Here is a 143440-nt window from a genome sequence, read left to right as displayed (position 1 = left end):
CTCAGCCTGAAAGCCACTCCCTAGATTTCCCATATCTGCCGTGACAGCCACGCCCTCTCTGGGCTCCCAGAGACCTTTGGTTTGACCTCTGGACACTGATGTTCACCTCTTGCACTTGGGCTGCTGTGCTGAGAGTTGGGCACGATCTCTGACCTCAAGGAACAGCCTTGTGAAGTGCTTGGGAAGTGAATCTTCACTACTTCTTTTTGTACCTTCTCCATCCCTCACACACACACACATACACACACGCGCACACACACACACACACACACACACACACACACACAACTAGCCGCACACGAGTAGCACAGAGACTAGCACGTAGAGGAGCTCAATAAATCTTTGAATGAATTATTGACTTAGTCTCATGGATTGACTTTAATTTGTGCAGGATGCCAGGGAAAGTGGGGAAGACAAAGATAATTATGTTTCAACCCTGTCTTTGGCTCACAGTCTAGTGGAGGAAGGGGGTAGACTCATGCACAACCATGTATAATGGAAGATAAACTGGTGTTTCAGCTACCTATTGCTGTGTAAGAAGCCACGCCAAACTTATAAAAAAATAATGATTTATTATTCCTCATAGTCCTGAGATCTGGGCTGGGCTCAGCTAGGTGGTTCTTCCACTCTACCTGGTATCTGCTGGGGCTGGAATATCCAAGGGGGCTTTTTCATTCACACTTCCAGCACTTCAGCTGGAATGGCTGGAACAGTAGGGGCTGGCTGCGCTCACCTGTCTCTCCATATGGTCTCTTCATCAGGATAGCTGGACCTCTTTACCAGGTAACTCAGGACCTCAAGAGACAGTGTCCCAGGAGGACAAACCCCAGCATTCAAGTACTTATCAAGCCTCTGCTTGTGTCACCCTTGCTAATGTCTCATTGGCCAAAGCAAGTCACATGGGCAATCCTGGAGTTAATATGTGAGGGACTGCAAAAGAGCATGAATACTGGATGCTGTGTTTCATTGGAGACCACCAATATATCAGTCTACCCCAATTAGGATAAGCACTGCATACAGGAATAAATAAACTGCCATGGATCACCCAGGAGGAAGCTATTCATTCTGCTATAAAGGTGTCATAAAGGCTTTCACTCATCCATTCATTTAACAAGTATTTCTCTTTTTTTTATTGAGGTAAAATTGGTATATAACATTATATAAGCTTCAGGTGTACAACATTTTAGTTCGACATCTGTATATGCTACAAGGTGATCACCACCAAAAGTCTGTTACTATCCGTCACCATACAGTTGACCCCCTTCACCCATTTTGCCCACCCCCTGGCAAGTATTTCTTGAGTGTGGGAATTCAGTATGAATTCATCAAGAAGATAGATGAGCTCCTGCTTCCATGGGGTGTCAAATAATAAATCCACAAATAAGACACTTTCAGGTGATGATAAGTGCTATAAGGAAAATAAAATAGCAAATAGGGTACAGAGTGGCTAGGAGGTGAGGCATGGCTCAGTAGGGCAGGAGAGGCCTTCCTGAGGGTGGAGGGGGTTGGATTAGTGGAGATCTAAATGAGAGGGAGCTGGCCATGTGGAGATTCGCGGAAGAATGTTCTGGGAAGAGGGAACAAGAGCAAGGGAAGGAGGCAGGAATGCATCTTGTCATGTTTTACCAACAGAAAGAAGGCCAGAGTGGCTGAATTGTAAGAAAAGATGGGACAGAGTGGGAGGGAAGGTCCGAGGGAGCAGGCAGGGGCCTTGTTGGACCTTTGGATGCAGCCTTGAAGTATTAATTGAGTGTCAGGAGCTGTGACCCATAGTTCCTTGCCCATAAGCTTGCCCCTCTGCATTTCCAGAACCATTCTGAGAAGCTAGCTAGATCTGGGGACTGCTGAAGGCAGAGGGGCTCAGAAGGAAGTTAAAAAATATTCTAGCATTTGAGGTCTAACATCCATGTCCTGGAAGCTGGGAGGCAGCACAGCCAAAGACCTCCCACCACCACCATATACACACAAACAGACATGCTGTCTTGACAGAGACTCAGGGCCCCTGTTACCCGTTTCTAGTTGTAACCAACCTTCGTTTTCACATACATCATCCAACGTAACTCTCACATTGAGCCAGAGAGAGACAGTCTGAGGAAGCAAACATTTGAGCAACCTTTGTGCTAAGCCCTGTGCTAAGTGCCGTCCTATGCATTATCTCATTTATTCTTTCCCACAACCCTTTGCAGAGGTTTTATTACTATCCACTGTGGTGGATATAGACTCAGAGTCGACACAAGAAATGGCCCAACTGCAATTTCAACCTGAGTCCTTTGATTCCGCATCACAGGATCATCCACTCCCTGCAGCTCTGGCTGTCTCAGAGCAGGGCCTGCCATGGGCGGGTGGCCAGGTTGTGCATTCTCCAAGAGCCTTATCTCCATACAAGGGTATGCATGAGTCAGAGACACGTTGGCAGGATTAAAAGAAGACACTTATCATATTACCTTGAATTTGTCTTCCTTTATCAAACCAGAACACCTGGAGTACACTATGAGTAGATAGATAGATAGATAATTATACATGTATATGTAAAATTTTCCCTGTGTATTTACTGTACTTTTTCAAATGAACAATTGGGTCTATTGCTTTAAGTTTAGATATTCTTTACCTGAAAGGATTGCTAGAGGTTAAAGAAAAGATACTGAACATATTATTTGAAAATGTAACTAATACACTATTAAAAAATAAACTTATCCTGTTTGCTGACTTAAAAATATCCATACATTCCAAAAAGAAAATATATCTCCATCCGTATATATAAAATTCTGTAGCCATCTTTAGAATAGCACTATTATAAATGCAACGTTTGTGTGTTGAAAGTGTTAATTATTTAAAGTAAATATTTAAAATATACTGCAATTTTTAAACCTGATCTGCTATTTCTTCATATTCTAAAACCAAATTAGAAGTGGGTCAAGCCTCTCTCAACCCCTGAGAGGCCCCCTGCTCCAGCTGATTTGAACCATATCAAGTCTAGGATTGACTTTGTTTTTAAAATTGCAGAGAAAAGCAACCTGCTTGGATTATGTTCAATTTGCAGTCCATGTTTAGATACGGCAAAAACATACTCGCTGGCGGGTAACAGTCCGCTAGCTTGGCTTGAGGCTGCCAAGGAAGTCCTGTGCCTCCTTCCCCAGAACCGGCCTGCTTCAGGTCCTCTCCGCTTGTGTCCCTTACACAGCGGCTGTCACATGTCCCAGTGACCCCGCTGGCCCCCCGGGGCTGGGGCTGTAACTGAGCGTGAGCCTGCGCCCTAAATAACTCTCTCCGCTGCGGAACTGGATTACAGTTCTTTCCTGAGTAGTCTCTTATTTGCTTTCCCAAGGTGGGCAGCTTGAGTTAATGTGTTTCAGGGATGACCCGATCAACTTGCATTATTTATTTATTTATTTATTTATTTATTTATATAATGTTTTTTTAAATTATTTATTTATTTATTTATTCCCCCCAAAGCCCCAGTAGATAGTTGTATGTCATAGCTGCACATCCTTCTAGTTGCTGTATGTGGGACGCGGCCTCAGCATGGCCAAAGAATTGGTGCGTTGGTGCGCACCCGGGATCCGAACCAGGGCCGCCAGCTGCGGAGTGCGAGCACTTAACCACTAAGCCACAGGGCTGGCCCTCGACTTGTATTTAAAAGAGAGACTTTTTATAATTCGAAAAGAAGATAGAGCTTCTGGGAGTGGGGAAAACAAAAATTAAAAGTTCTTTCCTCCACTCTTGATTTGTATTTTTTGCAGTATAACAATAAAGAAAAAAAAAATTAGAAAACTCTCAATGATCTCAGCATTCTTCCCTTCTAGTCCTTATCCATAGAGGGGTATATTCTGACAAAGCTGTAATTGTAGCAAGATACACATTTGCGTTCTGTCTTTTCTCCTAATGTCATTAATTCCAAAAAAGAGAACCTAGCTTTTTAGAGGGGAGGAGTGACTTTTTATTCCCAAGATGGTGTAATATTACATAAAGTTTGGGGAAATTGAAAAAACTGTATTCATAGGCCTGTCATCCTTGCTAAACAACTTTAATTTTTGCATTTCCTATGTATACTTTGTTCACTGCATCCATATTCTGCATATTTTACATAATAGAACTATTCTGGTTATCGCCCACAGCATTCACAGGTTTAAAAAAAAGAATACGTACTCCTACACTCTAAAAAACTCCAGAAACCTGTTTTGAGTTCTCCTTACCAGTCCTTATCTACGTACATATTTCATTTTTACAATTGTAATCAAAGCATGAATTCAATTTAATCTTTTTATTCTGTTGTTTTATATTACAAAACATTCAATATTTTCTTATAGTCTTTATCATTTTTTTCTTAAATTTTCTTTATGACTTGAAAGAATTACAAAGGTAATTTATGCTTATTTGTTACAAGTGAAATAATCCAAAATTTTGTGAAAGAAAAATTATATCTGCCCCACATTCTGAAGTAATAAATATTAACAGCCTGCAGTGCTCAATCTATATTTTTCCCCTCTATCTTTCAGATAGAGACAAAATATAAAGAAATATACACTTTTTTTTTTTACAAAAATGGTATATACTATGCACGTTTCTTGACAATTCGCTTTTTTTTTTCTTTTTTTAACATGACCTGCATATTCGTCCAGGTCAATAGATGCCAATTTAACTTATTCTTTTAAATAGGTTTATAATGTTCTACGGTAAGCATCTACCATAATTTATTCAGCTGTTTTCCTAATGATAAACATTCCTATTGTTTCCAGTTTTTTGCCTCTAAAAACTATGCTGTAGGGCCGGCCCTGTGGCTTAGTGGTTAAGTGCGCGCACTCTGCTGCTGGCGGCCCTGGTTCGGATCCCGGGCGCACACCAACGCACCAACGCACCAATTCTTTGGCCATGCTGAGGCCGCGTCCCACATACAGCAACTAGAAGGATGTGCAGCTATGACATACAACTATCTACTGGGGCTTTGGGGAAAAAAATAAATAAATAAAATCTTTAAAAACCATGCTGCAATAAAACATCTTCTCCATGTCTTCTTCTATACCGCTGCTTTTATTTCTGTGGACTTGCTTCTCTAAAATGGTATTTAGAAGATCGACGAACATATATATTTGTATTTTTAAATGTTTAAATCAACTTTATTGAGATATAATGTACGTACAAGAAAATGCTCCCATTTTAAGTGTATAAGTCAAAGAGTTTTGACAAATGTATACACCGGTGTCTTTTTCCCCGAATCTTGAAAAGCACTGGGTGTTCTCATTCTTTCTGGTTTTTGCCAGTCTCAGAAATGAATGTCAGTATCTCGTTCTTGCCCGAGTTTGCATTTCCCTGACTGCAGAGGTTGTGCTTCCTGGATTTTCTCTTTTACAAATTGTCTGTAAATATCATTTACCCCTTTTTCTATTGGATTTTAACTTGTAGAAACTCTTTGTTTACTAAGGATATTAACCTTTGCTGTAGATATTATGATTTTTTCCTGCTCTATCCTTTGTCCTCTGATTTTGTTTTGTTTTGTTTTGTTTTTGTTTTTGTTTGTGAGGGAGATCAGCCCTGAGCTAACATCCGTGCTAGTCCTCCTCTTTTTGCTGAGGAAGACAGGCTCCAAGCCAACATCTATTGCCAAGCCTCCTCCTTTGTTTTTTTCTTCCCCAAAGCCCCAGTAGATAGTTGCATGTCATAGTTGCACATCCTTCTAGCTGCTGTATGTGGGACGTGGCCTCAGCATGGCCAGAGAATTGGTGTGTTGGTGCGCGCCCGGGATCTGAACCTGGGCCACCAGTAGCGGAGCGCACGCGCTTAACCCCTAAGCCACCGGGCCGGCCCTGTCCTCTGATTTTTAATAGTTTTTTGTCATAGAACTTTAAGAATTTTAAGTTGTCAAATATGAATATCTTTGTTTTACAGCTTCTGGGTTCCCTGGTAAGCATAATGTATACATATTTTGTGTTCTGTTTCTTCACTTAGGATATAAGTATTTCCCATTTGTTACAGCCCTCAAAATTATAATTGTTGGGGCCGGCCCTGTGGCATAGAGGTTACGTGCATGTGCTCCACTGCTGGCGGCCTGGGTTCGGATCCCAGGTGCACAGACACACTGCTTGTCAGGCCATGCTGTGGAGGCATCCCACATAAAGTGGAGGAAGATGGGCACGGATGTTAGCTCAGGGCCAGTCTTCCTCAGCAAAAAGAGGAGGATTGGCATGGATGTTAGCTCAGGGCTGATCTTCCTCACGGAAAAAGAAAGAAAGAAAGAAAGAAAAGAAAATAGACATTGTCAAAGCTGTTTAGTGAATTGTCACTCGACTGGCTTTGGTAGAAGAATGTGGAAACTTAGGCAACCTTTTCAAATTACTTACATTTATTATAAAATAATTCAACATAACAAAAGATTGTCCAATATAAAAGTACCTAATCTATCCAAGCTTCCTATTAAAACAACAGCACACCCAGGGAAATTTCTGTGGGGGAGGGGCAGAGGCCATATACAGTGCCTTAACTTCTAGGTGGGTGTCATGTCTTCCCTGCAGCTGCCTAGGTGCTCACTGTGGACTGGAATCAGGGATAAAGCTTCCCCCATCAGAGGGAAGGCCAGAGCCTTCAGCCTGAGTCTCTCTCCACCTTCAAGAGTTAGAGAGCCGGAGGGCAGCATGCTGCCCCTGCCACAGTGGGCACAAGTGCCATCAAGCTCTGTAGGCTTAGTGCTCTAGCACTCTGGAGTGGAGCATGGCTTTCTAAGATTGATTTCCAGGGGTACTGCCTTCCATAGCCTGATCTGATGGGCTACATGCAAATGAGCAAACCCTAGCATGTTGGTCCCAGGTATGACTGGTGCACATTTGGCTCTGCTGCAAGTCTTGTCAATATGCAAATAGGCCACGCCAATATGTTGCTACTGATACGATACGTTGACCCTCCCTGGGATAGGGCATGTGTTGGTAATTGATAAGATACGGTGCCCAGAACTGGGACTTAGAGTCATAGTTCATATACATACCCACTCTACGCACACAAACAAAAAGGAAGAAAATTACAATTTCTCATAATCTCACCACTGCTAACGCTATGTTGAGGTTATGCCTGTGTTGTGTATGTATATATATTGTTATGTTTTATATACCTGTGTAAACACATATTTTAAAAAAATTAAAACAAAAACTACAGCAATAAAAATGAGATATTATACATACTGTTGCATACCTTATTTTTCACTTAAACATAATAATGGATATATTTCTGAGTTTGCCATTTATTCATTGGATGGTCTTGAGCAAGTTACTTATCTCCCTCTGCTTCAGTGTTCTCATCTATACAAATAAAAATACGAGTATTTTATCACAGGGAGTTACATTGTAAGGATTAAATGAGATAATACATATGGAGTGTTTAATTAGGGTCCAGTAAATGTTAGTTACTACTATTAAGTGATTAAATATTCTTCAAAATTTTAAATGCCTGTGTAGCATTCCATTGTATTGATACACTGACATATGTTAAATAAATATATATTTATATGATCTAAATATATATACATATTATACCTTATTTATACATATGATATATATCTGGCCTCTGTATTGAAATACTGATACAGTGGTATATGTATATACTGGCATATGTTTATTTATACACAGGCTTTAATATCAATACATATATATTATATACATAAAACCAATTCCTTATCTTTAGACATTTAGGTTGTGTCTTCTTTTTCAGTATCATAAACAAGTAACTTAGTCCATTTGGGCTGCTATAACAAATTATCATAGACTGAATGGCTTACACAACAAATATTTATTTCTCACAGAAGGCTGGGAAGTCCAAGATTAAGGTGCTGGCAGATCGGCGTCTGGTGAGAGCCTGCTTCCTGGTGTGCAAGTGGTGGTCTTCTGACTGTATCCTCACATGGCAGAAAAGGAGCAAGCTACCTCTCTGGCCTCTTCTTATAAGGGCACTAATGTCCTTTATGAGAGTTCCACCCTCATGAGCTAACTACCTCCCATGACCCCACCTCCAAATACCATCACATGGGGTGGGGATTAGTTTCAACATATGAATTTTGGGGGGACACAAACATTCAGTCCATAAAAACAATCCTTCAGTGAACATCTTTACAATTAAATAGTTGTGCACATCATTGAATATTTCATTAGGATAAATTCCCAGAAATGAAATTGATGAGTTAAATAAGATAATATCTTAAGTATTTTTCCAGTTGTTACATATTTTATTTTAAATACTAAAGCGTTAACTCGAGCTGGAATTCAGTGGAATCAGGAAAAGCACCATCAGTGAGTTCTACTCATTTCTGAACATTTCAGAAAGGGGAGTCCTACAGCATATACGATCGTGAGACATCCACTTGGGGGGAGGGAGTTGTGCTTAGTTCCTTGTCATCTCTGTATAGTATTCCTCTGCCACATCTGATTTACTGCCTCCTTTTAGTTGCTTGTACATTTAACTACGCATTACCAATATCCAGCTTCTACTCAACATCTTAGGCTTACAATTGTGAGCTAAACGTAGAGAAAATAACTATTATTTCCCTTGGATAATTTCTTTTGTGAAAATCCTAATACCATAATGAACACTAAAATTATTGGATAAATCAGCCTCAGAACTCTTAACTCTTTGGTGTGTTAAATTTTCTTCATTTCTCTCGAAAGAAACCTTGAAAGACTGCCCCAGGTGCCCTGATGAGAAGAAAATCATCAATTGAAAATTTTAGGAAAACTTCCTCATTTGAAGAAGGTTATTTCTATCCTGCTGTACTCTGTACCCAAGTTTAGTCCCCAAACCCTGGAACTGTAAGCACTCTTGGAGATCCCAGTCCAGCCCTCTCATTTTACAGAAGAGAAAGCAGTCCAGAGAGTGGCAGTGGCTTGCCCACAGTCACCCACTTAGCTGGTGGCAGAGGTGGACCTAGAACCTTTGTCTTCCGATGCCAAGTCCTGTGGCCTTTCTGCTTGAGCACACTGTGTTTCCCAAGGCATGACCTTGGCCAGCCCCTGCCTCTGCTTGCCCTCCTTCGGCTCTCGGTCCGTATGATTACTGAGCAGACAGTCCTGTGCCAGCCAGATGACTCAGAGTTGAGGCCTGGGAGGGGTCAGGGCGGTGTGGTAGGTGGTGCAGGAGTGGCTGGTTACTCACAGGAGGGAGTGACACTCTCAGATGGGGAATTAGAGAAGGCCTTGTGGCACTGGGCCAGTAGGATTAGGCCAGGAGCAGCCTAGAAGGTGTACAAGAAAGAGTAGTGGAAAAGAAGTCTGGAAAGGCAGAATGGAGGGTCCAGCCTGCCAGCCATAGGGGTGTGGATTTTTAGTTCTGCAAAGCTGTGGAGCCACTGAAGGGTTGGTTTGTTTGCTTTACAGGAGAATATATAACATAAAAATTGCCATTTTCACCATTTTAAAGTGTACAATTCAGTGGCATTAATTACAGTGTACAACCATCACCACTATCCATTTCCAAAACTTTTCCATCACCTTATGTCCCCCCTGCTCCCAGCCCTTGGTTACCTCTAATCTATTTTGTGCCTCTATGAATACGGTAATTCTATGTTTAATTTTTGAGGAACCTTCAAACTGTTTTCCACAATGCCTGCACTACTTTATGTTCCCACCACTATGTACAAGGACCACTGGAGGGTTTTGAGTGAGGCTGGAATAAGATAGCATTTCCCAAGCCAGCTTCCCTCCTGGCCTGCTGCAGTATTCTTCAGAGACCAGGAAATCACTTCTCTGCAAACTGCCTGCTCCTGGGCTATTGCAGCGCCACCTCGGAAGACTTCTTTTCTTCTTGGCATCAGCATTTAATTCTGCAGTGATTCTCTCTCTCTTTAATCCTAATACATCCCACTGTATGAAAATTCTGAGCAAAACAATCAGATCTCCCTTCTTTCAACATATTTCTGCTTTGTTATATATTTTCTCTTCTCCTTGAAAACTTTCTTATTAGAGCCTATTGCTTTTGGGAAAAGGGTTGGTGTCTTGGCTCTGTGACCATCAGCAAGTCACTGAAATTTTCTGAGCTGGTTGCCTCATGGAGGATGTTGGGAGATGTGAAGTCTGAGTTATTTTTTCAGAAGACTGTCTTGCTACTTGGAAAAAAAAACATGGTTGTATAGTATATCTTCATAATTCTTCTGATATCCTCAAGCTTGCTGTTGAGTCTTTTTTCTTTTACCTTTTTTTAAAACTTTTTATTTATTTTTTCATTGCGGTAGCTGTTGAGCTTTTAAAACTGAGATCTTAATTATATGTAAAGTTTTATGTCCAAATCCCAGAGGTGGTTTATGTCTTAAAACATTTTTTTTTGACATCTAGAATCATTCAAGTTCACATTCCACATGCATTTGAAATATTATTATTATCTTTAATTGTTTTTTTTTTTCTTTTGGTGAGGAAGATCAGCCCTGAGCTGACAACCATGCCAATCCTCCTCTTTTTCTGAGGAAGACCGGCCCCAAGCCAACATCTATTGCCAATCCTCCTCCCTGTTCTTCCCTTTTCTCCCCAAAACCACAGTAGACAGCTGCATGTCATAGTTGCACAGACTTCCAGTTGCTGTATGTGGAACGCCGCCTCAGCATGGCTGGACAAGCGGTGCATTGGTGCGCACCCAGGATCCGAACCCGGGCCGCCAGTAGCAGAGCACGCGCACCCAACCACCAAGCCATGGGGTCAGCCCCTAATTCATTTTTAAATAACAATATTTATCTTGTCTTGAATTTTCCACCTATAGTAGATGCTGATAAAACTATCAAGGCAGCTTTTATTTGTCACAATTTATACATATGGGATTAATCTTTTAAATTTATTGAAAATCAGTAAATACCACGTAATTTTACATCTATATCTATATATTTACATTCTTTATAGTAATATAAATATATAAATATATTTTATTTATATAAATTTATAAATATAGAATATGAATACATTCTTTATGGGAATACAAGGTAAGAGAGCAGTGTTTTCTGATTGGATTGTTTTCTAGATGCACCAGCAGTTATTGCTTTGACTTCAGTTTGATAAATTTATAATAGGAAGAGGTGATAAAATTATTGTACTTAGAAAATATTATATGACTTAATGAAGGAAATCATACGGTATTTGACCTTCTCCCTCTGACTTATTTCACTTTGCATTATACCCTCAATGTCCATCCATGTTGTCACAAATGGCTGGATTTCATCGTTTCTTATGGCTGAGTAGTATTCCATTGTGTATATATACCACAGCTTCTTTATCCATTCGTCCCTTGATGGGCACTTAGGTTACTTCCAAGTCTTGGCTATTGTGAATAACGCTGCAATGAACACAGGGGTGCATGTACCTTTACAAATTGGTGTTTTCAAGTTCTTTGGATAAATACCCAACAGTGGAATAGCTGGATCATATGGTAGTTCTATCCTTGATTTTTTGAGGAATCTCCATAGTGTTTTCCATAGTGGCTGCACCAGTTATTTTACAATGTCATAAACCAATGTTACTGCAATAAACAAAAAATAAAAAAAATTAAAAAATTTTAAAAAAAGAAAATATTATATGAAAAAAGTATATATAGTAGAATATTAAAATAAAATACAAGAGTAAAGCATTAAATATTATATATATATTGCCTTTTTGCTATATAAAAATTTCCTTACACCAATTAATGCACAACTTTTATAAAGAGTGGTATAATGCAATACCTTCCATGATTTATATTAGTTGCTTGTCCTAGATTGGGAAGTCCTAAAATATTATGTTTATGGACTCTGCTGACTCATTTGTATCTATTTCTCAGAAACCCAGCTCCAGAACACAGGCTGACTATCTCAGAGCCTGCAGGATAAAGTGAAATATCTAAAAGCAAACAATGTTTATAGTTGCCCTGATTCAGCACAATTTAGATTCTCTTTTGGCAAAGAGAACTAAATAATGCTCTGCTACTTCTCAGCCACAGTCAATTAAGAGAGCTTTGAGCTCCTTGTCCAAATGATCCTCCTTGCAAAGGCAGCCTCTGGAGAGAGCAGCAGGGAGCCAATGTGGATGCACCACACTGGATGCCCCTCTCTGGCAGCACCATGTCTTTAGGTCACCCCCACATGGCATGTTTGTTTGCAAAATCAGGACTGATTTGTATCATTGTTGTTTTAATTTGAAACAAAATGAAGAAACAAAAATTCAGATAGAGACCTAAAAAAGAAGGAACTTCTGATACATGTGTGAAAATTAATAAAGGGACACCTCATTTAAAATGGAGTCAGGAGGCCCGAAGGGGGAGCTCTCATGCAGTACCACTCTAGGTCAATTACAGGAAAGGTAGTCAATTACAGACCCCAACAGAAAGAAGTCATTAGGAAAGAATCATCAATTATAGGAAGAAATGTACATTGCATCCCAAACAGAAATGGACTACCTCAGCAACTCAGCCAGTGAGAAGCCATCACCACCCTGAACTCTTGCTTTTCTCCAATGGACTTTTGTTCAAAACAACTCTCCCAATTCCCTCCTTTTTCCCTATAAAATAACATTCCTCTTCTTTGATTGTTGGATTTGCCTCTGGTCTACCAAAGCATGCATATCTTGAATTGCGATTCTTTGGCTATTCCCAAATAAACTCGTTTTGCTGATAAAATAACTGGCTGTTTTATCTTTAAGGTTGACACAGGCTACAACATGGATGAACCTTGAGAACATTGTGCTAAGTGTAATAAGCCAGTCAGAAAAGGACAAATAGCATATGATTCCACTTATATGAGGTATCTAGAGTAGTCAAACTCATAGACCAGAAAGTGGAATGGTGGATGCCAGGGGCTGGGGAAAGAGGGGAGTGAAGAGTTAGCGTTTCATGGGGACAGAGTTTCAGTTGGGATGATGAAAAAGTTCTGCAGATGCATGGTGGTGATGGTTGCACAACAATGTGAATGTACTTATTGCTACTGAACTGCACACTTGAAAATAATTGAGATTGTAAATTTTATGTTAGGTATATTTTACCACAATAAAAACAATAATTCAGAGACTCTACCCCTAATCCACATAGCTTTGTACATTTAGGCCTTGGCTTGTTAAACAGAAATCTGTTTAGTCTTTCTCTACCGAACACTGACTCTTGTTTTTTTTTAATTTTATAAATCAGCTTAAGACATAAAGAGGTAGAGATTTGGGAACTTTTTTTTTAGATGATTAATCCTTCCAGATTAAAGTTATAATCAGACTCAACTCAGATGCAGTGGATTCAGTGGTGTCAGTACTCAGGGCTGTAACTCCGCCATGTAACATGAAGTAGCCAGGTGATCCCAGCCTGCTCACAGACCACATGGAATTAAACTAGAAATCAATAACAGAAAGAGAGCTGGAAAGCCCCCAAAATACTTGGAGATTAAACAAAACACTTCTAAAGAAGTCAAAGAAGAAGTCTCAAGAGAAATTTAAAAATATTTTGAATGTACAAAGAACTCTTAAAACTCAACAATAAGAAAAGGAACAACCTGATTTAAAAATGAGCACAACACCTGAATAGCCACCTCACCAAAGAATATGTAGAGATGGCATATACCCATACGAAAACATGCTCCATCACCAGGGAATTACAAATTAAAACAACAATGAGATACCAATACACACGTATCAGAATGGCCAAAATTCAAAACACTGACAACACTAAATGCTGGTGAGGATGTGGAGCAACAGGAACTCTCATTCATTGCTGGTAGGAATGCAGAATGGGACAGCCACTCTGGAAGACAGTTTGGCAGTTTCTTACAAAAGTAAACATACTCTTACCATATAATCTAGCAATCATACTACTTGGTATTTACCCAAAGGAATTGAAAACTTATGTCCACATAAAAACCTACACATGGATGTTTATGGCAGCTTTATTCACAATTGCCAAAACTTGGAAGCAACCAAGATGTCCCTCACTAAGTGAATGGATACTTAAACTGTGGTACATCTAGGCAGTGGAATATTATTCAGCACTAAAAAGAAATGGATGAGCTATCAAGCCACAAAAAGACACAGAGGAACCTTATATACTGAATGAAAGAAGCCCATCTGAAAAGGCTACAAACTATGATTCCAACTATATGACATTCTGGAAAAAGCAAAACCATGGAGACAGTAAAATGAGCAGTGCTTTCCAGAGTTTCTGGGAGAGGGATGTGGGAACTCTCTGTACTCTCTGCTCAATTTTGCTGTGAACCTAAACCTGCTCTAAAAAAAATGTTTTGAATTAGATACTGGTGACGGTTGCACGTGAATGTGCATGTGAATGTTGCATGTGAATGTACTGAATTGTACACTATAAAAGGGTGACTGTTATGGTATATCAATGATATCTCAAAGCTGTTATAAAAAAGATAACTATTAAAGATTAAAGAAGGTCATGCAGTATTTTATAAATGTCTATTATAACACTTAGTAAATATTGTTTTTGTAAGTACTTGTCCCTTTCCACCTATAGACATAAACCCCTCCAGAGCCTGGACTGCATTTTTACATCTTTGTGTCCTCAGTGCTTAGCACAGTACCTGGCACTTAGAAGATGTTCAGTAAAGGTTTAATGAAGGAATTGGAGGTGAGACATAAAGTAGAGAGAAGGACCGCAGATGACTCCAGGGTTTGTAATCTGGACAAACAGATGGATTGTGACCAACAGAGACTTCAATATGGGAAGCAGGTTTCATTTTGTTTGTTTGTATGTTGAATAAAGCATATTCTATTTTAAACAAATTGCATTTGAGTAGTCTGTGGAATGCCCAGGTTAATTTATCCAAATAGTAATACAATTTGTATACAGGTTTAAAGCTCAAGAAAGAGGTGTGGGATGAAGCCACAAAATGTATAGTCAGTCACAGGTTGCAACCAGTGGTCTGTGGGCCAAATCCATACTACTAATGGGTTTCATTTGGCCAGAGCAATTTCTTTAACTGACATTATTTTTTTAGAGTAGTTTTAAGTTCCTGGGAAAATTGAGCAGGAGGTACAGGGAGGGCCCCTATACCCCCTGCCCCTACACATGCACAGCCTTCTCCACTGTTAACGTCCTCCCCCAGAGTAGTGCATTTGTTACAGTTAATGAACATACATTGACGCATTGTCACCAGAGTCTATACTTTACATTAGGGTTCACTCTTGGCGTTGTACATTCTATAGGTTTGGAGAAATTTATAATGATAGGTATCCACCATTATAGTATCATACAGAGTAGTTTCACTCCCCTAAAAATCTTCTGTGCAATTTTTTAAATAAGTTGCCAACAGTTGAACATTGGGAGATTTGTCATAAAAACCAAGAATTTCAACTTCTGTTGAAAAATGAGACATCTGGCAACACTAACCCCATATTCTCCACAGGCAACAACTAGCTGGAGCTAAACAGAGTCTGCAGGCTGGCATGCTAGGGTTTGTTTCATTTTCATTCTATCTGCCCCCTAGTTATCTTAGTTGGCTCCTTTCGTCTAGGTAGATGGTATTTGAAACAGGGAGATGAGGGAGTGGAGAGAGAAAGCAGCCAAAGACAGACCCTTCCGGACACCAACAATGAAAGATGAAGAGGTGAAGGCAAGCACAGTGGTAGATCTGTGTATGACGATCCTTCTACTTTTGGGCCCTTTTCCAGTTTCGCTAACGCTTAGGTTAGCTTCTTGCTTTGTTGCTTCATCAAGAATCTAATCATAGTTGATCCTGGAGGAGTTGATCAAGAATGTAATCGTAGTTGATCTTGTACTTGGAATTCCTTTCCACAATTCTTTTATTCCTTTCTCTCCTTCCCACCAGAAGGTCATTAGAAATCAGAAATTGAGTAGCTTTCTTCTTCCCATTCATTCTGGTAAAACTCTTGGATTGGATAGTAAGAGTGAATGACATAGCAAGTCTCTTGAGATATTTTGCCAAAATGATTAATTGACCAAAAATGTTGAAGAACCACTGCTCTGTCATATAGACTTGCAAAAATGACCTGGGATAATTATTTTGTAAGGTCCTATGGGTTGTTTTCTGATATTCTAATAATAATAATTAACATGCGGATAGCATTTTACAGTGTAAAAAGTGCTTCTCACATACATTATTCTAAACTTACAACCCTCTAGTGAGGTAAGTATCAACTTTCCCTTTGTATGGTAGTTCCATTTAAAAACTATTCGTATTAACATCGATTCTGGAGATTCTAGATTCTGTTTACTGCATCATTGCAAAAGCCAACATAAAAAACATGCCAACTGATGTTGTTACCAGCAAATCAAGGTTGGAAAGTACTTACAAAATACGAAAAGCCTGTGGAAATGCCTTCTTTTAGTGACTTTTGAGTGAGCTGTAATCAATGCTGGCTCTGGGAACAAGGAACAGTTTGGGCAATCTCTGGTGTGATGCTGAGAGAGAAAATGACATCTTCATTCACCCAATAATAATTAAGTGAAGGCCTATGCTCCAGGTACTCTGTTAGGTACTGGGACTATAAAAATCAGTCAGACCTTCCTCCCCTTGCCCTTGGAGTGTCTACAGTTCAGAATCATATAATGAAACTAAGAGATTTGTTTTCCAAGACTTCCTATGGTTTCACTTTTCAGAGTGGCTAATGTCCCCTAACCTCTGAATAGGAAGTTATTTATTGGCTGTTAAGCTGGGGCCACTACCTAAGAGTACTAGAAAGATAACAGTAAAGAAGAGGAAAGGGAGTTGTGAAAAGAAAGAGGGATAGAAATCAAAGACAATTTTCACCCTAAAGTTGGGTCTTAGGTCCCCCTGATACCCAGTCAATATCCCTGGGGTTGTTTACCTCGAGAAGGTTGTTCACCCTCCTGTATTATTCTTCCAATTTTCTGATAATCGAGGGCATGTAAGGTGCTGTGTGCTGGTGTGTGTGGGGTGCGTGCGCACGCGCACACACACAGAGTCAGACCGTTGCTCTGAACTTGGGATGCTGACTGCGGCTAAAGAGACCTGCCACCTGTCACCTACACTGAATTTTTCAGACATACACCTCATTCAGGTGCTGAAACTCTCAAGTCCCTTGATTAGCACTTCACTCCCCTCCTCAACCCCACCAAACAGCCCCATAGAGTTTCCTCGGAATAGCAAGCCAACAGGAAAAGCTGGTTGAACAGCCAGCCTGCAGACGTTCAAATGTCCCAGCACCAGCGCTGAGTTCCAGGTTCTTCTGCTCTGAAAACTGCACACAGAAGGCGTGCGAAGCAGGAACTTGGTTCTGTCCTCCTTTTTTCCTCCCTCAATTTAAAAACATTGTTACTCCTCAAGGATAGCTGGCCAAAGTGTTAACTGATTACTCAACAGCATTCTTGCCATCTTCAAGGGAGAAAACAATCTCATGTTTTACTTTTTTTTTTACATTTTTTATTGATGTCATAATAGTTTATAGCATTGTGAAATTTCAGCTGTACATTATTATTTGTCAGTCACCATATTATAAATGTGCCCCATTACCCCTTGTGCCCACCCTGCAATCATGTTTTACTTTTCATGGCAGTAGCGTATTTCTTGAGGATATTTTCTTCCACCACAATTATCACACAAATTACTCCGATAGCTGACCCTCAAGGTGTGTCTGAGTCCGAAGGCAGATAACAAAATTGTATTAGGTGAGAGGCCCTGAAATGCTGCCCCCATGTACTTCCCTTCTCCTCCTCTACCATGAAATGTTCCTTTGGATTTCACAGGGTTTCCCACACTTGCCCCACTTGCATATCATCCACTCCATTTTTGCCAAAGCTACCTATTGTTATGCACTATCCTTGTGATTGTTTACATTTTGGTGTACTTCCTCTGCTCTTGTTTACTTCATGTTTATTTTTAAATTAACTGACATTTTATTATTATTTTAAGATGAAACTTTTGGAAGCAACCTAAGTGTCCATCGACAAATGAATGGATAAAGAAAATGTGATATACACATACAATGGAATATTATTTAGCCGTAAAAAGAAGGAAATCTTGCCATTTACAACAACATGGATGGACCTGGAGGGCCTTATGCTAAGTGAAATAACTGAGACAGAGAAAGACAAATACCGTATGATCTCACTTATATGTGAAATCTAAAAAAAAAAAAAAATCAAACTCATAGATACAGAAAACAGATTGATGGTTGCCAGAGGTGGGGGTGGAGAGTGGGCAAAATGGGTAAAGAGAGTTAAAAGGTAGAAACTTCCAGTTATAAAATGAATAAGTCCTGTTGGTGTAATGTACAGCATGGTGATTATAGTTAAAAATACTGTATTGTATATTTGAAAGCTGCTAAGAGAGTAGATCTTAAAAGTTCTCATCACAACAAAAAAAGATTTGTAACTACGTGTGGTGATGGATGTTAACTAGATTTATCATGGTGATCATTTCACAATACATACAAATGTTGAATCATTACGTTGTATACCTGAAACTAATGTTACATGTCAGTTCTGTCTCTATTTTAAAAAATGTACAAGGGCCGGCCCCGTGGCTTAGCGGTTAAGTGCGCGCGCTCCGCTGCCGGCGGCCCAGGTTCGGATCCCGGGTGCGCGCCGACGCACCGCTCCTCCGGCCATGCTGGGGCGGGGTCCCACATACAGCAAGTGGAGGGATGTGCAGCTACGACATACAACTATCTGCTGGAGCTTTGGGGGAAAAATAAATAAATAAAATCTTTAAAAAATGTACAAAGTCTGCAACTTAATCTCAGATAGTTTAGCAATAAAATAAAATATGTATGGATGTGCAAAAAAAGAGGAAACTTGACTACACAAGTGAGACAACAGTATAACTTGTATATTATATTATCATAATAAAATGATAACATTCTAGATGGCTACTTGACCTATGCTGTCCTCATTAAGAAAGTTTAAATACAGTGTTATAGAGGAATTAAAGGTTGGTAAGCAGCAAATTAAGACTTTCTCCTTGAGATGGATTGAAGGATTGAAAGAGATTTGAAATGAGACTTTATTACCATATGATGCAAATTTAGTTGGTGCTCTGCCATATACCACCTAAAGCATTCCATGAATCTCACCCTGTGAAAAATACTAGGTTAAGACCTGCTACTTAAATATATAGATCTTACCTAGAGAGGTTGTGCTTAAATCTATGAGGTTTCTGTAAGGACTAAATAAAATAACAAAGGTGAAAATACCTGGATATTGTGGCATATAATAATCTCGCAATAAATAAATGCTGGCTGAATTTTGATGTGCCAACTATAAAGTGCTATGTAAATGAGATTATTATTATCCTAGCATACATTGGTTGATAAAATGATAGTTCCTGATGGAACAGGGTAGCTCAACCTGAAGAGAGAGCGAAGTGGGCCCTGATCGACTCAGGAAAACCCTAGGAAACTAGATGTGTATTTGAAGTGTCCAAAAGGAAGAAAAGAGGAAGTACAGAAAAGATCAAATTAACCATCCACTTCAGTTTGGTCCAGAGCTGTCTTTTGAATTATGTGGCACCCAAAGCCAACTTTATTTTGGATAAATCTTCGGCATCAATAACTTTTAGAGTCAGTTTTAGTCCCCTGAGACCTTTTATTGCATCAAATGGAGAAAGCAACATCTAAATAAAGGGCAAAAATTACTTCCAGTCATTCTTCAAATGCAATAGAAAAACTACGATTGCCTATTCACGTGTCCAGAATATTTCCTTTATATATAATAAATCACTGTAGAAAAGGGATTTCATGACTTAGAAGTATCAGGCCCACAGAAACTGATCTTAACAATATTTTACCTTAGTAAAACACTTTGGAATTTGCAAAGCATTTTCATATATTATACCTTATTTAATCCTCACCACAGCCGTTTGAAAATATGCAGCCTCTTTTCTTTAACATTTATTTGTATAGCATAGGTATAAATTTCATGCTCCTAGAAATCCTAGTACTTGTCTTTATGTTTTTGCTGTGGTTTGAGGGGAAATTATAGAAACTTTGTATATCAGTTTCTCTATCTGCAATCTGGGGAATTGGAATGTTCATATATATAAACTAGTCACGATAATTTTGGTCAGTGGATGTTTTCTAAGGTAATTTATTGAAATGAGAGCCAAATTTGGAATTGTTAACTCAGCTCTGCAAACTGTTTCACTGTAAGCACCGTGCCCCAGCCGGACTCTCAGTGCAGATGGGAAAGACAGCTCACTGAGCTCAGAAGGACAGTACTGGCCGTGCCAGCTCGTACAATCCACAGCATTATGGCAAGATTGCAGAAGAGTGGCTTCTGCTTCTGTCAAGGGAGAAAGAACAAGTAGCCGAGCAGATAAGACAATTAGCAAAGAAAAAGCCTCACTATTACCTGAAATTGCACTGACTTTTGCTTGTCCAAAAGCTATTTCCCCTTTCAAAGTCACTTTGTGAGCACTGACCATACCAGAATAATCAGCATTCTCTGTGCCTGGCTGAAGGGTGAGTCAGGATTCTAAATTCTGGCTGCAGAGCTGGGGAAAGTGGAAATACCAGTGAAGGAGTACATCATGATGTCAGCAGTTTCTGAGGACTGGTCAAAATGCTGAAACATATGCTTTTGTGATAGAATAAATGCATCTGAATGCCCCCCCCAAAAAGAGGCAAAGGGTTTGCTAAAATCAAATCTGTGGACTCATGGCATTTGCCCTCAAGCAGGCTGAAGTTTTGATATGTTCTGCCTAGCATCCAACATGCCACCATTAAAGCATCTTGTTGGCATTTAATGAATGCAGAGGAAATGCTACAAAGCATGAAGGGTGCAGCAGTCTCCCCAAACCCAGTGTGGGCAGCCCTGAATGACATTCCCTGAATGAAACCCCTCTGTCCTTTCACCAATGATCCAAATCCAAGTTTCAGAAATTCTTTATCAATTCCTAAACTTTACATCATGTTAAGGAACAATGATCACCAAAATGTCAATACAATCTTGTATAGTTGACGAAAGATTGGTATTCGGAACATATAAAGAACTCTTTCAATTCAGGAAGAAAAAGGAAAACACCAAAATAGAAAAAATGAGCAAAACTGGGACCTTCTCAAAAGAGGAAACTTGAATAGCCTACAAATATATGAAGAGATGTTCAACCTCACTGATAATGTGGGAAATGCTAATTGAAAAAATGAGATACTGAATGAACATTTATGTTCACACAAAAACCTGTACATGAATGTTCACAGCAGCTTTATTTGTAATAGTCAAAAACTGGAAACAGCACAGGAATCTTCCATGGATGTTGGTTAAACTGTGGTCCACCCATACCATGGAATGCTACTCAGCAATAAGGGAACAAACCATTGACACACACAACAAATTGAATGACTCTCCAGGGAATTATGCTGAGTGAAAAAAGCCAATCCCAAAAAGTTACATACTGCAAAATTCCATTTATATAACATTTTTGAAAGGACAACATTTTGGAAATGGAGAACAGGGATCAGGCATGAGGGAGGTAGGAGGGAAGAAATCACTGGGCTGTATCAATTCCAATATCCTGATTGTGACATTGTACTATACTTTTGCAAGATGTTACCATTGGGGGAAACTGGGTAAAGGTACACGGGATCTCACTGTATTATTTCTTTCAACTACATGTGAATCTACAATTATCTCAATAAAAATAAACAAACAAAAAACAAAAAAGATACCAAGTTTCATCCATCAGATTGGCAAAAATTTAAATAATTTAAATTATTTCTCACAGTATAAAGTGTTGGCAAAGATCTGAGAAACAGGGCACCCTCATCCACTGCTGCTGGGAGTATAATTTGGTATGGCCACTTTTGACGGTAATACAGCAGGCAACCAGTGAAATTTAAAATACACACCCTTTATTGCCCAACCATTTTCCTTCTGGGTTTGTATACCCTAGAAAAACTCTCCCACATGTGCCTGAGGAGACCTGTATACAGGGGTGCTTATTACAACATTGTTTGTAATAGCAATAGAGTGGAAGCAACATAAATATCCTACGAAAGGGGAATGGGTAAATAAAATATATTTATAATACCCAGAAATAAAAAATAATGAAGTAGATAAGACTATATATATGTTATATAGTATATATATCAGAAATGCAATATCAAATTTAAAAAGCAAGATACAGATTGATATTTATTCAGCAGATATTTGAGCACCTACCATGTATAAGGAGCTGTTCTAGGACCTGGAAGTACAGCAGAAAACAGACAAAGTCCTTGCTTTGTGGATCTTATGTTCTTGTAAGGGAAGACAAACAAATAGGCAAATAGATATGATACTATTTATGTAAAATTTTAAATTGTTCATGTATGTTTTGAGATTATGTGTATGTATATGTATATATAGTAATTTTATAATATATATGTATATATTATAAAAAATAGACCAGAAGGATATACACCATTTTTATGACATTAGGAGGAAGGGAAAGAAGGGGGACTTGCGGTAAGGAGGGTTAAAGGGAACATTAGCTGTATCTGTAATATTTTAATTGCCTGAAAGCCCTTCTTTTGCCAGGTATAAATTCAAATGTTCTCTTTTGTAGTTATAATTCATAACTTAAAGATATTTTCCTAGTATAAAAGTTTAGAGTCTAAAGTTAATGTTTCTTAAATTGAAGTCTGAGTATGGTTCTTAAGATTGAGAAATTGATTATTGATTCATCCTTGACAAACTCATAAGTAATTTATAAACTATAATTGCCATTTGTGTTAATTTCCAAAGAAAAAGGCTGAAGACACACGGAACAAATGTATTGTATTAGATTTGTGCTCTCCTTTTCTTACCACCACTGCAATTAATTGGATTAATCAGGACACCAGCACAGCTAACAACCTGTGGGATGGGAGTGGTGCACCGGTTTAGTTTGCGTTAAAAACATCAGTTCTTCTTGGGACTTTTAGGAACTCTGGGCAACTCTATAGGTCTTCTTTACTTATTTAAAGTGAGAAGATTAGACTAAATACTGAGATTAGACTAAATATTCTTCTAGATCTTAGATTCTAAATTGCCCAATTATATAATAGTTCTTTTTCAGCTTAATCTTTAAAAATCAATTACATTATTTTTGTAGATTATGGGACCTACATGATCAAATTTTATACTTTATAATGCTCTCTCCAAGAACAATTTAAGACATCTTGTAAAATACTATTTGGAAACAATTTAAACACACCATTATTTTGCTATTCACTACCTATTTCAAAGTTTAACTAATGTAGATGCTTGATTCGAAATTACTTTTTTTTTTTTAAATGAATGCATCTACTTTTAAGAAAAAAAGAATGGGTGGTTTTACTTTGAAACTTTTAAAACTATTTGCAAGTGAAATTTCTCTTACCAGTTAGTTTGCAAAAGCACAGACAGTTTCAATTTGAGGTCACAGAGGAGGAAGCCAACTGATGGACTGCTCACTAAATTATTAGTCAGTGTTTCATATTTTCCTTATAGTGAGTTAGCATTCCTTTCACTGTCACTTTAAGGAGTCAATGGGAAATTGTAGGATTGAGTCTCAATAACTACTGGGAGGCCAGAAGCTTTGTGTTTAAGCACTTGGGCTGCTTCTGTTTGAAGCCTGCTCTGTTATTTATTCACTCTCTGACCCTTGGCAGATTACTTATATTCTCTGGACCTGATTTCTTATTGGGATAATAAAAGTACTTGGAGGGGTTTTGTGAAAACTTATAAAGAGGTTATAAACAATGCCTAGCACAGAGTAAGCACTCAATAAATAATAATAACAATAATAATAGATAACACTTTAATAGTAATTACTTAATGCCAGGCACTGTTATAAATAAGAATTTTACATATATTAACTATTAGCTATTATCAGTATAACTGATGCCTATTTCAGGATTTAACTTAGTAAACTATGTTTCTGCTTCAGAAGAGGACAGGAGAGTGAAAACAATTTATTCTCCTTAACTTTAGTTGTATACTTTCCAAGTAAAGTCACAGAGACTATCACCCTGCCAGCAGAGAAAACAAGAAGACATGGAAGGGTTTAGACAGATATATGTGATATCATTTCCATTTAACAGCAGAAGTTAAGGCATGTACTATGCAGTTGGGCATTTTAGGGGAAATTAAGAGTTGGCAGGTATTGCTCAACTGGTACTCATTTTAAAGAATCCTGAATCATGCTGAATCACAGCATTTTAGCTGCTCTTCTCTCAGGACACTTAATACTTTCTTACGGCCCTTTTCATCTTGTGAGATCTTCAAGGACAAGGTCTACATCTTAACTAGTCACCTTTGTAAGCCCTGCTGAAGCTGAGCACAATACCTGGGTAAGACTGAACCCTGGAGGGGAGGAGAGGGAGAAAACACATTTCCGGTGGAGGGAAATGTAATAGAAGCCTCTTTCTTCAAAAACTGTTGGCAGTTTATCTTTTGAGTGGGTTGGCTTCTTCTTTTCGTATTTTCAAACATCTCTAGTGAAACAGGGGAACCCAAAGGCATATCCAGACAACACAAGCTACTGTAGTTAAATCCCATCATAGATCTTCTCTTGAGGCAGTCAGAATGCCTCATGATCAGTCTGGTTCTACAGTCATTACAGAAAGCTGGATGCCAGGTAGAGAAGAGCCATTAGCTGTCACTACTCCCAGAACCAAGTAGCAAAGACCACATTATGTTTCCATTCCTTCTACTTTTTTGTGAGGAAGATCAGAGCTGAGCTAACATCCATGCCAATCCTCCTCTTTTTGCTGAGGAAGACCCGCCCTGAGCTAACATCTATTGCCAATCCTCCCCCTTTTTTTTCTCCCTTTTTCTCCCCAAAGCCTCAGTAGATAGTTGTATGTCATAGTTGCACATCCTTCTAGTTGCTGTATGAGGGATGCTGCCTCAGCATGGCCGGATAATTGGTGCGTCTGTGCATCCGCGCGCTCCCGGGATCCGAACCCGGGCTGCCAGTAGCAGAGCACGCGCACTTAACCACTAAGCCACGGGGCTGGCCCCCTCTACTTGTCTTTTAAAACCTACAGAAAAACATTATGTCCCGTATCTCTATTTCACACCCACTCTCATCTTTTTTGGTAATATTAGGAACATTCTGTCACTGGGTCTATAATGAATAGCAAACATTTTGTGTAGCACTGTGGTTGGAATGGTAAATAAAAATCAAGTCAGGAAATATGAATTTATGGTTCCTATTACAATTTTAACTTGTCCTTCAGACATGGTGTGGATGCACCCAGGGTGGACTTCCTACATAGCCTCTTGCATTATACTGACTCACTGTTAGGGCTTAGGAAATCACTAAACTGTCTGTGATTACCACACTACTCTTTACCTCAAGATATTATAAAGATTAATCAGTTAGGGAGGGGAAGTCTGTAAAGCTGCATAAGCTTCTTGGCAATAAAATTACATAAATACAAAATACCATTGTATTATTATTGGTAATTGGTGTTAAAACTCACTGCATAAACTGTTAGGCAATTCAATCTTATTGGAAATGGAGCCTTTTCATACTGAAATTTTTTTTTTTTTTTAAACTAAGGGATTGAAGGCCCAATTCATTTTTTTTTAATTTTATTTATTTATTTGTTCCCCCAAAGCCCCAGCAGATAGTTGTATGTCATAGCTGCACATCCTTCTAGTTGCTGTATGTGGGACGTGGCCTCAGCATGGCCGAAGAAGCGGTGCGTCGGTGCGTGCCCGGGATTGAACCCGGGCCGCCAGCAGCGGAGCGCACGCACTTAACCGCTAAGTCACAGTTCCCGCCCCATACTGAATTTAAAAATATTTTTAATTTAAATTGTCTTCACTGAAAAAAGTTAAAAAAAACAATTGGCCCTTGAAATAGTCCATTCACTCTTCGATGATTGCTACCCTTTATTGAGCACTATGTTGAGCACAACCTGCTAAACGCATTACAATGATCAAGTAAGCACTAGTGATTTGAACCCAAATTTAATGTCTGATTCTCAACACCTGTGCTCTTAAACACTCTGCTACACTGCCTCCTTACAACATGATTTCAAGTCATACAGCCTTGGGACTCTGAGGATTCAGTGAGACCAAACTAGGGGCAAAAGAACAGCTAATGACTACAAAGCTACCTGCAGAACTAAAGCTACAAACAAGGACTGCTCATCCCAGTTTTAACACCTTAATAGATCTGCGCACTTAATTCCAAAGAATTAGATAGGCATTAAAGGAATGAAAAGTACATTCTTGGATATACCAGCCAACAAGGGCTGCATACTAACCTCAAGGAGCATATTAAACTTGGTATTTCTGGGCTTCTTAGACCTCAAAAAACTGGAGACTCTTCCATTTTTTTCACGTTTCTAATAAAAGCCATTCCAAAATGGTACACACAATTTTCAAAAATTTTAGTTCACACTGAACAATTTAAGTTGGTTTCATCCTGACAGAGTATCTATGACTATATATACAATCTTTTGGAGAAAATACCAAATTTAAACCAAAGGCCATTCCTGAATGTGATAGCCCGGGGCAGAGGGCTCTCCTGGCACTGCCTCTTACCTCTCAGGTCACAGGGAACGTCACCCATACATGTGCTAAACGGGTCACAAGGTGTGCTGTGAGGTGAAATCTCAGTGCCATCCTTTCACCATCCTCACACCGCCCCCCAGCGCTGGCCCCTTTCCCTCATCAGGCAGTTTTATACTGCGGGTGGTCTATCCGTCCTGGAGGTGAAAGCAGCAAGGCCTTCTGGGCTCTGCCGCAGCTCACACAAAAACCAAAACAAATCTCAGGCCCTTGGCCTACGGCCAGTCACTCCCTCGATTTGGCCCGCGACTTTTCCCAAAACTGGGACGTGTATCAGGAAATGGGGCCTGTCTCTGCGAGCGTCCGAGCCAAGGCCCAGGGGCAGCCGCTGTCTCCGGAGCCCGAGAAGGGGGAGGAATTTTCCCGGCTCCACGCTAACCGCAGCCCCTTCACTGTGACCCGTCCCCTGGCACCCCTAGTCGCTAGCTGTCGGGACGGATCTCTGCGACCGGGACACCCAAAGGTCCCCTGGCGGGGCGGGGCCTGGAATAAACCAGAATCGCCCGAGAGCGGCCAGGAACCCGAGTTACGGGCGGGAAACGCCACGCGCGGCACGACGGGAAACCGCGGCGCGCGGAAGAAGAGGCCCACCCCACCCCGCGCCGGGCTTGGTCTGGACGGCCCTCCGGCTCTGATTGGACGGCCGAGCCCCGCGCGCTGATTGGCCGCGCGAGCGAGGCGGAGGAGAGCCGTGCGCAGCGGCGTGTGTGGGGCCGTGTGCAGACCCGCGTGTGGCGCAGGCAGGGACCCTGAAAGTAAACAGCCGCTGCCTTGCTAGCTGTCTTCCCCAGGCCTGCGACAGAGCCTCCGCCGCTGCGGGCCTGCTCAGACGCCGGAGGTGAGGGCCGCGAGTGGGGGCTGGAGCTGGGCCTGGGGCGGCCGCGCGCGGCCTGGCCCGGGGCAGACGGAGAGGGTAGGGAGCGGTGAGGCGGCGATGGCGGCCGCGCTTCGGCCTGCTTTGCTGCTGCGTCAGGCGGGAAACTCGGCTGCCACCGCCGCCTCGGGCCCGCGTTTCCGGCCCCCAGCAGGCGGGCGACCTTCTGCCCTTCTTTTCCTCCTGAGAAACTGGGCCGCCGCGCGTCCGGGCTCTCCCAGGGCCAAGGCCGCACCCCAGGCCGCAGCCTTCCAGATGAGGCCCGGGCCCGTGTGCCCTTGGGACTGAGGCCTGAGACTCGAGGGTCGCGGGATGCTGGACGGAGAGGCGATTTGGCGGGAACTCGTGGGAAGGAGGCCGAGTGGTGGGGAAAGGCCCCTGGTGCGGATGGAGGGGGGATGGGGTTGGGAACTTACGCGGGCCATGTGCTGGGGTAGTGGGCCTGGCGGGCCGGGTGCCAAGGGTTCTGGTGGGCTTAGAAAAGGGGCCTTGAAGAAGCTGTTGCGTTCAGGGTGATGGGACGCCCCGCTGGAAGGCCTGAGAGTCTCTGGAATTTTTACTCTCCATGCTTGATAGCTTCCTGTTTCTTGAGTTTTTATCACCCTTCAAATGCTGAATTACTTGTCTTACACTGCAATTCGAAAAGGGCAGATAGGGCCCGCTTTCCATGAATCAACACTATTTAAGGTAGAGGGGCCTTTAAAAAACCCCATTATCAGAAAAAAAACATGAATTTGTCAAATTTCCAAATCATAGCAGCAGCAGTAGCTTTTGCATCGTTTGTTGGATTAATTAAACGAATACAAATTAATTTAAAACACAAGACAGGAAAGTTAATTAGCCAGTCTCCATCTAGATTTTCCAGACGTGAAAACCTATTTTAGAACGGTGTAATCGCCCACATTTGGGTTTGGGTGTTGACTTTATTATGGGTAAGGCTTATGCTTGTTGCCACATGTTAACCACATGGCCTCAGCCACGGGGCACTTCCAAAGGAAGTGACTGCGTCTGGTCTTGGGGTCGTAGAAAAAGAAAACATTGCTCAGTCGTCATCTGTGAATTCAGATAGTGTGTTGCAGGCGTTCATAAGGACTCACAGAAAGGGTAAAATAAAGAAGCCAGGAGTCTGGATTAGTTTTTTCTTTTAAGGTAAAGGAAGAGTAATTTACACCCTCATCTTGCCCCCAAATTACAAGTTTTTAGAAATAAGGTGTTCTCTTTTCCTATCGTTTAACCCAATTTTGGGGAGAAACATAATCGGTTAACCTCTGTATTGATGAGTTAGCCTTAAATTAATTAAATTAGCAGCTTTGTTACTCTTGCTCAGGCACTCTAAATTGCATGTAAAGGTTTGAGGATTTTAAAAAGATGTGTGAGGGGCTGGCCGGTGGCGTAGTGGTTAAGTTTCAGCACTCCGCTTCGGCGGCCCGGGATTCGCAGGATCGGATCCCGGCACGGACCTACGTGCTGCTTGTCGCGCCATGCTGTGTCGGCGTCCCATATAAAGTGGAGGAAGGTGGGCATGGATGTTAGCCCAGGGCCAGTCTTCCTCAGCAAAAAGAAGAGGATTGGCAACAGATGTTAGCTCAGGGCTGATCTTCCTCACACAGATACACAACAAAGATCTGTGTGTCAAAGTTCCTTCCTCTTAGGCTTTTTTTCCTTCCTGCAAAACAGTTATTTTCAAATGCTTCAAAAAAATTGCTCTGATCATGGTTTAATCAAACACCTACGAAGTGCCACGTACTTAGGTACATGCTGTTTTTAGCTTGTTGAGCCTGATTATTGTCTACAAGGAGCTCTCTGTGTACTGAAATCTTAAAGGAATAATTTATTAGATTCCCCAAGGCTGAATTGAGGACTTTGATTTTTTTTCCAAATTGCAACTCTTGGCGTCAGGTTCTTTTTGAAAAAGCTAACAGTATACCTTTGTGTACTTATCTACATATGTCGCATTAGAAAACTTGGGTAAGTTTTTCTTAGCAACCCAAGTTCGCATTCCTTTTCATATTGATAACAAGAGAGGTAATGTATTTCAAACAAATGTGCAGTCTCTAAAATATTTTGAGCCAAATCAATGGAAGACTAAATGGTGTTTATTACACTGGCGTTTGAACATCTAGAACAGGCAGAGTGATATCTTTTTTTAAGGTATTATAAATGGATTTTGTAATATGGTTTTGTGGCTGTGGGGTTTTTACCTTTCTTTTAAAATTTGATGTGTCGTATGTACATGGGAAGGTACCCACTTGGTGCTTAAAAGCAATGGAACCACAGTTGGACTCATTGGAATGATTGGTCTGTTGGCTAAACACTTAACCACAAGAGAGATTTTGCTTTTTTTTCCTTGCAGGAGTGAGAGGTTTGTTGTTGTTGTTGTTATTTTTAATTAAATTATTGGCTTCTTTCCTCTTCCTAGCCTCCTCACGGTAAGTGGAGAGCCAGAAGACTGATGCCAAGGCATCCTGGCTGGCTATGCGTAGAACGCTCTTTCAGTACTGTCTCACTTAATAGAACTCCTATTCTGGCAGTGTCAAATGCTGCTGCAGTAAGGGCATGCTATTGAGGGATTCCAGTAAACTATGCACCATTTTCATGTTGCAAAAAACTGGTGGAATAATAAATGAGAGCTTGTGGCCACCAAAATTTAAGTTGTAAGTAGATGGATTCTATTAATCAGGAGGAGAGTGTAGTACAGTGATCACCTGGAGTGGCTCCTTAATTACAAATGAGGATATTAACTAGTGAAATCAGGTTGCCAGTCTGTGTCTGTGGTGACACTTGTAAGTTCTGCCTTGAAGAAGGTTAAGAAAATCTGTCTTGGCTTAAAATTCAGGAAAGCTGTGAGATGGTATACTGTGAATAAACTCACTTATGGCTGTGGATTTTTTAAAAGTTAGCAGTTGTGGTTTTATTTTGATTAAAGAATTATAGAACAAATACTTTTTGCATTAAAATTCAGATTAACATGGGCTTTATATAAGTATTTGCTGTATGGTAGTAATATCCTGCGTAATATATTTGAAGTAATGAGTGAATTGGTATACTCTTCTGATAGTAGCATTTTCGTGTACTTTATCACTTAACGCTAACAAAAGTCTCTCTGCAGAGAACTTAGAGTCAGACTGTTGAAATTTTGACTCTAGAACTTTCTAGTTGTATGGCTTTGGGTGCGTTACTTGGTCTCAGATCTTCAATTTCCTTATGAGTAAAATGAGAAAAAGAATACATAACTTGCAGGGTTGTAAGGAGTATAGATTTTATGTTTATTAACCCTTCACTCAGTAGATATTTAGCTGTTAATTAAAACCCTTCAGTGGTAATCAGGGGAGGGAGAAATGTATGTAAGTAACCAAGGTCATGGAGTAAGTGCAGGAACCAGGACCAGGATAAGAACCCAGAATTGCTCTCAGTATTGTACTCTGTTCTCCATTATTCTAGCCAGAATGCAGGTAATGCACCATATAACTTCCTTCCATTCAGTCTGTAGTTGATCTTGATTACGACTGTCTGAAGTGTTTCAGTACCGTGTTGGAACACTAAACTGACTTATTAGATCATAATAATGAGTGAGTGCATTCAGGGGGCAAAACGTCCGCTATGGTCTAAATGCAGTTAAGTCAACATGCGCATGAGTCAGGGATAACCCTAAGCTTGGGGAAAATAACTAGAGATACAGCAAGTGTGAATGTATACAGCTATGTTAGGAAAACTGTATAAACCAATAAAGCTAGCCAGATCCCCATCATACTTTGTCACCCCTGGGCCACCCCACCCCCTCACTTGCCTGTTGCTACTTATTTTAAATGTAGTATTTATAGAGAGTTATGGTCTTCTATTCATTGGAACTCATATTGTAAGTCTTGATCATGTCCTGTTAAGATTTAAGTAGTTGACTGGCTTTATTCTTGGTATCAGAAATATGGTATGGTTAGTGACATTAATGAAGACAAATTAGTATAACCATTTGTGTTTTGGTACCAATTCCAGGATTTGAGCGTTAAAGCCTACATGAGTGCAAAATCGCTAATGGTCAGGCCTCTTGGTTTAGCATACATAGTTCCTCATGGTGAATCTTCAGTCTTTTCAAGCAATATTTTGACTGCCTTACTGTAACCTCCTGCTGCCTGGCATGCCCTGTGCTCCTACTGCATCTTTAAGTGTGGTCGTGTCATGAAAATTCAGTACACAGAAATCAAAGTGAAAACAGATATCTGATTTCTGTTGTTGAAAATGTGAAGTCTTTTGAAATTCACCCATTTTTCTTCTCTTACCTCTTCTCTATTCCATTCAGGAAGTAGAACTTATGAGATGGGAAACTTGAATATAAGCAGAGTTAGCCCCACTCTAAGCCTGCTATGTAGGCATTGGACTGAGTGCTAATCTACCTGTAAGCAGTCTAACTTAATTGGGGGAGGAGTGGAAAGGAAAGAAGAACTATGTAAGCAGAACATGTAAACCCTTAGATGTTTTTAAATTAAGCATCTGTTAAGCACAAGGCACCTGGTAACAGTTCTCATCATAGACCAGTTTTATTGTCTTCCTTTTCCAAATAAGGACGGGAGAGAGGTCCCGTGTCTGAGGTGACGCAGCAAGTGGTTAAGTGGTTAACCTAGCCTTACCTGTGTTCCCCAAATCTTTTTACTGTGTGGGAATACATGGATGTAGATACAGCAATGATTTTTAGCAGCAAAAGGAAGAAAATATATGTTCTCCTACTGTCTGGCAACAGTGGAAATATGGTATTTTGTCTTTTATCTTAAATTAGTATATATGTGTTCTTTTTTTTTATTCATTTTTTTCCCCCCAAAGCCCCAGTAGGTAGTTGTACGTCATAGCTGCACATCCTTCTAGTTGCTGGATGTGGGACGCGGCCTCAGCGTGGCCGAAGAAGCAGTGCGTCAGTGCGCGCCTGGGATCCGAACCCGGGCCGCCAGCAGCGGAGTGTGCGCACCTAACCGCTAAGCCACGGGCCTGGCCCACTATATGTTTTGTAGCATTCCGTAAAATATTACTGAGGTCTTGTTGGTTGTGCATTTTTGGAGTAATAGGAATAGCCTGGATGCCAAGTTAGGGGTCTTGGCTTGGCAGCTGACTTTTAGTGTGAAAATTTCTCAGTTACGTGTGGGGATTTTATTAGATAATCTGAAATAAATATTCTTGAATGATTGTAGTCAATCGTTAATGACTATGTAATTGAAAATACATTGTTCCTTTAAATTAATGGCACAGTAACTCTTGGGATAGCTAGAATTTAGGTGTTTTATTGTCAGTACTTGATTAAATTGAATTGGGTCTGTACAAGAAACACAATTTCATTCAGCAAATGACTATTAGCACCCTCCCCCCCCCCCCCGAAAAAGGCAGTTAAAATACTGAGTTATGTAACTGCTACTAAGTGGATAATTATATGGGGTGTTGTGATGATTCAGAGGTGAATTACTTGGTCTCTGCCCTCAAGGAGTATGATAAAAGGCAATATGGTAGTACCATCAGGTATTGAATTTTCATGACACAGACCACACTTAAAGGTGTGGTAGGAGCGTAGGGCATGCCAGTGCAGCAGGTACGTATTAACAAAGTACCCTGGGTCTTAATAGGAAGGAAAGTTCCAGGCTGGGAGATGTGGTCAGATTCTTTTATGGAGTAGGCATTTGAGTTGGCACTTGTTGGTTGGAAGAGGTTGTGACAGGTGGAGGGGGTGGGTGCAGGACAGTGCAGCAAAATTACAGCCAAGAGCAGTCATAGGCAGTGAGAATCAGAGCCATAGTTCTCAGCTCTGCCTTACCTAACTGCCTCTAGTTTTCCTAAGGAATAGCATGAAATTCTCTAAAGAGAATAATTTTGTATACGAGTAGCAAAATGGGGACCTGCCTCCTAGGATAAGTGGCATGCCTCTAAAACATAGTGGAAATCAGTTGGTTTAATGTTACTAAAGAGATAAATCTATTACAAAGGGACTCAGTGAAAATGTAGACTTGGCCAAAGGAGGAGAAAGTAGATTGCATACACATTACCTAAGCTCACTGGGAAGACATCTTTAAAAACATGTGCCCTGCTAATGAGGAGACGGTCTTGGGGATATTAATGGAATTAATGTTTCTTTCCTTTTAAGATTGTGTTTCTTTTTTTAACATTAATTTACTCCAGTAAACAAAAATTATGTGAGACTAAAATTTGTTGATGGCAAAACAAACATCTAAAACTAGTTACTATGTATAAAGTTCTGCCTTTGCCACTGAGCTGTGCGTATGTTTTGCAGACTAGTTTAATTGCAGTGTAAATGGAGAAATACTGCTTTCTCTAAATAATTTGTAGTTCATACAGAAATGATCACATTTTAACTAACTTTCAATTAGGCATTAGGTTTGGAGAAAGTAGAGCTTAATATTTAATCTTAAAATGTTATTTTAGCTAATTGTCTTTTTTCCAGGAATACTTTTCCTGTCATTTCTTTTTCCTCTGTTCACTTTGGATCTGGGTCCCAGGGATAGAGATAAAACAAAATGAAGAAGCGGTTCGTGAAAAATCTACAAATAGGTTAATCAGTTCTTGAGTAGCTAAAATTTTTTAAACTAGTATTCCTATGCTGAAAGTAAACCTAAAATTTTAAATGCTGACTTTATTCTACTGATAAACATTTGATGATTCATTATAACGTATTTCCTTTGTACTTTACTATTATGAAATAAACAGGAGGTCCTTTTAAAGCAGCAGTCTAAAGGGGAGATTGCCCAGAACTATCATTTCTTTAGCTTTAGAAATGTATATTGAATATTGGATTGTTATATTTTTAAAAGATAGGTATCTTGTTTAAATATTAAATTATAAAATTTCAGCACCTGTCAAATCACCTGGATTACCTTGTAAAAGGAAGTAGTCCTTTTTGTGCAAAGAACTCATTGCAAAATGTGCTCAAACTGGTCTGACTGTAGACTGGAGAAGATGTAAATTATATTTTTTATCCTGACTTTTCTGTGGTGGAAACCAGCATTTAACATGATTTAGATCGCTAACACCAGTATAAGAAAGCAAATATAAGTTCAAATTTTGCAAAATTACATTTCTGATTTTCACTGGCTGGTTTCTTTTGACTAGAAACGTGCGTTATACTTCTGAAACCACTACAAGTATCATGCCCCCCCCCCCTTTTTTTGTAATGTGTATGTGGAAAGTGGCAAGAGTTGGTAGAAAGATTCCTCTGAAAATTTGTCCTGAATCTAGTTGCAGAGAGTTGGAATAAGTAAGTATTGAATTCTTTTTAGTCACTAGATTTCTCTACAACTTAAAGATGAACTAGTTACTGAAAGGAGGGAGGGAGACCTTGCAGGTTTTCTAAGAGCTGTTTGAGTTTTGGTGCTGTGGTTGGTTTGGGTAATTCCTCTATCCAGTTGGTCTTACTCAATTGAAACAGTATGTTTTGCCTAGGTCATGGTGCTGATGCTTGACTTTGAGAGGGTGTTTTAGAAACTGTGTGTACCATTTGACAATTGGAATTCGGGGTAAAAATGTTTAGATATGGAAGTGTGGAAATTTAAAAGTTCTAGTTTGTAGCCAGTTTTTTAAAAGGCCAGTTTACTAGGAGTTTGTCCTGCTCCATTCCATTCCATTCTCTTCTATTCTATCCTAAGAATAGCTCCTGTTTATTTTTAGATTGTTACATAAGAAGTATAAAAGCCATTTGCTTTAGTGGGAATTTTGCTTTTATTTTGAAACAATACCCAATAAAGGAGCCTATTATGAAATTCGAAGTGGCCTTGTTTTAAATATAAAATTACAGAAAAATTTGGAAAGGGGAGAATAGAAGAGAAGATAAATGGTCCCAGTGCTTTAGATGCCATTAACACTTTGGTGTACCTCTGTCTTTTTTCTATTATTTTTAACATAATGTACCTTCTAGAGAGAAAATTTACATCCTGCATTTCTTGTCACATATCTGCTCTGAAGACTCAATCAGCAGGCAAGTGCTACAGTATAACTAGGTGCACCGTGTTAGGCGCTGAGGTTACAGAGAGAAATTATTTTTCTTCACTTACCCCTCACTCTTAGAAACTATACTAGAGCTTCATTGGTTTGGGTTATTCCAATTTTATGACCAGTAAATGACTTCCAGTTGCCCAAAATAAAGTTTACTGGCTTATAACAGTGAAAATGTGTCCATTAAGTTGGATGTGGAATGAGGTATTGCTAATTATTTGTAATGGATGTTCACTGATACTAACTGTGTAAATCCTATCACTCCATCAATAACTGAATTAACGTGTGTATTAACTCATATATGCATAATCTTAAAGGTTTTAAAGATCAAAAATTGTATGAAAATATAATGTTTTACCATTTTTGACTTTTAATATATTTCATAATAGGTATATAATGCCTAAGTATGTAGTTTTATGATTATTTCTCTAACCAATGTATTGACTGCTCCCCCTCCCAAATAATTTTATCCAGAAATACACTAAAAGGAATAAAAGCTAAAAGTAATTTTAAGTGGTTTAACATTCTTTTTTTTAATATTTCAAAGATCTAACTGCAGCCATGAGCAGCAATGAGTGCTTCAAGTGTGGACGATCTGGCCACTGGGCCCGGGAATGCCCTACTGGTGGAGGCCGTGGTCGTGGAATGAGAAGCCGTGGCAGAGGTGGTTTTACCTCGGATAGAGGTATTTTTGTCGAATAAAAAATTTTGAAGTACTTCAGTGTTCATTAGTATCAAGACTGGTCTAATTAGCCAAATTTTTTTTATTTGTGCCCAAAATAGGTTTCCAGTTTGTTTCCTCATCTCTTCCAGACATCTGTTACCGCTGTGGTGAGTCTGGTCATCTTGCCAAGGATTGTGATCTTCAGGAGGATGGTAAGTATTTAACACTTTGTTTTCGTACCCTTCTAGAACTTGGAGAGGTGAGCATGTACTGCTGCACATAGCATTGGAAAAGATTTTGTACCTTTGAGGTTTTGTACTGCATGGTTTAAAACAGAACATCATTTTGTAAAGGTTTTATAGTCTTGGTCTGCTTCTTTTCCTTATTGTTGAAGCCTGCTATAACTGCGGTAGAGGTGGCCACATTGCCAAGGACTGCAAGGAGCCCAAGAGAGAGCGAGAGCAATGCTGCTACAACTGTGGCAAACCAGGCCATCTGGCTCGTGACTGTGACCACGCGGATGAGCAGAAGTGCTATTCTTGTGGAGAATTTGGACACATTCAAAAAGACTGCACCAAAGTGAAATGCTATAGGTAAGTTGTTAGAATGTTGCTGGAAGAAAGCTAATTGCGGAGATTCTTTTAGAGATGAATTAGCTATAAACAGAAGGACCTTGTGGATTAGTACATTTAGTGAAAGTTGGCTGTGGCCAGGTGAGACAGATTTGAGGCATACGTAACCAGCATCCTATCTGTGCGTTAGTCGGTATTCTGCCGTCATAGCTTGTGGCAGCTGGGCAGCTTGTACAGCTTTAGAATTTTTAATGTTTTAAAAATAAAAATGTTATGTTACAATACTTTGGCGTTTTCAGAGACTTTGTAGAAAACTGTAATTCATATACACAAATTTTTTGTCATGTAATCAGAAATCTTTGCCTGCCTGTGAACATGACATATAATGAAATGTACATATTTAAAGTATAAAATTTAAGCTTTGATGTGTACATACTTGTGAAATCTTAGGAATTAATTTGTGTAAGGATATAACATCTTGGCCAGTGTTTTGGTTTTGATGTTTATCTCTTATGGTGAAAATTTTAATCTGATGGTTTACACTGCACAATTGAGTAGCTTTGTTATCTGATTCCTCCTTCCTGTTCTTAGTTTAGGGGTTAATAAGACTTGCTGTCTTAACAAAAATGTATTGCTTCACTTGTCATCGCATTTTGTTCTGCAGTGACTATTGCTTTAGTACAGTTTTACATATTCTGAGCACCATTGTGAACATTATTTTAATTTCTTTTTTTTAGGTGCGGTGAAACTGGTCATGTAGCCATCAACTGCAGCAAGACAAGTGAAGTCAACTGTTACCGCTGTGGCGAATCAGGGCACCTTGCTCGGGAATGCACGATTGAGGCTACAGCTTAATTATTTTCCTTTGTCGCCCCTCCTTTTTCTGATTGATGGTTGTATTATTTTCTCTGAATCCTCTTCACTGGCCAAAGGTTGGCAGATAGAGGCTACTCCCAGGCCAGTGAGCTTTACTTGCCATGTAATAGGAGGAAAGGGGTGGAAAAATACCGACTTTCTGCATTTAACTACAAAAAAAAAGTTTATGTTTAGTTTGGTAGAGGTGTTATGTATAATGCTTTGTTAAAGAACCCCCTTTCCGTGCCACTGGTGAATAGGGATTGATGAATGGGAAGAGTTGAGTCAGACCAGTAAGCCCGTTCTGGGTTTCTTGAATATGTTCCCATGTAGGAGGTAAAACTAATTCGGGAAGTGTCTATGAGCTTCCATAAATAACCTTAATTTTAGCTGAATGATGGCCTTGGATTGTCTGACCTCAGTAGCTATTAAATAACATCAAGTAACATCTGTATCAGGCCCTACATAGAACATACAGTTGAGTGGGAGTAAACAAAATAAAAGGACAAACATGCGTGTTAATGGCTATGTGAGAAAAATCAGGATAAAAGCCTAATAAACAGGAACAACCTTATCACAGCATTGATGCTGGATTTATAGATGGTGATGGCAAAGGTTTAGAACACATTTTTTCAAAGACTAAGTCTAAAACCCAGAGTAAACATCTGTACTCGGAGTTAGCATAATTTGGAGCTATTCAGGAATTGCAGAGAAATGCATTTTCACAGAAGTCAAGATGTTATTTTTGTATACTGTATCACTTAGACAACTGTGTTTCATTTGCTGTAATCAGTTTTTAAAGTCAGATGGAAAAAGCAACTGAAGTCCTAGAAAATAGAAATGTAATTTTAAACTATCCAATAAAGCTGGAGGAGGAAGGGGAGTTTGACTAAAGTTCTTTTTGTTTGTTTCAAATTTTCATTAATGTACATAGAGGAAAATGCCATATTAAAGAGGGGAATGTGGAGGACTGAAAGCTGACAGTTTGGACTTTTCTTTTTGTACTAACTCAGTTATATCTTCACAAATGAAAAATAGCTATTATAAGGAAGCATAGGCTTTAGATACTTTGGCATCAGTTATTTTGCAAGGATATGGAAAGTTTAATTCTGTTTCTAATCCATTATAATGATATCCTATAGTTCTATGTTCATTCTACACAATTTTAATACCATTGCTGTCTTAACATATGTTTTTCCTGGGCTTCACAAGGATCTGAAATGTTGGATTCTTTGTTGTTTTTCTAGGATCAGATCTGGAGTTGAGATGGACCTTAGAAATCATCTAGTTTAATGAACTCACTTTGTAGATGAGTCACTAGAAGCTAAATTCAGAGCCGAGAACCTTAAGTATCCTTCCCATCCTATACCCTCTATTTTTTGTCTCCCCGCTAATCTAAGTACAGTTAGTGACGTATGCTTTCCCGACTTAGTTCATTTTTTTTTTCCCTTCACACTGCCATGTGATTTTTCACCTTGGATGTATTGTGAATTTTTCGTCCTACAGGTAGAGTCTGGTCAATTCGTTATGGTATGTCACCGCAGTGTTAAAATGTTGGTGTCTCAGCTGTCCTGTGCCACTTTGAATTTTGTCAAATTAATAGTCCAAAGCAGCCAAGAAAGTGAAGTCATGACGTAGGTTCATTTCCTTATGAATACAAGCTTACATGTTTCTTTTTCATTTGAAATTTTTACTGAGCAAGTGGTATGTCTCAGATGTTAACTAAGCACATTAAATATCTCAATTTTAGTTTCTACGACAAATATGAAACAGCATAAGGGAAGATCTATTTTCAGAGGCATCACTGTTAAATGTAATTAAATTCAGGGTTGTGGGGGTGGTGCACGTGGGTTAATTTCCCCCCAGGTTTCCAGCCTTAAGTAGTAGAACGTAAAATATAGCAAATGAGATATTTAGAACTACTTTGCTTCCCACAGCTATTTTTTGTGCTGCCCTTGTACCTAGCAGCCTTTTGTTTTGAGACTCGTGATACACACAATTAAGGACCTATTCACAGCAGACTACAAAACGTTCTTTCATAAGATAGCATTTATTTGCATTGACCTTGATGACTGAGCAAGTGCAATGTGAAAATGTGTGTTTTACAGAGAAATCAAGCTAATTACTAGGAACCAATGAGCAGTTCATGTAGAAATTAATGCGTTGTTGTAAGACTTCGTTTTAAGACAACTTTTTAAAAATAGTTTTCAGATAATATTGCCTTGATGGGTGAATGGTTTTGTTTGTCATAAGTAAGATTTGTTTGGGGGTAAACAGCTTTCACTTTTGGGTAAGAAACCTGGATTCTTAGCTTGAAGTGAATTCTTCCTCCAGGAGATATGGACTAGGAAGAAGCTAATCCCCTTTGTTTCTCTAATACATGCTGAGATTCCCAACCCTGCAAGCTAGATAAAAGGCGAGGGATTTCTTTTGTAAGATGGGTTGAGGGGATGAAGGAAAGATAAGTGGATGTACTACAATGAATTTTGCATTATCTGACGCATAAAACTTTATCTTTTGCATCCCTGTTGAATTTTACTTCCTTTTTGCCTGCTTTCTAGAATAGCTGTTTCTCCTCAGCCTCTTGAGGCTTCTTCATCAGTGCCTTAAATGAGTGGTTCAGATGGAGCTCTTGCTCACAAACTTATTTTGAAAAGTTTCATAAAGAACAGTTAAAAGAATAAATCAGTACAGTGAACACTTACATATACTCTCCACCTAGATTTAACAGCAAATATTTGTTGCTGAGCCATTTGAAAGTAAGTTGTAGATGTGACACTTCACCCCTGAATATTTTGGCATGCATCTCATAAGAATTAAGATGTTCTGTCTCTTGATCACAATACCATTAGCATACTTAAGAACCTTAGCATTATTTCCCTAGTGCTGTCTGATACCTAACACCATATTCACACGGCCTCAGTTGTATCAGAAAAGTGTTAGCCAGTTTTTCCAAACCAGGATCCAGTGGGGGTTAATAAGTTGCATTTGGTTGATAATTTTCTTTATGTCTCTTGATCTCCTAATAGTTCCCCTACTTTTTTCCCTCATAAACCTTGATTTTTTAGAGAGACCAGAGCAGTTTTCTTGAATGTCCTATATTTACTGATTTTTTTTCTTTGTGGTGTCATTTAGCTTGTTTATATCTACTGTATTTCCTGGTCTAGAGAGGCCTGATTATTGGGATCAGCTGGAACTTGTTTTGGCAAGAATGTTTTAAAAGTGTGTAATGTTGCATTATGTCACGTTTTACTGTTGGTACAGAACTTGATCATTTAAGGTACTCATTTTTTTATTGTGGTGATATGCATTTCCCTTGAAAATTTAGTAATCTGTCCGTTGGTCCCCAGTCCTTTCACTTAATGCTTTTAGCATTCATTACTCCTTGTGCAAATGTTGCTTTGAGTTTATAAAATTGTTTAACAACTGATAGGAATGTAGAATGTAGTTCCACTGGTTCAGCAAAATCAGGTTATACTGAGAGTGATATAGTGCACTCCCATGGTTTAGGGTTTCTTTATAAATATTGAATACCACTAAAACAGCTACATAAGGAAAAGTTGGTTTTCTTAATAGAAATAGTCACATTGCTGTTGAGGTTATGGGAAAAAATATTCCAAAGTGAACATTTATAGTATTTAGTGCCTTGAAAGATTTTGTCTGGGAAGATTATAGCTCTTACAAATGAGTTATTTTGATTTTTTTATAAAATTATTCATGGAACATGCCCTTACCATGTAGCAGTTCTAGGGTCAGGAGGTCAGACACTTGGTTTTCTACTCATGGCAGAGCATGAGATGTTTTCTCTGGGAGAGGAAGTGGTCCACCTAGCTGGAGGTGGAAAGGTTTTTTAATACCATATTCTGATTGAGAATTCCATCTAATTTAGATATGCATTGCAAAGAAAGCTACACTGTTAATATTTTTTTAGCTGTGACATACCACAGAGCATGCATTTTTTGCTTATCTAGCAAAGCAGTTTTTTAAAATGATCACTTGGTCTGTTCATTCTTGCTTTGGCACTTTAAAAAGAACTGAAAAGATTCCTCCTTTTTCCTACAGTAGCTGATTCAGGAATTCCACTCCGCTCCACAGAATGAATGTGCTGTATTGCAATGAAAGGTTACAATGATGGAATTAACTTAGTGACACATTGGTTACATCTGTGGTACCTGTGCATGTTGTTTTGCGTTTTCAGGAGTCTGGCTTTCAGGAGCCTGGTGCAGCATTGCACTGTAATGTGCAAAAAATTGCACATTTGCCTAGGATCAGTAGCATTGGGCTTTGGAGTGGTTGGCTCTTTTCCAGAAAACGTTTAGATTATGCTGTCTGGTACAAGTGCATGTATAACCTTGTCTACTTAAAGTGTCAGAGGTAAAACCTTGAGATTTTTGGGGTGTCAAGTTTTTAGTGCAACTTTTTCCATGTGTTCTTACTCCCTGTTCTGGATGTGTTTGCTTGAATACATATAATATTAGTATTTGTTGTGACAGTCTAAGTTAGATGTCCATGATTTAGGGGGCTGGCCCCGTGGCTTAGCGGTTAGGTGCCCGCTCCGCTACTGGCGGCCCGGGTTTGGATCCTGGGAGCGCACCGACGCACCGCTTGTCCGGCCATGCTGAGGCAGCGTCCCACATACAGCAACTAGAAGGATGTGCGGCTATGACATACAGCTATCTACTGGGGCTTTGGGGAGAAAAAGAAAAAAAAAAAAAGGAGAATTGGCGATAGATGTTAGCTCAGGGAGCAGGGCTGGTCTTCCTCAGCAAAAAAAAAGAGTCCGTGATTTAAAAATTGGTACAAATCATAAGTTCTCTAAAAGATTCTGAGCACATTGTGTTTGAAGTGGACTATGGTATGTAATAATAAGCATTAGGCATTCCATTTGCTGTAAGTGACCTGAAGAGTTGGGCTATTGTTGCAACCCTAACTGCTAAGGCAATTTAAAAGCATAAATCCTAACAACAGTTTTAGGGAGTAGGAGTTAGTAACCTCTTGCTAGAATTAGAATTAATCTCTTCGCTAAAACCTCTTTGCTAGTTTGTCGTGGTGGGTTATAAGCATCAGTATTTTATAAGCTTCCCAGTAATTCTAGGGGCCACTGGATTGAAAACTAGCAGGATAAGTAATGAGGGTTATTGCCCCAGTGGTGCAGTTGTAATTTGATAACAACTCAGTCCAGTGCTTATGCTTTTAATTATAGTGGTTTAGATTTAATTATCCCTTTTTGCTTGCCTTAGAATTGAAAGAGCATTCATTGGACGTAACTGCTTCACATCTACCCGTTTTCAACCTCACTACAAATGTTGACAAGGAACTTGAACTGCTATTTGTAATCTTGCAGTAAATGTTTTGATAGCAAGCTGTGATACTAAACTTGTCTCCTAAGGTAGCTGATACATATCTGATGGCAAGAATAGTGGTAGTGATTTCTTAAAAATAACAAACTTGGTCTTTTTTGCACTTCCATTTCTACGCTTTTCACTTGTGAAAACATACTTTCCTAAATGGGCCTCTGGAGACCCAGGCGATTTCATTGAGTAGTGTGGGTGCATTTTAGTCCTGATACTTGTTGTTCTTTTTTCTCCGTGCTGTTGTTCTCAGTTTTCAGCATTGCAGATTTCATTGAAGATATTTGGCAGTATGACCCGTGAACCAGGGCCTAAAACCTGACTCCTGTTCTCTCCCTCACAGAACATTGCTAAGTGACCAAGCTTAGGCAAAAATAATTTGGTGGCAGACAAAGAGATAATTCAGTGTCGTCTTAGTAAGAATTTTTCCACTTTATTGAGTTGGATTTCTTTTATAAGCATGGCTACCTACACTTTTTTTTTTTTAATTTTTATTTATTTATTTTATTTTTTACCCCCAAAGCCCCAGTAGATAGTTGTATGTCATAGCTGCACATCCTTCTAGTTGCTGCATGTGGGGTGTGGCCTCAGAATGGCCGGAGAAGCGGTGCGTCGGTGCGTGCCCGAGATCTGAACCCCGGGCTGCCAGCAGCAGAGCGCGCGCACTTAGCTGCCAAGCCACGGGGCCGGCCCGGCTACCTACACTTCTTATCATCCCATCTCATGGCTTTGCCTTTACCGAGTAACCATTCTTTTCCCTTAGGTTCAGTTTAAATATTCTTAGTTGCAGTTAGCTTGCCCTCTTGTGCCCTCAATAATGATAGTCACTGGAGCAAGGTTACTGCAATGGGGCCTCCACTTTACGTGGAGGCATGTGGGTTGGGAACAGGGGGAGCAGTTCCCCAAAAGGAGAACGAGGAAGTCCAGTCATTCCAGCTACTACATTTATACTTCCTGGATCAGGCCACAGAATTTCATGCGTTAGACACATGAACTCAGGAACTTCCTTAGTACTTCATGCTTGGCTGATACACCTACCATTTATGAGGTAGCTCTATATGATCATTGGAGCTGTTAGGAGCCTCCTAATCAAGAATTGATTAGACCTGGATGAATGGTCCCGGTCAGAAGATGTCTGGCTGATTGAGGCATAAACCTGCTTAGAGGGATGGGCATTTCATTCAGTGCTTCCAGGTGGATATTTTTTTTTTGTGAGGAAGATGGACCCTGAGCTAACATTTGCCAATCCTCGTCTTTTTGCTGAGGAAGACTGGTCCTGGGCTAACATCCATGCCCGTCTTCCTCCACTTTATATGGGACGCCACCACAGCACGGCTTGCCAAGCAGTGTGTCAGTGCACACCCGGGATCCGAACCAGCAAACACCGGGCCGCCGCAGCGGAGCGTGTGCACTTAACCGCTTGCACCACCAGGCCGGCCCCTCCAGGTGGTATTTTTAATTTGGAAAAGGCAGAAACTATATTTGTGCAAATCATATGGTTTGGCTAGCACAGATGAGGTGACACTTGTCTCCACACTGTAACCATTTGCTTGTCTATTAATATTTTGGGTGATAGTTTCCACACAGTGAACCTAAACAGATAGTGACAGAGGTCAGAGCTTAAGTCAGAGACCCTTTTTTCTGAAGAATTCAGAGGCAAGATTTTTGATTTTCTGATTTTTAAACAGTACACCCAAGAGCGGAAGTAAGAACTTGGCATTTACTCTTAAACTTTTGTTGATTCTCTGTTGTGGGTGCAAGTGAGTCTGTTCACTCTTGTTTTCATGCCACTTTTCGGGGTTAGATCATAATTATTCTAGCTGACAAGTTGATATCGACTTTTTATAAAATTTCTTCATTAACTAGGTTTCTGTATCAGATAGGTCAACCAGAAAATGCCTTGGAATTAGAATATTTGCAAGATGATAAGTGGTAATGTATGGAGGAAACATGATTTTCCATTTGATTTCGGCTTTTTAAAACATTTTTTACTGTGGAAAATTTTGGAGTAGAGGCAATAATAGTACAACAAATTTCATTGTGTCTATTACCCAACTTACCAACCATCAACTTTCTGCTCCTCCCCCACCCTTTTCTGTTGTTTTTAAAGCAAATCTCAACCATCATATAATTTCACCCATATGTTTGTAAAACAACCACAGTGTTAACAATTCACAAGATTAATAATTCTTTAGTAGCGTGGAAAACTCAGTCTTGTGTTTAATTTTCTTCAGTCGATGCAAGAGTATTTTTTCCTTTTTTTTTTTTTTTGAGATCAGCCCTGTGCTAACATCTGCCAATCTCCTCTTTTTTTGCTGAGGAAGACTGGCCCTGGGCTAACAGCCGTGCCCATCTTCCTCCACTTTATATGGGACGCTGCCACAACATGGCTTGCCAAGCAGTGCATCGGTGCATGCCCAGGATCCGAACCGGCAAACTCCGGGCCACCACAGCTTGCGCCACCGGACTGGCCCCCAAGAATATTTTTTTCTAATTGGTTTGTTTGAATCAGGATCCAGATACTTAAATCTGTAACAGTTCTCTGTCTTTATTGGAAAAAACAATTGAAGAGTTGCCAACAACCTGTATTTGGCTGATTGTGTCCCTATAGTGTTATTTCACATGGTTTTATCCCCCACAGTTTCTGTAAAGTGGTATTCAGATCTAAAAGCTTGATTATATTTTGATCCTTCTTTTCTTTTAGGCGAGATACATCATAGGGGGTACTCTGTACTTCCTGTTGCATCTTATCAGGAGATACATTGTGTCAGATTGCCTTACTTTTGGTGATACTAAGCTTGATTAGTATGTTCAGGTGATTTCAGTCTTTTTCATCCATTATAAATTCCTTCATCAGCCTTGCACCAAATGGTTTTGTCAGCCATGGATAGTAAATACCTCGGTCTATGATAATACTTCAGTCATGAAGAACAATTAGTGAAAGGACCCTAAATCCTTGAAAAGGCAAGCCCAGGGTAGAAGACCTGGGGGATTAACGTGTGTGACTTCTAAAGCCTGGCCAAGTAATCTTCCACTTTATCCCCCGAGGTCTCTTGGTATTTCTGTACCCGGGCCTCCAAAACCCTTCTGGTTTTAGCAGCAGAGCTTTGTACATTTTTGAGGCTGTATGGCATCATGCAAACAATATGGGCTGTGGTGTCAGACCTCATTGGAATTTCAGCTCCAAGTCAGTTGTTGGCCTAGATTTGAAACTGAGCAAGTAAGCTCTAAGCTCCAGTTTCCTCATCTGTAAAGTGAAAAAAAGACTTTCATTTTGCAGGATCACTATGATGGATTACATGAGAGATTGATGGTAAAGCGCCTAGCACTTAGAATAATAAGTGGTACCTATTATTTTTATTCAAACTCTTCCTGCAGTGCCACCAGGTTCTTTGCATGCCACCTGGGAGGAATACTTCTCAGTGTGTTTGGTAAGTCTGAAATAGTCCTGGTTGAACCAGTTCAGGAACACCTTTAATGTGTGGCCACTAACTCCTGAGCTGTTGGAAGGCAGCAGGTGGTGACACGAGTGAAGCTGGTCAGCTGGGAAAGGAGGTGATGCTGTGGGGAACCCACATCTCTCCAGGGATGACAACAGCCGCTTGGCTCTGCTCAATTGAGGAGAGGTTCTCGAATGCTTTGGTGGGTGGAGGGAGCAGTCTACTATTTTAAACTTTGTGTAATGCATTCTTTGTTAAACCTGAGCAACATTTTGAAAATCAGTGTTTCTTGGGCATTTAGATCTTGATTCCAAATTTGTTGGCAATTTAAACTGATTAGAGGGGCCGGCCCTGTGGCTTAGCGGTTAAATGCACGCACTCTGCTGCTGGTGGCCCGGGTTCGGATCCCTGGCGCACACTGACGCACCGCTTCTCTGGCCATGCTGAGGCTGCGTCCCACGTACAGCAACTAGAAGGATGTGGAGCTATGACATACAACTATCTACTGGGGCTTTGGGGAGAAAAAGGGAAAAAAATAAACTGATTAGAAATTTAATTTGCCTTTGAAAACTTGAAACAAACACTGTAAGTACAATGGTTTAAAGTTTTATTAATAACTTTAAATTTTTCTTACACCTTTGTGATGTTCCAGTCATACTCCTTCCTAAGGATTTTAATAATTCTCCCATATTCCATTTTTATATTTTTCTTGGGTATTAATACTCTTAGTAGACCCAAGAGAAAAAATGCCATCTCAGATCATCAGCTTGGGAGTTTCTGGTATTTTTGGCTGGTTAACCGAAGGTTGAAACACAGAAGCCCAAAGGCGATTAAAACCTGATATGCTAGAAGTAAGGTTGAATCCTCTTTCATAACAGTTTCTAACAGTTTCTCTTGCTATGTTAGTACATGCTGGGTCTCTTAATCCCTGTCTTTCAAAACATTTTAAATGTTTGGATTCTTTTTTCCAAAAATTAAGTATTCTTTTTTTTTTTAATTTTATTTATTTATTTTTCCCCCAAAGCGCTAGTAGATAGTTGTATGTCATAGTTGCACATCCTGCTAGTTGCTGTATGTGGGATGCGGCCTCAGCATGGCCGGAGAAACGGTGCGTCAGTGCGCGCCCGGAATCCGAACCCGGGCCGCCAGCAGCGGAGCGCGCGCACCCAACCACTAAGCCACGGAGCTGGCCCAATGTTACAATATTGTTTTTGTATTAGACCACAGGTGTTGACCAAGCCTTTTTTGTCTTAGTGTGGTTTATAAATTTTCTGTATCGTTTGGCTGATTTGGATGTTTTTGTTCACCTCTTAACAGGTGAAACAGGTACATCTATATAATTAGAAGAATCCTTAACAAGTCCTTCGTATTCATGTCTTTACAACTATTTTTTGTATACTTTTAACTTTTCTTAGCAAAATTATGATGGCCTTTTACATATTTTTATTTTATGCTCATATTGTCACATCCTTATTTTCTGCTAAGAACAGAATGCTGCAAGATCCATTCTGATTTTTTTCTTGCCCTAAGACAAGGAATCAACCACGACATTAGTTTCCTATTGATGCCGTAACTTAATCACATCCATAAGTTCTTTTGCTATTTAGGATGACATTCCCAGGTTTGGGGAATTAGAACATATACATCTTTGGGAGGGTATTATTCTGTCTGACCTCTAAAGATTCACAGCCATCTCGCATGCAAAATGCATTCACCTCATCTCAACATCACCAAAAGTGTCAACCCATTACAATCCATCAAAGTAAAATCTTAGCAGCTCCAAAGTCCCAAATCTCATTGTCTAAATCAGCTATGAGTGAGATCAGGGTGTGATCTATCCCAGGGCAAAATCCCTCATCTCTGGTTTTATCACTTGTTTTTAAGTTATCTGCTTTCAAAATTAAATGGTAGGATAGGCGTAGAACAGCAGTAATAGACATTGCCCTTCAAAATGGGAGAAAATGGAAGGGAAAACTGGGTCACTGGTCTCAACTAATTTAAAAATCAGCTGGGCAAACTGTTAGATTTTAAGGCCTGAGACTATCCTCTGGGCTTGAGCTGCCTTCCTACGAGCCATCCATACTTTTTCATGAAGGGTAGTACTTATTTATAGCTGAGTAGTATTATCAGCCTGTTTCTTGCCCATAGAATTTTGGGAGTTCAACAGCGTTCTTTGATTTTGTCCTCTCTCTGTCCCTCGCAGGCCAACCTGGCAGTGTTTCTGTTGGTGTAAAATTCTCAATCTTGTAGGTCTGTGTATGTCATGGGACTTCACTCCATTAGACAAGAGGCTTCTCCACAGATCTCTCGTAGATAATCCCATCTCTGTTCTTGGCTTCTGCTGAGATGGTTAAGGGGATCCATAAGTCACACATAATCTCTTCAGAAAGTCATCTGTGTAGATGAATATTCTGTCCTTTTGATCCTTCTGAGACACCAGAAAAAGGTTGTCCAACCACACCCTTGGCTTTTTCTACAGAGCACATTTCCCTTAACAGTGAATCTCCTAATATTAGCATCTTTTGCATTGTGGATAGGCTGAGAATTTCTCAAATCAACTTGAGGTTCCTTTTGAACAATTCTTCCCTAGAAGAATTTATCTCTGCTCTTGCATTTTACTATAAGCATCAAAAAGAAACCAGAAAGTTCCCTCATCTAAATATCCAAGTTGATCATAGACAATTTCTGCTTTCCACATAACTGTAGGACACAATTCAGCTAAGTTTCTACCACTATCTAAGGATTCTTCTTTCTTCCAATAACCTTCCTCAGTTCTTTCGGAGCCCTCACCAGCAGTACTTTTAGTGTCCGTATTTATGACACTAGTCTGTTTATGATTACATATTCTCTAAGACTGTAGATTTTCTGTATTGTACTCTTGAGTCCTCACTGGCAGAGTTGTTAACATCCATGTTTCTACTGACAGTTGTACAAAGCATTCTATTCTTTTTCTGTCATCATCCTCATACTTCTAGTCTCTGGCTGTTGCCCAATTCCAAAACCACTTTTATGTTTTTAGGTGGTTCTTACAGCAGCACTCCACTCCTAGGTACCAAAATCTGTATTAGTTCCATTTTGCTGCTGTAACAAATTACCACAAACTTTGTGGTTCAAAACAATACAAATTTATTGTAATTCTGAAGGTCAGGAGTTCAAAATGGGTCTTAAAGGACTAAAAGTGTGAGCAGGGCTGCTTTCTGTCTGGAAGCACTGGGGACAGTCCTTTCCTTGGCGTTCTAGCTTCTAGAGGCTATCTGTATTTGGTTCATGGCCACATCACTTCCAACTTCTGTTTCTGTAGTCACATCTTCTCTGACTCTGACCCTTGGTCTCCTCCTTATAAGGATCCTTGTGATGACATCAGGGCCCTAGGGTGGGTAATCTAGGATAATCTTTCCCATCCCGAGATCCTTAATTTAGTTACACTTGTAAAGTCCCTTTTGCCATGTAAGGTAATATATTCACAGGTTTTGGGGATTGGGATGTGGACGTCTTTGGGGGGCCATTTTTCTGCCTGCCACACCTGCTCTCCAATGAACCCTTGTGCATTTAGTGAACAACAATTGAGGCCCTTAGATGGATGCTAAGGGACATATAGATGAGTGTTGTTAGGCAGAATTACTGCCTCTGTTGCTTGTTGGGCCAGACAGAGCTCGAAAAGGTCTTTTTTATATCAGGAGATTTTTTTCTACCCAATTAAATGTATTACATTATTCTACCCTGCTTATAACGTGGACTGATCTAACACTAGGATTTTTCACCTGGGTTGACAGTTACTGTGCAGGAGTGTGGGTTTACTGTTGCCCCAAATCAGGATTTTTATGTGAGACTTTTCCAGTTTTTATAACATGATGTAAGTCAAAGCAGCCCCGTAGGCCAAATTCAGGCTGTTGGCCAGAAGTTTACAACTGCTGTCTTATGGATTAGCGATGTGATCTAATGATGGATCACAATTGTGGATGGATAGGTAGATAAGATAATAGATATATATGATTGATACTGGGATGTGAGTACTGTGAGTCTTAATACTACAGAAATGCTGTTCATACGTACAGAGTGGCTAAGAAACACAATATAAGTTGGGGCTGTTGGCACAAAAATAAGGCAGTGCAACACTATTGTCTACTCCTTTACTCATTCAACCATCAAATCTTCCATGCTAGACCTATGCTGGGGGGTGGAGGTGGGGGTGGAGAGAAAAAACAAGATAGGATTCTAGTAGGGTGAGGCCTGTAAATCATAAATCTGGTGATTTAAAGGCTAAAAGCTTTTACAAAGTCCTGCATGTCCCTGAGCCTGGCCCAGCTGACTGTACGTGGGAGTTAGGTAAGGCCACATAATAGATCTGACTGCAGAGCATATGGTTGTTTTTGAAATAATTATTGAGAACTTTACATCTGTTTTGAGCATTTTGTACATAACGTCTCCTTTAAAACAACAGCTCTATAAGGCAAATGTCCTAATTTCATGGATGAGGAAAAATGAGAACAAAAAGGTATATCCTGTAAGCCAATTTCACAGCAAAGAAAATTAAACAGGTTGAGTAAGTCCTCTAAGGCCACAGAGCTAATAAGTGGTGGAACCAGGTTATGAATCCAGGCTGTCTAAACTCTCAAATGATGAGGAGGTATAAACAGGTGGATCTGTCAGGTGGCAGGATGGAGGAAGGGTGCTGCAGGCAAAGAGAACAGTGCAGACAAAGCAGGATCAGTGTGAGCAGAGAAAGGAAGGACATTGAGCACACTGGCAAGATAAATGGTATAATCAGGATGCCCTTAGTTTCAAGTACTAGTAAGTCTGACTCGCAGTAGTTTCAACACTAAAAGGAACTTATTGGTTCATATAACTGAGGATTGAGTAGTGGGCTTGAGGTAAGCCTCATTCGGCAACTCAATGATGTCACCAAATAGTAAGGATTGTTTCCCCTTGGAGTCCAAAAGTGGCTAACGTCAGCTTCCGGTATTACATCTGTTCTGACTTCCAGCAGGATGTATTCTGTCCAGCATTGCAAACAAGTCCTGAGACTCACTCTGACTGGATCAGCTTGGGTCCTTTTTTTTTTTTTTTTTTTTGGTGCGGAAGATTGGCCCTGAGCTAACATCTGTGCCAGTCTTCCTCTATTTTGTAGTGTGGGTCGCCACCACAGCATGGCTTGAGTGGTGTAGGTCCGTGCCCAGGATCTGAACCTGCGAACCTGGGCCACTGAAGTGGAGCGTGCTGAACTTAACCACTATGCCACTGGGCCGGCCTCAGCAGCTTGGGTCTTAAGCACACCAATCAGTATGCTTAGGGAGATAGGATGGATTGATTAGCTTAACCTAGCTCTCCCATTCCACTCTTAAAGCTGGGCATGCAGTTCCCTTCCCCAGAACCATGAGGTTCCCAAGTGGAATTCAGGTGCGTGGGTAGGGAGAATGAATGCTGGAAGGACAATCAACATAGGTGATGCCTCTTGAATCCTTTTACATGATGATATCTGCATCCTAGAGTCAGGGATTTAATGGATAAATGTATAGAAGTGTGAGCAAGTCTCATTTGAGTGAGGAAGGACCCTGCTTGGTTGGGACCAGATGTTATTTAAGATAAAGGTTAAGATGCTGTAATAAAAGACACCTAAATGCAGCAGCTTAACCAAGACTACGTTTATTTCTGTCTCATTTTACAGAGCTAGATATTTCAGAGCTGGGAGGGACTCGGGCATCCTCACAGTACTTCCATTTCTGAGTTCAAGGTGGCTGTTCCCGTAGTCACCTCTCAGCAGAGAAGGGAAAAAGGCAAGGGGAAGGCATGTCCCTATTTTTCATGGCACCACCTAAGTGGCACACACTTCCTTTCATATAATTCCCATTGGCCATTATTTAATCACAGACTCACACCTAGCTGCCAGAGAGGTGGGAAGATGGAGTCTAGCAGAATGGCCATATGCCCACCTAAAGCTTTTAAGGAGAAAACTTGTACTTCTCATGGTTCAGGGATGAGAGCCTGGTGTCTGTTCTTCTAAGTACACTTGTCTGCCCCGTCTGATTTTGAACCACATGTCAGCTGCTTCTGTCGCTAACCTGTGCCTCCTGGCTGCAGCCAGAGTGCCCACCATTGGTTAGGTTCTCTGGTGGAGGAAGTCACCATGGCCGACACCATGCTTAAAAAGGGAGAGCTGCTGTACCTGGCTGAATTTGCTACCGGCCCTCACCTGAATTCCACACCATAGCTCACTCCATTGCTGACACGATGTGGGAGTAGCCGGCCACCAGAACCATTCCTACCTGGAATGGTTCCTACCGTGGCCTCTCCCGTCTTCCTGGTCCTTGTCTAAGGATCTTCTGACCCCAGCAATGTGCCCATCACACACTGAGTGACCGCATCTCTCTGGGCAATGACTCATACCACCTCTCTAACCAAGCTCCTCCTCCAAGTAAGTGGCCTTTTCTTCCCTGGACCCTAAATTTCTTCTTTTAAAAGAGGGTGACCTCAAGCACTGGTCCAGCTCTGATGGGCCCGGCGATTCCAGGAAGAGTACATCTCCAAAAAAGCACAGGCCCCACGTAAATGACAGGGAAACGTGAAGGAGTTTACGAAGGCCGGCCAGCTCCAACGCCTGGAGAAAGGCTGTCGCAGTGACCTGCCCGGAGAGGCGTTCCGGCGCTCGCCAGGGGAGACCGCAGCTTCCACTTCCGAAGCGGCTGCTCCGCGCAGGCGGGGTGATGATCCGGTGCAGCGGCCCCAGGCCGTGGTGAGGACTCAGTCCTTTCAGAGGCATGAGCGCGAGCAACTTCCAAAGGGCATGTCTGCTCTCACAGAAGAACCCAACAGGGAGCCGGTGGGACCCATATGTAGAGTAGCAACCATTACCCCACACACCCTTACACACAGACGCAGTCGGCGTCGCCGGCTTCCGCAGTACCAACAGCTAACGCGAGCAATTTCGCGATTGTTATCGCGAGAGCAAAACCAGCTGCCCGGGGCTGGGCCGAGTCAGGGACATGTCAGTCCCACTACGCAAGCGCAATTTTGCCAATGTACGAGCGCATTGGTGCGACATCCAGACGCCAAGCGAAGGCCGACTGCAGGAGTGCGCCTGCATTTCCTCCCCTTACTTCGGCCAATTCTCAGTTTCATTTCCGGTCTCCCATTTCCGGTCCTTTCATTTATCCTTCCGACAGAAAAATCGGTGGTGTGGTCAGTTGGAATCTTCGGTTCCCGTGAAGTCGGCCTGGCCTGAGGCCGTGAAGCTCACTGGGCTGGGGCCGCGCGGCCCCAGGGCGGCGCCCTCCCTCGCACCATGGTGAGTGGAGACGGGGCGTGAGGGAGGGGCGCGCGGGCGGGCTGTGAGGGCTGCCAGCCCCGTCTGGGGCGCTCGTGGCCTAGGGGCTCTGCCGGGCATCGCCGCGGGCTTCAGGCTCCGTGGCTGTAGCTCGGGGATTCTCTGCGTGCCTCGCTTTAGCTGTCGCAAGTTGGAGGAGGAAACTGGGACCTCGGGAGCCGGGTTACCACCTCCGACAGTGTTTTAATCTCGACGAAGCGCTTTACCTCATCGATGGCGAAAACTAAGGCACAGAGAGGCTCAAGGACCGGCGCGGAGTCACAGTGTGTGGCGGGGGCCGGATTGTTTGTCCCCAAGTCCCATGGGGGGGGTGGTGAACAGCGGTTGTGACTATATGTTTCTGGACTGTTTGATTTATGTCTGTTCTCGGTCTCCCCCACAAGATATAAACCTCAGGAGGGTGCGGTGTTTTCACCGCTGGTTCCCTGATGTCTAACTGTCGCGCGTTGTAGGTGTTCAGTAACGAATGAATGAGTGCCATAGTTTATTGCATGGGGCTGTGATCTCCGTGGTCTGGCGTGGTTTATTGGCATCTTCCTTCGTTCAAGAAGTGCTCAGGACGTATAAATATGAGAATGCACATAGTGCTGGTACAAAGAAGATGCTCATACATGTTAGTTATTACCACATTTTCATGAAGTGCAGCCCCCAGAAGAAGCACACGACGCCATAGTAAGGTTATAGAAGATGTATTGAAAGCCATTGTAGATTGATGAGCACAAGACCCGAGGAGGGAACCCAGTGGTCTAGAAGTAGCCCTTTCTGTGGGAGGATATGCTCCAAACTACTGCTTCACACTGCCCTGCTCAGCCTTGAGAATCTTCTTCTCTGAACTCTGGCAAGCGTAGATAATCTCCTCTCTCCATTCCCTAGCAGGGATAAAGATCCATGCGCCTGGATATTTCTGGCTACAGGAGTTGCTAGGTGTCTTATATAACTGTCACCATCACACATTCGTATTTGTGGGCTTCCATCACCCTAGGCTCCTGCCCTATCACATTGATTCATTGTTTTAGGGGGAAATTCCTATGAATTCCCTCAAAAGGCAGAACCATGGCCAAATTCCTAGCACCTAGCATGGTGTTTTTTTAAGCATGGAGCAGGCATTCAGAAACACTGAATTAAATAGTTAGAATCTGTAGGCTTTAATGAAATAGGCAGGATGCAACTTAAGCCTTCAAGATGATGGCTTCCCCTGGGAGAGCCTCTCTGTTTTATTCCTTAGTAGATATTGTGTTCATTTATCCACCAAGCATTTGCCAATTCTGTTTCTGTGTCCATTGAAAGGGAGGGTCAGAAAGGAGATTTAAATTGAACTTACTTTTGCTGAGCATTTGTAAACTGCATACCTAATGTCTTCATGCATTTATATCATTAAATCATCATGACATCTCTATGAGATAAGAGGTATGATACCTGTTGTGAAGATGGGGAAACTGAGGCCTAGAGAGACTACTTCTCAGGCATGGTCAGTGGAAGAGCCGGGAGTACAATTGAAGTCCCTGACTCAGCAAGTACTCTTTCTATTATACTACAACGCAGAAAACATGTTCCCTGCCTGACACTGTGTTTAAGGGATAGCCGGTTTGACAGTGGTGTGACAGTACCAACATAAAACTCACTTTGTAAAAGCCAGTCCTTTCTTCCTCAAATTCCACTTGCAGGGAATGGATAGTTGTGATGCTCGGTGGAAAGTATCATGGTAGGTATAAAGCCAGGCAAAGGGCAGCAGCCTACCTGAGAAGAAGGGGTCATGGAAAGAACATTCTGGAGGGTGATGACACAGGTAAATTTTGAAGGATGAATGAGAGCCAGATCCAAGGAGGTGGGGTTAGTGGAGGAGTAAAGATTTTAAGTAGAGGGAGTAGCATAAATAAAGTCACAAGATTTGAACATCTTTCACTTTTTTTTGTTGTTACTGTATTCATACACTAGTTCAAGCATTCTGCTTGTGGTTGTGTCCTTTTGAAACTTTTCTCTAAAAGGTAAATGAAAAAAAAATATTTTAAACATGGGCATTTTTCTTCTCTCTGCTTTTAGGCCCGAAACGCAGAAAAGGCCATGTAAGTATCAACTTGATTTTGTCTGTAGATTTTATGTAACTTAATTAGAGCTCTTTTTGTGTTTAGTCTTTTGGTATGTGAGCCTTTTGGTATATGTTTCTTTCTCTACACGTGTTAAAATAGTATTCCCATATTTGCCCATTTGTTTTCCCCATTAGTGCTTTCTGGCAGCTCCCAGAACTTAAACTGCATGAACACTCGTTCACCTGGAGATGGTGCAGGAGCTGTGAGAGTGGCAGCTGGGGCACCCCGCGATATTAGTCTTTTAACATCTGGATGTGTTGCTCACTACAGTGTATGATAAGTAGAGTTTCCCACAGTCCTTACATGCAGTGTAAATAAAATAGATACTCGGGTGTTCAAAAACACAAATGGCCTTATAAGCTCTACTCTTTGGAAGAGTAGATACTTCTCTGTGGATTCTTAATCGCTATATATGTATGAATGACATTAAATATGGTCATGAGCAGATTTACCCCATCCAAGAATTTGGGTGATAAGAAATTTGCAAGTAGGATCTAATAGAGTCCTCTCTATTCCTGGTAGGACGGCCTTAGCAAGATTTCGTCAAGCTCAGCTGGAAGAGGGAAAAGTGAAGGTTGGTGTAAATCTTCTTCATGAATTGTAAAGTGTCAAGAACAAATGCGGTAAAACTCCCTCCTGAGCAGGCTTCAAACTTCAGATCTTCCTATTTCTTGTCTATACTTGCTGGCACTCTTAGGAGTCTACACACGTGAATTTAAGGTGTAGGTCTGTAGCTGGGGCAGTGTGATGATCTGGCTGCTTGTTCTTCAGACTCCTCTGTAATGTGATGATTGGGTTCCCACGTTATCCCAGCTCTGTCTAATGTTGAATAATAGGAAGTGGAGAGGACTGTGGGCAGCATTTCTAAGCTGAAACCAGTAAATGATCTCAACTCATGGAGACTCAGCCAGGTTAGGGATAATATGTACCATTCTTTGAATATTTTTGTTTTGTTTTTTTAAATTACACACACACACACACACACACACACACACACACACACAGTCGTGTGTCACTTAACAACGGGGATACATTCTGAGAAATACATTGTTAGACAATTGCGTCATTGTGTGAACATCATAGAGTGTGCTTACGCAAACCTAGGTGGTATAGCCTGCTACACACCCAGGCTATGTGATACTAATCTTATGGTCCCCGTAGTATATATGGTCCATTGTTTACTGAAACATCCTTATGTCGTGCATGTCTGTACATATGGTTATTCTAAACACCAATGACCATCATTTCTTTTTTCTATTGAGGTAATATTGGTTTATAACATAATATAAATTTCAGATATATATCATTATATTTTGATTTCTGTGAAAACTATATCATGTTCACCATCCAAAGTCTAATCCGTTACTGTACACATGTGCCCTTTTACTTCTCCCCCCCCCCCTCCTCCCCACTTCCTCTCTGATAACCACCAATCTAATCTCTGTGTTGTGTATTTGGTGGTGGTGGTTTTTTTTTTTTTGTCTTCCACATATGAGTGAAATCATATGGTATTTGGCTTTCTCCATCTGACTTATTTTGCTTAATATAATACCCTTAAGGTCCATCCATGTTGTCACAAATGGCAAGATTTCATCTTTTTTATGGCTGAGTAGTATTCCATTGTTTATGTATACCACATCTTCTTTATCCATTCATCTGTTGATGGGCACTTAGGTTGTTTCCAAGTCTTGGCTACTGTGAATAATGCTGCAATGAAGGGGTGCATATATCTTTTTGAATTAGTGTTTCATGTTCTTTGGATAAATAGGCATCAGTGGGATAGCTGGATCATATGGTAGTTCTATCTTCATTTTTTGAGGAATCTCCTTACTGTTTTCCAGAGTGGCTGACCAATTTACATTCCCACCAGCAGTGTTCAAGGGTTCCCTTTTCTCCACCTCCTCTCCAATAGTTGTTATTTCTTGTCTTTTTAATAATAGCCATTCTGGGCCGGCCCCTGTGGCTTAGCGGTTAAGTGCACGTGCTCCGCTGCTGGCAGCCTGGCATCGGATCCCGGGCGCACCGACACACTGCTTCTCCCGCCATGTTGAGGCCACATCCTACGTACAGCAACTAGAAGGATGTGCAACTATGCCATACAACTGTCTACTGGGGCTTTGGGGGGAAAAAACAAAAAGAAAAAAAAAATAATAGCCATTCTGATGAGTGTGAGGTGATATTTCACTGTAGTTTGGATTTGCATTTCCCTAATAATTAGTGATGTTGAACATCCTCTTATCTGCCTGTTGGCCATCTGTATGTCTTTGGAAAAATGTCTGTTCAGATCCTCTGCCCATTATTTAATTGGGTTGTTTGTTTTTTTGGTTGTTGAGTTGTATGACTTCTTTATATATTTTGGATATTAACTACTTATTGTTTAGATGATTTGCAAATATCTGCTCCCATTGTTAGGTTGTCTTTTTGCTGTCTTGATGGTTTCGTTTGCTGTGCAGAAGCTTTTTAGTCTGATGTAGTCCCATTTGTTTATTTTTTCTTTTGTTTCCCACGCCTGAGTAGACATGGTATTCGAAAAGATCCTGCTAAGGCCAATGTCAGAGAGCATACCTCTGTTTTCTTCTAGGAGTTTTATGGTTTCAGGTCTTACATTCAAGTCTTTAATCTATTTTGAGTTAATTTTTGTGTATGGTGTCAGATAATGGTCTACTTTCATTTTTTTTCATGTGGCTGTTCAGTTTTCCCAACACTGTTTATTGAAGAGACTTTCCTTTCTCCATTGTATGTTCTTGGCTCCTTTGTCAAAAATTAGCTGTCCATAGATGTGTGGGTTTATTTCTGGGCTCTCAGTTCTGTTCCATTGATCTGTGTGTCTGTTTTTGTGCCAGTACATGCTGTTTTGATTGCTATAGCTGTGTAGTATATTTTGAAATCAGAGAGTGTGATACCTCCAGCTTTGTTCTTTTTTCTCAGCATTGCTTTGGCTATTTAGGGACTTTTGTTGTTCCATAGCCATCATTTCTTAAGGTAGTATAAATATGGCATGAAATGGATATAACCTAGTTTACTTAGCCATCTTTATAGTTTTGGACTTTTAAGTTGTTTATAGTGGTTCATTGTACCAGATACAGTGCAATGAATGTTTTTGCCTGTGTAGCTGTTTCCTAAGGAGAGGTTGTGGAGTGGGGTTTAAGGCTCGATGAAGATCATCTGGAACTGAAACTTCAAGTGTATTTAGACCATTGGACATTTTAGGCTTCAGGCCTGAATCAGTTGAATGTTGCATGAAGCTTGTAACTTCATACAGTACTGTGGCAACATGTATATTTTGTTTCTCCTTAGGAACGAAGACCCTTTCTTGCCTCAGAATGTACTGAGTTGCCCAAAGCTGAGAAGTGGAGACGACAGGTACATTCTGAGTGAATCTGATCTTAGTAGAAGTAGCAAATCTCTCATTGCTTATTATCTAAATGACTCTTAAACCAGAATTCTAAGGATTTTTAATTACTGATTTTGAATTATATTTTTCCTCTGCTTTCAGACATATTCAGAAATCATGAAAATTTATTGCCTTTTATTTTTTTTTACAGATAATTGGAGAGATCTCTAAAAAAGTGGCTCAGATTCAGAATGGTAAGTTAGTCTGTCTACTTAAAGTGCTTGATTGTCAAATCCACACTTATACTTGGGATTTTCAACACTCCTCTCTCAATAATCAATAGAACAAGTAGAAAATCAGTAAGGACATAGAAGAACTAAACAATACTACCAATCTATTTGATCTAGGTCACATTTATAGAACACTCCACATAATAACACTCCACCCAACATCAAAGAAAACACTATTGTTTTTTAAATTAATTAATTCATTTTTTTGTTTGTTTTTTTGGTGAGGAAGATTGGCCCTGAGCTAACATCTGTGCCCATCCTCCTCTATTTTGTATATGGGGCGGCTGCTACAAGATGGCTTGATGAGCGGTGCATATGTCCACGCCCAGGATCCGAGCCTGTGAACCCCGGGGCACCAAAGCGGAACGCACGAACTTAACCACTGCGCCACTGGGCTGGCCCCCAGAAAACACTATTTTTTTAAGAGCACATGGAACATTCACCAAATAGAATATATTCTGGACTATATAACAAATGTTCGCAAATTTAAAATAATTGAAATCATACACAGTACGTTCTCTGATTATAGTAGAATTAATGTAGAAATCCACAACGGAAAGATATCTGGAAAATTCCTAAATATTTGGAAATTAAACAACAAACTTCTCAACAACCCATGTGTCAAAGAGGAAATCACAAGGAGATTAAAGAATATTTTGAATTGAATGAGAATGAAAATGTAATGTCAGAATTTAGGGGACGAAAGAAATTTATGACATTCAGTTAAAGCAGTGCCTAGATGAAAATTTATAGCATTAAAATAATAGAAAATAAGAAAGGTCTCAAATCAGTGATCTAAGCTTCTACCCTAAGAAACTAAAAAAGAAGAACAAATTAAGTCCAAAGTATGCCAAAGGAGATAGTAAGATAAGAGCAGAAGTTAGTGAAATTGAAAACAGAAGATGAATAGAGAAAATAAATCAAAAGCTAGTTCTTTCAAACAATCGATAAAATTGATAAACTTCTAGTCAGACTAAAAAAAGATACAAATTACAAACATTAAGAATGAAATTGGGGGGGGCCAGCTTGGGGGCGTAGTGGTTAAGTTTGCATGTTCCGCTTCAGATGCCTGGGGTTCTCAGGTTCGGATCCTGGACATGGAGTTACTCACCGCTCATTAAGCCATGCTGAGGCGGCATCCCATATAGAAGAGCTACAACTCTACAACTATGATGCACAACTATCTACTGGGGCTTTGGGGAGAAAAAAGGAAAAAAAAAAAGAAAGATTGGCAATGGATGTTAATTCAGGGCCAATCACCCTCAACAAAAAAAAAGAATGAAACTGGGAACATCACTACAGACTACAGACATTAAAAGGATAGTAAGGGAGTATTACAAACAATTTTCTGCCCATAATTCAACAACTTAGATGAACCAGGCCATTCCCTGAAAGACACAAACTGCCAAAGCTCACCTAAGAGAAGTGGTTCTTAGCCTGGGGCAATTTTGCCCCACCAGGGGACATTTGGAAGCATCTGGAGAAATTTGCTCAGGAAGATTCACCCTGAGCTAACATCTGTTGCCAATCTTCCTTTTTTTTTTTTTCCCCTCCCCAAAGCCCCAGTACATAGTTGTATATTGGGGTTGTAAGTCCTTCTAGTTCTATGTGAGCCACCGCCACAGCATGGCCACTGACAGATGAGTGGTGAGGTTCTGCACCCGGAAACCAAACCTGGGCTGCTGAAGTGGAGCGTGCCGAACTTTAACCACTAGGCCATCAGGGCTGGCTTAGCATCTGGAGAAATTTTAATTGTTACAACTGGAGGGGTCCTACTGGCATCTAGTGGATAGAGGCCAGGGATGCTGCTACGTATCCTATGATGCATCCTACAAAGAATTATTTGACGCAAATGTCGGTAGTGCTGCTGTTTAGAAACACTGTTCAAGAAGAAATAGAGAACCTGAGCAGTCCCATATCTATTAAGGAAATTGGATTCATAGTTAAGAGCTGTCCAACAGATAACTCCAGGCCCATTTGGCTTCACTGGTCAGTTCTACCAGATATTTAAGGAATACCAGTGCTACACAGTTTCTTCCATAAAATTGAAGAGGGAACACTTCCTAATTCATTTTATAAATTTTAGTATTTTAGTGTTACCTTGATAGTAGAATCAGAAAAAGACATTACAAGAAAAGAAAAACTACAGACCAATATTCCTTATGACTATAGACATAAAAATTCTCAACAAAATATTAGTAAATCAAGTCTAGCAATTTATAAAAAGGATAATACATCACAACCAAGTGGGATTTATCCTTGGAATGAATGGCTGATTCAGCATTCAAAAATTAATTAATATAATTCATTATATCACCCTTCTAAAGAAGAAAAACTGTATAATCATCTCAGTAGATACAGAAAAAGTATTTGACAAAATTTAACATTCATTCATGATAAAAACTCTCAGCTAACTGGGATTAAAAGGGAACTTTTTTACCCCGATAAAGCAATTCTACAAAAAAACCTATAGCCAGCATCATACTTAATGGTGAAAGATTGAATGTTTTCCTACTAAGATCAGAAACAAGGTAGAGAGAACCATTCTCACCGCTTCTATTCAGTGTTGTACTGTTATTCCTAGCCAGTGCAATAAAGCGAGAAAAGGATATAAAATGCACACAGATTGGAAAGGAAGAAATAAAATGCCGTATTCTCAGATGACATAATTTTCTATGTAGAAAAATCCCGAAGACTCTATGGAAAGATTTCTCCAGTGAATAATTGAGTTTAGCAAGGTCACAGAATAGAAGGTCAATACACAAAAATAGATTCTATTTTTATATACTAGCAATGAACATATGGAACTAGAATATTTTTTAAAAAGTGCCATTTACAAAAGCATCAAAACACAAGAAATAGTTAGATATAAAGCTAACAAAATATATGTGTAATCTGTATGCTGAAAACTATGAAACACTGATGAAAAGTATCAAAGAAGACCCAAAGAAATGGAGAGATATACAGTGTTCCTGGATAGAAAGACTCAACATAGGAAAGATGTCAATTTCTTTTCTTTTCAACTACTGTCACAATCAAAATCCCAACAGGATTTTTTGGTATTGTTGACAAACTGTTTCTAAAATTTAAATGGAAAGGCAAAGGAACTAGAATAGTCAAAATAATTTTGAAAAAGAACAAAATTGGAGTATTCATACCACCTAATTTCAAGATTTAACATAAAGCTATAGTATTAATGTGGTATTGATGAATGATAGACACATAGACCAATGGAACAGCATAAGAGGTTCAGAAGTAGAGCCACACGTATGTGGTCACTTGACTTTTGACAAAGGTACGAAAGCAACTCAGTGGAGAAGGGGAGAGGATACTCTCTTGCAACAGCCGTACGGTGTTTCATTTCAACATATCAGGGTTTGTGACTTGTTTTCCCTCCTTCTCTGTGGTGGGATGCCCCAGCTTCTCCCAGCTCTGGGCTGCCATAGACAATACCTCAGCAAACTCCCTCGTGCACATCCCTTTAAGTGAGTCCCCTAGGCTTAGTTCTCAGGCTATAGTCTTTGCCAAAAGATTTTCCCGTGTAGCGTCACATTGCTTTCCTGAGAAGACTACATCCACACAGAATGCTGCCAGCCCTGAGTGCCTGTGGCAGCCTCACCGCATCTTTGCTGGCGTTGGATGCTAAGTCCCCTACCTCCACGCTTTTGCTATTTTCATTGTTGTGTACATGGAACTACAGGATTGTTTCAGTTTATATTTCTTCGGTTGCTAATGAGGGTGAAGTTTTTTTGAGGATTCTTTTCCCCTATGCTGGTGGGAACTCTGTTTATAATCCTTGCCCTTTCATTTATTTGGGTATTGATGGTTTTTATTATAAATTTAAATGATTATTTTCATGTTGTATACCTTTGTAGGTGTTAACATTCATTTTTAAAGGTATGACATGGAGTGGTATTTTGAAGAAATGATCGTTTTTGTTTTCTAGCTGGTTTAGGTGAATTCCGAATTCGTGACCTGAATGATGAAATTAACAAACTGCTAAGAGAGAAAGGACACTGGGAGGTCCGGATCAAGGAGCTAGGCGGTCCTGATTATGGAGTAAGTGAGCAGCATCCCAGTGGCTCTTGGGCATGAGCTAGTGAGCTTTTTGGCAGGCTGTGTCGGTCCTGTCTAACTTTGCATCCCCTGTAGCTCCCAGCCCATGCCTGCCAGAATAGGCACTCGAGAAATGAGAGAAGACTGACAAGTGCCTGTTCCATGTGGACAGGAAACCTGTGAAAAGGATGGGTTGGATAAGGCTTAAAGACTTCACAGCACAGGCCTCAGAGCAGACTGGGCACCTGCCTTTACCAGCCAGATGTTCTTGAGTAAGCCACTTAATCTCTCTGGGCCTCTTGTTTAAAATGACCATGACCCTCTCAAGTCCTCTGAACTCCTTGGGAATTGGGGCAACCATTATTGGATCTTTGCCTGAAGGATCCTTGGGGACACTCCATTCTTTGTTTTCTTTGGACCCTTAGAAATGCAATGCTCTAGAACAGTGCCTTTCAAGCTTTTAGGACCACGACGCATTGTAAAACACACAAATTTTATATTACAACCCAGTACACACAAAAATGTACTGAAAAAATACTTAGTATGTGTTGATGCACTTTTATATTTTCTATTCTGTTCTATTTTGGTTTTTTAAAAATTGATGATTATGACCTACTTAATTAATTTCATGACCCACTACTGGGTCTTGACTTTGAAAAATACTGCTCCAGATCCTGCCCCGTCTACCCATTTGTGAAGAGATCTACTTCAGTTCATTTGAACCAGGAGTATCTAGTCATTGGGCTCTAATATATTATGTAAGAAACACATGCACTGTTTCTACGTGATTGTCTTTTTACCCTTATGAAAGTCTTAACACAAAACCATAATTCTCACTTTAGTACCTGGCATAAAAATGAAGCATTCATTCTTCCTGCTGCAGTAGGAAAGGGCCTCACATTTCTTGAGTACCTGTTCTGTTCTAGCCATTGCACTAGGAACTGTCTTTTTTTTTTTTGATTTTTTTTTTTGTGAGGAAGATCAGCCCTGAGCTAACATCCAATGGCAATCCTCTTCTTTTTTTGCTGAGGAGGATTGGCTCTGGGCTAACATCTGTGCCCATCTTCCTCTACTTTATATGGGACGCCGCCACAGCATGGCTTGACAAGCGGTGCATCCGTGCGCACCCAGGATCCGAACCTGCAGACCCCGGGCCGCTGCGGTGGAATGCACGCACTTAACTGCTGTGCCACCGGGCCGGCCCTGGAACTTTCTCATTTAACCTCTTCAGTTGTTCTGTGATGGTGATTTTGTTTCCTGTCAGACTGCTTTAAAGTAATGCAGAAGTTTATTAACCCTCCTAGAAAAGCGACCTCAGAAGCATGACAAAGTTGATATGTAAGATATTCTTAAGTTCTACCACCCAAAGTCAATATTAATGTTTTTGTATATTTCCTTCTAGACTTTTTTTAATGCTTAAGAATTTTATTTCCATTTTCTATGTATAAAAGTTAATACATTTAGAGTTTCAGTTTTACAAGATGAGAAGAGTTATGGAAGTGGATTGTGATGATGGTTGCATGACGTAAGGAATGTATTTAATACCACTGACCTTTACACTTAAAAATGATTAATGGTAAATTTTATCTTATGTGTATTTTACCACAATAAAAAAAATAAAAAGTTAGTTATCATTAAGTTCAGAAAAGTGTAAAGAAGCAGAACAGCATCAGTGCTGATCCCATTGCTTAGGTGCAACTACGTGCATGTTGCCTTCCATTGTTTTTCTGTGAACTCCATAATAGAGATCATACTGTATATATGGTTTTGGTTCTTAATTTTGTATTTTTTTCCAAAATGGTAACATTGGTTATATAAATAGTACATACTTTTATGCAAAAAAAGAAAACATAAAAAGAATATAAAAATTGTAAAATATTAAAAATTTTATAAATATTATATTCTATGTATGATATAGAATATATTATATATTTTCTAACTACCCCAAAATAACTGCTATTGACATTTTCTATTTATCTTTCTAGCATTTTTTCTATGCATATATATGTTTATTTTTACAGAAATTTGTTCCTATTGTAACGGTATGCTTTGTTCACTTAATAGTATATGAGGAGCATATTTTCATGTCAATATATAATTGTTTATATAATTGTTTTAAAAAGCATTTTTGAGCTCACAAAAAGTTGCAGAAAGAGTACAGAGAATTCCTACATACCCTTTATACAGACTTAACCTGTTTTTAACATTTTGCTGTATTTGCTTTATCATTTTCTATGTGTACCTTGAGATTTTTTTTTCTGAACCATTTGAAGTTTAATTACACCATGTTCCTTTATCCCTTAATACTTAATAGTTCTATGTGTATTTCCTAAGAAGGAGAATGTTCTGTTATATAACCTTGGTAGTTATCAAGTTTAAGACATTTAACTTGAATACAATCATTTTATCTAATCCACCAGCTGTTTTATCGATTTTCCCAATAATGTCCTTAATAGCATTTCCTGCTCAAGTACAGGACCTAGTCCAGGGTCACATACTACATGTAGTTGTCGCCATCATCATTTCTAATGGATAGATTTCCATCTTCTTTTTTTTTTTTTTTTAATTTTTTGTTTATTGCAGTAACATTGGTTTATAACATTGTAAAAATTTCAGGTGTACTAGATTTCCATCTTCTGGATGTATGTGTCATTTGTCTTCTACTGGTTGTCATTTAGGTTGTTTGCAATTGTTTTTTTAAGCTTTTTCACTTAACATCATATCATAAGCATTTTTCTAAGTAAATATAAGGGTTTCATAAGAACCATCATTTTTAAGGTATAAAATATATTCCATCAGTGACTGCTGTAATGTAATTAAATCTTCCTTCTGCTGTTAGGTATTTAGGATGATTTTTACGGGATAAAAAAATGTACCTAAATATTTCTGTGTACATAAATATTTTCCATGTTTAGCATTATTATCTTAAAATATATTTGCAAACATAGAAATAAATAGTGGGTTTAAGGATCTGATCCATTTTCTCTTTTTCCTTCCCAATAAGAAAATTGGCCCTAAAATGCTGGATCACGAAGGGAAAGAAGTGCCGGGAAATCGAGGTTACAAGTACTTTGGAGCAGCAAAAGATTTGCCTGGTGTTAGAGAGCTATTTGAAAAAGAACGTAAGTAATTACTATTTGTGAAGGTTTTAGCCTCTAATTCTTGGTAATCATAACAGTAGACATGCTATATGCTAGGTGCTTTTCTTGTGTTATTTTTTAGCTGCACAACAGCCCTGTAGTGTCAAGAGTTACTGTTCCCAGATTTTAAGTGAGAAACCTTAAGCACCGGGAGCTGAAGTCACAGACCCAGGACACAGAGTTGGGGCTGGAAAGTGAATCTAGAATTGACTGGTGCCAGATTCCACACTCTTTGCACACACCAGTTTCTCAGTCTGAATGAGGAGTTTCCTTATTTGAGGTTACCCAGAATTATTGGGGCAGGCTCTGAAGTTCATTGAATCAGGTTCCTGTTATACTTACCTATTATTGGTTGAAAAAACTATTACTGAAGTACAAGTAAAACCTTGGGCCATACCCCGATGTATGAAAATGGAGAGGAGTGGAGCTGCACCGTGTGACTCCAAGCCAGGCAACCTCACCACTCCTGCCTTCTCCCTCCGTGGCCTGGGAACTTCAGCCAAATGTTGGCCTTCCAAAATGCAATTGGAAACCAGTGGTCTGGAGTTTTTGTGTATTTTAATTTTGCCTTCTAGGAAAGTAGTCTAAACACTTTATAGAAAAATGTGTGAAAAGCAGAGAATGATACCAGTATTCTCACCACTGTTGGCATTCTGCTCTATTTCCTTCTAGTCAGTTTTTCTGTTTGTTTAAAAATATAATTCTACCTTTATTAAACTCTGCTTATTGTTAAATTCATTATGCCAAAACTGGTTTTGCATGGGTCATTAACATCACTTAAAAATAATTCAGGGGCCGGCCCCATGGCTTAGCGGTTAAGTGCGCGCACTCCGCTACTGGCGGCCCGGGTTCGGATCCCGGGCGTGCACCGACGCACCGCTTCTCCGGCCATGCTGAGGCCACGTCCCACATACAGCAACTAGAAGGATGTGCAGCTATGACATACAACTATCTACTGGGGCTTTGGGGGGAAAAAAAAAAAAGGAGGAGGATTGGCAATAGATGTTAGCTCAGGGCCAGTCTTCCTGAGCAAAAAGAGGAGGATTAGCATGGATCTTAGCTCAGGGCTGATCTTCCTCACACAAAAAAAAAAGAATCAGAGTTTAAATATCATGCCGTAGACTATGAAAGCAATATAATTTTATTACAGAGAAGTTGTAAAATACAGAAAATCAGAAAAAAACCACCCAAGGGCCGGCCCCGTGGCTTAGCGGTTAAGCGTGCGCGCTCCGCTGCTGGCGGCCCGGGTTCGGATCCCGGGCACGCACCGCTTCTCCGGCCATGCTGGGGCCGTGTCCCACATGCAGCAACTGGAAGGATGTGCAGCTATGACATACAACTATCTACTGGGGCTTTGGGGGGAAAGAATAAATAAATTAATTAAAAAAAAAAAAAGAAAAAAACCACCCACATTTTCACAACTTGTAGATGACAGTTGTTGACATGTTGAGGCATATTTCCTTCCAGTTTTTAAAGGGTTATGGAGGGGGGCTCCTAAGTTGAGGTTATTCTATACATTTTTTCCAAATTTATTTTTATTTATTCTAGTTGTAGATTTTTTTTTTAAACAGGAAAGTGCATCAGTCAGTCTTAACGAGTATAATTCAAACAGCACAGTCTCCTTGGCCCCCCCATCCCTATGCCCTTGCCGGAGACAACCAGTAACCATTATTCTCTGGTATGTTCCCTTCCAGGCCTTTTTCCTTGCACTTCTGTGCTTATGTCATCAGCTAAACTTCATTAGTATAAGTGACAGATGACTCAACCCCAGTTCACTTCAGGCAGAAAAACGAATTTATTGGCTCGCATAACTGACAAGCCCACGGGTAGTTTGCCTTCAGGAATGGCTGATTCCAGGTCACATTTCTCCATGTTGCAATTTTGATTTCCACTGTATGAGCTCTTTTCTTTGTCTGGCTCTCTGCTTGTGGTGGCAAGTCATCCATCCTTGACTTACATTTCGTCCTCTCTCAGTGAGAGATTTTCCCCCAAGCAGTTCAAGAAAATTCCGGAATTGAGTCTAGTGGGCTTTGATTGGGTCATAGTCCAATCCCTGATCATAGAGCCAGTCCCTGTGGCTGGGAGGAACGCAGTGCTCCAAGCCAGCCAGATTGCAGTTCTCTACCCTGTCCTGGGTGCAGCCAACATGGTCACGGGGCGTGAGCCCGGAGCGGCAGAGGTGTGGACGGAGCTGCTGTTAGCAGCATCAGGGCCTGCTGAAACACTGGCTCTCCCATACCTGTTTTGTTGTGATGTCCGTTGATCCTCCCGTAGTTCTGCTTAGCGCTCTGTTAGTGGAGGTGAAGGATTAAAGAGTATCATGGTATGGATTAATCATACTTTATGTAATCATCTCTCCATTGGTAGAACTTGAGTTCTTTCCAGTTTTTCATAAGTGTAAAATTTTTGCTGATCTGATGGGTGAAAAAAATATTATTTTTATTTCCCTGATTACGAAATAAATTGATAATTCAATTACTAATTGAAATTTTCATACATTTGAATTGTTTCTTCTTAAAATATCAGGTTTTATTCTTTGACCAATCTGTTGGGTTGTCATTTCTCTTTTGATTTTCAAAAATTACTTAAATATTCTAACTAGTAATCCTTAGTCTGAAAATATTTTCTTCAGGACTTTCTCATTTATCTTTTTTGTTTGTTTATAGTTTCTTTTGTCTCATCTATATACTTTTGTTTTCCCATCATATTTTTTTCATTAAACATTATGGCGTTTCCTCTGTTATCAAAGCACCTCGTGAAACAGCATTATTGGGGCTGCAGGATACCCCATCCCACACACACCCTGCAATTTACAATCCTAAGGTATTCCAAGTTTTCACTACTACGTGGATAACGCCGTGATGCGCGTCTCTGTCCATAAAGCTTTGGCAGCTTTTTTTTTTAATTAGGATAGATTCTTTTTAAATGGACTATATGGGTCAAAGTTTTCAACATTGATTTAAAAAAGGGTAGTACTGCCTACATAATCCTATTACTAGTATAGAGAAGTGCCTGTTTCATGGTATTTTCGTGAATACACGTGCTGTATGGCTGTATAACATTGTATAGGGAGAAGGCTTGAGTGTGATTGTGATGAGAAATTCAGCTAAGTTGGTGCTGTTTCTTTTAGCTCTTCCTCCTCCAAGAAAGACTCGTGCTGAGCTCATGAAGGCGATCGATTTTGAATACTATGGTTATCTAGATGAAGACGATGGCGTTATTGTACCTTTGGAACAAGAATATGAAAAGAAACGTAGGTCTCCGGGCATTTCGATTCATCATTGATGGCATCTAGTTTCTGTTCTCTCCTTTGAAAACGGGGTTTTCAATAGTGCTTTATGCCAGGAGGGACTTTTCTTTGTTGCTAGTGGTCTTTAGAGGAAGTGGTCTGCTAGTGACCTAACCTCCAGTAACTGTGAGGCAGTCAGGTCTGTGCTGGGCCAGAAGCAGCAGGTTGGGGAAGCCGGAAGAGCAGCATCTGACGTGGCCCCTGTCCACCGTGGTTCACCATCGAGATTCCTGCCCAGACTGGCCTTTCTTGAAATCATGAAATGGTGTCCACTTAAGTAGCTTTTAGATCTGCTTTAAACACAGCTAATGGGTTGTCAGTGTAGAGCAAGACGGTGTCCCTCTCTGAGTGCCTCCTCCATGCCAAGCACTGTGCTAAGCCTCCTGCGGACATTCTTTTGAAGCCTCATGACAACCCTGTGAGGCATCAGTTAGTGCTGATCGTCATGTGGTGCGTCGAGCTGGGGCTTTGGGAGCAGGTGTTCAGGAGTCTGAGCTCTTTTCCTGCGTGCTGTACCACTGTCTCCATCTTCGTGGGGGCTGGCAGGAAGCCACTCAGGGTGTTGAACTTGGGGAGCGTCTGGGGACATCCCCTAAGAAGCTGCCTTGTAGCTGTTGTAAGACCATGCTGCTCCTCACATCTGATTCCCACCCCGCTGGGCACAGTGAAGGGTGTCCCTTTCCAGATGGGACATCTTGGCCTTGCCCTGTGTGGTGTCTAAAGCTTATTTAGAGACCAGAGTAAATAACACCTGCTCTCCCCTGTCTTCAGTCAGAGCTGAATTAGTGGGAAAGTGGAAAGCAGAGCGAGAGGCCCGGCTGGCAAGAGGAGAAAAGGAGGAGCAGGAGGAAGAGGAGGAAGAGACCAACATCTATGCTGTTACCGAGGACGAGGTACTGGGTGGGCAGCGGGGGTCCCCTGGCACTGCCTTCTGCTCGAGCCCTGAAGCCTGGGCTTCAGGAGAATTGGCTGGAGTGGTGGGAAGGAAGCTTGGCTTATAGACAGGGGATCAGGATCAAAGCCCCGCTCTGCCCCTACCTCAAGATGAGGCCTCAGCCTCTCCTGGAAGATGGGTGTGAAGATCACCTCCCAGGATCACAGGGAGGGTTCCAGAAAGGAATGGCTATGAGAGCACTTGGGAAACTGTGCTTTACACCAGGATTACTTCCTTGTTTCTTAGAGACAGGCCCTCCGGATGATACTGGAATTGGATCTATAAACACATTTGAAGCCGTATGAGTTTTAGCCCGTGACCTCATTGTTTCTTTTTAAATGGCTGTGCCAGTAGCTCTTCTGTGGTTTTAACACCCCCATTTTACAGACGGAAACTAGCCCAGAGCAGAGAAGGGACTTACTCAGAGGGTCACGGTTGGGGATGGAGCTGTGATCCCTGCCTCTCAGGCAGAGCCTCCTGGCTCCTGCCTCCTCTGCAGGGCCTGGTGTGTGCACGCCTCCTCCCTGGATAGTTCCAAAATGGAGCTGATTTGCTGGACTGAGAAAGGGAAGGGGAATCACCCATGCATAGACAATGGGTCAGGTTTTAGTGAGAAGCTTGCCATGACATCACTGGCAATGAAGCAGGCTCAGAGAGGTTTAGTGCCTTAGTTAACATCACACAGGATACAGCAGACCTGAGATTCATACTCTGGTCTGGCTGATGAGCAGTGGGGCAGTGATGCATTTGAAGCAGGGTGGCAGCATGCCCTAGCAAGATTTTCTCTAGGTGCAAATATCTGTTTGCTTTTTTAGCAGATATTTGTTTAGTTAGTGGCTCCTGTGAGCCAGACCCATGCTGGGGCATGGCAGTGAACAAGCCCTGCTGTGGCTCAGAGTCCAGTGGGAGACAGTTCAGTAAGCAGACACAGCGGAAAACGGCAGCCATGACGGGCTCTGAGGTAGCAGCGTGGTGCAGGGAGAGCCTATGCAGGCCTTCCTGGGGAGGTGACCCTTCAGCTGAGATCTGGAGGACAAGGAGGAGTTAACCAAGTAGACAGACGGTGAGAGAAGAGTGTTCCAGGCAGGGGGAACTGTGTGCCAGAGGACACCGCGGGCGTGTAAGAGGCGGGTGACCGGCAGTGTGGGCGGAGCACAGTGTGTGGGCTGTTGGGTGTGAGAGGAGGTCGGAGAGCGGCGCGAGGTGGGATGAGCGAGGACCTGGCTCCATGGCGAAGAGAGGTTTTCTTTATTGTGAGAGCAAGGGGAAGTTACTAAAGGATTTTTTTTTTTTTGAAATAATTATAGATTTACAGCAAGTTGCAAAGGTAATACAGAGAGGTCCTGTGTGTCCTCCACCCAGTTTCCCCCACTGGTTACGTCGTACGTAGTTATCGTACAGTACCAGAACTAGGAAATGCAGTTGGTGTAATGAGTGTGTAGAGTTCTGTGTCTTTTATCATGTGTAGGTTCGTGTAACCACCATTGCGATCAAGAAACAGAATTGTTCCCCCCTTGAGCTGCTCCTTTACAGTCACACCTCGCCCTCCACTGCTATCCCTCACCCCTGGCAAACTCTAATCTGGTCTCCATCTCTATACTTTTGTCATTTCAAGAATGTTTTATAAATGGAATCACACTGTGTGTCACGTTTTGAGATGGCCTTTACTCTCAGCACAGTGCCCTTGAGATCCACCCGAGTTGTTGAATTCAAGAGTTCCTTCCTTTTTGTTGCTGAGTAGTGTTCCATACACAGAAAAGTACATAAGTCATAAGTGTTCAGGTCAGTGATTTTTCACGAGGTGAACGCACCCATGCAGCAAATAGCAGGTGAAGAAACGACATGACTAGCACCTCAGAAGCTTGCTCCTGCCCCTGGGTGTCATTCTCCGGACCTCTAATAACCCTTGAATTTCCACCTGTTTCTGAACTTCATCTATCAGTGGAATCATGCGTACTCTTTTGTGTCTAATGGTCATGGGTATTTGCTTAGTGTCCAGTTTGGGGCTATAACCAGTAGGGCTGCTGTGGACTTTCTTGCTCATTGCTGTTGTTTGAGTCGCCACTGAGGAGTGGAACTTCCAGATCATAGGGTGGGCATGTGTTTAGCTTCAGTGGATATAGCTGAATAGTTTCCCAAAGTGGACCACTTTCACTCCTACCAGCAGCATCTGAGAGCTTCCCCCACAGGGTTTCTCGCCAGCTCCCCTGGCAGCTGGTGTGGGGAGAGGATGGCGCGGGGCATCTGGCACTGGCACAGTGGACCCAGCACCTCATGGAGTCCTCTCTCCTCACATTCCCAAGGCCATGTTATTTCTGTAGGTTATTAGTCATTGCTGTTGACTCATATGCAGCTTCTGAGTTGATCTTTTTTCTATGTATGGCACATTGTTAAAATTTAATTTGAAAAAATAGATAATGTATTCACAAGATCCAAAAACCAAAAAGTATATAAAAATGTTCAACGAAGATTCTCTTTCATAGCCCTGTCCTCCATCCACAGAGTTCTCACTGCTGTCCCTAGTTTCTGTTCTTATTTTCTTTCTTCATGCAGAAGGTAGCATAGTATATACACAGTGTTCTGTTGCTTTTTCTCCTTAACGACGTGTCTTGGGAGTCTTTCTGTGTGAGTGCAGATCTTCCTCTTTCCTTTTTTTCCCTCTCTACAGCTGCCGAGTAGTGCATTTTCTAGTGGTACCAACGTTTATTTAATGGGCTCCTACTCATGGACTTTTGGTTGTCCTCTGTTTGTAGTCTGATGAGGAAGGCAGCCAGGAGAAAGGAGGGGAAGACGGGCAGCAGAAGTTCATCGCTCACGTCCCGGTGCCGTCTCAGCAGGAGGTAGGGTAGAGGCTGGGACTCCCTTGTGGGTGGAGCTTCCCAAGTGCTGGGGGCCTTGCTTCTGAAGGAGACCACAGAGTGCTTTAGTGGGTTTTCTTTGTCCTTCCCATCCATTAGGGCAGCTCTGACTCCTGACCACAGGGCAGTGGTCACTGTGCTCATAATGGGGTGTGGAATCCAGAGAAGGCAGGATTTCATCTGCTTTAGAGGAAGCTGACACACACTCTGTTGTTCACATGCTGCCAGTGGGAGAGTGGGACTCTTGGAGACCACTCTGGATGTCGGGCTGCTCCGTGGCCTCTCTCATGGGGACTCCCTCCCGGCTAGGTTCCGGCAGGGCATAGAGGGCTTTGCTGGGAAGTGAAGCATGAGCCCTTTACTCTTGCTGTCCACAGATCGAAGAGGCACTTGTTCGAAGGAAGAAGATGGAACTCCTCCAGAAGTATGCAAGTGAGACCCTGCAGGCCCAGAGTGAAGAGGCCAAAAGACTCCTGGGATATTAGGGCCAAGCTGGGACACTCCTTGGGGTCTGGAAAACTGCCGGGAGTTCTTCATCCCCCATTGGCACTTGCGTTAACTCACAGGGCTCTGCCACCCGGGGACTGCAGATGGGCAGGCCTGCTCCGCGAGGCTTCCTGCTGCTTCCTACCATTCATTCTTCTCTTACCTTTTCTTACCTCATCTTCCGATCTGAGGGAAGGGTCTGCCCTGTGCCGCCCTGGCAGACTGTATACGCACCAAACACTTCAGCCGTTGCCTTGGTACAAATGTTTGCCTCCTGTATGAACTCACTTATTTTTCTCCTGAGTGTGTAAAACAGGCTGCTAACTGGCTGCCTGTCAGTGTTTTATTTAGCCCTCTACTGTCATTTGGTGGGCAAGGCGATCAATTGGTGACTACCATTAAAAATTTGCAGTTTTTCCTAAAAAGACAGGATTGTAACGCCTCTTGAAAAATCAGAAAATTTGTCAACCCTGAGCCCACATCCCACATATCAACAGCTAGCCAGAGCTGTCCCTTTTGGGCTGGGCATCACTCCCAGTTCTCCATGGCCCACTCAGCCTGCCTCACTCCGTCCTTCCTGAGTGGCAGGAATTTGAGTTTGCTACTTCTGTTTTATAACTGGTTCTGCAGAACGCTGTTTTTATTAAAGATTTTTATGTGAAAGGGAAACCCCCACGTCTGCAGCTTGTTCCCTAGGCTACCTATACTGAGGCGATGGCTGCATTGGGAGTGAGGTTCAGAATCACTGCAAGGGACAGAGTCCTGAAACACACAGATGTGGGACGGATGGGACCAGTCCCGGGCTCCGCCTGGGTGCCGAGGTGGGTGGGCAAAGGACGGGGCTACTGGGGGCAGGGCCTGCAGTGCTGGCCAGTGTGAAAAGCACACCGTGGGCGCCCGGGAAGCACGAGCTGAGTCCAGACCTGCCATTGGAGCTGGGTCTCTACTTTCCAGTGGGGCAACCGACAGCAGAGGCTGCAGCCTCCAGGCCGTGTGTGTAGGGACCCCCCAAGTTCGGGCGGGTCCTGGGGGTGTCTGGGAGTCAGCATCAGGACCAGGTGGTTGTCCTTTGGGTCCAGGGCCCCAGTTCGGGCTGTTTGTGAACAGGAACCCCCGCGTGGAGAAGCCCATCACACAGCAGGTGGGTGGGGGATGGTCTGCCTGCGTGGGAGCAGCACATTCTGGAAATGGCAGAGCCCTGTGTGGCTGGGGGTCAGGGGAGAGTGCAGCTGGGCCGAGGAAGGTCCTGGCAGGCCTCCTGAAGGAGACTGAGGGCAGCAGGGAGCCGTGCAGAAGTCTGAGCAAGGGAGCCACCTGGTCAATGTGTGACTTGCTATAGGAAGCTCCCTGCAGCCAGGTGTGGAGAGGAGTGAGGTGGAGACGGGGCAGAGGCTGGGTTGGGCAGGGAGCGGCCGTGGGGAAGGTGACTGAGGATGGACTTCAGAGCTGATGGGAGCTCAAGTCCCATGTGCTGTGAGGGTAAGGGAAGGGGACGTGACTGGGGCAGAGGCTGGCTTCCCTGAAGGAAGGGCAGGTGGGGTCCTCCCTCAGCAGGGCCCCTGGGGGAATGTGTGCAGGGAGCAGGGAGGGGTCGAGGTTGGAGCTTTGGGAGCCCCCGGGGGAGGGACAGGGTCAGACTCAGCTCTGGGAGCTAGCACTCAGCCCGGCCTGAGTTGGGGGCTCAGAAGCAAACTTAGTGGAGGCTTTGCGTGAGTCCCTTTGGGCGCCTGCCTCAGTTTCCCTGTTTTCAAGTCCAGGACTGGACCTGGTGCCCTCTGAGTTTGCCCCAGTGTCTGGGCAGTCCTGGTGTGGGCAGAGGCAAGGGAGGGCCCTCAGGATGGCCTGGCCCTTGTCTGAGCCTCTGGGAGGTGTGGCGGGGCCCAGCTCAGAAGAGCCCGGTTACGGGTTTCCTTCCAAGGGGCACGGGTGGGCTTGGGGCCACCTTGCTTTCGATGAGAGCAGGACATTCAAACAACAGGCGTTTCTTCTCCCTGGAAAAGATGGTTGGCAAGTGCCTGGAGTGCAGCCCATCTGGAATGTCCAGGACTCCAGGCCTTCCTCATGCAGTCGATGGAATTCAGCAGGCGTCTAGCCACCAGGGACAGAGACAGGAACGGGAGCCCTGCTCCAGCCCTTCAGTTTGCAAAGCCCCTCCCCACCAGGGATCTCATTGTGGCTTCCCGGGATGCAGGCAGGACAGGAGGCCATGTCCCACACCTGAGGAAACCGAGGCTCTCAGCAGAGAAAGGACCTGCTCAAGGTCATACAACTAGTCAGGCTCCTGGGATTTGAACCCCCATGATGTCAGTGTCTCAGAGGAGGGCTTGGCAGGGCGGGTGCAGTACCACCTAGCCACCGTGAGCAGCCATGCCATGCTCGCCTCATCTTGTCCCCATTTCGGCAGCAGCCCCCTTCTGTGAGTGACCAGGAACAGACCCCAGATGATCTCGGTGGGCTATGGATTCATGGGCTTCCTGGTGCCAGGGGCCCGATTCAGGCACTCAGCAGTTCTTTGAGCACCTACTGTGTGCCTGGAACTGTTCTGTGCTGGGAATAGAGTGGTGAGCAGGGCCAGTCTGGCCCTCATGGGGGCTCTCAGATCCTGACTTGGACTAACAGCTCCAATTTGTTGTGGCTGCAAGGCTTGGGCAAGGCACTCCCAAGCCCTGAGCCTGTTGGCTCACCTGGAAAAGTATTATTTGGAAGGATGGTAACACCTCCCTCACAGGGCTGTAGGAGAAGTATAAGGGATGCTGGGCCTCATGCCCCCAGCAATCATCAAATAGTACGCCCCAACACAAACCCAGCTGAAGGAACCTGGGGCCAAGAGGGGTGCAGTGACTTGCCCAAGGTCATATAGGTATCTCTGTCAGAGACAGGACCCAACCCAAGCTCCTTCCTGCCCCTTAGGCACTGACTGCTTCTCTGCCCCGGGGATCCCACATTGATCTGGGGCAGAGAGGTCTTAACTGGGTTCCCGGCAATGGACGGGCAGTGTATAGGCCCGTCCACCCACCCCAGGTCTGGAGACTAGTCAGGGGAAGCTGCCCAGGCAGGTGGGACCGACCATCTGCAGGAACGTGGCCACCTGAGCCAGCTCTGGGATCAACGGTAAGAGAACCAATCTTGGGCGACATTGGCTTGTTACAGAAATCTGTTTAATGGTTTAGGAATGTGTACACTCTGGCTCTGCTAAGTTTCCATAAAGGCAACTTTTCCATGTTTTAAAAAATAGATTTGATATAAAGATTTATATATTCATAAATAGGTAATGTGAAAAATTCCCAAATGCAAACGGCATCCTTGGGCTGGCTGAGGCCCTCCTGTCCCCCAGCAGTCCAGGCCGGCAAGGCTTAGAGGGTCCCTGAGGCCCCAGCCCCGGAAGTCCTCAGGGGGAAGAGAGTAACTGAATTCAATATGAATCAGGAGCTTCCTCCAGCTCCATTCCTGATGGGGCCTGTGTCCTTGGGGCCAAAACTCCCCTTCTAGGAGGTCCTCTTCAAGGAGCCCCCTCTCTGGCTTAGGAGTCAGGATCGTGTCCCTCCCCGCCCCACGCCTCTTCCTGGGAGTATAAACACTAGTCTTCCTCTTGTTCTCCTCCGGCCCACGTCACACCAGCCCCACCCAGGCCGCAGACTGCCCTCCTCTAGGCCTGGTGCCTGCTGGGACACTTCCTGGGCCTCCTTCCCCTGCCCCCTCGCCCATACCCTGGCCCCTGACCCCACCTGCTCCTGTTCTTGAGTAATTTATAAACAAAGAGATTAAACTATTCTCTTGCCCCAGAGGCCCTGGGCTGCTGGGAGAAGAAACAGAGGCGGATCTTGTTTTCTGCCTCACGTGCTTCCCGATTTTCTCTTACCCAAGTCCGGGTCCCCATTTGACAGAAGACTAAGGCCCAGAGAGGTAGTGAGCTTCCCACCTGACGGAGCACTGCAGCGCAGGCTCCCCACATGGCAGGCAGTCACCATCACACTCGGGGCCAGGCCCTGAGCACTAGCATTTGTGTCTGAGATAGAGGGCCAGAAATGGCTTCAACCCAGGAAGAAGGGACCTCGCAGGCCAAGGGGTGGGGAAAGAACTCATTCTTGCCAGAGGGTACTATGGGCAAGGGACTAGCTTGGGGGCAGGGCCAGTTCTCAGAGGTGTTCAGCTGGGTCATTTGTGAGATTCTAAATGACACGAACAAAAGGGCAGGGTCACTATGTGGAGGAGGTCAGGAAGGAGTTGGCCTGGACGGAGGGTGCTCCTGGGGGACAAGAAGGTGCTGGAGAGCAGCAGAGGTGGAGCTGTGGAGGCCTTGGACATCTGGGTCAAGTAAGGATGCATCCTGAGGGCCCCAGGGCCCCCTGGAAGGTGTGAGAGCAGAAGGGGGCAGAAGAGGACCAGGAGTGACCTTTCACAGTTGCCACTCTGACAGCAGCAGGAGGGTGGCTTGGGGTAGTGAAGGCTGGAAGCCCAGGGGCCCAGGAGGTGGCCTGGATGAGAGGAAGAGGCCTGTCTGGAGCGGAGGGGCAGGGGACACTTTGGGGGAGGGATCCCAGCACTGTGGTAGGGTGAGGAGAAAAGGCGAGGAGCCCAAGCTGAGCCCCGGATTTCTAGGGTAAACCCCTGGAGTGAGGCTGCTCCCGTGCCTGGAGGATGGAGTGGCAGGAGAGCCACTGGGCCCAGCGTTTCTGACATCTTGGGATTGTGAAAGGAGAGGAGGTGTAGTATTGTTTCCTTGGTTGCTGGCTGAGCCAGGAGGCCTCCACTGAGAGGAAACCTCCTGGTCCTAGGCTGGGCCCGCTGCTCCCTTCCCCCTTCTAAGCCACGCCTTTGCAGGGTTTTAGGCCTCCTGCCCCAGGGGTGGGAGGTGGAGGGGGATGGCTCACAGACCAAGGTGACAAATGAGCCCCTGCCACCAGCCAGCTACCTGTTCCTGTGTCTACGCTGGATCCTCATGGCAGCCCAGGGCAAACCTGTGAAAGAGATGGGTGGAGGGGCCTCCCTCTTTCCGTAACCCCTGCGAGGCAGCTGAAGGCCACCCCCAGTCCTGAGGCAGAGGGCAGCAGGTGTAATGGGCAGGGTCAGTACCTCTGCTCCTCTGGAACTGGGGCTCCAAGTCAATCACAGGGTGCAGGCCCAGGTCTCTGCTCCAAGATCCTTTGCATGTCCCCCAGCCCCCACAGCAGCAGGTCTCTGCAAGGTGGGGCTTCATGAACTTTCTCTTCCAGTTTGAGCCTGGGTTGAATGCCCAGCTCTGCCCCAACATCAGCCCCAGGTAGAGAGGTCATGGGGCTGGAGGACCTTCGTCATTGACCTGAATGAGGCCCCTCTTTAGGGAACGCCTCAGTGACAGGCACTTTCTACTCCGCAGGCGGAGCCCAGGCACTGCAATGGAGGAGCCGGGCAGACACGAGCTCTCCCTGCCAGCAGCTGGGCCCCATCCCATCAGCAAGACCACTGAGGAATGAAGCCAGGCAGCCTTCTTTCTCCCAGCTCCCACCCCAGCACAGCTAGCAGTGGGCTGATTCCTCTCAGTGCAGACGACTGTGCAGCAGCTCCTGGCCAAACCAGGCCAACATCCTCCTTCCCCTCCAGAATCAGGCTTGGCCATTCCACGGCTGCCTCTCTGCCTGAAAGGGAGCCATCAGCCCTGCTTGTCTCTGTCTCAGCCAGGAAAGCCCATCCATGCCCAGCGCTGCCTCCCCAGACTGCTGTGGAGCTGCTGCAAAAGGCCTGGCTTCTTGCTCAGCAGCCAAGCCTGCCTGGGACAGGGGGTGCCGCAGACTAAGGTGCTTGGAGTGGAAGATGAGGGAAGGCTGAGCTGGAGCGCTGTGGCCCAGCTCCGGGGCTGGAACTGAGCCTGGGGCGCTGCCTGGGCTCTGAGAGGCTCCGGGCTGCCCCTTGCGATGTGGCCTCGCCTGGGGCTCCCAGAGCAGTTTACTTCCTGAGGGGCCGCAGGACCTGGGCTGGGCTGACATGGAGGAACTGGAATCGGCTTGGGAAGATCACCTGCCACCCCCAGCCCAGGCCTTGTGATCCTGAGCTACACCCCCGAGTTCGGTGCCGCTTCCAAGAGCCCCAGTGATCCCAGCCCCCACTGCCTTCTATCCTCAGCACCTGGCCATGGAGGGCGGGTGGGCCCAGGGGGATGGAATGGCCAGACCCAGCACCGCCAGGGCCTTGCCTTTTTCATTTGGGAAACTCCATAAGCTAGACTGGGAGCGCTGGGGAGCTGACGCTCTGAATGTGGCAGGAAGGATCCCCGCACATGGGGTAAGCCTGGGTGCCCTGAGGGTCCGTCTCAGACCTGAGCCTCAGAGATGCGAGCTTGAACTTTTCCCTTAAATGTCCACATTCCTATCTCATTCCCCTGCTCCCCAAGCTTCTGAGAGCCAGTACTGAAGAATTAGCTGGTTTTGCAACCTGAGTGGCAAAACTTCGGGCCCCAAGCCAGCAGATGGTCCCCAACTGGCTGTGGGCCATGACCCCACACTTGTGCCAATGAAAACGAGAAGCTACATGGAAAACCAGAAAACTTGAAAGGTCTTGCTATAAGGCAATGAGCTGGGCCCCAAGGTGTCTGTGAGCTTAGAGCTGGCAGTGAAGAAAGGAAGCAAGTTCCTTGCCCGGAAGGAGTTAGGGCTTTCGTGGGGCTGTACTCAGGAATCGAGTCTGTTGGGCTGGTTGCTCTTGCTCTCTGCAGCTACATACAGAGGCCCTGGAATGACCTGGAAGAACCGAGGGCACCAGCCACATCTCTGGAAAGCCGTAACCTGATGCCATAGCTGCAGCACACTCAAGGTGTGAAATGGTCAGAACTAGTACACGTGGAGCAGGAGAGGCACATTCCTGACACCTCCCCCTGCGGTCCACACCGGCAGGCTCGAGCCAGTCCTGGAATGTGAAGAACGCAGAGGGGACAGCTGCTGGCTGGTAGGATGGGCCCCACATCCTACCCTGTGCCAACAGGCCTCCCGCAGGAGGTATCCTGCTTCTTCCTTCCTCGTGAGTAGCTTTCCCATCAAGCATCCAGGCCACAGGATGGACAATTCCAGGACTTTATCCCACTGCCCTAGAATCGCTGGTGCCCTGGAGGGCCAGCTCTGGAGGGCTGGGCTCGGCAGGCCAGAGAGAGAGGTGTGGAAGCCCCACCTGCCTGCCCTGCGCCCCGGTCAGCACCCGCAGCCCCAGCTCTCTCCGATGTCCTTGCTATCCAGCTGGATGTGGTCAGTGCTCTTCTCACTGAGCAGAGGGCCCCCGTGCCTCATGACCAGCTCCGTGGCCACCCTCACAAAGGCCTCCTCCACGTTGCTCGAGTCCTTGGCAGACGTCTCGATGGCACACAGGATGTCGTAATGCTCTGCCAGGCTCTGTGCCTCGGCCAGCGGGACCTCGCGGAGCTCGCTGAGGTCTGACTTGTTCCCTGTAGGGAAAGGCCAGGTGCAGCTTGGTAAGACCCACAGGTGCCAGGCAAGCCCTGTGCTACCTGGCAGGGCCAAGCTGAGAGACCCAATGCCATCCATTGCCCTCTGTCAGCTACCAATAAACACAGTTGTGCATAGTAATCTATCTTGTTTTTAAAAAAAACTTTCATATTTTAAAGCTCTTATTCTATCCTTTAGTCCCTCATTTTTTTCTTTTTTATCTTTGCCAGGGGCTTGTATATTTTATTGCTTCTTCCTAAGAAATAGAAGCAGTAAAGTTTGGTGAAAAGAATACAGTACTTTAGAGCTAAAAGACAACCTGAGTAGAAACTCCAGCTTCCTATTACTTGCTGTGTGACCCCTGGGTAAGTCACTTCATCTGAGTCTCCATTTCGCCAGCTGTGATGCCAACTTCAGCAGAGTAGGGATTAAATGATGCAATGAACAGGAAAACATCCGGCACTTGGCAGGCACTCCATAAATGTTGAAGTAACAAAGAAATCTGGCATTTCTGATTTTTTTTATTTTGCTAAAATTTTGTTATGTTTATTATTTATTCTCTCCTATTTTTCTTTGGAATTTTTTTATTCTCTGTAAGATCATGGCTTTTGATTGTTTTGCTTTTCTGATAGTAAGAGCACAGGCTACCACTTTACCTGAGAGTACATCTTTGGCTTCTCCTCTAAGGTGTGAGATGTTCCATTACATTCTAACTAATCTGGTAAACTGCTCCTTGATCCAATTTCTAGAAGAATTTTTTTAAGTCTCTAAGTGGTTGACTTTTGTAATGTGATTATAGAGAGGACAAAAAAAAAAAAAATAGATAGGCATCTATAAAGATCTAAAATTTCTTTGGTAACCTTAAATGATACAGCAACCAATTTCAATTTGTGGAACTTATTTCAATCCTGATTTCACCAAACTGAAAAAAAAAAAGCACATGTGACATTTATGAGCAATTATAAATTTGAACACAGATCAGCTATTTGATTATATTAAGGAAATGTCAATATTTTTTAGATGAAAATGAAATGAAAATGGTATTGTTATATATCTTGTAAGTGTTTGTATCTTTTATAGATTCATGTTGGAATATTTACAGATGAAATAGTTTGGTGTTGAGATTTGCCTCAAAACAGATACAAGGGGTGGGGGATGAGGGTAGAGATGAAATTGGACATCAGTTACTAATTGCTGAAGCTGAGTGATGGGTATCTGTACAAAATGGTATTTTTGTATTTGTATAAAAAGCTCTATAACAGAATGTTTTATTTTAAAAGTCCTGGATAAAAGGGAAGTGTAATGCCAGGTAAGGAGAGCTCCATTCCGGCCTGGAGTCAAGCTCTGCTGAGCACTTCCAAATCCCAGTCTAGGCAGGCTGTGGAAGGCAGGCTGCATGGAACCAAGTGCCACCTTTTTCCCAGCTGAAGCCATGTCCAGGCCCCATCTGTACAATCTTATCTTAGAAGAACAGCCTGACTGTTGGGGCGAGGACCCCACGGACCACACAAATGATCTAAAGCTTCTAGAGCCAAGGTCTGGCAAGTTTATGCAGGAGGAAAAGGGAAAATGGAGACAATGGCACCCCTCTGCAGCAGTGGTTCTCAAAGTGGGGTCCCTGGACGAGCAACATGGATGTCACTGGCGTCACCTGGGAACTTGTTACAAACGCTCTTTCATAGGCCCCTCCCAGACTTGCTGAATCAGGGGCCTTGGGGCTAGTGCCCATTCTCTGTGCTTTACCAAGGCTTCGGAGTGATTTGGAGGCATGCAATGTTTGAGAAGCCCTGCTCTGCAGTGTGGTGTGACAGAGCAAATCACTGAATTATGATTGGCAGAACTGAACTCAAATTTCACAGGCTGTAGGAACTGGGATAAATTACTTCACTTTTCTGAGCCTCAGCTCCATCCCCTGACTAAGGAGGAGTAGCCAGAGTTAGGGGACTAAATCCAACGACACATGTGAAGATTTAAGCAGTGTTAACCACTGTGCAGATACATGGTAAGTGCAAAGCAAATGTTAGCTTCCTTTCTTCCTTCCTCTAACTCTGATTTTGAATATAACTTTATAAGTGAGTAGCAGGATCAGAATTTGCAAGATTACATACATAGTTCAAGCCTGGGCTCCTGCCTGGCCAAGCTCAGCCCCTCCCTGCCCTCCGGCTTGTCCTTTGTTTAAAAAGGAGAGGCTGAGAGAGATGGATCCTGGCCCCAAGGAACCATGCCCGCCTGCCCTGTTCCCCCAAGCTCACCGATCAGCAGCTGCACAATGTTGGAGCCCGCGTACTTCCTCACGTCCTCGATCCAGTGAGGCACCGACAGGAAGGAGCTCCTCTTGGTGATGTCATAAGCGAGGATGGCCCCATTGGCACTGCGGTAGTAGCTCTGCGTGATGGTGCGAAATCGCTCCTGGCCAGCCGTGTCCCAGATCTGCAGCTAAAGAAATAGGGGGTCTCCCATGAACCTTGTGGTATGGCCGAGCACCAGGGGACAGGGAGGGCAATCCCACAGCACGCCCAAAGTGCTGGTTCCACTGGGCAGGCCACCAGTCCACACCTTGGCAAGAATCACACAGGAGGGGCTAGAAGGTGGACAGAGAGAGAGAAGGCCTTCTGAGCCCTCAGAAAGCAACTCGGTGGACCAAATTTGAGGAAGACAAAGATGCAAAGGGAAGGTTGGCAGCCCTCATCTCTGCCTTCTCGAGTCCCAGGGAAAGGTGGTGAGGGGACAAGGGATGTACTCTGCACTGCAGCAGGAAGTGTCCTTGACCTTGGGTCCTCTATGTGCCCTCTCTCCCCTAAACAGTGGGCTCACTGCTGGGGAGGCTGAGCCAGAAGACCTCTAGCAGCTCAGTCTGGCAAGCTGGCTCCAGGTGTACCTGGCTGTGTGCATGTCCAGTGCCTTCCCCTCTCTGCCTGTAAATGCACCACTGTACCCAGTCATGTATAACCCTCCAGCATTAGGGTTCTCTACTTCTGCCTCAGCGATGCCCAGGAAGATGCTCACAACCTGGTGGTGAGGGGGCCTGAGCTGTGGCAGTGAGGGACCAGGGAAGGCAATGGGCAGAGTCCTCTTGTGGGGCTTTTACCATCAGCTGACCCAGCTGGGCCATAGGCAAGGAGCTTGGCGCCTTGTCCCGCCCATGTCTTCACTTAACACACACCCATTCGTGACTGCTGCCAAGCCATCCTGGACATTGGCCATGCAGGAGATGTGCCTGTGTGTGGCTTTCTGTGGAAGCAGCAGCCTGGCAGGAAAGACACCAGATAGGGCGGGGGAGGGGATGGGCGAGGGGCAAACCTGGATTTTGACTGTGCCCAGGCCAGAAGGCTGCCTACTCTGGGCAGCGATCACCAGCTCCAGGATGGACTATGGGCAGGCATCTGACTGAGCAGGTGTTAGGGCTCTCAGGGGCTCATGGCTTGCCTTCTCTGCTCCACAAATCATAGGTTCTCGGGGCTCTCTAAAGATAAACACGAGCCCTTGGTCTCCAACGTGCTGCAGGTCCATCCATCCTCCTTCTCTGGTGCAAGCACTCTGGGTGCCTCTTTATCTAGTTCTCAAGGTGTGGGAGGTCCTCTAGACTATCTGGGGTGGGAATGGACCCCAGAGGCCTCAGATAATTCCACAGGGCAGGGCTTCTGGCCCTGGCACTGTGGAGGTGACCACCTTTTCTCTAGGCCCCACTGGGGAAGAGAGAAGTCTGAGTTAATGAGCTCTGGGCCACAACATGCCAAATAAAATCTTCCAGTCCTGAGATTTCCTATTTACTCCTCAGCTGTGAGAGGCTCTAAGGAAACCAGGCCCCATTCTCCATAGCTCATGGTGTCTGCTAGCTCATGCGTGGGGAGAAGCGAAAGGAGTGAACTTTGGCACTACACAAACCTGGGATCCAGATGACCAAGAACTCATCTCCATACCCTAGAGGGGAGCATACAACACAAAAGACAGAGGCCAAACACAGCATAAAGTAACTTGGAGGAAACAGAAACTATACAGAGGCAAAAGCCTAAAAAATATCATGAGAATTTCAGAGATAGGAAAAGATCCATGAAACAATAATAGAACAGTATTTTAAAAAACCAAAAAAGTAGAGGGATCCATTCAGGAAAAAAAAAAAAAAAAGATCTTGAAAATTAAAAATACAATAAATGAAAAATGCAACATAAAGGTTGGAAGATAAAGTTGAAGAAATCCCTCCAAAGTAAGAAAAAAATACCAACAGATGGAAAAAAAAAAGAAAATTGTAGAATCAACCTAGGAGGTCCATTATCAGGATATTAAGAGTTTCAGGAAAAAAGAATAGTAAAATCAAGGGGAGAAATCAAAGAAGTACTTCATGAAAATTCTCCAGAACTGTCTGAAAGGCCCACTAAGCACACACACAAGGGAAGAAGACAGACCCACACAAAACACGTGACTGTGGGAATTCCAGAACAAGGGGGAAGAGGAAGAGATCCTAAAAACTTCCAGAGAGGAAAAAAAAAAAAGAAAAAGATAAAACAGGTTTCAAGTTTTCACACAAAAGATCCATATGGCATTAGATATTCAATGAAACAATGCCTAAAATTATTTCCAACCTACAATTCTCTACCCAATCAACTATCAGACAAGTGCGATGGTTTAATAAAGGTATTTTCAGACCTATTGGCCTCAAAAAATTTACCTTCCTTTCACCCTTTCTCAGGACGTTACTGAAGGTTCCTCTGTCTAAAGAAATCAACCAAAAATAAGAAAATGTGGGATCTAGAAAACAAAGAATTTAACTCAAAAGAGAGGCAAAGGGAATCCCCAGGATGGTGGTAGAGGGAGATCCCAAGACAATAGCCAAGCAGTGAGCCTGGATGTCAACCCACCTGGAGCAGGCCACAGGGCTCTGGGGGCAGCTTCCAGCTCCGACAGAGTAATGAGTGGCAGACAAGCCCTCCCTCCATATACAACCATTAGATTGAAAAATACGGGAGGCTGTCATTTTCAAGATGTAAACACCAAGGAGCACAAGACTGTAATCCTGAAAGATGCAAAACTCATGAAATGCACCACATGATTGCCATGACTCTCTACCTGGGGACAGTTTCCTGACCATAGGACAGTGGGCTAGAATCTAAGCAGAGTACGGTGGTCCCACTGAGCTGAGAAGGCAAAGATCAGAGTCTGGAGCAGCTGATGTGACTGGGAGGAGGAGCGATGCAGGGGGTGGGAGAGCCTACAAGTCTATGTCGGGGGTCCCTGTGAGTCCTTGCCTGAAGGCTCCATGCACAGGGGGAAACTACCAGAATCTTACCAGAGAGTGGCTCCTACAGGGTTGAGAACAGACCAGAGATAGAGGTATAATAAGTGAAGCAGAAAATTCATTTGATGAACTTAACAGCAGAATGGAGATGGCAAAAAAAAAAAGAATCAATGAACTTGAAGAAAAATCAATAGAAATTATTCAATCTGAAGAACAAAGAGGAAAAAAATTGAAGAAACATGAACAGAGACACAGGGATCTGGGACAACATCAAACTGTCTATATTCACGTAATTGCAGAACCCCAAGCAGAAGAAATACAGACTATATCATTGCAGACTATAACCAAACTGATGAAAACCAAAGGTAAAAGAGAAAATTTTTAAAGCAGTCAGAAAAAAAAAAAAAAAAGATGTTCTATGCAGGAGAACAACAATACAAATGACAACTGCCTTCTCATCAGAAATAATGGACGCCAGAAGACAACGCTGAAAAGTGCTAAAAAGAAAAAAAAAAGTACTGAAAGAAAAACTTTCAACACCAAAGTCCATATCCAGGAAAAAATATCTCAAAAATGAGGGCAAAATGAAGATATTTTCAGATAAGTGAAAGTGGAATCTCCCTGGAAGGCCCGCACAACACGAAATGCTAAAAGATAGTCTCTAGGCTGAAGGGTAACGATATTAAACGGAAACTCAGATCCACAAAAGGAATGAGATGTACCAGAAATGGTAAATAAGTAGGTATATATAAAACATTATTTTTTCTTCTTGTAATTTCCTTACAAGACAACTGACTGTAAAATTATAAATAATGACTGCAAAGGGGGGTTTATAATGTACTAGAAATAAAAAATGACAATAATAGCACAAAGGAAAGGAGGGCAGATAAATGAAATTATGCTATTGTAAAGTTACTACACTTGTGAAGCATCAGATGTGAGGTGAGAAATGAGAAGTGTTAAGTGTCGGTTGTGAAGTATGAAGTGGTACAAAATTGACTCCAAAGAGACTTTATAAGTTAAGGATGCATATCATTAGCTCTATTTCAACCAATAAAAGAAATAACAAGTCAATAGAGGAAATAAAATGGTATTCCTGAAAAAAAAAATTCAATTAAACCAAAAGAAAGTGGGAAAGGAACAAAGGAATAAAAAATGGAAGAGATAATAACAAATGGTGGATTTAAACTCAACCATGCCAATAATTACATTAAATATAAACGGACTAAGCATATCAATTAAAAGCTATAGTTGTCAGAAGGGAAAAAAGGCAAGATCCAACTATATGCTATCTACTTAATACCTATATTGTACCTACCTGCAAAAATAGGTAGACAGTAAGAGAATGAAATATATATATATATCATAAAAAGTAAGCATAAGAAAGTATAGTCATGTGTTGCTTAATGACAAGGACATGTTCTAAGAAATACACTGTTAGGCAATTTTATCATTTTGCAAACATCATAGGGTATACTTACACAGACCTAGATGGTATAGCCACACCTAGGCTCTATGATACTAATCTCATGGGACCACAGTTACATATGCAGTCCATCGTTGACCAAAACATTTTTATGTGGCACATGACTGAATAAGAATGATGGTTATGGTAATATCAAAGTAGACTTCCAAACAAAGAATTACAAAAGATAGACATTTCCTAATGATAAAAAAGAGGCAATTTATCAGAAAGACATAATGATACTAAATATGTAGCACCCAATTATTAGTTTTAAATTTCATGAAGTTAAAACTGACATAACTAAAGGGAGAAACAAATCCACAATTGCAGTTGGAGATTTTAACACCTCTCTCGGTAACTGATAGAGTAAGTAGACAAAAAATCAGTATGGATAAAGAACATCTAAACAATATTATTGATCCAATTGACATTTCCAGAACACTACTACACCCAAAACTGCAAAACAGCACATTTTTTTTCAAGTGGACATGGAATATTCACCAAGATAAACCATATGCTGAGCCATCAAATGTCTCGATAAATTTCAAAAGATGGAATTCTTATAGAATATTACCCTAACCACAAGAAAACTAAAATAGAAATCAAGAAAGCTCTGGGAGAGACTTCTTCAAGAAGATGGAACTGAGAGAAAGCAATATATTGAGTGGAGAGTTATAAAATATGTTAGACAGACAGAGAGGAGAGTTATACCAATTAGGGGAGAGTTTGGAGACGAATTAGTGGTAAATACATAGACACACAAGCAAAAACAAGATGATTACTACTGCCAGGAAAAACTAGTGAACATGGGAAATGAAAAACAATGGCAGCATACTCCACGACTTAGCTAGGAATAGCATTTACTAATCATAATGTAATTATTCAATCATTTCAACAAGTACTTACTGAATACCTGCTATATGTTCTAGGTACTAGAGATACCAGAGCCAAAAAAAAAACAGATGCAAATTCCTGTCCTCAAGCTTACAGTCTAGTGTGGGAGAGAGATGCTAAGTAAGACAATAGGTAATAAGTATTTATTGAAAAATATACTTAATTATATATAAGTATATAAAATAAGCAAAAATATTAATATAAAATAAGTAATAAAAATAATAAGTATGCTAGATAGTGATTAAGAAGGAAAAAACAAGCAGGGGAAGAAGCTGTGAAGTACAGTAAGGAATGAAGTTTTAGATAGGATGGCCACAGAAGGCCTCACTGAGATAACTGTTGGGTAAAGACCTGAAGAAAGGGGCCGGCCTGGTGGTGCAAGCGGTTAAGTGCGCGCGCTCCACTGCGGTGGCCCGGGGTTCGCCGGTTCGGATCCCGGGCGTCCACCAACGCACTGCTTGGCAAGCCATGCTGTGGTGGCATCCCATATAAAGTAGAGGAAGATGGGCACGGATGTTAGCCCAGGGCCGGTCTTCCTCAGCAAAAAAAAAAAAAAAAAAAAAAAACAGGAGGATTGGCAGATGTTAGCACAGGGCTGATCTACTCACCAAAAAAAAAAAAAATCTGAAGAAAGTCAGCTAACTGTGCAGATGTCCAGCTGTGCAGGAAGCTAGAGGAAGCCAGCTGTGAAGATGTCTGGGAGACGAGCATTCCAGGGAGAGAGAAGTGCAAGCGCAAAGGCCCTGAGGCAGAGACATGACTGGTACATTCAAAGCAAGCAAGATCAGTGTGTCTGGAGCAGAGTAAAAAGGAGCAGAGTCATAGGGGATGATAGAGAAGTAAACATCAAGGGGGCCAGATCACATAGTGCCTCACAGACCATAGTAAGAACTTTGGCCCTCACTCTGAGTGAGGTGGGAAGCCATGGGAGAGTCTGAAGCAAACTAGATATATACTTTTCAACAGGATCACTCTGACTGCTGTATTGAGACTAGATCAAAAGACAGCAAGGACAGAAACACGGAGACCAGTTAGGAGGCCCTGGCCACAATCCAGGTAAAAGATGGTGGTTGGACCAGGTGGTAGTCGTGAAGAAAGGAAGAAGTGATCAAATTCGGGATATATTTTGAGAATAGAGATGAAAGGAACTTAATGCTGATCTAATCAATATTACCACACAACTCTGTCAGGAGGATGCAAAGTGTGAATGTGTGTGATGGGGCCTGGGGTAGTGCTGAGAGTTAGTTAAACTCTCATCTTCTGAGGTGGGGAATCAATAGATAATGCCTATAATTGGGGGGTGGGGGGTGGGGGCGGGCAGGAGGGGAGCAGCAATATAAGCAAGAGAAATAGAAAAATCCTATCAATTAAAAAGAGTTGGAAGTGATTGTCCCTCTAGGGTGGCGGTGGGGGTATCAGGAAACCTTTTTGTAACAAGCCTTGTCGAACCAAATGACTCTTTAAACCATACACAAGTATAACTCTGATAAAAATAAAAACTAAATTAAAACCCAACAAAATAGCTACAGATTATAGTATCTAGGTCAACCAATTGGTGACATTTGGGCAGTAATGGAGGAGATATTTTTGGAAAGTAGGTCCTTCCCATGACTGGTAATATTCTCATCCTACTCCCCCACATTAGTGGAAGGGAAGGAAAAGAGCAGTGTTGGTGCTCTGGAGACCAACTGGCCTGAGATAATAAACCAGTTCTGTCACTTACCAGCTTGCTGTCTCTGGGCTAAAACTCAATTCAGTTTTTCATCTGTAAAAAAAAAGTGCTGTTGGGGCCGGCCCCGTGGCTTAGTGGTTAAGTGCGCGCGCTCTGCTACTGGCGGCCTGGGTTCGGATCCCGGGCGCGCACCAACACACCACTTGTCTGGCCATTCTGAGGCGGCGTTCCACATACAGCAACTAAGAAGGATGTGCAACTTGACATACAACTATCTACTGGGGCTTTGGGGAGAAAAAAGGGGGAAAAAAGGAGGAGGATTGGCAATAGATGTTAGCCCAGGGCCGGTCTTCCTCAGCCAAAAAGAGGAAGATTGGCATGGATGTTAGCTCAGGGCTGATCTTCCTCACAAAAAAAAAAAAAAAGTGCTGTAAGAGTCAAATGAAAGATTCAATGTGCACAGTGCCTAGCACAGAGAAGGTGCTGGATAAATGCATCCATTTAACAATATTTACTGAGCTATTATAATTTTTCACTGATGTTTTTAGTATATGCAAAGGAGCTTTAAGGCAAAGTAGAACATATAAAGTGCCCAAAGAAAAATATATTGGTCTGTGTGCACGGTCATTCATTTGTTCAATATGTACTAAGCTTCTGTCATGTCCCAGCCCCTGTTCTAGAACTGAAGATATTGCAAGCAATGAAACAAAAACACAGCTCACATTCTAGTAAAAGGAGGAAGACAAGAAGAATGCAAATAGGATACTTGCAGAGAGGGATAATGAGCACTCTGAAGAAAATTAAGGTAATAGGAGAGACTCCCCAGGATGGGGGCCTCCTAGAGTGGTCACAGAAGGTGACACTTGAGCTGAGGCCCAATGATGAGGAGCCAATCATAGGAACAGTGTTCAGGCAGAGGGAACAGTGCCAAGGCCCAGAGGCAGAACAAAGCTTGCCATGTTGGAGATACAGGACGGGCAGTGCGGCCAGATGGTAGTGAAGAAGGAATTTGGAAGGAGACGCAGTCAGAGGCCTGCTGGAGACAGACCACAGAGGATCTTGTAGGCCAGCATCAAGAGTGTGGATTTTATTTTTACTGCAGTGGGAAGCCACTGGAGATTGTCTGATTAGGGAAATACGTACCAGACACCTCTTTTATTTCACTGCGCCTATCTTAGCAGTCTACCTTGTACTCCAGCCATGGCAGCAGCAACCAGTTTCACACGGTCTAACAGTCTGAAGAGCCTCGCTACACCAGGCGTGCCTTGCTGCCTGCCTTGGAGCCTCTCCAATTCTAGCCCAGGAGGCCTCCTGGAAACCACCCTAGCAATCATGACCCAGAAGTGAGAGGGACTTACCACCCTATTGATCGACCCTTGGCCAGTGGGGGGCAGGGGATGCCTGGGCTGGATCAAGCCCTACTTGCCCATGGCAGTGACCAACTTGAGAATGCAGCTTCTATAGCATTTCCTTCCATCTCTGTTTCACTCTCTCCAGTCCCCAAAACAAATGAGCTGCGAGCTCACCCCTGTTTTAGGCTTTGTGTTCCAGGGGAGCCCAGACTAAGACGAGATGTGCTCTGATGTCTGTAAAGTATCACCCGGGCTGCTGGGTGGACAATGGTCCTGCCGTAGAATCACAGAGAAGGCTTAGGAGAGGAGGCCCAATCACTTGGCCCAAATGCCCTGTGTTCCAAAAGAGGTAGGAGAAACCAAGCTAGCAGAGGCCTTGCTTTCCCGACAGCCCAGCACCACTCCTCTGCCAAAGCCCCAGGCCTGCCATTAGGCAGTGCCCCAAGGGAGGCTGGGTGAGAAGTTTAATGAGTCTGATAGGCCATCTTAGCTACCTGAGAAACAGGCAGGTGAGGAGGCAGTCAAGCAGACTAGCATCATCCTGAACCATCTATTGGAGAGGACAGTCCTAGGCTCTATGTCTCAGAAGCCAGAGCAGAACCCACCACATGGATGCTGTAGGGTCCTGGAGCGGGCATGAAGTCCATCTCACTGGGTTCTCACCGGAGCCTACAGACTGAATGCAGGCTGCCCAGTGTCATAGAGAAAGGCAGGCTCTGAAGGCGTGGTGATTGGCCAAGGCATCTCAGCATGACGCTGAGTCCAAGCCTGTCTGTCTGTCTGCCTACCTCCCTGCTCCCAGTCCTCAGCAGGGGCCTAGGCGAGCAGGAAATCATGGGCACCGAGTCTCCACTGCCTCTGCCTTTGTTGCTCCCTCCTCTCACACTTGTCACCACCTCCACCAAGCCTTGCACCAGGGTCACTGCAGACAGCCTCAAACCTGCTCAGGCTTCCGTCCTTGCATTCTAGTCCATTCTCCACACAGCAGCCAACGTGGAGCTGCCACAACAGTGTTAAGATCTTGTCGCTCCTCTGTTTTCCATCCTTGAGTGTCATCCCCTAGGTCCTTAGGATCCAGGCCTAAAGGCCCCACAGGATCCAACTTTACCTGCTACTGCTTCATCTTCGCCATATTTGCCTCCTTGCCAGTCCTTGAGGACTCTGAGGTCTCTATATCAAGGCCCTTGCCCTTGATATTCTCCCTACCTGGAATGTTCTTCTCCCAGACTGTCACATGACTGCTTCCTCTCTCCATTTCAACCTATATGCAAACATTACTTCCACTGACAGGCCTGTCAGTCTTTTATTTATTTATTTTTTTCCCCCAAAGCCCCAGTAGATAGTTGTATGTCATAGCTGCACATCCTTCTAGTTGCTGTATGTGGGACGGGGCCTCAGCATGGCTGGAGAAGTGGTGTGTGGGTGCGCACCTGGGATCTGAACCCGGGCTGCCAGCAGCGGAGCGTGCGCACTTTACCGCTAAGCCACGGGGCCGGCCCGACCACCCTTTCTTAAAAGAGCAGCACATCCTATCCTCTCACCCCAGTTTATTTTTCTTCAGTGCCCTCCACTGCCTAACCTGACAAGACGCACACACCAATGCCCACACACTTTTTAAACGTTTACCGTCTCTCCCTCATAGGAGTTTCATGAGGGCAGAGGCTGTGTCTGCCTGGCTTTCCACATACGCCCAGCACCCAGCACAGTGCCTGGCATGTAGAAGGTGCTGGATAAATACTCATTGGATGGATGAATACTGTTTCTGCCCTAAGAGCCTGTTACCCCCGCCTGCCTGGTCTTTGTCTAGTGGCTAGGACTCTAGGCTGTAGCTCAGGAAAGTTAACCATTGGGTGTTTCACTACCCAGAGTACGTCATCAGCCTTAAACTACTGAGAACATCTGTGAAATTGAAACCACCACCCCACCCTGCATACTTCTCCACCCACCGGAAGTTTGTCTGTCTGCACTCTCACTTGACAAACAGACAGGGACTTTGTGCCATGAACTATTCCCAAGCCTGCCCTCCCTAACTCTCTCACCTCCCATCTGGCACATCACCAGCTTCTCTGACCATTCCCAGCCAGGCTTTCTCCCTTACGGTCGACTTCAGGGGAAATTCTCTGGGCTGATACCTGGAGTAAAGTCCAGAAACATCTGCTGGGCACAGAGGATAGGACTGAGGCCCAGTTAGGATGGAAAAGGGCTCCCAAAGCACTTATGCTCAGAAGAGGGGGAGCTGCCCCTCTCTCCCACTCAGCGGGGGTTAGTCAGGTAAGTTTCAAATGGGTGGAGTAGGGTAGGGATTTCAAGGCAGCACAAGGCCTGGGTTTTGGGTCCTTCTTTTACCTTGGTGAAGGGAGGGCTCGGGCCCACAGATCGCTGCCTCAGTCTGGGAATCACCATCTCAGGGTGAGGGATGAGGCTTATTTTCTCTTCTAAGCTTCACACCCAATGACTCCCAGTTTACACCGTCCCTCTGAGTCCCCACACCCATGATGGGGTATTATCATTCTTGTCATTATCTCCTTTTTCTAGGAAAGACGGCATTCATCTTGACCTTTTGGTGAACTCCTACCTAACCTTCAGGACCCCAGCTCAAAAGTCACCCGGTCAGTAGAGCTTTCCCTGACACGATCCTAAGCGGAATTCATTCTTCTTTTCTTCATGCTCCCATGGCCCTTTATTCTTGCCTCTATAGCAGCACACACCACAGAGTATGTTATCCATTTAAATCAATTAAAGCAAATCACCACTCTGTAGACCAAACAAAACAGGCTTCATAGTGAGAACTGGCCTAGGGCTGTCCATGTGGGGCTCCTGGTTTGTAAGTCTGTCTGTCGCCACCAGGAACAGGCTCGTGAGAGGACAGACCCCATCTTATTCCTTTGTGCCACCAGTAACCTGGTGCAAAGCAGCCACTCAACAAGGAACCCTTCCGAAGGCAGGTCCCTGTAGTCGGGCCAGCAAGAGGGAGACAAGAGGCACAGCAGGGCTACAGCTGCTTTCCAGGGATTCACGGCTGCTGTTCCTATGGAGTGAGTTCACATGTGCCCCGGTGTGAAATCAATTCTGTTTATTAGGTTAAAAGCACCGTTGGCAGTTCAGTTCCCAGAACCTGTGTCCAGCACTGTCTCTCCCATTGGAAACAGAAGAGGATTTTATCTGAACAGTCTCCTGCATGACAGCCCAGGAAGTGGAAAGTTCCTTGTTTCTTCATAGTAGAAAAGGACTTTGGAAAAATCAGTTCTCAGGACAAAACTCTGAAAACTGGTCAGACTGACCCAAATACGAGTTCCTGAGCTATTTTGCATTGTGTCTTGGGATGTGGTGGGTCAAACCAGGAAGTGGAATCTGCAGGCCACTCCTCCGCCCCGCCGCTGTCACATCTCCTGCCTCGGTTCTCCAGGGAAGAGGTTGGCCCAGGGCTCACAAATAAGCCACAGACTGAGACACAGGTGCACTGTTAGGAGCAACAGTAAGACACTGCAAAACCTCCAGTGTCTTAGCTGGTTAAAGACATTCAGGCAGGTGGACAGAGACCAAGTGAGGAAGAGAAAGGAGAGAATGTGCTGGGCTAGCAACACAGGGAGGGGCAAGCAACGTGGACCTCAACACAGATGGTGTTAGAGGGACCAGACAGCTCCTCTGTGGAGGGCAGTAAGGGCTGGGGACGGACTTCTGAGCCCAAAATTCCTCCTGGCCCCTAAACACGGTTGCACAAGATCCCCGTGTCAGAGACTACTTTCTTTGTCCCTTGTTACAACGCAGCTCTCCTTGGGAGGGTCATCTGCAGGTGAAAGAGAGATGAGGAATCCTGAGTTCTTGTTCTACTCCACCAGCTGAGTGATCAAGGATGGTCACGGTAGCCTCCTGAGTCTGCGTTTCCTCACCAGTAACTTGGGAACAGCAGTGAGCAGCCCCATTTTGCAGGGCCCGGGGGAGCGTGGGTGAAGGTGGAGTTCTAATGTGCTCTGAGAGCCTCCAGGCGCCGGCACTGTCAGTGCTTCACATCTGTCAGTCCATTTCATCCTCACGGTGGCTGTAGGTGAGTCTTAATCCTTTTTACATGAGGGGCCACAGGGTCACAGGAAAGAAGTGGCAGAAGAGCTTTGTCTGACTCTAAAACCCCATACCTTTTACTGTGTACATGGCTTTTCCACAAACCATATATTTTTTTGTTTTTTGTATTTTTTTCCCAAGAAACCTCATTGACGATTTACACCTCCTGCAGGAATCAGTCAAACCTTTTCTTGAACAGTCTTGGTGGGAAAAAGACATAATGTGGAAAAAGACCTTAGCCTCTGGCCAATGAGTCTTGCCTCGGTCACTGACAAAGGGCCGCCAGCTGCCCAGGGACCCCCCTCTTCCCTCTCATAGGGAAGCCAAGACCATCTATCACTACTCGAGCCCTTCCTCCACCCAAACCACGCTCACAGGCCCCTTTAGGCACTATCGGGAAACACGTGGTATGATCAAAATAAAGCAGGACGCCAGGATCCCTTCCATCCAATTCAGACCAGTCGGGCAGGCCCCTGCTAGGCCAGGAAGAATCCGCAACGAACAGGGTGAACTGCAATGCAAGCTCCTCGTGGCAACAACCTATCCCTATCAGGAAAGGCCAAGAGCAAGCAACAACAGCATTCCTAGAGACATGGCTGCAAGTTCTGACTTCCTTGGTAAATGGTCTCATGGAGTCCTCACAGCCTCTGCAACAATTCCCTTAAACCCAACCCGCTTCTTTTTTTCCAAAACTCAGCAGCAAGGGCCTGGTCACAGGGGGGCTCAGATGCTGTATATCCCAAAGTGAACTCAGCCTTCCCTTGTCCCACTTGTGCCTTGCTAACTTGGATTAATGGAGACTGGCCAAGCTGGGAGCCCCACTCAGCCCTGACCACTCGGCTACCCAGCCCCCACTCACTGCTGATTATGCCTCCCACCGCGTCAACCCTCAAGGATAAACATCGGTCTCCCCAGACAAAGCTGACCAGTTGACAGTTTGATACACCTTCTAGCATGTCAAGCACAGTTGACATACCTTCTAGCATGATCAGAAGGCTGGTCCTAAGCCCCTCCACAGTCTCATCTCCCCTCACACGCCAGCTACACTTGACTTGGACAAACACCCACACTTCCTCTTTCACGCCTCCACGGCTTTGCACATGTATGGCTTTGGTGGCAAAGCTCTTTCTGTCTTTCCTCATTTGGAAACTCTCACTTATTTTTCAGGGCCCAGCTCAAACCTCATTGCCTCTGTGACCCTGGGGAGAGTGGATTGCTGCCTCCTCCTTTGTGCCCCTGTGGCACTCGGCACGCATCCCTATGTCCCTATGACAGCTATGATAACCACAGGGGCCCTGCTTTAGGGGAACATTCCTAATTTTAAATATGTCGTCCTGCTGTCACCACAGTAAACACATGTGTACTTGTCAGGCCATATGTTCCAATTCTTGGTTCAGAAATTAAAGCCATCACAGAGATAGCATTAATAGCACTGCATGGTAGTTATTTGTTTACACATCCGTAAACACATTTGTTTCACATCTTCCTCCAACCAGATGTGAGCTTCTGAAGAACAAGGACTGTCTCTTATTTACCTTTTTCCTTGTCAGTGCTTAGAACAGTGCCTGGGAAAGAGCAGGTACTTATGCACTGGATAAACAAACCGTGAACTCATTGCCATTTAATGATCTCCCCAACATGTAGTTTATGTCTCAGGGTGTCAGATGGTGACTTCTAGCCAACAACCATAAGTAAGCTTGACAGAGCACCTTCTAAGTTTTTCCCTTTCAATCTCATTTCAACTTGCCTGCTGTTCCATACAGAAAAGGCCAGCTCAAGACCATGGCTCTTAAAAGATACCCCAAGAAACAAAGTAAAGAGACCAAAGAGGAATCTTCCACAGTAAATATGAATGGAGAAATCTGGTGGACACTACCCTAACCAAGTGATCAAATCTGGCATCACTAGCAGTGGGGTAACCTGGCATCATGTGCCGCCTGCCGTGGTATAAAGTGGAGTACAGGGCCGGCCCCGTGGCTTAGCGGTTAAGTGCTCACGCTCCGCTACTGGCGGCCCGGGTTCGGATCCCGGGCGCGCACTGACGCACTGCTTCTCCGGCCATGCTGAGACCGCGTCCCACATACAGCAACTAGAAGGATGTGCAACTATGACATACAACTATCTACTGGGGCTTTGAGGAAGAAAATAAAAGAGGAGGATTGGCAACAGACGTTAGCTCAGAGCCGGTCTTTCTGAGCAAAAAGAGGAGGCTTAGCATCGATGTTAGCTCAGGGCTGACCTTCCTCGCCAAAAACAAAAAAACAAAAAACAAACAACAACGTTTAAAAAAGAAAAAAAGTGGAGTACACAACATTACCTATGAATGGTTTTCGCCAAAACCATTTCACCCACATCTAATCAAGCCTCTGAGCTCAACTTCCAGCTTACAGGAAATATCAGGAATAAAGGAACAAATGAAAAGACACCATGAGGAAACCATGAGACAAATCCAGAAAGTGATTCTTTTTTTTTTTTTTAATTGATGTTTTAATGGTTTCTAACATTGTGAAATTTTGGGTTGTACATTTTTGTTTGTCCATCACCACATATATGACTCCCTTCACCCCTTGTGCCCACCCCCCACTGCCCTGGTAACCACAGTCCAGTTTTCTCTGTCCATGTGTTGGTTTATATTCCACATATGAGTGAGATCATACAGTGTTTGTCTTTCTCTTTCTGGCTTATTTCACTTAACATAATACGCTCCAGGCCCACCCATGTTGTTGCAAATGGGACGATTTTGTCTTTTTTTATGGCTGAGTAGTATTCCATTGTATATATATACCACATTTTCTTAATCCAATTGTCAGTCGAGGGACACTTAGATTGCTTCCACTTCTTGGCTATGGTGAATAATGCTGCAATGAACATAGGGGTGCATAAGCCTCTTTGGATTGTTGATTTCAGGTGCGTTGGATAGATTCCCAGTAGTGGGATGGCTGGATCATAGGGCATCTCTATTTTTAATTCTTTGAGGAATCTCCATACCGTTTTCCATAGAGGCTGCACCAATTTGCATTCCCACCAGCTGTGTATGAGGGTTCCTGTTTCTCCACATCCTCTCCAACATTTGTTGTTTTTTGTCTTGGTGATTATAGCCATTCTAACGGGCGTGAGGTGGTATCTTAGTGTTGTTTTGATTTGCATTTCCCTGATGATTAGTGATGTTGAGCATCTTTTCATGTGCCTATTGGCCATCTGTATATCTTCCTTGGAGAAGTGTCTGTTCATTTCCTCTGCCCATTTTTTGATCGGGTTGTTTGTTTTTTTGTTGTTCAATTGTGTGAGTTCTTTATATATTATGGAGATCAACCCCTTGTCAGATGTATGTTTTGCAAATATTCTCTCCCAGCTGGTTGGTTGGTTGTTCATCTTGATTCTGGTTTCATTTGTCTTATAAAAGCTCTTTAATCTGATAAAGTCCCACTTGTTTATTTTTTCTTTAGTTTCCCTAGTCTGGGTAGGCATGTCATCCGAAAAGATTCCTTTAAAACCAATGTCAAATAGTGTGTTGCCTATATTTTCTTCTACGAGTTTTATAGTTTCAGGTCTCACCTTCAGGTCTTTGATCCATTTTGAGTTAATTTTTGTGAATGGCGATAGCACATGGTCCACTTTCATTCTTTTGCATGTGGCTGTCCAGTTTTCCCAACACCATTTATTGAAGAGACTTTCCTTTCTCCATTGCATTTTCTTAGCACCTTTGTCGAAAATTAGCTGTCCGTATATGTGTGGTTTTATTTCTGGGCTTTCAATTCTGTTCCATTGATCTGTGTGTCTGTTTTTGTACCAGTACCATGCTGTTTTGATTACTATTGCTTTGTAGTATGTTTTGAAGTCAGGGATTGTGATGCCTCCTGCTTTGTTCTTTTTCTTTAGGATTTCTTTAGCTATTCGGGGTCTTTTGTTGCCCCATATAAATTTTAGTATTCTTTTTTCTATTTCTGTGAAGAATGTCATTGGGATTCTGATTGGGATTGCATTGAATCTGTAGATTGCTTTAGGTAATATAGACATTTTAACTATGTTTATTCTTCCAATCCACGTGCACGGGATATCTTTCCATTTCTTTATGTCATCGTGGATTTCCCTCAATAACGTCTTGTAGTTCTCATTGTATAGGTCCTTCACCTCCTCGGTAAGATTTATTCCTAGGTATTTTATTCTTTTTGATGCAATTGTAAATGGTATTATCTTTTTGAGCTCTCTTTCTGTTAGTTCATTATTAGCATATAGAAATGCAACTGATTTTTGTAGATTGATTTTGTACCCTGCAACTTTGCTGTAGTTGTTGATTGTTTCTAACAGTTTTCCAACAGATTCTTTAGGGTTTTCTATATATACAATCATGTCATCTGCAAATAGTGAGAGTTTCACTTCTTCGTTACCTATTTGGATTCCTTTTATTCCTTTTTCTTGCCTAATTGCTCTGGCCAAAACCTCCAGTACTATGTTGAACAGGAGTGGTGAGAGTGGGCAGCCCTGCCTCGTTCCTGTTCTCAGAGGAATGGCTTTCAGTCTTTCCCCGTTGAGTATGATGTTAGCTGTGGGTTTGTCATATATGGCCTTTATTATGTTGAGGTACTTTCCTTCTATTCCCATTTTATTGAGAGTTTTTATCATAAATGGATGTTGTATCTTGTCAAATGCCTTCTCTGCGTCTATTGAGACGATCATGTGGTTTTTATTCTTTGTTTTGTTGATGTGATGTATCACGTTGATTGATTTGCGGATGTTGAACCATCCCTGCGTCTCTGGTATAAATCCCACTTGATCATGGTGTATGATCTTTTTAATATATTGTTGTATTCGGTTTGCCAATATTTTGTTGAGGATTTTTGCATCAATGTTCATCAGCGATATTGGCCTGTAATTTTCTTTCTTTGTATTGTCTTTGTCTGGTTTTGGTATCAGGGTGATGTTGGTCTCATAGAATGATTCAGGAAGTGTTCCATCTTCCTCTATTTTTTGGAATAGTTTGAGGAGGATGGGTATTAAATCTTCTTTGAATGTTTGGTAAAATTCACTGGAGAAGCCATCTGGTCCTGGACTTTTATTTTTTGGGAGGTTTTTGATTACTATTTCAATCTCTTTACTTGTGATTGGTCTATTCAGATTCTCCATTTCTTCTTGGTTCAATTTTGGGAGGTTGTATAAGTCTAAGAATTTATCCATTTCTTCTAGATTGTCCAATTTGTTGGCATATAATTTCTCATAGTATTCTCTTATAATCCTCTGTATTTCCATGGTATCCGTTGTAATTTCTCCTCTTTCATTTCTAATTTTATTTACTTGAGCCTTTTCTCTTTTTTTCTTAGTAAGCCTGGCTAAGGGTTTGTCGATTTTGTTTATCTTCTCGAAGAACCAACTCTTTGTTTCATTAATCCTTTCTACTGTTTTTTTGGTCTCAATATCATTTATTTCTGCTCTGATTTTTATTATTTCTCTCCTTCTGCTGGCTTTGGGCTTTGTTTGTTCTTCTTTTTCTAGTTCTGTTAGGTGTAATTTAAGGTTGCCTATTAGGGCTTTTTCTTGTTTGTTAAGGTGGGCTTGTATCGCTATGAGTTTCCCTCTCAGGACCGCTTTTGCTGCATCCCATATGGTTTGATATGGCATGTTATCATTTTCGTTTGTTTCCAGATAGTTTTTGATTTCTCCTTTAATTTCATCAATGATCCATTGGTTGTTCAGTAGAATGTTGTTTAATCTCCACATTTTTGTCACTTTCCCAGTTTTTTTTTCCTGGTTCATTTCCAGTTTCATAGCCTTATGGTCTGAAAAGATGCTTGTTATGATTTCAATCTTCTTAAATTTATTGAGGCTTGCTTTGTTTCCCAACATATGGTCTATCCTAGAGAACGTTCCATGCGCGCTTGAGAAGAATGTGTAGTCAGCTGTTTTTGGGTGGAGTGCTCTGTATATGTCTACTAGGTCCATCTCGTCCAGTTTTTCATTTAAGTCTAATATTTCTTTATTAACTTTTTGTCTGGATGATCTATCCATTGCTGTAAGTGGGGTGTTAAGATCCCCTACTATTATTGTGTTGTTGTTGATTTCTCCTTTTAGGTTTGTTAATAGTTGTTTTATGTACATTGGTGCTCCTATGTTGGGTGCATATATCTTTATAAGTGATATGTCTTCTTGATGGAGTGTCCCTTTTATCATTATATATTTCCCTTCTTTGTCTTTCTTAACCTGTTTTATCTTGAAGTCTACTTTGTCTGATATGAGTATGGCAACACCTGCTTTCTTTTGTTTGCCATTAGCTTGGAGTATTGTCTTCCATCCCAGAAAGTGATTCTTAAAAAAAAAAAATCAATGTCATTAAAAAAAAATGAGGCATTGTTCTGGACTAAACTCATACTGGACTCTGGTTCAAGGCAGGAAAACACTATAAAAGACACTTCGGAGAAAGCTGAGGAAACTTAAAAATAGACTAGACAGTAGATGCTATTGTAGAAATTCTGATTTGCTTAGGTGTGATAAGGATATTGTGCTTATTTTTAAAAGTTGTATGTTGAGCTATCCAGGGGTGAAGTATCATGATACCTGCAACTTATTTTCAAATAAAAAAATTTAAATTATATATAGAACGATGAAGCAAATACAGCAAAACTTGAACAATTGCTGATTCCTAGGGAGAGTATCTGTGGGGATCACCGTGTTATTATTTCAATTTTTCTATGTTTGAAATTTTTCATAGTAAAAAGCTGGGAAAAATAAAAGAGTATTAATAATATCCTAAGAATGAAAATATTACTGATATGAAAAAGAACCAACTGGAGGTCTTGGAAATGAAAAATGTAATTGTCAAAATAAAGAAACCAAAAGATAAAATGATTATCAGAATAGATACAGCTGACAAGTCAATCAGTGAGCTGGAAGGTAGAGCCCAGGGGCTGTCTGGAACACAGCACAACAGAACAAGCTGTCAAGACAGAGGAAAAGGTAAGAGACGTAAAGGACAGACACTAAGTTCCAGCTCCTGTCCTGTGCAACCTCTAGAGGAGAGAACAGAAAGAATGACATGAAGGAGCTAATCCGAGGAATAAAAGAAAATTCCTTAGAGCTTTAGAAATACAGGAATTTTAGTATTGGTTATACCTACTGAGTTCAGAGCAGGATGAATGAAAAATATCCCACAACCTAGACACACTATGGTAAGATTTCAGAACATCAGAAATCATTTCTTTTAAAACCTAAATGCTTATAAAAAGAAAAAGTGAGTTGATCACAAGCAAACAATAATTCAACTAGACTGAGACATCACATTAGCAGCATTTGGGAGCTTTAACACTACAGTGTGATATCTTCACAGTTATGAGGAAAATTATTTTATAAGTAGATTTCTATTTCTAGCCAAGTTAACATCTAAGTAGGGGGAAAATAAAGTTAATTTTGGATATGTGGTTACTGAAAGTTTATCACTTATAGACTCTTTCTGTAAGAATCACTTGAGGAACAATTCAGGCAAAATGAAAATGAAATAAAGAACAGCAAACCAAAAATAAATAAATAAAACTTAGAATTAAATCTAAATAACTGTTGATGCATAACGTCAAAAAAAGTAACAATCTAGAACTCAAATCCTAGATGATTTCAACGGGGGATGGAGGCAATGAGGAAGGAGGAAAAGTGCGCCACAGTTCTTATCTTCTTCAGGTCAAAGAAATAGACACTAATTCTAGACTGTAGATAGAAAAATATAAGTTTGAATATGCATATAAAATTTAACACAATGAGTAGAAATAGCATATATATAATTTCCAAATTACTAGGGGGCGACATGGAAGAGAGACAACTAATCGATCCAACCAAGGTCAAGACGCGCTTCGTTAAGTGGAAAGAGTCAGTCACCAAACAGGGAGGGCAGAGTACTTCACTCACTCATCAATACCAGCAGGGAAGGCGCAGTGTCACGGGTAGGCACACAGGCAGAGCTCACATCCCCTCCCGGGCCTGGGAACAAACAAGTGAGCAGGCCTTGGGGTGTTGGTAAGTGCCAGGAAGAGAAAACAAAGCAGGGCAAGGAAGGGACAAAAAGTAACTTAGACATTAAAACATTATGCTCGGTGAAAGAAACCAGCAACAAGAAACCCCGCCATATTGTATGGCTCCATTTATATGCAGTGTCCAGAACAGGCAACTCTACAGAGACAGAAAGCAGACAAGTGGTTACCAGGGGCTGGGGGGGCGAGGGGAAATGGACTGACTGCTAATGGGTACAAGGTTCCTTTTTGGGTGACAAAAATATCCTAAAATTCATTGTGATGATGTTTGCACAACTCTGTGAGTATAAAATAAAAAACAAAAAAACACTGAATTGTACACTTTAAATGGCGGAATTTATAGTATATGGATTCTATCAATAAAGATTTTTTTCAAAAAAGGAACTTGGTAGAGTGCTACTTTAGACGGGACGTAAAGCAAAATAATAATCTCTTGATGTATACATACATGTATACGCATGTATAGCAAACTGCCCCAAAGTATCTTAATGCACCAGGGCCTCCCACCCATTACCACACTCCTGCCCAGCGGCAGGGGAAGCTCTGAGTTCCCACGAGGTCTCCCTTTCACCTCACATTCATCTCCCCCTCTACACCCAGGTGCCCTCCAGCTCTTGCATGAGCCTCACTCTTCAAGCAGGGCCTCCAGATCCACTGACACCCTTTCCTGCTCAGATGTGGGTCTCCCTTTTCTCTTACTCACTCACTCACTTGCTCGTTCATTCAGCCAACACTTGTCAAGGGCTTATTCTGGGGAAAATAACCCAAAGAAAACTGTAGAGTCAGAGTTTACATTGAGGTATTTACCTTGTGATTCCAACAATAAAACTGATTCTTTTATATGTGATTTTTCTATGTATTTCACAGAATTTTCATATATTTCATCAAATTGATTTTTTCTATGTATTTTATCTATAATGTAAACATTATATGTATTTTCCTACATGTATTTTATCTATAATGTAATGGCAGACATTAACAATTCATAGCTAGCAAAATGAAGTTTATTCTGACAGCTATGATCCATTTTTTCATCATCAAATCATCCGCTATTTGTTTACCCATTAGAGAGTTAAAATCCAAGAGTAAAAAACAAGTTAAACCAAAAACATCAGTTTTTCATTGGGAAATGCAAACAGAATATTTTTAAATTAAAAAAATATCTAATTTTTATACTTCTAAGGCATAAAAATGGCAGGGGTGGGGCTTACTTGGCTTGAAATTATAAGCAACTTTTTTTGGTGAATAGTGGAATCCTTCAGAGATAGCATGGTCCAACATCCTCATGTCACAGACAGGAAACTGGTGCAAGGAGGAGAAATGACCCACAAACTGTCAGCTGTGAGTTGGAGGCCTCTCAAATCAAGATGAACCTTGTCCCCTTAAGAAGTAGTCACCTCAGGAGGCAGCATGCTTACTCCAACCACCTGTCACTGCCCAAAACATACCACACTTACCCACTCCTTGGGTAAGCCTTCCGGCCTAATGTGAACCAGAATTGTGATTTTATAGTCAGACCTCATTTTGGACCAAAGAACTGCTAACACTATGGTAGGCTCTAGTGGCCTTCTGACTGTTTTTAATCATCAAATCCACCTATGAAACACCTACCAAAAGAAAGATTTTGAATAGGGATCATCACAGCTGATTAAACATTTGGGAAATACGCACACAATTTCTCAAGGACACTACTTTGAAAGGGACAGCACTCATTTACAGATTTAAGTTCTAGGTTGTTATTTTTAAAAAATCAGCCATGTTACTTTTTAGTCACACTCCATATTTGGGATGGCGTCACCTCAATCATTCATGAACACGTGTGAAAAACTCTAAGAACTGATGATGCTCACACACCTCATCTAGCATTAAGTACGCCTTTTTCTAATCCAGGAAAGGGAGGTTTGCAAGGCAAGGTGGTGCAAGTAAGATCAGAGGAGGACATATTTGTGATGGTATAGAGATAGGAGCTATTAATGACAAACGGCCCTTATTTACTAATTCATCAAAGCTGGTTAGAGAGGCCCTCTACCTAATAGCACCTGCTTGGTTTCTGTTGCAGTATGTTCAATAAAACAGCATTTTGTAGGCCATTCTAGAAGATGGGCTTGTTCCTTTGTTCACACTGGCCATATGCACCTCTTCTCCCAATTAATCTGAATTAATAAGGATTTGTTTAAGAAGCACTTGGCATTATGATGTTGATATGATACTGCTAATAAAAATGTAAAATGAAAGTGATTATATGACAGCCTAGATATTAAATTGGTCCCAAACCTTTACATGCATGCATGTGTGTTGGACTGGTAGAGGGCATGATACAGCAATGAGGAAAAAGCACCAGACTAGGAGCCGGCAGGCTAGGTTCTGGTTCAGACTTGCCACACATGGGCCTTCATTTCCTCCTCTGTAAAATGGGAGTCTCTCTCACAGGGTGGCTTCCAAGGGAACAATGTATGAGAACAGTGGTGAAAACCGAGAAGATGCAGTACATGTGTGTGGGAGGGCTGCCCCATTACTACTGAACTCTATGATTACCCATGCCCAAAGCTTTGAAAGAAAACCATTCAGCATCAGGCCTCAGCAAGGGCCTACCACAGGCCTAGCACTACATAAAGGCCAATAGAAGATAAAGAAAACACAAGTGGGCTTAAAGACCAAAGACATGAAAGCAAGGAAAGGAGACGTGTCAACACCCTGAGCTGCAGTGTGGACCCACAAGGTACTAAAGGCCTTGTGCGATTCTACCTCCCACTGTGATCCCTACCCAGTGTGGAATCACTGCCCAGATCTGCCGTGGGGGCCAACTCCTTGCCTTTTCTTACACAGAAAATCCTATATGGGTAGGTAAGACAGGCATTCTTTTCTTCATTTCACTGATAGGATAACACAAGTTAGCACAAGGTCAGCTAAGCAGCCAGGCTAAGAAGCCAAGCTTCCAGACTCCCCACGCCACTCTCTCTCTCAGGTGATTTCCACAGCAATGTCAGTTCCCATCTACTGATGATCCGCTATGGTCCTTAAAGCTAGGGGGTTAGCAGGTGAAGCAGATTAGAAGCGGTGATGTCACATGCCCAAGGCACTATGTGGCAAAGCCAAAATTTTAACCTGGCGCCATTGGGCTCTAACGCTGGCCCTCTTTCCACTACACTTGCTGCCTCAGGACTGTTAGAAACCTCAGGAGGCAAGGTTTATTTTGCAACGAGGATGGTTGTCACTGGTATCAAGAACAGACTTCTTCAGACAACCACATGACCTAGAACTTCTATCTTATCTAACTTATCTAATCTTTTGCTATTTCTGATCAAAACTGAAAAAGTCAAACCAATTTTATCCAAACAGGAAGAGCACATGAGCAAAGTCAGACCCCTGTTTGGAAGGACTGAGGATACAAGCTTTAAAAAGAAGCCATTTCCTTTTACCTTAGCCCTGCCCCCTCTTTTGGAAATGCCACAAAAACAAAGATGACTTATAGGGCCACAGGAAGCTTGGGAGCCAAGGCCGAAGGTCCCTAAATCTGGAGGCCCAGGCCCCAGGGCACAGACTTTACCTCTGTGAAGGAGAGATCTGGCAGCCTCCCTGACACGGGGAGAGTGAACCTGATAGAGAGCTGAATAGAAGGGGTATGAGTCTACAAGGCTCACCTGTGTGTGTGGACTTGCGGCCTGTGTCCCCAGTGATCTGCAGAAACGAGTTTACATAACAGGCCTTTGTGTTGCCCCAGATAAGAGTGAGTCAAGGAGTGGCTGAGATTTCCTGCGGGACAGTGAGGTGGGGAGGAGTGAGGGGTAGGGGAGGGACAGGTTAAGAAATAATCTGTCTAATCTAAGGAGGAAAAATGGTAACAACAGCAATAATCAAATAATTCCTTATATTTGTAATTCCTTGGTTTTATTCACAATAGCACTTTCAGGATAGCGAGAAACGGGTAACCGACTGCCTTTTCTTAGAGGGCACTGGGTGGCTTGGGGCACAAAGGTGGAAGGGAGATTTTTACTGTATGCCCTTTAACGTCTTTGAAATTTTCAATTTCCAAACCATGTGGATGGATTATCTATGCAAAAATATATAAAGGGAATTTTAAACTATTTTAAGCACGTCCCTAGTTTTCCAACAACCTTAAGAAGTAGGCAGAGCAAAGATCATTAGACCCATTTCACAAATGAGGAAGCCTGGGGCTCCAAGAAGGGAAGAGGAATTGGCCATGGTTGTGGTGGGGTTGGACATAAGACCCAGACCTTCAGACTCCTAATCCAGTGTTCTTTTTCAGAGACTCCACAATTTGAAAGACTAGCAGCACGCAGATTCACTCTCGAAGTTCAGTCTGCACAGCTAGAGCCAAATGAATCGAGATGGCGTGGAGCGCAGGAACTGATCACACATACAGAGCCTTACTAACCAGCAGAGCAGGCTATGTGAGCTGTTTGGGGCTGGCTAGACGTTCTGTTAGCTGACAAACACCCTGAAACTCTTTGGGGTTTCAACCCTTATTATTGAAAAAATCTCAACAGGCACATGCAAAGATGTTCAACATCATTAACTATCAGGGAAATGCAAATTAAAACTACAATGAGATATCACCTCACGCCCATCAGAATGACTATAATTAACAAGATAGGAAACAAGTGCTGGAGAGGATGTGGTGAGAAGGGAACTCGCATACACTGCTGGTGGGAGTGCAAACTGGTGCAGCCACTATGGAAAACAGTATAGAGATTCCTCAAAAAATTAAGGATAGAACTACCATACGATCCAGCTATTCCACTGCTGGGTATTTATCCAAAGAACACAAAAACACCAATGTGTAAAGATACATGCACCCCTGTGTGCATTGCAGAATGTCACAATAGCCAAGACTTGGAAGCAACCTAAGTGCCCATCAAGGGACGAACGGATGAAGAAGATGTGGTATATATACACAATGGAATACTATCCAGCCATACGAAACGATGAAATCCAGCCATTTGTGACAACATGGATGGACATTGAGGGTATTATGCTAAGTGAAATAAGTCAGAGGGAGAAGGTCAAATAGTGTATGATCTCACTCATAAGTAGAAGATAAAAACACCAACAAACACATCGAGACAGAGATTGGACTGGTGGTTACCAGAGGGGAAGGGGGGGGGCGAAAGGGATTATTAGGCACATGTGTGTGGTGATGGACTGTAATTAGTCTTTGGGTGGGGAACATGATGTAATCTATGCAGAAATAGAAGTACAATGATGTACACCTGAAATTTATACAATGTTATAAACCAATGTTACCACAATAAAAAAAAAAATGAAAAAAATCTATAAAATGCCCAAGTCCACCTTCTTCTCTCAAAGTGCCTTGGCCACAACTGCATTTTTACTAGATTCATTAACTTGCAGAATGTCAGGGTCATCATTATGAACTCAGAGAGACTCAGAAGGGTGATCAAATGTAAAAATAAGCACTGGGCCCAGGAACCAGGCAGATCCTGGGTTCAAACCTTGGTTTTGCCACTGACTTGTGTCTGGCCCTGGGCATGCTGGTCACTTCACTTATTTTGGCCTCAGTTTTTTTTTTTTCTGGCAAGGAAGATTAGCCCTGAGCTAACCTCCATTGCCAATCCTCCTCCTTTTCCTGAGGAAGATTGGCCCTGAGCTAACACCTGCGCCCATCTTCCTCTGTTTTATATGTGGGATGCCTGCCACAACATGGCTTGATGAGCGGTGCATAGGTCCATGTCTGGGATCTGAACCTGAGAGTCCTGGGCCTCCAAAGTGGATCACGTGAACTTAACCGCTACACCACCGGGCTGGCCCCTCAGCTTCTTCTTTATAAATAAAAATCAATTAACAGACACGTATTGCACACCATGCGTCTGACACTGTTGTAGGTACAGGGATTCACAGGTACTCCAGGCAGACTGTATCCCTGCACTCGCAAGGAGCTGACACTGTACAGGAGGAGACCAACAAACAAGGTAATTTCAAGTCCTGGAAAGTGCTATGAACTTACTCCTGGACTTATCCTGTAATGGCATAGAGGGTCTGGGAGGTCAGGGAAGGCCTCTCTCTCTGAAGAGGTGGCATTCACAGTGGGAGCCGAATGACGAAGCAGCAGTTACACGGGGATCTAGGAGCAGAGTATGACAGGCAGGGGGACAGATACCCAGGGCCTGAGGCAGGCCTATGTGAAGGACAGAAAGGACTATGAGGCTGGAGAGTAGTGAGTGAGGGGCAGAGGGAGGGCGAGGAAGTCGGCAAGGCAGACAGGAGCCCACTCTTCAGGTAAGGAGTCTGGATGCTATTCTGGTTGCAGGGAAGTGACTGTAGAAATAAAGAGGTTTTAATAGATCTGTGATGTTTCAAAGTTTTTTTTAGCAGCAGAACTCTTTAGTCAAATAAACAGTAGAACTCAGAAATCCTCAATACAAAACTAGGTAAAAGTACTACTGCTCTGGCTGGGTGAGAAGCTAGTTGAGGTTCTTCTAAACATGTGGCCTCTTGACCCTCCCCCTTTACCCCAAGCACTGGAGCTCAAAGGAGTTGAAAAACCACCAGATGATCTACCTCTAAGGTTCCTCAAGCTCCAAAAAAAAGCCAGCATTACAGGGAGAGGAGATTTAGGAGATCACCTTGGATGCTTGTTGGACCCTGGACAGGCCCTGGAAAGGTTTTATTTTTTTAATTATTTATTTTTATTTATTTATTTATTTATTTATTTATTTTTGTGAGGAAGATCAGCCCTGAGCTAACATCCGTGCCCATCTTGCTCTACTTTATATAGGACGCCGCCACGGCGGGGCGTGACAAGCGGTGCGTCGGTGCACGCCAGGGATCCGAACCCGCTAACCCTGGGCCGCCGAAGCGGAGCACGCAGACTTAACCGCTTGCGCCACCGGGCCAACCCCTGGAAAGCTTTTAAACTAAATCCCTGATGCGGACATGCTTTCTGCAAAAACAACAACAATGAAATCTGGCTTATCAAAGGTTCCGGTTAAAATCACATTGCTGAAACTATACAGACAGAAAACAGATCAGTAGTTGCCAGGGGCTGGGGTGAAGGGAGAACACTGACACAAAGGGACACAAGGGAACTTTCTGGGTTGATGGAAATATTCCACCTTGATTGTGGTGGTGGTTACAGGACTGTATGTTTGTCAAAATTCACAGAACTGTACACCTAAAATGGGTAAAATTTAATGTGTGTAAATTAAACCTCAATAAACCCGATTTTTTTAAAAAATCACATTGCTGGAAGACACCTCAGAGGTATTTTACAGATGAGGAAACAGACTCGGAGAGAGGAAAAATGACTTGCTCCTGCTGAGTCAGTAGAGCCCAGAAATCCTGACTTGCGAGACTGTCCCTCACCCACTGCTGCTCAGCTTTAATTCACAGCCTCTTCAGTCACTGGGCTTCAGGTTTCTCTGGCTGCAAAACGATGAGGTAAATAATTGCTAAAGGCTTTCCCACTCCAAACAATCAAACTCTAAGAAGCAGTCTCGTGTAGGGAAAAGACCTCAATAATCTGGAGTCAGAAAAACCAAAAGAAAAATTCCCACCTCTGTCACTTACTAGCTGTGTGCCCTGGGGAAACCCAACCTCTGTGATAAGGGGTTAATAATAAGAACACATCTGTAAAACAGCTGGCACACAACAGACTCTCAGGAAGGGCAGCGATTATAACTATCAAGGGTTTTTTTTTTTTTTTTTTACCATACCTACACTGTTCTCCCATTCCCAGTCTCACCAGGCTGCCTCCTAAGTTAGAACAATCTGGAAGTGACCATAAGGAAAGAAATCACGAACTGCCTGCCCTGCATTGCATAACCTGTGCTCAGGTACACAGTACACCCTGGGCTCCGCACAGGTTGTTATCTTGCCAGGTAAACAGGAACACCCTGCCCCCTCCTTGACCACTGTGAGCACAGGGCCACCACAAACACTGGAGTGGGAGCAGGCCGACAGCTTGCAAGAACACCACCGCTGTTTAGGCCCATATTTTAAGACTCCACTTTCCCTGCAGCTGCTGGCATCATCACAGGGCACAGACTCGCCCATGGACACGCTCCACCTATCCTACAGCCCTTCCCTCACCACCTGCTCTAAAGGGATGGTCCTGAATAATAACTCAAAGCTACCTGCCACACCTTACTCTTTTTTCCTATCCCAAGGAGACCAAAACACACAGAAACCCAAAAGACTATTAAAAAAAAGAAAACTCTTCAGGCAGGGAGTTTCTGGTTCCCTTGTCACAACTACTCTAGCGGCACTGTGGTCATATAAAGACCGTTGCCTTACTTTTTCTCCATGGTGGGGCAGGAGGGAGGTAACGCCCAGAAATTATCCCAATTTTGCAGAAACAAAGAGCTAAGTATCCTGACGCAAGGCAACCACAAGCAGGCCTACAGCAGCCCAGGGAGGCAGAGCGCCACAGCATCAGGGCCCAAGGGACTCCAATCACCCTGATTCAAGTTCGTGAAAACGCGGAGACAACAGCAGATAACACTTGCCCTGTGCTGCCCCGCCCAGCGCTCTAAGAGCTGTCCTGGAGATCGCGTGAACTCAAAACCACGCAAGAACGGAAAGGATTTCTGAACAGCACCGTTAAGTAAAGTTACTGAGCAAGAACAATGCTCTGTCCTGGCCACGGTCTCCTACTCTGTTACGGAGGGCTTACACTCAGGTTAGAAACTCTGATTCATTAATCACAAATATTATTTATCAAACCATTGCCAGGACATCGTGGCAACGACATCCTGCTATTTCTATTCGGAGCCCCTGCCAAAGCTTGATCCTCTCCCCCACCTGCCGGCACCTGTGAAGTTTTCAGTTTCCATCAAACTCCAGCTGGGGGAGGGGACCCAGTGCTGGCCCTAGTTGAGTCAAGTTCCCCCACCGTGTCCACAAAGAGAGGGCAGGGAGGCGTGGCCAGGCCGGAAATTCTGACAAAAAGTTTTCGCCCTCTGGTCCTAGAAGCAACTACTTCCTGATCCCTCCTAGTCGCGGAGGGGTGTGGTTTTCTGGCTGGGTTCCCCACCTGAGGGCCGAGCCCCGGGCCTCGACTGCGGCGGGAGGGGTCAGGCCGGCTGGGCGCCCTTCTGTCCCCCGCACTCCGAGACGCCCTGCTGCCTTCCACTGGCGAAGTTATTCTGGGGCAAAGTCCCCCCGGGATGTGAGCTCGGGGGGGTGGCAGGGCCTCCTCCTTCGCCCTCCCCTCAACATACACGCATACACGCACCCCAAGGGCGGCGATGGCGGACTCAACCCGGCCCAGACCCCGAGGCCCAGGCCTGCTCCGACAGGACGAAGGGCAAGAGGAAGCAAAAGGTATTCGCCAGAAACTTCGGAACAATCCGGGGCGCTCGCTGCGCCCCCCTCCACCATCCCCCATCCCGTTGCGGGAAAGCCTTCCCGTCGGAGCCCGGGCGGCGCGGCAGCCGGAGAGGGCCAGGCCAGCCGGCGCGGCGACCCCAGGCCGGCCTCCCACCTTGACCCGCTTGCCCTGGATCTCCAGAGTCTTCATGGTGAAGTCGACGCCGATGGTGCTGCCCTGGCGCTCCGAGAAGGCGCCCGTCTTGAAGCGCTGCACTACGCACGTCTTGCCCACGCTCGCGTCACCCACCAGCACCAGCTTGAACAGGAAGTCGTACTGCTCGTCCGGGTCGCCCGGGCCCGGGCCCGGCCCCGCCATGGCCGCGCGGGAGCCGAAGGGCCGGCGCTCCGAACGCTGGCGGCGGCCTGGCCTCACGGAAGCGGCGGGCCGCCTGGCGACGTGGAAGCGCCGCACCACCTGAGGGAGAGACGCCGCCGGCCGCCGGCCGCCGGCCCCGCCTCGGCCGGCCCTCCGCCCCGCCCCCTGCCCGCCGCCCCTCCGCCCCGCCCCCTGCCCGCCGCCCCGCGGGCCGCGGCTCCGCCCCGCCCTCAGCCCCGCGCCAGGCCAGTCGGGCCCTCAGGCCCTCCCTCAGACCCGCCCCCAATCAGACTCCGCCCTCAGGCCCGCCCACCGCCCCGCCCCGGCGGGACTCGGCCCCTCAGCGGGCTCTCGGCCGCGCCCCCAGCCCGATCCGCCCCCAGACCTGCTCTCAGGCCCGCCCCCGCCAGACCCCGCCCCCAGGCCGGCTCTCAGCACCGCCCCCGGCCAAACTCGGCCCTCAGCACGGCCCTCGGCCCTACCCCCAGCCTGGCGGCGCCCTCAGTGCCGCCCTCGGCCCGTTAACGCTCGGCTCCTGAGCTCCGCCGCTGAGCCCGCCCACAACCCAACCCCGCGCGCAGCACCGCCCCCTCACTCGCCACGCCCCACCACCTACTTAGGCCGACCCGCGCCGCACCGCCTCCCAGGGCTGGCCGGTCAGCCCGGGCTCCCCCACCTGCTGCTCTTTCAGACGCACAGGCAGGAGCAGGCTGGAGGGAGTGGTGGGGTCTCTGGGCCTGCAGGCCTGGGAGCCTGTGAACCCAGCCCTTGGACCCAGAATGGCGTCCTCTAGAATGGATCACTGGGGAAGGGGACAACCACAGCAGTGTCACCTCAGTGCTCTCACTAAGAGGGTCGGCAATGCAGAATCCCTGTAACAGAGGATGGGATAGATTGTAGCATTTTCCCATCCTGAAGAAGGAAAAGGCCTGGGGGCACACTACAAGGAAGGAAGAAGGCTTTGGTGAGGCCAGAAATTAAGCTGGCTACAAAACTGGGGAGGGGGCCCCCCAGGATTCTGGGGAGAGTGGAATTAGGGAGCCCCGTTTGGTGGGAGACTAGGCCAGAAGGAGGAGTTGGGAGATCCTAGCCCCAAAAGGCAGCCTAGCAGTGGTTGAAGTAGCTGCCCAAACGGCTCAGAATGGGCTGCCTCCGTTGGCATTATGGGTCCAGTTGGGGCCTAAGCAGAGGAACAAGGGAGCTTCATGGAGAGTTCTGTGGAAGGGCAGACCAGCTCCCGAGATGGTCTCAGAGAAATGAGACCCAAACGTCTGTAAGAGACTTAAAATAGATGAAATAAGACCTATCCTCCAAAGGGCTTCCCAGCTACCAAGATGGGAGGGAATTAAGAACACTCATGCCCTCTTACAAGGGGGCTACAGCACTCCAATTCTATGTAATTAAAAAAATTCGAGGACTGGCCCAGTGGCCTAGTGGTTAAGTTCCCATGCTCTGCTTTGGTGGCCCAGGGTTCTCCCCATTCGGATCCTGGGTATGGACCTACACACTGTTCATCAAGCCATGCTGAGGCAGCATCCCATATAGAAGAGCCACAACTCTATAGCTATGACACACAACTATGTACTGAGGCTTTGGGGAGGAAAAAAAAAAAGAGGAAGATTGGCAACAGATGTTAGCGCAGGGCCAATCTTCCTCAAAAAAAAAAAAAGATTAATGCCTGTTATGGGTAAGGTACTGTTCTAGTGCCTTGGAATATATCAGTGAACAAAGCAGACAAAAATCCATACCCTCCCCAGTAGAAAAGGGAAAAGAGCCTTCCCCGTAGCTTAAGGAGACCACAGAGAGCAAGTCCACCAGGACCAGTACCCCTGAAGACCCCTGACTGGCTTCACTGGCCAGGTGGGGGAGAGACGCTGAAGAGGCAAAGGCAGATGTATGGAGAAGGTGGAAGAGTTATGTGTTCTGGAACAGTTTGAACTCCACTCCCATGGGAAATACCCAAGAATACAAGACAGGAACTCCCAAAGTGCCATGGAAAAGCAATTCTGGGAGCCCAGCTTTATTACATCAGACTGGAGCGGCAGGAAATAGCCTCCATTCCAGGGTAGAAGTAGACTGAAAGATGTGGGATGGAAGGCTTCCGCGTGCTGGGGTTGGCTTTGGGAAGGTGGGGCATGTCAAAGCCCAGAACTCCAGAAAACAAGGTCGGCCTCCAGCTCAGAGTGGCTACCCAGAGCACAAGGTGGAGAGGGGGAAGGGAAAGGTGAGTCCAGGAGCCAGGATGAGCCAAGGCTCTCACCCACTGGAGGCATGGGGAAAGGAAGGAACAACGTTGACAGCTTCCGGGCGAGGTGAGCAAGTGGCTGGATAGCTGAACTGGCCTTTACATTAGCCTTGCCTGGAATTGGTTTGGGATGGGGTGGGAGCATGTTAGTCTGGGTACGGATTTTGCCAGAAAGCCCAGCCACCACTTGCATTTGTGCAGTGATGGAAACGTTCTAAAACTGGACTGTCATGAGGGTAGCATTACTCAGGAAATTTATTAAAATCATTAAATTGTACTCTTACAATGGATGGTAAGTAAATTATACCTCAATAAAGCTGTTAAAAAATATCTGCATTTCCTCTCTTTTCGTGGTAAATTCCTGAATAGCACAGTGGCATTTTATCTGAAATTGAATTATGCTCATTTGAAATGGAGCAATGCAAAAATGTTTATGATGTCTCACCGCCCAAAATTTTAAATAACGCACATCCCCAATTTTTTTTAATGTATCAAGAATTTAACATTGTTAAAGCTAATGGTGGGTAGACGGAGTGAATTTTCTCTGTGTTTGGGTTATTGCCACACGGTGGCACCATCCTAGTTGATAACTGAAAGCATCTGCTGTCACCCCACTGTTCCGTGTATCAGAGCTCCTCCAAGTGGTTAGAGGAACAAGTGCCTTTCTCCTCCTTCCTTCCTTGGTTCCTTCCTCCCTTCCTCTTCCTTCCTTCCTCCCTTCCTTCCTTCCTTCCTTCCTTTTCTCATCTTTTTCTTTCCTTCTACAGTTACCATTATAAAATATATAGCCTCTAACAATATCATCCATGTTTTCTTTATTTGGTAGTGCCCAGGCCAGTGCTGAAAATGTGCCCCAATCAGAAAGAAAGGTGAAAAAACTCCATGAAGAACACCAGACACCAACCATGATACCCTGTACTCTTAGTGTAGAAGAGAGCTTGCTGCAAAATACTAGAAAACTAAAAGCAGTAAGAATGCAAAAATATGCGGCAGCAGTTGTACCCTTAGGTGCCCTGGGCTCGCGCTAGCTGAGGGCTGGGAAGGCTCCCTCCCGGGAGCAGCCCTCAGTTCCTCTGGTGGCCAAAGAAAAGCCATCCATCTCACTCTCTCTCTCCTCCCAGAACCCCAAACTATCATAAACATGGGCCAAGTGAACCCTGCTTCATTTGATGGTACCAGTTTCACACTTGAGGCTCTGACTGGAAGTACGGGATCACCCGGCTCTCAGCACCCCTACTCCAACCTCCACCACCTCCACAGCACCCTCCCACCCACTCTGCTACCCCCAGACCAGGTGCCTGCCTTCCCTGGAGGGCTGCCCTGGCTTTGTCCCTTCTCAGCTTCTACATGGCCCTGCAGCCCCTCACGCCACCAAGTGGACCTGAGGGGAGTGCTCTTACACGGCTGCCCCTGCTCAGACTCCTTGACAAGCCCCAGACCCTCAGGAACATCCCCATGTTCAAGGCCCACCGCACCTCTTCAACATCATCGGCTCCCCTGCCCTGAGGCCCCTCCACTATTTCCCAGCCCCTCAAACATGCCAGTTTTCACAGACTCCCACATAGCCCAGCGAGAGGGACCTGGGAGCACATCTGCCCTCCCCACTTCTCATCTTACTGAGGCAGAAACCCAGGCTCAGTGCCTTGCAGAAAAATACTCTGTGACAGGAACTCTGTACTGGGTCAGCCCTACAGGAGACCTTCCCTCTACATTATTTTTTGGGGTGGGGGGGTGAAGCAAGAGGGGAGCAGATATGAAAACACCTGAAAGGGTGGGGTGCTGCTGCTAGTCTTCCAGTGGACCTGCCTGCTCGTTTTAGTCAAACGGTGCCTGCAGGAGTTGGGGAAGGCCTGATGGCCCCCAGCGGGATCCTGCTGCAGTTAGTGTGAGCAGGGGTGGGAACCCTCACCTGTCTCCTCCTGGGACTTTGGGAGGAAGTGGTGAGATACTGATGCCCTCTATCCAGTCCAAGTGGCAGAGGCTGGGGTAGGGCGTGGAGCCCTGTGAGGCATCAAAACCAGACCCTTTGCCTCCCCACTGCAGGCTTGTGAGGGCATCGGGGTTGGCAGGAGGAGAAAGGTTTTAATTTCTTCTTTGTTTATAAATTGCTCAAGAACAGGAGCGCTTGGTGTTAGAGGGCAGAGTGCAGGAGCTGGGGGCCGCAGGAGGAGGACAGTCTGAGGCCTCGGTGGTGCTGATGTGACAAATCATAAAGCACAGCAGGAGGAAGATTGACGTTTTAATCTCACAGGAGGACTGGTGTGGTGAGGGAAGGGAGGGAAGTCTATAGAAATGTGTGTATGGAAAGCTGCCGTTTAGGAAACTGCAGGCAGAGCCAAAGCTAATATAAACCATGATCAGATTTTGTCAACCAAAGTTTCCTGCGAGTGGTTCTGTCACCTGTGGGCTATGAGCTGGGCCAAGGTGACCACATCCCCACCAGTAGTCACACCCGCCAAGCCAATTCCCCTGCTGACCCAGGCCTGGAGTAGGAGCCCTATTGAGACCTTCTCTCTGGGGCCCCTGGCAGACAAGTAGCCAGGGCCCGCAGGGCAGGAAGAAGCCTGGGGTTGGGTCCCATCTCTGCTGGGGACACCTGTAGGATGTTGGCGGGTTGCTTCTCTACTCAGAGCCTCGGTTTCCTCAGGTGTGGGACATGGCTTCCTGTCCTGCCTGCATCCCGGGAAGCCACAATGAGATCCCTGGTGGGGAGGGGCTTTGCAAACTGAAGGGCTGGAGCAGGGCTCCCGTTCCTGTCTCTGTCCCTGGTGGCTAGACGCCTGCTGAATTCCATCGACTGCATGAGGAAGGCCTGGAGTCCTGGACATTCCAGATGGGCTGCACTCCAGGCACTTGCCAACCATCTTTTCCAGGGAGAAGAAACGCCTGTTGTTTGAATGTCCTGCTCTCATCGAAAGCAAGGTGGCCCCAAGCCCACCCGTGCCCCTTGGAAGGAAACCCGTAACCGGGCTCTTCTGAGCTGGGCCCCGCCACACCTCCCAGAGGCTCAGACAAGGGCCAGGCCATCCTGAGGGGCCTCCCTTGCCTCTGCCCACACCAGGACTGCCCAGACACTGGGGCAAACTCAGAGGGCACCAGGTCCAGTCCTGGACTTGAAAACAGGGAAACTGTGGGCCGGCCCCGTGGCTGAGCGGTTAAGTGCTCGCACTACGATGCTGGCAGCCTGGGTTCGGTTCCCAGGCGCGCACCGACGCACCGCTTCTCCGGCCATGCTGAGGCCACAGCCCACATACAGTAACTGGAAGGACGTGCAACTATGACATACAACTATGTACTGGGGCTTTGGGCAGAAAATAAATAAATTTAAAAAAATTATTAAAAAAAAAAAGAAAACAGGGAAACTGAGGCAGGGGCCCAAAGGGACTTACTCAAAGCCTCCACTAAGTTTGCTTCTGAGCCCCCAACTCAGGCTGGGCTGAGTGCTAGCTCCCAGAGCTGAGTCTGACCCAGTCCCTCCCCTGGGGGCTCCCAAAGCTCCAAGCTCGACCCCTCCCTGCTCCCTGCACACATTCCCCCAGGGGCTCCGCTGAGGGAGGAGCCATCTGTGATGGTTTCCTCTGTATCTTCACACTGGCTTCAGTGAGAACGTATCTTTCCCAGAGGTAGAGAAGAAAAAAGAGAAATGCTTTATGTAAACAAGACTCAGAATAACAATGTGTTCATAGGGACTATGTTTGGCTAAAGAACTTACAGAGATCTGCTATATTGCTTTTTAAAATGTTATTTTATTATCACTTTTTATTGTGGTAAATATAGCATAATATTTATTATTTTAGCCATTGGTAAGTGTACAGTTCAGCGGCGTTAAAGGTACTCATGTTGTTGTGCAAAGATAAGCATGATCTATAGCCAAAGCTTTTTCATCACCCCTAACAAAAACTCTGTGCCCACTAAACATGCCCCTCCTCTGCCCCTACCTGGCAATCCACTGTGTAATAGCTCCGTTGCTATGAATTTCACCATTCCAGGGACGCCATGCTCTATGAATTTTTTAAAAAGATTATTTTATTGAGGTCATATTGGCTTATAACATTGTGTAATTTCAGATGTACATTATCCATTAATTAATCCATTAATCCATTTTGAGTTAATTTTTGTGTAAGATAAAGGCCTACTTTCATTCTTTAGCACGTGGCTGTCCAGTTTTCCCAGCACTATTTATTGAAGAGACTTTCCTTTCTCCATTGTATGTTGTTGGCTCCTTTTTCAAAGATTAGCTTTCTATATTTCTGGGCTTTCAATTCTATTCCATCAATCTGTGTGTCTGTTTTTGTGCCAGTACCATGCTGTTTTGATTACTATAGCTTTGTAGTATATTTTGAAGTCAGGGATTCTGATGCCTCCAGCTTTGTTCCTTTTTGTCAGGATTGCTTTGGCTGTTCAGGGTCTTTAAATTTTAGGATTCTTTGTTCTATTTCTATGAAGAGTGTCATTGGGATTGCACTGAATCTGTAGATTGCTGTAGATTTTAACTATGTTTATTCTTTCAATCTGTAAGCATGGAATATCTTCCCATTTCTTCATGTCTTCTTCAATTTCTTTCAATAACGTCTTACACCTCCTTGGTATAAGTCTTGCACCTCCTTGGTTAAATTTATTCCTAGATATTTTATTCTTTTTGTTGCGATTGTAAATGGGGTTGTATTCTTGACTTCTCTTTCTGCTAGTTTGTTATTAGTGTATAGAAATCAACTGATTTTTGTAAGTTGATTTTATACCCTGCAACTTTGCTGTAGTTGTTGATTATTTCTAATAGTTTTCTGGTAGATTCTTCAGGGTTTTTTATTTATAGAATCATGTTGTCCACAAACAGCGAGAGTTTTACTTCTTCCTTTCCAATTTGGATACTTTTTATTTCTTTTTCTTGCCTAGTTGCTCTGGCCAAAACTTCCAGTACTAAGTTGAATAAGAGTGGTGAGAGTGGGCACCCTCGTCTTGTCCCTGTTCTCAGAGGCATGGCTTTCAGTTTTTCCCCATTGAGTATGATGTTGGCTGTGGGTTTGTCATATATGGCCTTTATTATGTTGAGATACTTTCCTTCTTTACCCATTTTATTGAGAGTTTTTGTCCTAAATGGATGTTGGATCTTGTCAAATGCTTTCTTTGCATCTACTGAGATGATCTTGTGATTTTTATTCCTCATTTTGTTAATGTGGTGAATCACAACGATTGACTTGCAGATGTTGACCCATCCCTGCATATACGAATTTTTTAAAGCTCCTGCGACAGGCCTCCTTTCTAGGAGTGCTCATGAAATGATGTCGTGGTTCAAGGCAGTTTGGGGAGGCCTAAAACAGGAAAATACGTCTTGCTTGAGAAGCTTGCTGCAGGGTTAAATAACCCCTGTGGGGATGACGACCCAGCACCAGCGCAGGGCCTCAGTGAAAGGAGGGGCTTGGCCTCCTGCGTAGGACAACAGGAGAGCTTAGAATAAATACTATTTTTCTGTGATAGGACAGTGACGACTGCCCTTTCGTGTGGTTATCTGTGACAAATCAGCATGAGTTTACTATTTTGGGGTAGCATCTTATTTAAACCTCAAAACAACTGTGTTCATCTCAGAATTTAATGCGTGCATTTCGTGCATCCCTCCCCGGATCGTTTTTCCGTGCCGGATAGGCTTTTCCGGCCACTCAGCAACGTCTGAGCGCCTGTGGGAAGCCCTGCTTCTGAGGCCAGCCTTGCAGGCCATCCTTCCTGGCTTCAAATCCCAGCTCTGCTGCTTACCTCTCCGTGTCTTAGTTTCCCCATCTGTGAAACAGGGCAAAGGAAGGCGACAATGGTGCCCACCACCCACTGCTGTGCAGTTGCTCTGAGGATTACATACCTTCATAAGGGAGGCATGTGGAGCGGTGCCTGGAACCTGCGTGCTGGCTAAATGCAGCAGGACACAGAGCTGAGCCCTGCAGCTGAGTCCCGCCTGCTCAAACCCCCACCCGCTCTTCCACTCTCTCCTTACTCAGGGTTAGGACCATCGATGGCTTATCCACACTTCTGGGCCTTCTCTCTCTCTCCACAGCTCGCTCCGTGAATGAATTCAGAATTCCCTGAAACTAGCTACACATGAAAACATTGAGCATTCATGACACGTACTGAAAACACAAGCATTCAAGCTTCCGAGCAGTATAGACAAAATAGATAGAAGGGCAGTTCTTCTGAACAGAGGTCACCTCGGGGCAGGCACAAATGATAAGACAAATCCACCGGGGGAGTGTTTATCCTGTTAGCGGTCAGGGATATGCAAGTGATAAGACCTTGCAGTGGATACTATTTTTTAGTCACTAAAGTGAAAGAAAACTTGAAAAAGCTGTTAGCTCCCAATGCTGGCAAAGCGGCCACGAGGCTGCTACAAGCTTTCAGGGATGGAGATGCTCTGGGTGCGTGAAAAGCCCTGTGGGGATTCATCTGAGGGGCAGGATTCGAGGAGGGGGTCAGCAGGCTGGCCCGGGCCGTCTGTGGAGGCCGGGAGGAAAGAGGGCCACCGCCCACGGAAAGAGGGCTGGTCTCCCGGCTGCCTACAGGGGAAGGAGGCAAAACGCAGAGACCTCAGCCTCCCCCGGAAGCCGGGAAATGCATCCTGAAATGTCCCGCCTATCGGAGTGGCGGAAAGGGCAAAGTTTTGGGGAGCGTCATGCGTCAGATCTTAGAAAGTCAAAGCCCCAATGCCCAGCAATTGACTTCTTGGTCTAGAGCAGCGATTCTCGAACTTTTCCTTCTCAAGACTCCTTGACGCTCTTAGAAATGTTTGAGGACCACAAAGAGCTTTTGCTTATGTGGGTTATGTCTGTCAATAGTTTACAGTATGTGAAAGTAAAGCTGAGAGAATTTAAAAATGTTTATGTGTTAATTCATTCACAACGTGCTAAGTTTCAAGGATGTTTACCTAAATAAAATATTTTGATAAAAATAGATATGTTCCAAAATAAAAAAAATTGTGAGAAATGTGGCATTGTTTATATTTTTGCAAATCTCTTCAGTGTCTGGCTTAATAGACTTGGCTGGAACCTCATGTTTACTACTGCAGTCTGTCTATTGTGACATCATACATCATGTAGGCTCTGGAAAATTCCCTTTTATTTTAAGAGGGTTTTTAATTTGAGAGAATGGGAATGAAAAAGGCTAATAGTGTCTCATTTTATGAAAATAGTTTTGAACTTGTGGACCCCCTGAAATAGTCTCAGGGACGCCAGGGGTCCCTGGAACCCCACTTTGAGGACTGGTGGTCTAGAGAAATAAGCAGACAGGTGCACAGATGGTTCCCTGCAGCGCTGATGGCAGAGGAGAACACTGGAGCAATGGCACCTCTATGAACAGAGGACAAATAAACCGTAGAACACTGACACTGTGAAATACCGTGCAACAATTTAAGAGGGAGGTGGGTGGAGTGGTGGCTAACATGGACAGATCTGTAAATTATGTGGCCATGAAAAAAAGCCAGTTTCAGAAGAATATATAAATATGATACCATTTACATAAAAACCTGCCATAAGACAATCACATTTTCGGTGGGCACATATACACATCTGTCAGTTCCTGGAAAAGGTCTGGAAGGATCCACATCAAACTGATAGCAGTGGCCACCAGAATTGGAGAAGGGTGTACCATTTTAATTCTTTTAATTAAGAAAGCAATATAGTTTAGCCTTCCTCTCTGAATTTAATCCACTTTATCAGAGATCTACCTAAAAACATAAAACTTTCCCAAGATTTTCAGACATTTCCCAAAGCCTGAAGTGTAAGTCATCACTGCTTCTTATCCAGAGTGATTTAAAATGCAGATTCCAGCTGCAAAGCCGTCTAGAAAGCCGACAGTCAGAGGCCGGGGTGTCTGTTGAATCAGACCCTGTGCTTAGAAGGTTCCCCAGGCCATCGACTCTCTGTTCCCCAACTCGGGCAGAGCTGAGTGAGGGCAGAGCCCTCCGCCCTCTGCTCTCTGCCGTCTCAGGCCCGCGCACAGGGGCTGGCTCAGGCCCTTTTCCAGAGAGGAAGCATCCTTTGCCCGACAAGGGAATTCGCTCTCAACTAGTTTGAGGCGTCATCCTCAGGGGCTGGAGATGGTGAGAGTCCTGGCTGGGCCCGGCAGAGAGTCCTGGGGAGACTGTGTGTGTGTGCGTGTGTGTGTGTGTGTGTGCGCGCGCGCGCGTGCACGCATGCTCACAGGAGGTTGGGCGAGTGTACATGCAGAAAATATGAGATGGGCACTCTGTGTTGGGCTGGGGCTGGCTGTGGCTCAGGGCCAGGACTCAGCGTGTGCCCCTAAGAGTGCCCCCACTTCATAAGTGCCCCTTCTACAGAGTGGCCTCCTTCTGATCAAGCATGCATTACCTTAGCACAGAGCGCACGGCCGACAATGCCAGATGCCCACCTTCTGCTTGCTGCGGGGTGCGCAGGGAGAGCAGGTGTCCAGGCCTCCCTTGCGGTTAGGGTGGGGCCACTGACTGGGTTCTAGAGAGCCACCGCTTGTGAAGGTCGCCTATACCACTCCAGGCCTGGCCGCCAACATCCGTGCAGTCCTCTCCACTCTCTCTGCTCGCCCGCTGGCCAGAGGAATGCAGCAGGCCAGCAGAGGGCTCTGAGCAGGCCCTAGAAGATGGGCTTAGCAGGAGCCAGGAACCTTGAAGAAGGCCTCCTGGTGAACAACTGAGCACACCGAGGTGTGAGGGGGAACGCACCTTGACTGGGGTAAGCGGCGAGCCAGGTAGGGTGGCTGTCACAGCAGCTGGTAAGAATTACCCCGACAAATTCTCCATGGGCAGCTGGATTTTGAAAATACTCGTTAAAGAGATGATTGTGAGGATAATGTCATGGTGACTGTTGGGATGGACTGACGGTGATGACAGAGTTGGTGTTTTGTTTATAATGGGGCTGATGTCCACGGTTGTTTGGAGCTGGTGGTGACAGAGGTGGTAGGGGGACAGCAGTGGCGGGGGCAGTGTTGACTCATGGGGCTGCTGTCTGCAGCTGTGCTGGAGAGAACGGAAGGGGTGGCAAGTATGAGGCTAGTGTGCAGGCCGTGGTGGGAGCTGGTGGTCGTGGAGGAGATGGGGTTGGTGGCCATGGGGAAGGGAGAATGTGTCGCTGGCCATGGGGAGGTGACTGTGGCTGACTGTTGTCCTATAGGGGACAGTGGTGGCTTATGTGGTACGGTTGGTTGTAGTGGTGGGAGGTATTGATGCTGGGGTTGGTGGCTGTGGAGCGGGTGGGACTGTGGAGACAGCTCTCTGGTGGTGGCCTTGCTGGCCTGGGATGGAGATGGTGGGGATGATGGAGATGGTGGGGATGACGGAGATGGTGAATAGAACTTCCCAGTGGACCTATTTTCCTGGGGCTCCCATGTGGATCCATTATGCACCTTGGGAAATCCCCGCCTGGCCGCTGAAGGTCCCTCCACTCCTCCCCACCCTCAGGGAAGTCTGATTGGTGACGCCGGGCTGCCAGGCTCCTGGCAGGTTCTCACTGGACCGAACCACTCAGCCAACAGGATCCAGGCCTGGCATGGTGATCACTGTAGCACCAGCCCTGTGGCCACATGCACTGGCCTCAGGAAGGAGCAGGGGCAGAATTTAGGGGCACCCCATGTGGGGACTTGGGGGCTGCAGGGCCTTGGTTCTAAGGGGTCCCAGGGGCCAGGAAGCTTTCAAGGGAGCACTTTTCTGGTGTGAAAGGGGGCCTGTCTGGGACCATTCCTGTGAAGTGAATGTGGAGGGCCCTGGGCCTGCGTCCTCCTCCACACAGTGTGAGAGAACAGCCCCTTCCTCACACGGTTTGCACAGGATACAGAATGCCCAACGTGAGGTGCTTCCCGCAGGGCCTCATTCATACGAAGTGTCCCGTAAGTAGATGCTGCCTTTTACCATTGTTCTCATTAGGCGGCCATGTTACAGGTGATTCTTAACCCAGAAATCACAGACTCTCAGCCTATGGACTCCATCTCGTCAATTAATATGTTTTCTTTATTCTGCTGATATATATTTAAAATTTTTTTGATTTAGTTGCTTACACTTGAATAATTTAGAGATTTCACATAAAAATTTAGATTTCCAATATCTCTGGAAGAACAGAAGACTGGGCACCTGGGTCTGCATCTCCACATGGCAGCATTCGGCTGGGCATCTTTGGATAGAACGGGCTCTCTGGTTTGCCACAGTCTCCACCACACTCTACTGCCCCTCCCTCCCCCTGAGTTTGGGCTCCTGTTCCAGCCTCTCCTCTGTGGGTAGCTGCCCTCTAGTGGCTCTCTGCGCCTGCTTGGCCTTCCTTGTGGCACCCTCTGACCCACAGGCCCGCCTCCAGTTGGCATTGTTCTTATCGGCGCACAGGTCTGCTGGCCCACCACATGGAGGTCCTTGAGGGGGGACATTGGTGTAATTAGATTTGGGTGTGACTTGGCCAGTAACGGACCAGTAAATGCTGTCTCATATGGTGGAGGAAAGTTTGTTATTTTAACTGCTGGCCCCAGAATTCCTCTGAGGGAGAGAAGTGTCTTGTGTGAAGAATTCGGTGACTGTTGCTTGGGGTAGAAGGGAGACCCCAGAGTTTGCAAGTTTCTGATGTCAGCACTTGGAGGGGAGTTGTTTCCATGCGAGAGGGAGGAATTCGTTGTTTTGTTTCTGAAGAACAAGGGTAGAGAGGGGGAAAAGGAGAGAGAAAGTAGCGCAGGAGGAGGTGAGAAAGGATGGGGCCAGGGGAGCCCAGGTGGCCTCCTGGCCAGGAGAGTGGCCGACGGCCATTTTGGGGACAGTGAGGTGCCTTTCGAGGTATGTGTATTGCAGAGATGGAAACCCCTTCTCTCCCCCGCCCAGGGTCTTCAGTGCCTCCTGCTCTGCTCGCTGCTGTGTTGTGAGAACAAGCTTTTTGTGGAGTTTGGAGAAGGGCCGAGTATCGACGTGAGATTGGCCTGGGCTGTCCGGGGCGGCCCATGTGGGGCCAGGAGAACCCAGTCCTGGGACGGGGCAGAGCAGCTCCAGAGACTGTGGACTTGGGGGTGGCTGGTGTGGGGCAGCCCGTTTTACTAGGAACTTGGGGGACGGAGAAGCCCCACTTGATATCTGGTGATAACAAATGGACGCAGGTTTCCAGAAAGAGCCAGACTCAGGTGCTGAGGAAATCTCCGAGCTTGGATAAGGCGGCTGAGCAGCGAGTCTATTTTGAGCTACCGGCGGCTCGGGCTGACCAGGGCTAGTGGGGTCTGAGCAGGGGCTCACGTCCTGGCCGCTGGTCTGGGAGGACCCTGGGGTCCTGGGCTCAGTCCAGGGGCTCTGTGACGGTGCACAGCAGGCCAGCCAGGAGAGCCAGGCCCAGCGTGGCCACGACAACCAGCGCCACGTCCCCCCAGAACCCCGGGGCGGCCCAGGACGCCTGTAGCTGCCAGCCGCAGTCACCCAGCTCGTAGCCCGTCAGCTGGCCCAGCGGGCGGTGGGTGGCGAGGGCGGGGCTGGCACAGCGAACGAGCGGCAGGGCCTCAGGCATGCGGTCCTCCAGCCAGAGGCGCAGGTAGGTGAGGCTGCAGTCACAGTGCCAGGGGTTCTGCGACACGCTGAGGGTCTGCAGCTGGGGCAGGTGGTCGAAGGCGCCGGGGGGTATGGAGCGCAGGCTGTTATTGACCAGCAGGAGGTGGCGGGTGTGGGCGGGGAGAGCAGGCAGGGCGGTGAGCCCCCGCCCCTCGCAGTCCACCCGCAGCCCCATGGTTTCCAGGGCCTGGCAGGTGCACTGTGTGGGGCAGTCCTTGGCGGCCTCCGCGGCCCAGAGCAGGAACAGGGCCCCCCAGACAGGCATTGGGCAGGCTGGCTGTGGGGAGAGTGACCATGAGATGAGGGAGGGCCTGGCTCTCCCTCATCCTGGGGGAGAGGTCCCCCCTCATCCTGAGGGCCACTGGACACTGGGCACAGTGGGACCTGACCTGGGTCAAGGGACGACTCACCTCCCTTCTCAGGCCTCAGCTTTCTCCTCTGTGAAATGGGGTGAAGACTGACGGAGGTGAAGTGTAGCCAACCCGGGCCTGGCTGACCCTCGCTGGACACTCAGAAGGCGGGATGTGGAGGGTGGCTCTGAGGGGGAGGGGGGCGGGGTCAGTGTGTTCTTGGGAAGGGGAAGGGACCTCCTGGCCCCTATCAGAGACCCCAGCCCCTGCTCAGGGGTGGGGAGAGCAGAAGCCTGCTAAACGGCCCCCAGCCCTGGTCCCTGGCCCCCAGAGCCTGGGGAAAGGCCTTAGAGTGGGCCTCCCAGGCTGCTCTCAGCCTCCACGCCTGAGCCTGGGGTCAGGCTGCTGGTGTAGACTTTACAGACCACACCTCACCCCATCGATTCCAAACAGCTTCGCCAAAGCTAGTGAACTCTTCCGTGATGCCTGATGTAGAAAACAGCAGGGCGAGGGTGCTGAGGTAGGGACAGGGAAGTGAACCCAGGAGGGGCTCTGTCTGGAAAGGCGTTGATCTAGGCTGATGCTTGGACCTGGGGAAATCGAGCACCAGCGAGGGAGAGTGACTTGTGCAGGCTCACCCAGTGGTCCGTGTCAGGGACTAGACTCAAACTCAAGTTTCATGAGCCCCAGTCTTCTGTCTGGGTCACTGCCTTCCTCCAGGACTCAGTTGGGGGCTGTTACCCCTTCCTGAGATGAGCTCTCCCTCCAGGGTCTGGCCCACGGCAGGCTTCCAACGAACATTTGTCGAATAAACCAATGAATCTTGACTCAGCCAAGGATTCAGTGTCTCAGAGCGAGCGCCCCCTCCCAACCTCGAATTCTAAAGGAGAACGCCACCAAAGGAGGGACAGAGGCAGGACTTGACTGCCAGCCTCCCCTCTCCCTGTGGGCCTTGTCCCCCCGTCCCAGCTGGGAGGGGCCCATGGCGGGGAGGCTGTGCTGGGTAGTGAGAGGGCCACTCACCTGTGAGACCTGCGGTCGAGGGACCCCTTCTGCGGCCTGAACTGTCCTGTCGAGGCCCTGGTGGCAGCTCTACGTGAGGCAGCCGATGGTGGTCACTGCTTGAGTGAGAGGAAGGAAGTGATGAAAATAGCCTGGCTTATCCCCCAAGTGCAGCCCTGGAGGGCCTATCTGCAGAGGCAGGGGCCCTCGGGGTCCCGGGGCCTTGGCACAGAACCGCGGGTCAACCCCCGTTTACAGGAGGGAGGCCCACAGCATGTCCCACTGTACAGCCAGTGCCTCGGGGAGCCTCAGCACAGGTGTGTGGGAGAGCCGAGGAGGCCCCACACCTGGTCCAGGAGATGAGGAAGGCTCCGGGAGGAGGAGGCTCCCGAGATGAGTGCTCTGCGTGTTCTTTCTCCGAATCTGTGCTCCTCGTTCGTAAATGGGAGCAGTGCTCCCTGTCCTGCTTGTCTCACAGAGATGTAGGTTGGGCAGCTCCCACGGGCTGAGAATCCTACGAGGGGAGAGCGACTTAATTTTTAATTCTCTTTGGTCCTTCTGAATAAGTAGGGAAAGTCTCCTTTTGGTGCCACTGCATCTTTAGCACCTTCTAGCACTTCCTGATCCTCCTTCTTAACGAGGAGCTGCAGGCCTGGGGCTCAGCACCTCCATCAGACATTAGTCTCCAGCTAGAATGTAAAACCATGGTTTCATTGGCATTATATTTGATTCTATAGTACATTCTACTTGGTGGAGTGACATCAGCTTTCCATGTATGTTACTGTTATTTATGTTAAATGTTTCCCTTTAAAAGAGACATATTCGTAATTTAATTATATTTTTAATATTATAAAATATGAATGAAAATCAAGGCTAACAGTAAAATATTATAAACTGTATTATAAAATTAAAATATCAACATATGCATTTTATAGTAAGTTATAAAAATGCCACTATTATGAAATATTAACTAAATCACAGGGTTTGCAGAGATGGCAAAATTTGCGCCCGTGTGTGGGTAGGGGGAACTGAAGTGTGGGAAGGCCTGGGTAGAGCAATGCCTGGGAACATAAGGAAGGGGTGTCAGCAACCCGAGTAGACAGAGCCCTTGGCCAGAGGTGCCCAGAAGGGTGCCCAGAATGGGGGTGCTGCTGAGGAGAGGAAGGGGGTCCCTGGGCCATTCCCCGGGATCACAGCAGTGTCAGCCAAGGACTTCCAACCTGAGAAGAGGGTCCTGGGCCCCCAGTCTGGAGGGTTCTACACCCTTCTAAAACTCGGAGGGGTGTAGGGCTGGAGAGCGAAACGAAGGCCTGGTGCAGCTATGCTGCCGGCTGAGGCTACATTAGCAGGGCCAGCTGTCACCCTAGCCGGGATGGAGGGGACCTGGAGACTCTCCAGCTGAGCTCTGTTCTTTACAGCAGGGTGGAAACACCAGAAGTCACAGTGGCCAGGCAGGAAAAGTCACGGGCAGAGGGCCGAGGGTGCTTCACACCCTCCGTCCACACAGACCCGCAGGACTATTCTGACGTTCACAACAGAGGGGTGTTCTGTTTTGCTTTGTTTTGGTATCCTGCAACTCCTAGCCTTCTTCAACGCACAGAGTGGATGTCATTCTCGTGTGTGCTTGTCGTCTGCTTCTCTCACCAGGATGTCAGCCCCCTGAGAGCCGGAGCCTCTCCGCCCTCCTCGGGGGCAAGTCACAGTGCCTGGGTTGGTGCCTGCACGTCGCGGCTCCTCAGTTAGTTTGTGCTGGGTGATTGCACGAGTGAACAAATGATTTCACCATAAAGGACTCCATCAGCAGGAGAGACCCTGGTCCTTTTCTAACCCGCCCCCTTACCCTACAGAGGGGAGAGCTGGCTAGCTGAGCCTCTCAGCACACCTGCCACAGCGGCCACCATCAGCACCCTTCCGTTCCTAGGACCCCTGGGATTGTTTTTTTAATACGCAAAGATGTGTACTGCAGCATTGTTAATAGTAGCACAAAACTGGAAACAAAAGGAGTAAATACTGGCACATCCCACCACGGAGTGTTATAGACATTATGTAAAATTAAACAAAACTGTGAGAATGGCGCTGAAGGAATTTCCATTAAGTACTGTCGAGTGATAAGAGTGAAATGCACGTGAGTGTAAAATAATGCCCCATGTTGGTAAAACAACCTGTGATAAACCACCCTTGCCCTCGATTGTCGGGAGTGTGTGCGTTCTTTCTCGTCCCGCGCTCCTCTCGGACTGGCCTGGGTCCTCCCCGGGCGCGGGGCTGGGCCGGCCCTCCCTAGGGAGGCTCTCGGAGGGCCCCCGGGTTCCCCCGGCCCCCGCTCGGCCCAGCTCTGCTCTCCGGGACGGCGCTGGGCGTGCGCCATCCTGTGAGGCCCGGGGAGGCGTCCAGGCGGGCCGCCCTCCTCGACCTCCTGCTGCCCGGCCCACAGCAGGGTGGGGAAGGCGTCGCTCGGTGCCTGGAGTCACATCTGCTCTGGAGCCTGCTTGCTCCCGTGGGTCACCTGGCGGGAACGCTGTGAGGGTCCCCCAGGAGCCCGGACCCTGGGCAGGAACTCAGCCTCCTGGGGCCTTCTCTTCCCCCCCTCCTGGGCCCCAGTCTGGCCCCCCTCCACCTGCCGGCATGCCTCACAGCAGGTGGAAGGGCCCCAGGGAGAGGGGCCCCACAGCCCCCAGGCCGGGCTCCTGACCTGACCTAATTGGGCCCACACTCTCAGTTCCTCTCGGGCCTCTGAGATTTCCTTCTTGTTTCTAGCATGTACAATTTAAAACAACAAAAACTACACAAATAAAATACCATTCTCATTGTGGGAAAATTAGAACGTGCAGATGAGCGGGAAGGAGACAATAAAAATGTCCCTCAATCCCAACGTCAAGCAAGCAAGGCTGCCTTTCATTTTGTTCCCGTGTGTGTTGTTTTCTTACCCAAATAGGGTCACTCGGGGCCCACACTCCTTTGAAGCTCCTTTTCCTCCTGTGACTACACTGGCAAGTGTCACCAGCATTGAGGTGGCTCCATTGTGTGGATGCGGCATCTTTTATTTAATGAATCTCTGGGCATAAAGGGCAGGCCTGCTCTCCTTATCTCAGTGGGACAGGCCTTCGTGGGGGCTGGGGGCGGGAGGGGGCAGCTGTCCCGGCTTCCTGAGGGAGGGAGGGACTCCTCCTCCAGGGCTGCCCAAGTTGGCTGACCTGGTTTACTACACCCATTTCCCTATGGGGAAACTGAGGCATTCCCTGCTCCTGCCCCTTCAGGCTCCAGGCTAGGTCACCCCCGCCTCTCTATATATGGAGGCCCCCTCTCTCTGGCCCCTTCCTCTCAGTCTGTAAGCATATTTATGACCTCCTCCGTCTGGAAAAATCTAGCGTGTGTGCGCGTGTGTGTTGTTTTGAACACCAAAGCACGCTCCGCACCCAATCCACTCTGCACCTTTGCTTCACAGCCAAACCAGGTATAGTTGCTACCCGCCGCGGGCACCAGGTCCTTTCTCAGTCTTGTACGTTCTCTCTTGGCTTCAAGTCCAGCTGTACGCACTTGGCCCGCCCATCTCCAACGCCAGCCCAGACCTAGGCATCCAGAACACCCCCTCTGAGTGCCCTGCAGGGCCCTCACACTCACCATGGCCTAGACCGGACTCTGTCTCCTCCTGCCCCCTGAAAGTCATGCCCCTCACCCAAGCGCTCTCCACCTTAGAGATGGCTGGCACACTCCACCTGGTCACCCACCAGAAACCTGGGGCCCTCTCTCCCTCATTCCCGCATCCCACCAGCCGCCAGGTTGGCCGACTGCTTTCCGCACATCCCTGGACTTCGTACCCTCTTCTGTGGCCCCATTCTCTGCTCGCTCTCTGTCCCCCTCCGCTGACCCTCCTACGTCTCTCAAGCAACGCTCACCCCCACCTTCTCCTCTGACCTCCTCCTCCACTTCTAGAGTGGGAACCCAGCTGTCCCCCAGGACCCTGTCCTTTTTGCTGCTTCTGGGTGATTTCTCTTCCTCACTCCAAACCCCAACTCTTTTGACATGCATGTTGTCTGCCAGGCCACCTGTTCCCGCCTGCTGCTCCCCCTCCTGGTCACTCCCTTTCCTTCATGGGTGACCCCCACTTTGGACGCATGGCTTCCTGTCCAGCAGAGCACCGCCCTTCCTCTCTGTGACCCTTGGGCACCCTGGCCTCACAGTCCGTTGGCCTCTTTTCCCCTGTGCTCCTGCCCTCGGCTCCACCCCACTGCTCACCCCCACAGACTGGCCCTCACCGGCAACCGCTCCTCCTTGAAGCCTCCATTCAATAGCCCCAACCCCCTGACTACCGTCTCCCCATTCCAGCTCACGTCTTTGAGCAGGCCTGCTCCAGCCCAGCTCTGACCTCATCAAATCTCCAGGCCAGTGGCCCTATCACTGTCCTTTTATCTTGTTCAACGTCATGGCCTCACAAGCTGACTCGCGGATGACCACTGTCCCCCAGGGTCCACTCTCCTCTTCTTCCACACACATAGAATTTTAACTGGACACATGGCCTTCTAGCTAAAGACTACATTTCCCAGCCTGCTTTGCCTTTAGATGTAGTCATGTGACCAAGTGTACGCCAGTAGGAAAAGAGGAAGTGATGTGAGCAGCTTCCTGCTTCTGCTTCCTGCTGGCTGCAGGGGGTTGGGGAGGCCATCTCCATCCATGAGGAGTAGCCCTGAATTGAGGCTGGCAGGGCAAACAGACAGAGGAGCCTGGGTGCTTGATGGTTCTGGGACTGCCATCCAGCTCTGGCATGCCTTGCTGGACGTTTCCCTGAATGAGAGAGAAAATTGTATCTTGTTTAAGTCTCTGTCTTTTCAGGTCTCTGTCACGGCAGCTGCTATATCCCAACACCAAATCTGCCAACCTGCCCATATCTGTGCCCACATGTTCTGCCTTCCCACCTGCTACGGCACAAGAGGGTCCTGCTCCTATAAGGCTGGGTGGGCAGAATTCCTAGGAATGACTCCCAAGAGCCCACACTCTAATCCTCAGACCCCAGGAACTGATGAGACATCACTGCTGTGGCTGTGTTGTGTTTTAAGGCACAGCTGACCTAAAAAAGGGAGGGTTTCCAGGAGGGCCTGATCTAAACCTGTGAGCCCTTAAACGCAGAGAACTTTCTCCTGCTGGTGACAGGAAAGGAAGTGAGAGAGATGCAGCAGAAGGAGAAGTCGAGCACGAGAAGGACTTGCTGTGCCATTGCCGACTTGAAGAGAAAGCAGGAGCTGGGTGCTGCCAAGAGCTGGAATGAGCTGGCAAGCGGATTCTTCCCCGGAGCCACGGGGAAGGAGCACAGCCCTGCCCACACCTTGACTTCGGCCCTGTGAGACCTCAAGCAGAGAACACAGAACCATGTTGTGCCGGCACTTCTGCCCCAAGCCAAGTGTGAGATAACGAGCGAGTGTTGCTGTAAGCCCCTAGATTTCCGGTAATTTCTTCTTTTTTGTGTGTGAGGAAGATCAGCCCTGAGCTGACATCTATTGCCAATCCTCCTCCTTCTTTTCCCCCTTTTTCTCCCCAAAGCCCCAGTAGATAGTTGTATGTTATAGTTGCACATCCTGCTAGTTGCTGTATGTGGGACGTGGCCTCAGCATGGCTGGACAAGTGGTGTGTCCGTGCTCACCCGGGATCCGAACCCCGGGCCGCCAGCAGCGGAGCGCGCGCACTTAACCGCTAAGCCACGGGGCCACCCCTGGTAATTTCTTACAGCAGCAGGAGAAGACCAGCACGCAGGGCACACTCTACCCTGTGCTCTGAATCCTACCCCCTTTCTCCTGCTGGAGGACATCGCTCCTGCCCCTGTCTCTCCCGCATCGTCAGTTTCTCCTTTACTGGATCATTCCCATCAGGTTACAGACGGCCTATGACATTGCCCTTTTGAAAAACCCTTGCCTAATTCCACATCGCCCTCCAATCACCGCCGCTTTCTCTGCGCCTCTCCACAAAACTCCTCCATGGATTTGTCTCTGCTTGCTGTCCGACTGGTCAGTAATCCCTGTGGTCTCAGCCCCAGAACACATTCAGGGCGGAATCACGTCTCCCTGTGCTGCCACCGCCCTGGTCTCCCGTCAGCCCCCTTGGCTTCCCACTGCAAACACAATAAACTCAGAACCCCTTCTGTGGCCTATGAGGCCCTGTGCGGCTTGGCCCTGCCTGGTTCTCGACCTCGTCATGCACTCTCCTCTTTGCTCACTGAGCTGCAGCCACACGGACCTTCTTTCTGTTCCTTAAACGGTCCTGCATCGTCCCACCTCAGGGCATTTGCACTCGCTGGTCCCTCTGCCTGGAGCACCGTTCCCCCAGACCCTTCCCTGGCTTCCTCCTGACCATCATTCATGTCTCAATTCAAATGACCCCTCCGCAAAGGCCCCCCTAACTAAGGCAGCCCTCCCATCATTCTGCATCATGGTCCTCCATTTAATTTCCCTCATAGCACTTATCAGGACCTGAATTACCTTATTTTTACATTTTGTGTGCATTTACGAAGTATCTCCTCCTGCTGAACGTGAACTTCAGGAGGGCAGGGACTCTGTTCCATTGTAACTACACCTATACCTGGCACGGAGTAGGTGTGCAATACATACCTGTCTCCTTTGCTGACCGTCTCTCTTCTAGTTCTGGCCAATCCCTCTCTCTCCAGGATTGCTGTCTCCTGGATGGCAGTCTCTGCCTCTGGCTATGCAGGTTTGACCTCGCCACTGCCCAGGAGAGGCTCAACGTCCTTTCAGGGCTCCCCAGTGTCTTCGGGATAAAATCCAACTCCTCAGCAGGGTTCTCCTTGGCCATCCTCTCCAGCCTCCCCTGTCATCTCTTCATGACAGGAAGCTTCATGGCAGGTCGTTCTTGTCCCCTGCTCCCCACCCACATGCTGATTCCTCTCTCTGTGCCTTTCTCTTTCTGGAGCCCTCCCCTAAATTGTGGCTGGTGCACTCGATCCTTTAAGATTCACCTAGGGCATGACCTCTTCCAGGAAGCCCTCCTTGACCCGCTTCCCCAGCTGAGGTAGTGGCACTGCTGTTGGCTTGTCTGTCTGCCCATGAGTCCAGCAGCTCCTCAGCGACTCCGGGCGCCCACAGGGGAGGTGTGCTGGGTGCTGTTCACAGAGAGATGGGTGCCTGAAAGTCGGTCAAGGATCTTAGGTGGCTTCTGGTGGCACCTGCCCATGATACAAATAACAAGACACACAAAAGACAGAGTCACCCCCTCCCACCCCTGACCTGAGGGAGAGAGCCTTCGTCTGGTAATTGTATTGTAAGGGGAGCTGCTTAGCAAAGCTTTATCTTGGGGCCCAGAATCCTTCACTACCCCCTGAAGCAATGTTTCCTTCTCACGGGAAGCAGAGGAGGTTAAGAGGCGGTGACTACTATCTAGCACTCTTAGCCTGTGCGCAGCAGGGGGAGATAGGTTACCCCTGCCCCAGAAGCCCCGCTTGCTGGTTCTTTGCAGACACACGTCTCCATCGATAAAGCCGTCTGGGGGCTGTGGAGCAGCATGCCTGGCTTCCAAACCCAGTTTTGCTATGTATTAGCTCTGCGATCTTGGGCAATAGTCTCAGCCTCTCTCTGCCTTAGTTTCTTCATCTGTAAATTGGGGAGAATAAAATACCCTGCCCCCCCGGGGGCCATGAGGGCTGAGTGAGTCAGGCAGGTAAAGTGCGATGCTCAGAGCCTGGCACAGCTGGTGCCGGGTCAGCCAGCCAAGGGCAGGGGTCTGCCTGGGTGCTGTCAGGGCGTGAAAGGTGGGCCTGACCCGCTCTGATCTGATTCTGGTGTCTGAGTATTTTTGTCTCATGACTATAAGGACTCGACACAGCCTGGCTTGGCGCGGGTGCCCCTCCTCCCACTTGGCAGCCCTAAACACTGGACTTAGACCCTTGCTTGTTGCCTCAGGCTCAGCAAATGCACCTGGTCAGAAGTTAACACTGTTCTTGTATTTTCTGTGAACTTACTGCTATGTCACCTTCTAAATTAGAGCACATACACTTTCCTTCTTAAAATCATTTATGTAAACTTAAAAGTGAGCTGATTCTAAGAAAAATATTGAGTCAGTAATAGCACAAGTGGTGGGAATGATATGGTAAATGCCCAAGAAGAGGACATTGAAATCCCTTAAACCGGGGCCTCCGGGACCTCTGCTTTGAGCTGATTTTGAACGAGTTCCCATTCATTCCTCTTTTCAATGAGTACGTTCGCCACCTAGTGGCAAAAGTCTGAAATTACAGGATAAATTTTGGTCGGAGTGGGGAGGGCTGGCAATTTGAGGGCAACAGAATGATTTCATTGCTAAAAAGTGAGAGAGGACATTAGTTAGAATTTCCCAGAAAACATTTTTAACGAATTGAAGACCATTTGACAAACCCCAAAGAAACCTTTCTGAAAAAAGGCAAAAGAAGAGTGGTAGATATGAAGACTGTTCACAAATATTCGATTCTCCTATTTTTTCTGAGAAGTAGTAGGATTAGTGCCCTCCCTCATGCCCCCTCCCCACTTTCTCCCCCACCCAGGGCCAGCTTCAGGGGCATGCACAGGTGTAATTGCACAGGGGTCCCCAATCAGAAGGGCCCCATGCGTGGGGTGTAATACTCTGTGGCTGCTATCTTGAAACTCACAGTCATCTTGTCTTTGCATGTGTTGTGTAAGTGAAGTCCAACAGGACAATGAAGCCTGCATCGGGACCTGGAGCCTCAGCTAACGCGGACTCCGCCTCCTGTCACCTCCCCAACTCTCTGTTGCCTGCTCCCCTGCCCCCACCCCCAGGCCGCCTGGCCTGCACTGGGCCAGAGTGTGTTATGTCAGTCTGCTGGCTGGAGGGGGACCGCGGCAGCCATCAGGCCTGAGCAGGTATGTGCATACCCACCCCCTTTGCCCCCCAGAACCTCAGTGCCCTGGGGTGCTCCTTCAGCCTTCGGCTGGCTCCCTGCCTGGGGTCTCTTGTCATCTTTCCAACCTGCTAATGATTCTTGTCAGGCCTCCAACGGTTACTAACAGACCTCCACACCCACCATGAACACACCCAAAGTACTCTACGTTCTGATGAAGCATGACTTTTATTAGGAAATGTATTGGTTGTCTATTGCTGCATAACAAACCATCCCCCAAACTAAAAGCAGCTTTAAACAGTAACATGTGTTCGTTTACTAGCTCACATGGTTTCTGGGTGAGGACTTGGGAGGGGCTTAGCTGGGCAGTTCTGGTTCTGGGTACTGCAGTCAAGATCTCAGCCAGGGCTGCCATCATCAGAAGACTTGACCAGGGCCGGAGGACATGCTTCCAGATGTGAGCTGTGGCTGTTGGCTGGAGGCCTCAGCTCCTTGCTCGCGGTTGACAGAAGACTTTGATTTGTCGTGTGGCCTTTTCCACAGGGCTGCTTGGGTGTCCTCACAACCTAGAGAGTGAGGGAGCCACAGGCCTTTCATGACCTAGTATCAGAAGTCATACCATCAATTCCGCCACATTCTCTTTGTTAGATGGGAGTCGCTAAGTCTAGCTCAGGGAATTCGGTTTTACATCTTTTTTCTTTTTCTTTTTTTATTTATTTATTTTTTGGTGAGGAAGATCAGCCCTGAGCTAACATCCATGCCAATCCTCCTCTTTTTTTTTTGCTGATGAAGACTGGCCCTGGGCTAACATCTGTGCCTATCTTCCTACACTTTATATGGGACACTGTCACAGCATGGCCTGATAAGCGGTGCATCAGTGCATGCCCAGGATCTGAACCCGGGCCGCCAGCAGCGGAGCGCACACTTAACTGCTATGCCACGGGGCCGGCCCCCGTTTTACATCTTGAAGGAAGAATATCAAAGACTTTGTAGACATTTTAACAGGAAGTTTTCAAATTCAAATAGTTGCAAGGCTGCTATCAAGAAAATTCTAAAATTGTACTGAGAGGCATCTACCAAGGGATTAATTGGTTAATGGTAGCTCCCAGGAGCCTCAACTAACAGGAAACTTCTGGATTGGGGTCGTTACTGATACTTGGGTTGGTCCAAATATCAGGGGAGGCTCTGTTTTTGGTGAAGTTTTCAGGAATTGTGCATTTATTCCATTTCTGACTGGAAGAAACCCCAAGTTTCCCATGACGGCAGTTCCCTGGGCTCCACCATTTCTCTCCCTGGAGACATGACCCCAGACTTCAGCTCAGCAAAGATGCACCCCATCTTTCTGTGAAATCATGCATTCTGACCTCCTTTCCTCTCGGTGATCTCAGGCCTTGGTGCTCAGTAAAGGCCCTGCCTGCTTATCACAGCGACAGGCTGGTCAAGTGGTTATGAGTATGGGCTTGGGTTGGACAGGCTGGGCCTGAATCCTGGGTCTGTTATTGAGCTGTGTGGCCAAGGGCAGGGCCCTTGTCACTGTCCTCATCACTCGAAGGTGGAGGTAGTTTCTGTTGGTCACAGATGTTGATGCTGCCTTTGCTCCCTGACTCCGGCCTTTCTCCAGGAAGTCCATGGTCCTCTCAGGGCATCTCACACTGAGGTGGTGTGGGGCCGCAGGCTCCCAGTGGAAGCTCGGGCCAGGCTCCACCAGGCAGGGAGCAGCAGGGCAACCTTGGGCCAGGGCAGAGCATCAGGCAGACGCTTAGGTCACACTCAAGTTCCAGGTCTTGAAGTTGAGGAAGTCCCAGCTTCTCCCCCTTGGGTACAAGGGGAGGCCATCTAGGCCACAATTCAGCGAGGCTGAGGGTCCAGGAAGTGCCTGACACCAAGACTGACTGAGCAAAGACAGCTGAGACCTCCCGTATCTATTCTCTCCATCTTCTTTTTTAAATAGACTTTAATTTTTAGAGCAGTTTTAGGTTCAAAGCAAAATCGAGTGGCAAGTACAGAGTTTGCCTATACTCCCTGTCCCTCCCCCAGCCTCCCCCACTATGAACATCCCCCACCAGCGAGGTGCATTTGTTACAACTGATGAAGCTACGCTGACACCTCGTCATCACGCAGAGTCTGCAGTTTACATGAGGTTTCACTCTTGGGGTTGCACATTCTATGGGTTTGGACAAATTTATAGTGACATATATCTGCCATTCTAGATCATACAGAATAGTCTCACTGCCCTAAATTCCTCTGTGCTCTGCCTATTCATCCCACCTCCCCTCTAACCCCTGGCAACTACAGAACTTTTCACTGTCTCCGGCTTTGCCTTTTCCAGAATGTCATATAGTTGGAACCATACAGTTTGCAGCCTTTTCAGATTGACTTCTTTCACTTAGTGACATGCATTTAAGGTTCCTCCATGTCATTTCGTGGCCGGACAGCTCATTTCTTTTCAGTGCTGAATAATATTCTACTGTCTGGATGGACCACAGTTTGTTTATCCATTTACCTACTGAAGGACGTCTTGGTTGCTTCCAAGTTTTGGCAATTGTGAATAAAGCTGCTGTAAACATCCATGTGCAAGTTTTTGTGTGGACATAAGTTTTCAACTCATTTGGGTGAATACCAAGGAGTGTGCTTGCTGGATTGTATGATGAGAATACGTTTATTTTTAAAAAACCTCCCCACTCTCTTCCCAAGTGGCTGCACCCCTCATGGCACTCCCACCAGCGGTGAGTGAGAGCGCCTCTTGCTCCACATCCTCCCCGGCATTTGGTGTTCCCGCTTTTGGCCATTCTACCAGGTGTGTAGTGGTATCTCACTGTTGCTTTAATTTGCAGCTCCCAAACAACGTCTGATGTTGAGCATCTTTTCCTGTGCATATTGGCCATCTCTTATCTTCTTTGGTGAGGTATCTGCTTAGGGCCTTTGCCCACTTAAAAAAAATTAGATTGTTAGTTTTCTTATTATTGGCTTTAAGAGTTCTTTGTTTATTTTGGATAATAATCCTTGGTGCCGGCCCGTTGGCACAAGTGGTTAAGTGCACGCGCTCCGCTGCGGCAGCCCAGGGTTCGCAGGTTCAGATCCTAGGCACGCACTGACACACCACTTATTAGGCCATGCTGTGACAGCGTCCCATATAAAGTAGAGGAAGATGGGCACAGATGTTAGCCCAGGGCCAGTCTTCCTCAAGAAAAAGGGGGAGGATTGGCATCAGATGTTAGCTCAGGGCTAGTCCTCCTCACACACACACACAAAATGATAATAATCCTTTATCAGATATGTCTTTTGCAAATATTTTCTCCCAGTCTGTGGCTTGTCTTCTCAGTCTCTTGGCAGTGTCCTTCTCAGAGCAGAGATTTTTAACTTTAATGAAGTCCAGCTTATCAATCATTTATTTGATGGATCATGCCTTTGGTGGTGTATCTACAAAAGAGTCATAGCTATACTCAGGGTCATCTAGATTTTCTCCTGTGTATATTCTAGGAGTTTTATAGTTTTGCATTTTACATTTAGGTCTATGATCCACTTTGAGTTAATTTTTGTGAAGGGTGTAAGGTCTGTGTCTAGAGTCACTTTTTCTTTTTTTTTGCATGTGGATGTCCAGTTGTTCTAGCACCATGTATTGAAAAGACTCTCTTTGTGTTGTGTTGCCTTTGCTCCTTTGTCAGAGATCAGTTGACTATAGTTATGTGGATCTATTTCTGGACTTTCTGTTCTGTTCCATTGATCTGTTTGTCTATTTTTTTGCCAATACCATGCTGTCTTTGTTACTGTAGTTTTACAGTAATTCTTGAAGTCAGACAGTGTCAGTCCTTCAACTTCGTTCTTCTCTTTCAATATTGTGTTGGCTATTCTAGGTCTTTTGCCTCTCCAGAGAAACTTTAGAATCAGTTTGTCAATATCCACAAAGTAACTTGCTGTGATTTTGATTGAGATTGCGTTGAACACAGAGATCAAGCTGGGAAAAACTGACATCTTGATAATATTGAGTCTTCCTCTCCATGAACAAGGAATATGCCTCCATTTATTTAGTTCTTTGATTTCTTTGATCAGAGTTTTTTTTTTTATCAGAATTTTCCTCATATAGATCCTGTACATATTTTGTTAGATTTATATCTAAGTATTTCATTGGGGGGATACTAATGTAAATGGTATTTTTTTTTTTTTTGAGGAAGATTGGCTCTGTGCTAACATCTGTTGCCAATCTTCCTCTTTGTCTTTTTTCTCCCCAAAGCCCTGGGGACATAGTTGTGTATCATAGTTGTAGAGTTGTAGCTCTTCTATGTGGGACACCACCACAGCATGGCTTGATGAGCAGCAAGTAGGTCCGTGCCCAGGATCAGAACCAGCTAACCCTGGGCCATCAATGCAGAGTGCGTGAACTTAACCACTATGCTACTGGGCCGGCCCCTGGTAATGTGTTTTTGATTTCAATTTCCACTTGTTCATTGCTGGTATATAGGAAAGCGATTGGCTTTTGTATGTTAACCTTGTATCCTGGAATCTTACTACAGTTGTTTATTAGTTCCAGTTTTTTTGTTGATTCTTTTGGATGTCTACATAGATGATCATGTCATCTGCAAACAAAGACAGTTTTATTTCTTCCTTCCCAATCTGTGTACCTTTTGTCTTAGTCAGTTTGGGCTGCCGTAACAAGGTACCACACACTGGGTGACTTAAACGACAAACATTTATTTCTCACAGTTCTGGAGGCTGGAGTCCAAGATCAGGGTGCCAGCGTGGTTGGGTTCTTGGTGAGGGCCCTCTTCCTGGTTACAGATGGCCACTTTCTTATATTCTCACAAGGCGGAGACAGTGAGAGAGGAAGCAAGCTCTCTCATGTCTCTTCTCATAAGGGCACTCTCACGACCTAATTACCTCCCAAAGGCCTCGTCTACAAACGCCATCACGTTGGGGATTAGGGATTCGACATGAACTTTCGGGGGGATACAAATATTCAGTCCATAGCACCTTTTATTTCCTTCTTTTGTCTTTTGTATTAGCTAGGAATTCTGGTAAGATGTTGAAAAGGAGCAGTGAGAGGGGACATCCTTGTCTTGTTCCTGATCTTAATGGGAAATCTTCTACTTTCTTACCATTGAGTTTGATGTTCGCAGTAGGTTTTCTGTGGATGTTCTTTATCAAGTTGGAGAAGTTCCCCTCTAGTCCTAGTTTGCTGACAGTTTTTTTTTAATCATAAACAGGTGTTGGATTTTGTCAGATGCTTTTTCTGCATCTATTGATATGATCATGTGATTTTTCTTCTTTAGCCTGTTGGTGTGATGGATTACACTGGGTGATTTTTTGAATGTTGAACCAGCTTTGCATACCAGGAATAAATCCTACTTGGTCGTGGTGTGTAATTCTTTTTGTACATTGTTGGATTCGATTTGCTAATATTAAGTTGAGGATTTTTGTATCTGTTTTCATGACAAATGTTGCTCTGTAGTTTTCTTTTCTTGTGATATCTTTATATGGTTTTGGTATTAGGGTAATGCTGGCCTCACAGAATGAGTTAGGAAGTATTCTCTCTGCTTCTATCTTCTGGAGGAGATTGTAGAGAATTGGAATAATTTCTTCCTTAAATGTTTGGTAGAATTTACCAGTGAACCCTTCTGGGCCTGGTGATTTCTGTTTTGGAAGGTTATTAATGATTAATTAAATTTCTTTAATAGATATAAGCATATTCAGATTCCTTCTTGTGTGAGTTTTGGCAGATTGCATCTCAAGGAATTGGTCCATTTCATCTAGGTTATCAAATCTGTGGGCTTAGA

The 143440-nt window shown here is 44.8% G+C and overlaps 4 protein-coding genes across 5 annotated transcripts; 2 read left to right on the top strand and 2 right to left on the bottom strand.

The window, feature by feature from the left end:
* Window positions 1-27140: 27140 nt before the first annotated feature.
* Window positions 27141-38252, top strand: CNBP (CCHC-type zinc finger nucleic acid binding protein). Of its 2 annotated transcripts, none has more exons than XM_058566334.1 (5): window positions 27141-27265; window positions 35826-35942; window positions 36062-36154; window positions 36337-36535; window positions 37252-38252. In XM_058566334.1, the coding sequence occupies exons 2-5, from the start codon at window positions 35840-35842 to the stop codon at window positions 37367-37369; spliced, it is 513 nt and encodes a 170-aa protein (XP_058422317.1). In that variant the 5' UTR covers window positions 27141-27265; window positions 35826-35839; the 3' UTR covers window positions 37370-38252. The 2 variants fall into 2 exon arrangements, with proteins under 2 accessions (XP_058422317.1, XP_058422309.1); XM_058566326.1 differs by having other exon boundaries at window positions 35826-35963.
* Window positions 38253-52878: 14626 nt separating this feature from the next.
* On the top strand, window positions 52879-74624 carry ISY1 (ISY1 splicing factor homolog). The gene is made up of 11 exons (XM_058566297.1): window positions 52879-53442; window positions 55522-55544; window positions 56091-56142; window positions 58866-58931; window positions 59114-59156; window positions 63139-63251; window positions 66253-66370; window positions 69519-69641; window positions 70449-70570; window positions 73365-73451; window positions 73847-74624. Exons 1-11 carry the CDS (start codon window positions 53440-53442, stop codon window positions 73952-73954), a joined length of 858 nt encoding a protein of 285 aa, XP_058422280.1. The 5' UTR covers window positions 52879-53439; the 3' UTR covers window positions 73955-74624.
* Window positions 74625-77091: 2467 nt separating this feature from the next.
* Window positions 77092-113761, bottom strand: RAB43 (RAB43, member RAS oncogene family). The gene is made up of 3 exons (XM_058566312.1): window positions 113512-113761; window positions 83617-83800; window positions 77092-81363 (listed from the first exon to the last, which is right to left on the bottom strand). The coding sequence occupies exons 1-3, from the start codon at window positions 113713-113715 to the stop codon at window positions 81113-81115; spliced, it is 639 nt and encodes a 212-aa protein (XP_058422295.1). The 5' UTR covers window positions 113716-113761; the 3' UTR covers window positions 77092-81112.
* Window positions 113762-127224: 13463 nt separating this feature from the next.
* Window positions 127225-127755, bottom strand: GP9 (glycoprotein IX platelet). Its single transcript, XM_058549960.1, has one exon. The coding sequence runs from the start codon at window positions 127753-127755 to the stop codon at window positions 127225-127227; it is 531 nt and encodes a 176-aa protein (XP_058405943.1).
* Between the last annotated feature and the right edge of the window lie 15685 nt (window positions 127756-143440).

This window comes from Diceros bicornis, chromosome 2 (assembly GCF_020826845.1).
Source record: "Diceros bicornis minor isolate mBicDic1 chromosome 2, mDicBic1.mat.cur, whole genome shotgun sequence".
In the NCBI taxonomy this organism is placed as follows: Eukaryota; Metazoa; Chordata; class Mammalia; order Perissodactyla; family Rhinocerotidae; genus Diceros; species Diceros bicornis.
This window is presented reverse-complemented; position numbering and strand designations above follow the sequence as displayed.

Bases quoted from the DNA above. Each gene is read 5' to 3' on its own strand.
- ISY1 (XM_058566297.1), top strand. The intron at 55,545-56,090 runs GTAAGTATCAAC...TATTCCTGGTAG, and splicing joins CGAAACGCAGAAAAGGCCAT to GACGGCCTTAGCAAGATTTC. The intron at 66,371-69,518 runs GTAAGTAATTAC...TGTTTCTTTTAG, and splicing joins AGAGCTATTTGAAAAAGAAC to CTCTTCCTCCTCCAAGAAAG.
- CNBP (XM_058566326.1), top strand. From the start codon at position 35,840: ATGAGCAGCAATGAGTGCTTCAAGTGTGGACGATCTGGCCACTGGGCC. The intron at 35,964-36,061 runs GTATTTTTGTCG...TGCCCAAAATAG, and splicing joins TGGTTTTACCTCGGATAGAG to GTTTCCAGTTTGTTTCCTCA. The intron at 36,536-37,251 runs GTAAGTTGTTAG...TCTTTTTTTTAG, and splicing joins ACCAAAGTGAAATGCTATAG to GTGCGGTGAAACTGGTCATG.
- GP9 (XM_058549960.1), bottom strand. From the start codon at position 127,755: ATGCCTGTCTGGGGGGCCCTGTTCCTGCTCTGGGCCGCGGAGGCCGCC.
- RAB43 (XM_058566312.1), bottom strand. From the start codon at position 113,715: ATGGCGGGGCCGGGCCCGGGCCCGGGCGACCCGGACGAGCAGTACGAC. The intron at 83,801-113,511 runs GTGGGAGGCCGG...CTATTTCTTTAG, and splicing joins TCCAGGGCAAGCGGGTCAAG to CTGCAGATCTGGGACACGGC. The intron at 81,364-83,616 runs GTGAGCTTGGGG...CTTTCCCTACAG, and splicing joins CATTGTGCAGCTGCTGATCG to GGAACAAGTCAGACCTCAGC.